Source organism: Asterias amurensis, chromosome 14, assembly GCF_032118995.1.
Source record: "Asterias amurensis chromosome 14, ASM3211899v1".
Taxonomy (NCBI): domain Eukaryota; kingdom Metazoa; phylum Echinodermata; class Asteroidea; order Forcipulatida; family Asteriidae; genus Asterias; species Asterias amurensis.
The window spans coordinates 17,368,100-17,470,334 of NC_092661.1; the positions used below are offsets into that span (position 1 = coordinate 17,368,100).

A 102,235-nucleotide genomic window follows, 5' to 3' on the forward strand; every position below is an offset into this window, starting at 1 on the left:
TTATGATTTGAGTGACAAATAACCTCTCTCTCAAAAACTATGTTACTTCAGAGGGAGCCGTTTCTCACAATGTTTTATACTATCAACAGCTGTCCATTGCTCATCACCAAAGTAAGTGTTTATGCTAAACATTATTTTGAGTAATTACTAAATGGCGTCCAGTGCCTCAAATTAGCAGTGGACACTATTGGTAACTACTCAAAATAATAATTAGCATGAAACCTTACTTGGTAACAAGCAATGGAGAGCTGTTGATAGTATAGAACATTGTGAGAAACGGCTCCCTCTGAAGTAACGTAGCTTTTGATAAAGAAGTTATTTTCCACGTGCTTGATTTTGAGACCTCAAAACAATATTTTGAGGTCTAAAAATCAAGCATCTGAAAGCAAACAACTTCGTGTGACAAGTTTTTTTCTTTTTTCGTTATTATCTCGCAACTTCCACAACCAATTGAGCTCAAATTTTCACATGTTTGTTATTTTATGCACATGTTGAGATACACCAAGTGAGAATACTGGTCTTTGACAATTACCAATAGTGTCTAATGTCTTAAGGCACATGCTTGTCTACATGACCATTAATCTTCAAACTCTCTCCTATTCCTTGGACTTCCTACGATTGATTAGCAGGTTTGTGATTCCTTGAGAACAAATCTTCATTAAGATTTTGAAATTAAATATGTTATGTTTTGTGGTGAAAGTAATTGCCTTTGAATTTAATAGGAGGGAATTCAATTAGCACTGACGATGAAACATGTTAATTACATTCATTGCATAGTTCCGTCTTATATTTTGATAACTTTAGAAAAGGGTGAAATTAATGTCCGTGCACAAACACAGTTTTGTGGAATTAGTAATTTATTGAATATATTGTGCTGTCTCCAGGACCAGCCTGTTGGAGGGCGCACAAAAGTAAAAATATATCATAAAACAATTAACACAGAAGAAGTAGAATTGATGTATTTTAAGTTTTGTTTATGTCTAGATATTATATAAAAATATCATAATTTTGCTATTAAAATGAGAAATTCAGAAACCATTATCGTCATCATCTAGGTTATATATAAATATCTAGTTTTGCACTCATAATTAACATGTACTATTTTGAAACCATATACATAGGCATCTTAAAGTCACCTGGAAATAGCATTTTTTTTCTTTCAACATAAGAGTATATGCTTACGAACAATAAAACAATTTTTTTAGTAATTGTTTGTCACGATTTATATGTTTAAAAAATATATAAAGTTGTTTGGGGGGCTGACTCCGCCTACCCCTTTTGTGACGTCAATCGAGGCAGACTTTGCCTGCAGTGCGTATATTAAACACACGTGCAAAGTACATGTACGTCCAAGTCGTGAGTTGGTACATTTCAACAAATGTTTTTCTGCATTCAGCAGCAATTCACCTGGTCGGCATTGCCGGAAAAAAAATTAAAAATTGTTTTGAAACGTACAAACTCACGACTTGGTCCGTACATGTACTTTGCAATTGTGTTTACTCTACGTATTACAGGCAAAGTCTGCCTCGATTGACGTCACGAACAGCGCCCTCTCGGGTCCAGGTCTACACTTAAATTTGTAAATAACATAAGAACTGATTGTTTAAAACCTTAGTTAACTGTTTATTCACATTCCACTCATCAAAACATATGTATTGGTGACAAAAGCTTTATTTTGAAAAAATACCACTTCCAGGTGACTTTAAGGCACATTCAGAAATCGAGTTTTTACTTCAACAAAAATAATATCTTAACTAACAAACTAAGAAGAATAAGAAAAAAGACTTAGCTGGCCAGGTTCATCAATTCCATTCTTGATTAAACTACACAAGTTTTGTTTATTCAAGGGAAAAGCAAATATGCGTGCTTACTGTAGCAGAACACTTTGCTTAAGCCTTAGCGTATTTAACAGGTTAGCAGAAAAAGTGGGCGGCCATATTGCGTGTTTACTGTGGTTTGCATTGTATGTGTGACGTCATTTATTTTCGTGCGGTAAGCACCGGAAGGTTAGCATGCCTTTTCGTATGCTTACGGTTAGCAGCGCTATGAGATAGAAATTGCACAGTAAGCACAAAATCGGCCGCTAAGCAGCGCTATGAAATTTGGCCCTGGTGAGTCGTAGTTTTAACCATCACTCGAAGTAGTCAATATTTGAATATTGTTCCATACAAAAGGCTTTCATTTACGGTGCTCATATCAAGGCTGTTGCAATCGCACTACATCGGTAAACAGTATTGTCCAAGGGCCCACACTTCGTGTATCACAAGTTATATATAAAAATTTACAACAAACCAGGAAAATTTAGGCTCAATCGGTCATCGGAGTCGGGAGAAAATAACGGGAAAACCCACCCTTGTTTTCGCACGTTTCACCGTGTCATGTTATGTGTTTAGAATAAATCCGTTATTCTCGATATTGAGAATTGATATGTTCTAATGTTTTCTCAAAAAGTAAAGCATTTCATGGAATAATATTTCAAGGGATGTCTTTCACCATTACCTTCTATAAACCCTGTAAGTTGTTTGTAAATCTGTGGACATTTTTATTTTGGTTCTGTTCCGAAAGAGTCCAATGGCTTTAATGCTGCTAATAATAGAGTAGGTTAGCAGGTGTTCTTTTTCTCCATAATAGTAGTCTTTTTTTTAACGAAGTCTAGAAAAGGGACTTTTATGTCTGCAGTCTTCATACAAACAAATATCATAATACTTGTTTGTTATCCTCTTTACGTTTATATTTATTTTTATTCCGAAAAACAACTGCGCCCAAGACGACTATGCTTCTCAGAATTTTGTTTTACATTTTCCGACTTGCTTGTAGTTTGGTTTTTAAGATTTAGGTTGTTTCAAAAAATAATGTGTGCGGTCCGCCTTCATAGTTTGTTTTCAACATTTTTTTTTTTTTTTTTTGGAAAATAGAATATAGCTGTTTCAAACAACATTTCAACCAAAAGGTTGAATGTTTCGACCCAAGTAGAGTCTTTCTCGAAGGCTTTGTTTTTCATCGAAACGTCAGGCCATAAAACTGTTTTCCCTTTTTTTATTTGTTCACATTTATCTTAAACCTAGACCACCGCTGCCTTAAGGGTTAATTACGTAACGGCTACTCGCTTGTGTTTGTACAAAATACATATTTGTCACTTTTTTCTGACTTGTTTTTTGGTGTCCGTTTTAAGATTGTAGTTGTTTCTGGTGTTAGTCTGGGTATTTTCTTGTTGATGTTTCTCCAAGAAGTCTATTATTAATATGCAAAAGCAAGTAGAAGACTCACGTGATGTTCACAGTCCTTCATACGTTTTTTTTTTATAACACTTCATACTTCATATCAGACTATTTTCCGACTTGTTCGTGGTTCGGTTTTAAGATGTGGTTTATTTCATTTGTTTGTTTTGTTACAGTAGTAGGTAATAGCAGGTTTTTTGTTCCCCAGTAGTTTGGGTTTGTTTAGTGAGCGAAAGCTAGAAGAAGACCATGTGCGTTTCGTTCTAATTTACACAAACATGGACAGCAGATGCCAAGGCGCACTACGGCTTCTCACAGATTGTGTTTGTGCAAAAAAAAAGAAACCAGCATGAAATCAACAGACAAACAATACGTCATAGCATAGCAAGATTCCAAAGTGGCTTCTAGTTGTCACGCAGTCTTGACGCATTGCCGTAATTGAAGTAAACACTTCAAGAAAGGGAAAACATAGTTGGCACGAAGGGGATTTCGTAAGTATAGGCTTATTAGTCTGTATGGTTGAATTACTCTGAGCCACGCTAGTGTCATTGTTCCATCCCAACTTAATAATTGGCCCAATTGTAGTTGGGACCGGTCCCAAATTAAGCGTTAAAGTTATGTCCGTCGGAGATGCTGTCCCCTAGCCCTATAATGAGAAATTAGGGAGCTTTCGATACGGGACGGGAGGAGCCAGGGGACGGTAAAAAAAATTCTAAGCGGGTTTTTTATTTTTTTTTTTTTTTTTTTGGGGGGGGAGGGTTTTCAGGGAAGATGAGGCCACTTTTAGCATCAATTGGCATTTTTTACCTACTACATTCTCACGTGGTGCAATTCCAACAAAGCATGCACTCAGTAGTGGTGTGAACAAAAATGGAAGACGGAACGTACATGTTAACGCATGAAACTGCTAAGGAGACATGTACGTGCACTTGTATCGATACAAGTAGAGAGGGTACTGTAGAAATGCTTGGTTGGTTGCACCCTGTGAGAAAGAAGGTAAAACACGCCCATTTATGCTGTTTTTTTTTCTGAGGAAAAAATACGCGATAAGGGAATACTGATTATTAGGGCGTTCGATTAGCTTCCCTGGGTCGACCCCGCGGTGCACACTCGGGTGAGCCCCCCTGACAAGAGCTAATCGGACGATCACACTCGCCCTCTCGTGGTGACGTCATGCACCTCGGGCCACCCTAAGTGAACCACTCCGCAAGCAGGGCACTGGGGGCTGACCTGGGTGAGCCCCTGGAATGACGTCAAAGCTACTCGAACGCACCGGGGGCAAACCGGGGTCGACACCGGGAAGCTAATCGAACGCATCCTATATAATAATAGAGATAAGTGTAGGGAGCGGAAACATTGACTGGCGCATGCGCCAAACTGAACTAGTCTCCGTCCTGCAGAGTTTAAGAACGATTTCGAGGTGAAACAACGCCCGGTGTCACGGTGTCAACGTTCCGGGTGACGTCACCGGGCATTTCGGCATGCTGTAGTCACGGTCTCAGATGTCCGGCGAGCATTTTTTTTTCATACCACAAACTGTCGAATGAGGTGCATGCTGGTCTAGCTTGTGATCAAATTTGATAGCTAGCTAGACCAGCATGCACCTCATTCCACGTCTATTGTGCGCGTACCAAATATTTGCGATAAGGTCTATGGCAACCTGTGTACCTTCTGCTGATTGTGCCCTCTGTTGACGTCAAATACTATTAATACAGTGGATCGAATCTCTCGAGGAGGTAATCACAGACAAACTACATCGTAGACGGACAGCAGGGGGTGGGGTGTTGTTCAAACCATGGGCGGAAGTAAAGTCGCGTCAACACTCTTTGTATAAATTATGTACACAACACTTTTAGATGTTTTAACTTAAAGACACTGGACACTTTTGGTAATTGTCAAAGACCAGTCTTCTCACTTGGTGTTTCCCAACATAATGCGTAAAATAACAAACCTGTGGAAACTTTTGCTCAATTGGTTGTCGAAGATGCGAGAAAACAATGAGAGAAAAAACACCCCTGTTGAAGTTGTGTGCTTTCAGAAATGATGCTTGATTTCGAGACCTCACAATATCGTTCTACAAACTTGTCTATGTTTACTGTACATTATGTGCGCAGGTCATCCGCACTTGTAGCACTGGGCTTACGGGAGCACCTTGCGGGGAATTTAAGACAATAGAACATTGTACACTACAAGATATGTATTTGCTAAACCTGGGGTGAATTTTTAAATAATTTGTGTGTTTTTGTATAGATTTTGCCTGTTTGTTGTTAATTCCATTTTTCTTAATGCTGTAAAAACTTTGTAAATTTGAATTACTTTTGGTTATTTTTTATTCAGATTAAAATAAACCATTAATAAATAAAGTTCACAAGGAGTTAAGACTAGTCTTATCTCGAGTTAGGACGAGTTATTCGTCCTAACTTAAGACTAGCCGTTAGTTTCGTAAATCTCCTATAGTCTTATATTAGGACTAGTCCTCATTGTGATGTCTAACCCCTGGACCCCCACAAGGGAATTCTTCAAAAAGGAATGATAGAACAGGACCCCACAAGCCGGATCGTATTAAGTTTGTGTGTCTGCATTACGGAGGCCGTCAGGCCGACTGCCTGGTCGGGTGTGGAAACTTCATGGTTTTATGTGTTTCTTTATATGTTTTGGAGGGGGCTTTCGGATATGCTCTCGTATGCAGTTCATGCATTTTAAATGTTCCGTTAGGCCCACTGCAAACATTGCAGGATGGGAAGCAAATTAATTATTAATTTTCGAGCGTCCAATCACAAGATTCCCTCTAAAGATTCGAATACGGCTGGACGAACGTGGGCACACAATTACCCCACGTTCGTCCTCGAACCAGGAAAAACCCCCAGACACGTCACCACGTGAGCCTTCCCGTGGTGACGTCAGTGCACCTCGGGCCAGCCCCAGGTGACCCAATCACGAACGCACCCTATATCTCTAGGATGTTCGGGGTGGGGGGGGTTAATTAGTGAAACCGTTCAGGAACGACAGATACGTCCTCAAAAAATACGTCCTATGAAGGAAGTCTGAGGATGAACGAAAAGAAATTCAAGGTTTGTCAAGGCTACCCATTCTTTTGTAAACGTAGGCAAAACGTTGGCATGAATCAACCAAGTTGCAACTTAGGCCGTGTCCGAAACGGCTACAGCTACGGCTAGATCGCGCGCGTCTGCCTATTCTTCAACACTGGTAGACGCGCTGATCTAGACGTAGCTGTAGCCGAAGTCGTCGTTTCGGACACGGCCTATACCACAATTTTGTGCAATGTTCTATAACATGAACAATGTGTTGTGGCTACAGTCTTTGCGGGAAAACAGAATAGGCGAACATACTTTATCGAATCTTCTTAGAACACATCGTTCTCAAAAATGCCTCCATGGAACATTCTGTTGTTCTTTCCCCTGTCCCTGCACTTACAGTTTCCCATGGACTTGTGCCCTTGTGGGACTTTAGAACTGCCATATATATGGAGTTCTTTTCCCCCTCTTTTTGTTATTTTGTTCTTTGTCTCCATACCATAAGGATTGCCGACAATGAGCACATTACAGTTCATAGCGATTTCATTCACACGGTGTCTCTACGCAAAACTCACTATGGAGCCGTGTACATTGCGTAACCCGCGCCATCTTGGATTGAAAATTAGAAGGTCCAGTGGCATATGGCATCCTTGTTGAATCCAACACGGTTGTGTCGTTTCAGACGTCGGGTTGCAAGTCTACAAAACCCTGACCAGAACTCCCTCTTAAGAGTTGTCTGATTGGCTCGAGTCACGACCGATATCTCGTTACATGCGTGGTTGTCTGGTTTTGATATGGGCCACCTGTTGGTCGAAGGGGGAAGCCGTAGGCTGCACACAGAGCCACCTCTGTGGTTGTCTGGTTTTGATATGGGCCACCTGTTGGTCTAAGGGGGTGGCAACCTCGGACTCCCATTAACATTTCTCCATACAAAATTAACCAAACTGGCCTACAAACCCTTAAAACAACAAGGCAAATGTTTTGTGAAAGTGAATTAAGTGAGAGGATGTAGGGGTAGCTGGCCTACAAACCCTCAAAATAACAAGGCAAATGTTTTTTCTGAAAGTGAACTAAGTGAGAGAATGTAGGAGTAGTTATTAAAGACCAATAAAATTACCGTTTCTATTATTTTAGTTTGTATAGGGTTCCACAGATAATTATGATAACATATAAAATTGGATGTTTATCAGGGGATTTCGTCACGCGGGGCGCGCGCCACGGCGGATGTTGACCAGAAAGTTTACATGAGAATTAATTGATATGAGAATAAACTAAAGAGGCCGACGCTCTGTTACTCCCAAAAGCGGTGGTAAAAACAGTAGATTAGATGTTGCAAAACATGTTCCGAAAACTCGCTTTATTTGGTGCTCCGACAACTTTGTATGCGTCGTTGGACGTACGCTCAATAAATCACGATGAATGGGGCCTTAGATTCTAAAATCGTGTACACGTTATTGGAAACAAAGCCAACATCATTCAACAGTTATAGCGACCAATCATTAAATTTATTTATGTTCAATACAATTTTCAATACAATTTTTTCAATACAACTCCCTTACCCCCACATTACCTTTACAACAATTGTATACTACAATCCTCCTCATCTAGCGGGGTGCCGCGCGAAGCGCGGCATCCCGCTAGTTATTTATAATAATTAAATGTGGAGCTGACAAAAAAGTCACAGACAGTGCTCACGTTTTGTGCGATCAACCATTCACATGAAACAACAAAGCTGTGAACATTTGGGCCTAAAGGGAAGGTACACGTTTGGTAATTACTCAAAACAAATATTAACTTAAAAACTGACTTGGTAACGAGCATTGGAGAGCTGTTGATAGCAGATCAAATAGAGGGAAATGACTCCCTCTGAAGTACGTAGTTTTTGAGAAAGAGGTTATTTCGCACTAAAATAATAAAACACTTCTAGCCAGAAGTTTTTTGTTCTTATCTGAAAGCACACAAATTCGTCCAACAAGGGTGTTTTTCTCTCTCCATTTTCTCGCAACTTCGATGACCAATTTAGATAAAATTTGCACAGGCTTGTACCTTTATGCTTATGTTGGGATACTCCAAGTAAGAAGACTGGTCTTTGACAATTACCAAACGTGTACCTTCACTTTAATCCACTGTGTAGAGTCCGGTTCATTCTTCTTGCGAATACGAAATCGATACGAATTTTGACGTCACAAATTCGCAACGAGTATTTCGCATCAGTTCACTTGTGCTAAACTCCTGCGAAACAATTGCTGTGAGGGCAGCCCTGTGATGTAAAAATTTGCTTCGCATTCGCAGGAAGTAATAACCGGGCTTCAAAGCACTGGACACTATATTGATAATTTTCAAAGACCAGTGTTCTCAAAAGAGAAAATAATGGAAGATGGAAGAAAAACAAACTTGTCGCACAAGTTGTGGGCCTGCTTTCAGATGCCTTGATTTCGAGACCTCAGCTGATGTCTCTTATTCAATTCAAATTTTTTAGTGTGAAAATATTTGTTCTTTCTCAAAAACTACGTTTTACTTCAGAGGGAGCCGTTTCTCACAATATGTTATTCTATCAAGAGCTCTCCATTGCTCGTTACCAAGTAATTGTTTTTGCTAACAATTATTTTGAGTAATTACCAATAGTGTCCAGATAATTTAGGTCAGGAGAACATAGTTCTTAAAAACATGCACAATTTTCAGCATGATGTAAACTAATTGTCTTTAAGGTCGGAAGGAACAACCACAATCAGATTCAGAATTGGTTTGTTCTTTTTTCTTTCTTTTTATAGGTTTATATGAAACAACAAACATGACCGAATTTGCGGAAATCCGTTGTTTTAGGCAGGAGAAAATAGTTGTTTTAGAAATGAAGACACACACAATGTTTCAGCCTGTGACATATTTGTCCTTTACTTTGGGTTGTAACAGCGGAAATCAACGGGGTTTTTAAAAAATAGGTGTTCAAGTAAAGTCTTATTGGAAACTACTTCATTTTTTTAAAGGAAAATAATTTACATGAAAAATGGTTCGCATGAATATTATAAATAGTAAGCTTTCGAACTAAAAACAAACAGTGATTGTTTTTATCGTTACATATCTCATTTTAGAGTCATGTATACATGTTATCACTAGCAACTTTAATACGGATATGGTGAAAATATAAACTTAAATATACAATAACGAACAAAAACACAAAGTGTATCAACACCAACCCACCCCTTCCCTTGTTTTGTTTTTAAATGTTCCGATTTCGGCACCTGTAGCATTATGCCATTAGCAGACTGACACAAGTCTAATTATGTACCATCGTGCATCACCAATTTCGGCTCGTATCATTTTGAATAAAGCTCGACTCATACTATTAAATAAGAAGAAGAAATACTGGTAATGCGCACATATCCACCCTGCTGGGTGTTCAAGGCGCAGAGACTCTAATAAGCTCTCAACCATCTTTACAAATAAATCCCATAATAACCTTCTTCAAGCCTATTCGGAACTTGACGTTCCCTCCGCTGTATATGAATGGGTTGAGGCAGCTCCCGAAGAACACAAAGACCGTACTTATGGTGCCAATCCTCAGTGGAATCTCGTGGTTCTGTATGAGGGATATCAACTGAATGATGACGTAGGGTATGGCCATAGTGAAAAAGACCAACACGACCACTATTGCCGTCTTCAGGACCCCAATTTCTTCTCGGCTGACTGTCGTGGGAAACTTGATTGCTCGAATGGCCGTTCGACCACTTGAGGATACCGATGAGGAGCGTGTTGAGGGTTCGTTAGACCGGGGTCCACGATAGCATTTCCTAGACTTGTGTAGTCGCTTCTTGTTCACACAGACGTATCTCAGAATTTGCAGGTAACAGGCAAGGATGAATATGTTCGGTATGAAGCCGTAGCAGGTGAAACAGGCAAGTGTGTAGGAAGGACTATGCAGCCAGTCTATGGTGCACACCACTCTGGTAGGGGCCCATGAAAACTTCCCCCATCCAACTAAGGGACCGACGGCACTTAGCCCGGACCACACCCAGGGGAAAAGCAAGAAAAACCAGTCCAGTCGTTCGCGGGTCTTTCTTGAGAAACGAATGCTCTTGACGAAGATGAAACGGTCCAGTGCAATCATACACAGCGTCATGTTGGATGAGAATATGCTGACAGCCTTGATGAAGGCAATTGTGCTACAAGCAACTTCACCGAAAACCCAGCGCTCCTTAATGAGGGTGATGGCACTGGTCGTCATGACAAAACCACCCAGGCCAATATCCCCTATGGTTAGGTTGATCAGCAATGCACTGGCCTGCATTTTTATTTTTCGGAGGGTTAGGAATGCGAGCGAGTTGCCGATGACCGACACTGCCGCCATGAGCGAGAATAACACGGCGAAGAAAACCCTCTCCTCCCACGTCAGGTTGGCTTCTTCATCGTAAAACGTGGAGTTGGTTGTGCTGCTGTGATTTGCAAATATGGAAGCCATGGCTTAGGTCGGCCAGAAGAAAACTGAGATGGATCAGCAGTGCTCACTGAAATAACAGTGCAGTAGCTTGGCTCAAGGTTTACTGACTTTTATTGCTTGCAAAAAGGGAACCCTGAACAGTCACGTGACTCAATCTGAGGACTATGCATACGTGATGGTATTGGTCCAAGGCTCTTAATGGCACCACTCTCTGACTTCACGAAATGTATAGATATTATACCACACGGCACATAACAGTACTTGATACCGCGGGGTCGAAGCATGGCTTTTTGAGGTGTCAGTTATACAATCATGTATAATACATTATTAATCATGTTGAGATATCGGTGACTGCGTAGACTTGTGGACAAGTCGTTAACGTCTGTCGCGGTGAGATAGTCAAGTCGTAGTGGCGTAATGATTCAAGTTTCCGCGCGATCAAATACTGCTGCTCTCACGTGAGGCCACTGGCTTGCAAAACTGGACACTATTGGCAATTGTCAAAGACCAGTCTTTTCACTTGGTGTATCTCAACATATGCATAAAATAACAATGCCTGTGAAAATTTAAAAGCTTAATTATTGGTCATCGAAGTTGCAAGATAACTATGAAAGAAAAAACACCCTTGTCACTCGAAGTTGTGTGCTTTTAAATGCTTGATTTTGAGACCTCAAAATCTAATTCTGAGTTCTCGAAATCAAATTCGTGAAAAATTAGCCTACTTCTTTCCGAAAACTACGTCACTTCAGACGGAGCCGTCTCTCACATACTCTCAACAGCTCCCCATTACTCGTTACCAAGTAAGGTTTTGTGCTGGTAATTTTTTTGAGTAATTACCAATAGTGTCCACTGTCTTTAAAAGGGACTGTACAGCGCGAGAGAAGTTATCTTGCGGGGTCCAGCAGTCTCTTGATAACATCGCCCGTGTCGCGGGAATCGTGGAGGGAGTCGGAACGTATCACCGCGACAGACATTGTAAGGACTTGTCCACAAGTCTAGTGACTGCGCAAAACAAACTTAGCCAATCCGAGACTACTAAAGAAATGACGTCATACATGGTGGTGGATCTGACAAAATATATAGTCAAAAACAGTGTTTCGTTTGATCAACAGTAAGTAATTAACATTGTGACAGTTTAATCATGTGAGTGAGTAGGAAGAAAATAGTTAAAGTCAACTGGAAGTGATTGTCAAAATAAAGCTTTTGCCACTAAAGTATGTGTTTTGATGAGTGGAATATGAATAAACAGTTAACTAATGTTCTACAAAATTAGTTTAAATTTTATTTACAAATTTAAAAGTAGGCCCGACCCGAGAGGGCGCTGTTCGTGACGTCAATCGAGGCGCGTTGCTTGAAGAGAAAATAAGGCCGTGTCCGAAACGACGACTTCGGCTACAGCTACGTCTAGATCAGCGCGTCTACCAGTGTTGAAGAATAGGCAGACGCGCGCGATCTAGCCGTAGCTGTAGCCGAAGTCGCCGTTTCGGACACGGCCTTAGTAGTCTGGCCATGTACACTACGTCTGGATACCTGATCGGAACGATGCTTACGTACAGAACTACGGTCACGGAACAGACTGCACGCACTGTATGGCTGCTGTACGGACGGTCTACTCTGATTACCCAGCACGGTGAATCGCATGCAGTGCCAACACAAGACCACTTTGCAAACTGACCCCATCTTTAGTTGTTTTGCTGCATCCAGCAGCAATACACCTGGTCGACATTGCCGGAAATGCAAGAAAAAAAAAACTTTTTCGAATTATACAAATTCACGACTAGGACTTGCATGTACTTGCACGTACGTGTGTTCGATGTTCGATCGAGGCAAAGTCTGCCTCGATGGACGTCACAAAAGGGGTACCCGGAGTCACCCCCAAACATCGTTTTTTTAAACATATAAATCGTTACAAACAATTACTTAAAAAAATACATTTTATTGTTCATAAACATATACTCTAATGTTTGAAGAAGACAAAATTATAATTCCAGGTGACTTTAAAAAACATGTACAATTTTCGACATGTACAATTTTTGGGTGTAACAACCTGAATCAGCTGTTGCATATTATTCTTTACATGCAGGGCCCAATTTCATGGCTCTGCTTACCGCCGAATTCTGCGCTTACGATCACGATTCCCCGCTTACGTGCAAGCGCCGAATTTCTGCGCTAGCCTCATAAGCGTAGAATGCCTAGTAACGTGGAGTACGCACGCGCAGAAGCCCAAATTCGCCGCTAACCCGTGAAATAGGCTTGCCGTAAGCACAGAATTCCATGCTTCCGTAAGCGCCGATTCTGTGCTTAAGGTAAGCAGAGCCATGAAATTGGGCCCAGGTTCCAGATACAGTTTTCTCGAATAATATGATTTAAAGGCATGGACACTATTGGTAATTACTCAAAATAATTATTAGTATTAAACCTTACTTGGTGACGAGTAATGGGGAGAGGTTGATGGTATAAAACATTGTGAGAAATGGCTCCCTCTGAAGTGACGTAGTTTTCGAGTAAGAAGTAATTTTCCATGAATTTGATTTAGAGACCTCAGATTTAGAATTTGAGGTCTCGAAATCAACCATCTAAACGCACACAACTTCGCGTGACAAGGGTGTTTTCTTCTTTCATTAATATCTCGCAACTTCAATGACCGATTGAGCTAAAATTTTCACAGGTTTGTTATTTTATGCATATGTTGAGATACACCAACTGTGAAGGCTAGTCTTTAACAGTTACCAATAGTGTCCACTGTCTTTAATTTCAGAGGGAAATATTGTACATGATTATGAGTACATTTCCATCTTGAGATGAGTACATCTTCTCTACCTGGTCAATTATGGTGTAACCGCAAACCTTCCCCTATATACATCTTCTCTATTTTTGTAACCTCTTATTTTATATTTGCTGGGTATTGGATGTTCGAATGTATTTTTATATTGTAAACCTAAACCATTCAATTTCGTTTTGAGTCGAGTCAAATTCCTTTAGCGCTATGTTCAATTTAGTGTATCGTCATTCTTTTTCGAGACACACACGCCTCAAGAAGCGACTGCGAATTTGAATGCTGCTTTGATGAATTGTTAAATTGAATGATTATTTTGTAAAATCGAATGACGCAACACCTACATTTGACTAATCATAAAACGAAACCGAATGACCCTTTTGAGTAGCATTCGATTTAGCGCGAAATAGAATAGCTTGATGGTTAAATTGGCTGCTCATTTTCCGAATTTGGCCGAGAAAACCTATATAAAGGTTTTAATGTCTTTAAATGTTAAATTGCTTCGTTACTACAAACTACCTCAACCCGTGGTCATTGAGAATGTTCCTGTGCTATAATTACATTCATATGATATCCCCCTTAAAGGCAGTGGACACTATTGGTAATTACTCAAAATAATGATTAACATAAAACCTTGCTTGGTAACGAGTAGTGGGGAGAGGTTGATGGTATAAAACATTGTGAGAAACGGCTCCCTCTGAAGAAACGTATATTGTTTGAGAAAGAAGTAATTGTCCACGAATTTGATTTCGAGACCTCAGAATTAGATTTTGATAACTCGAAATCAAGCATCTGAAAGCACACAACTTCGTGTGACAAGGGTGTTTTATCTTTCGTTATTATCTGGCAACTTCGACGACCAATTGAGCTCAAATTTTTACAGGTTTGTTATTTTATGCATATGTTGAGATACACCAAGTGAGAAGACTGGCCTTTGACAATTACCAATAGTGTCGTATGGCTTTAAACTATGAATGCAAAGAACCCCGGTGAACCTTTTAGCACCCTTTTGTGATTGCTCCCGTACTTTGTATCCTTGCGGATAGAGACAGGGGCCCAGTCTAATTAAGTCTAAGCTTTCTGTAACTATTGATATCATAGCGCCCTCTAACGATAGTTTCAGTTTCCGTACGTAACTTGAGACTTTTTTACACGTTGGTACACTATACCCAATATTATCGGAACAGTAGTTTCATCAGCAAACTATACTACGTCATTAGGACATCATTTATTACATACTAATTATCTTGTTATACACGGAACACACATGTGTTTTTTAACATTGTAAAAAAGACCTAATTGAAGTTAAAATTTTGAGAAAGGTGAAAAAAAAACATCCATGTTGCCCAAATTTGTGTGCTTTCAGAATTGCTTCGGGCCTGAAATCTTTCTCAGATTCAGACAATTTATTGAGACATAACCTTATTAAGGTTACGTAATTAATACTTTGACGTGCCTAATGAGGCATTTTGGCATGTACCACGGATTTACGCGACTCCTGTAAAAGTAGCCTTGTCCAAGGCTCCTTAATACGCAAGTACCGGCCCACTCTGATTTCACGAACTGCATATATAGATACTATACTGCACGGTATACATACAGTACTTTTAAGTACTGTATGTATTAAAATACAGTGGGCCATGGGGTCGAAGCATGGTTTTCGAGGATTTGGAACCTCGTACAACCGAAGCCGAAACAAATTCGGCCTCGGTCGAAGCATGGTTTTCGAGGTTTTGAACCTCGTACAACCGAAGCCGCAACAAATTTGGCCTCGTTGTACGAGGTTGAAACCTCGAAAAACCATGCTTCGACCCCACGGTATCAAGTACTGATATGTACCGTGCAGTATATGCAGCTCGTGAATTCAGAGCGGGCCGGTGCTTTCGTAAAGAGCCTGGACAAGGCTACTGTAAACGTTGCTCCGCGATTTTCACCTTTTTTTTCTCTCTCTCAAAAAGAACATTGTTTGTCTGTTTTTTTGCTGTCTTTAAACATGAGAAACTGATCGTGTCGTGACGTAGTTCAGTTTATAGTTGTGGTTAGTGAGTGTACACACAGTGATTGGGTCGGGGAGTAGACAACTTTTTTTTAATATTCAAATATTTTAGTGAGAAATTTTAGTGAGAAAAAACTTCATAAAGGAGCCGTTTTTCACAATGTGTTATACTATCAACAGCTCTCCATTGCTCGTTACCAAGTAAGGTTTCGTGCTAACAATTATTTTGAGTAATTACCAATAGTGTCCAGTGACTTTAAGAGACTTTAAGAGACGTGCCTGAATAAGCAGACAATTGTTTTAGCACTGCTTAGTTAGCAACTCTATGGAAAGCGCTGAAACACCATTGCAAAAACTGGAGGTGTTAAATTGATTTTTTTCACAAAAAGACGGCGTTACAACACAATATAAAGTGTTGCTTGTGCTCGTTATTTTATCATAGGTGAAAAAACACCCTGTTTATTTTGTCACATAAAAAAAACCCAAAGGAATCAACCTGGAAAAAAAAAATCTTCAAACATTAGAACATATGTTTATGAACAAATTAAATAATATTTTTAGTAATTGTTTGTAACGAGTTATATGTTAAAAAATAGATAAAGTTGTTTGGGGGTGACTCCGCCTACCCCTTTTGTGACGTCACTCAAGGCAGGACTTTGCCTCGATCGAACATCGAACACACGTACATGCAAGTACATGAAAGTCCTAGTCGTGAGTGTCACAAGTGATCTAGTGTTGTAAATAAACCCATGTGTATTTTTTATACTTCCCTCATTTATTTTATTGGTCAAGAGTTTAGAGACCCAATGAACATTCATTTAATTCTGTGATGCAGTCAGTGAACTACAGTTGAGTGAACAAGTCCTTATTTGGAAAGACATGAGTGGGCTGATGTAGTTTGTATGTGTGTACATTAAAAGGCGACTATTGCAGTCTACCCGCAGAACACTCGATTTAATAGGTCTCCTTTGTGATTTATCTGCGGGAGTAGGCGTGAGTTTTCATGCGTGACCTCGGTTTGAATACTAATTAGTCAAAAGGGCTTCTGAAATTCAGTCTTATTCGGCCTTATTTGACAAGTACTGACAGAAATACACTGAAATGAAGAGCATGTCTGTCGTTATGTATAAAAAAAAATCGGTGCAACTCAAATTTTAAAAAGAGAAATTTGTACGTAAAAAAATTGCTTCCAAAACAGAGAAAACAAGTCACAAAAACACGGAAAATTTTCATGTTATGAATGTCAGCAACATATGGATAGATTATTTCATATTCTACCTGGAAATGTTAAAAGCGAGACCGGATCGTTCCTAGTCCAGTCAGGATACAGCGATTTCCACCGTTAATCCAGATCTCACATTACGAAAAAGTCAACTATTACTAGACAGAATGGTTTTCTTGCACGGGTGATTGGCTGACGATGACATCATCGACTGATAGGGCAGCATGCTGATTTTCGTTGGCATGGTACCCCGACCACCAAGCCTAAGTTAGTCAATAACAAAAGCGCCCGTCTATACCTCGGCTGAACCAGTCAATAACAAAAGCGCCCGTCTATACCATGGGCTGAATGAGCTGTTCATTCAGCCCATGGTATAGACTTCGTCTTCTTACATTTGTTGTTTGGAGCCACATCCCGTGGTTATGTGACACTGAGTTTGTACATTCGAAGAAAAAAAATCTTGCATTTTTCCGGCAATGTCGACCAGGTGTATTGCTGCTGGATGCAGCAAAACAAATAAAGATGGGGTCACTATGCAAAGTGGTCTGGTCTGACGTATTTTCCAGCGCTGTGCAGCAAACACTTCGAGCCGTCGAGAATCCGGAACACACCACACATTTTGAAATGAAAAGAAAAGTGCTTTTCTAAAATATGACGCCATCCCAACAATTTTCTAGCTAGTGGGAAGTCGAAGAAGGTACATGAAAGACGTGACGAACCTTAGGAGCATTTGCCTAACGTGAAAAAAATCGGGTATTGTTTCAACTTTGGGGTATGTTTTTAGCTTGCGCCGAGCGTCACTATCTTGTGATGGCACTGCATGCGATTCACCGTGCTGGGTAATCCGAGTGGACCGTCCGCACAGCAGCCATACATTGCGTGCAGTCTGCTCCGTGACCGTAGTTCTGTACGTAGGCATCATACCGATCGGGTGTACAGACGTAGTGTACGGGGCCAGACTATTCATTTTGTCTTCAAATATCGCGCCTCGATTGACGTCACGAACAGCGCCCTCTCGGGTCGGGCCTAATTTTAAATTTGTAAATAAAATGGAAACTAATCTTTTAGAACCTTAGTTCACTGTTTATTCATATTCCACTCATCAAAACACATATTGCAGTGACAAAGGCTTATTTTGACAAAATACCACTTCCAGGTGACTTTAAAGGGTTTGGGTCCTTTTTGTGCGACGCAAAACACAAAATTCGTGTCCATAGATACACGGTTTAAAGATATATAGTAGAAAGCTTCCTTTGTGAAGGTGCTGTCTAGTTTGGGACGAAAATAATCATTTTAGCATATCGGCGGATGTACCAGTCTCTCATGTCGCTCTGTGATTTTCACCCTTTTTCTCGAAAACTTGACGACTAATGAAGCTGATCATATTACATACATCTTTATACACATTGAGTTTACTGATTTATAGTGGATCATGTCATGGCCAAACACTTTATATACAGAAGGATAACAACATTATTAAGAGAGTTGCCGACCTCAAACATTCAAAATATAGACTTCACTCAATCTTGTCCACGCCATTTGTTTTGGGTTTGCCATTCAAAATGATGTGAAATCACATGACATTGCCGTTCCATTGCACGCAAGTGCAAGTAAAACACTGCATGAAAAACAGCTGTAGCGGATTCTTCCATTTCTTTTGTTAAAATGACCCAAACAAATGTGGCCATGTGTACATCAACAAAGATCATCCATTAAGCTTATAATACTATTTAAAAGACTCTCCTACTATTCGAAATTCTTAGTGCGGAACATGGTAACAAAAAGCTACACAGCAGGCTTCGTCACACCACTCTCAATCATACATCTAACCAGTGAGGTACGCCGTATAAGGGAAATGGACAACTTTGGTAAATAATTGTCAAAGACCAGTATTCTCACTTGGTGTATCAGGTTAGCGTTGATGTATCCGGCAGGATATTTTGCTGACTTAACCAATGGAGATGGAGATGTATCCCAACATAGCCTATGCATTAAAATTAACAAACGAAAATTTGGGCTCAATTGGTCATCCAAGTTGCAAGAGAATAACGACAAAAAAACACGGTCCTTGTTGCACACATTATTTTGTGTGCTTTCAGATGCATGCATGCTTCAGCTGAGGTCTTTTATTATTTGAGTGAGGAATTATCTCTTTCTCAAAAACTACGTTACTTCAGAGGGAGCCGTTTTTCATAATGTCCAATACTATCAGCAGCTCTCCGTTGCTCGTATACCAAGTAAGTTGTTATGCTAACACATGTATATATTTTGAGTAATTACCAAACGTGTCCAGTGCCTTTAAACATTAAGTCTTCCTTGGGCACCTTCATTGTATTATGTCGTGTACGATAAAGGCTATGTGGACCCTTAATTTTACTTCTTCCTTCGGATGTGACGTAAAGCCGTTGGTCCCATTTTTTGTGTTATGCATATAAAAGAACACAGTACACTAATATCGAAAAGAGAAGGGATACGCCCCGGTGTTCCTTGCTGTGGCTGCTATTAGGCGCGCCGTAGCACCGTGTAATCCCTTATAAGGTGCTAAATAATTGGGTCTCAGAATTCATCACCGTAATAACCTATCTTTCTGGAAGTTTGTATATACTCAGCGCCTTTAGTACCTTGTTTGGTAGCTACGTGCGCTATATAAGACTTGATATTATTAACGAATAGGGTAGGTGGCCTTAGCCTTCGATACAAACCAGACCTTCTACAGAGACTTCGATATTATTATTTCCGTGAGTGAATCTATAAACAGGTTAATTAATGAGCCATTTATGCATCATTTAATGGAAGCCGGTATAACACAGCAGAGGATACCATGCATGTCATTTTGAGCTATTTTTGGTGAGGTTTTAAATAGCTAGTCGCGTTGTTTTCCGCTGCATCAGGATTATTTATAGCTCGAGGCTTTCATATCATTAAATCTCAGGTTGATATCTTCGCTGCAGCGATATTTATCCAACAAGCCTTCGACTGGAACCTGTACTTCTCCACTGTTGTACTACTGGTCTTTACAACAGTGTACACTATAACATGTGACATTGTAATAAAGGATGTTTCTAAGTTTGGACCTCTGCCTTTAAATGTACTTGACACCTTTGGCAATTGTCAAAGACCAGTATTCTAACTTGGTGTATCTCAACATGTGCATAAAATAACAAACCTGTGACAATGTGGACCCCATTGGTCGTCGAAAGTTGCGAGGGAATAATGGAAGAAAAAACACCCTTGTCTAATATATTCTCTGCATTTAAAAAAATCTTTGTTGATTGGCCACTTCTTTATAAAATGTTTGTTACGGCTTTGTATTGTTTTCATGAAGTATGGAAATTATATGTGAGGTTGAACTGGACCTGGTATTAACTCAAAATAATTGTAAGCATAAAAACTTACTTAGTTACAAGCAATGGAGAGCTGTTGATAGTATAAAACACTGTGAGAAACAGCTCCCTCTGAAAACGTAGTTTTTGAGAAAGAAGTAACTTCTCACTAAAATATTTGAATTTAATCAGAGACCTCAGCTGAGGTCTCGAATTCAAGCCGACAAGGTTTTTTTTTCTTTTCTTCCATTGTTATCTCGCGTCTTCGACGACCAACTGAGTCCAAATTATCACAGGTATGTTATTGTACGCATATATGTTGAGATACACCAATTGAGAAGATTGGTCTTTAACAATTACCAAAGTTGTCCAGTGCCTTGAATTTGGTGTCCTTTTGTTCCTTGTTCATCAGGGCCCAATTTTATGGCTCTGCTTACGGCCGAATTCTGCGCTTACGATCGCGATTCCCCGCTTACGTGCAAGCGCCGAATTTCTGCGCTAGCCTTGTAAGCGTAGAATGCCTAGTAACGTGGAGTACGCAAGCGCAGAAGCCCAAATTCGCCGCTAACCCGTGAAATACGCTTGCCGTAAGCACAGAATTCCCTGCTTCCGTAAGCGCCGATTCTGTGCTTACGGTAAGCAGAGCCATGAAATTGGGGCCCTGGTGGTTTGACTGCCGTCATTTACACTGACGCGTTTGGATCAGTGGTGATGGTCGTCGATGGACTCATTGTAAGTGACTTTTATTAGGAGACGTTGGAACGCTAGGTGGCAGCAGACTCTGTGTTCTGAGCCTGCGCAAATTTTACGATTGAACTCCTTCGCTTGGCCTCAGAGTCTTTCCTTAACCAAAGACGCTGGGATGGGCAAACGTATCAATATGGAAAACGCGTGCACAAGAATCTGTGCAAGCTAGTTAGCCCATCCTAGCGGTCCTGGATAGAACTGGCCGCTGGGGCCCAGCGAATTGAACTCCATGGAGTCTGCTGTCACAAAGGGTCCCTGAAAGCCTCACATTCAGTATGTTTACGTTCATTCAGTATCTTAAAAGTGCAAATATTTTTCACCATCTTTTGTAGGCTATACCAAGTAAGTTGTGTCCGTCCAAATCTGTAAACTAGTGTAATTTTAATCTTACCAATGTTGTAAAAATGGGCACTTAGTCGCCATGATCAAAGCAGGAATATGGCCTGGTGGCCTTTAACCTTCGTATTATACTACAGTGTAAAGCCAACTGAGGAGGTTATTATCGTACATGGAATTATGAATCACCAGTTACAGGGTTAGAGTTCACAGTTCGATCTATGTTCTTCCTCCATGGTTCCATGTACAGCCACATTACTTGATTTGATGAAGACAACACATCCCCTTTAAAGGCAGTGGACACTATTGGTAATTACTAAAAATAATTATTAGCATAAAACCTTACTTGGTAACGAGTAATGGGGAGCTGTTGATAGTATAAAACATTGTGAGAAACGGCTCCCTCTGAAGTTATTTTTGAGAAAGAAGTATTTTTCCACGAATTTGATTTCGAGACCTCAGAATTAGATTTGGAGGTCTCGAAATCAAAAATCTGAAAGCACAAAACCTTTGTGACAAGGGTGCTTTTTCTTTCATTATCTCGCAACTTCGATGACCAATTGAGCAAAACATTTCACAGGTTTGTTATTTTTATGCATATGTTGAGATACACCAAGTGAGAAGACTGGTCTTTGACAGTTTCCAATAGTGTCTAGTGTCTTTAATACAAGCTATAATTAGCAGAATATATATTTTATTTTTAACTCAACATAAAAGCAATCCACGCGGTTGGCGGATACGACCAGCTCCAGATAAAGTACATGCAGGCCATCCCCAGCACCACCCTAGCAGACCCGACCACGCCCTGCGGTTACCCGAGACAAGACGCCTTGATATGATGAGAGACCCAGTGACGTCAGACCAACCCTGGCCTGGAGCAGTCTTAGATAGATATAGTCTTCGTTGGGGTGTGGTACTTCTGTACCGACCAGGTCAGTTTTCATCATCTATTTATTTGGAATGTCAAATAATAATGGTAGACTTTGGAACGCTAGGTGGCAGCAGACTTACCAGGTAAATTTCCACTGTTTACGTAGATATATCGAGAACAATGGCTTTACCTGATAAGTCTGCTGCCACCTAGCATCGCAAAAGTCCCCATTTGTCACTTGTCTGTGGTGCATAACAGAAACTATTTTGGGAAATGTTCTGAGCCCAATTTCTTGGAGGCAACAACAAAAATAAACATACGAACACATTACCAAAAGGTTTGTTTGTGCAAAAAGTTCAGTGATTTGGTGATTTATTGAGTCAAAAGTTCGAAAATTAAGTTAACTTATATAGACTTTCATTAACAAAAAGATTATAAATTAATTTTATGATCAACACAAATTATAGCATATAGAGAAAAAGTCTTCTTTGATTTTACAAAACTGTATATACACTAGTATCATTTATTGTATCGCATGCATCCCTGTCATTCGATTGGTGGAAACGCGTCACGTGGCATACTTTAATTGAGTTCAATTTTTCACAGGTTTGTTATTTGATGCATCACTTACTGTTAGCAGTAGAGTGTGTGTTGTAAGGACTATTGGTAATTGTCAAAGATCAGTTTTCTCACTTGGTGTATCTCAACATATGCTGAAAATAACAAACCTGTGAAAATGAACAATTCTACGACCTAAAATCTTTAAGAAACGATACATACAAGGGTGTAAGGGTGCCGTGGCCGAGTGGATAAGAACACCGAACTCAAGCTCTGATGATTCTGTTAAGTAGAGTGTGGGTTCGAATCCCGGTCGTGACACTTGTGTCCCTGAGCAAGACACTTATAATATCAACAGCTCTCCATTGCTTGTTACCAAGTAAGTTTTTATGCTAACAATTATTTTGAGTAATTACCAATAGCGTCCAGTGCCACTTAACTATAATTGCTTCTCTCCACCCAGGGGTAAATGGGTACCTGTGAGGGCAGAGATGGTTCTTGTGATTGATTTAGCCGAGTAGCGCATATTAATGTTGCACAGGCTGCATACTCCCCAGGGAGCTGAGATGGTTTAAGGAGTGATTTAATGCCCAGTGACCAGGGGTAATAATGTGAAGCGCTTTGGGACGCCCTCTGGCTGTGAAAAGCGCTATATAAAAACGGGTTATTATTATTATTATTATTACAAATAATTAGAGAGAAAACAACTGATTATAGTTTATGGCCACGTTTATGTTTCCTTACAACGACCCACATCCACTAAACTGTAACATTTACTACGCGCCTAAACAGTTCTTGTCAGCTCTACAACAATATGAACCTCTTTACAAAATAGAATTTTAAATGAAAACTGTTTTCAAATATTTACAACTATGATGACAGTTTCTAATACTGTTTCCACTGCAAAAGCCAGGGTGCTAAAGTTGCACCAAGGGTGTTATCACATAGATACAGAAGGAAAATCAAAATTAACATTAAAATGGTACTAAATAACACAAAATGCAGAATATTTTTTCAAAACGCATCATGCAATATACAATAATAGCATATCAAGGTTTGATATAGCAATAGCTCGAGTCCCACTCTAATCAAGTTGTCTTTGTTCATCCCCAAATAAATTAAAACTGAAAAGAAATTGTGTGTAACCGCTCCTTGCGATAAAAATACAGCACATCACTTGGTGTGTGGTGAAGTTTTGACCTCTTAAAGTCACCTATCAATATAATTTTTTTTTCTTTCAAACATAAGAGTATATGCTTACGAACAATAAAACATTTTTTTAGTAATTGTTTGTCACGATTTATATGTTTAAAAAATATATAAAGTTGTTTGGGGGGCTGACTCCGCCTACCCCTTTTGTGACGTCAATCGAGGCAGACTTTGCCTGCAATGCGTATAGTAAACACACGTGCAAAGTACATGTACGTCCAAGTCGTGAGTTGGTACATTTCAAAAAGTGTATTTCTGCATTCAGCAGCAATACACCTGGTCGGCATTTCCGAAAAAAAAAAAAAAAAATGTTTTGAAACGTACAAACTCACGACTTGGTCCGTACATGTACTTTGCAATTGTGTTTACTCTACGCATTACAGGCAAAGTCTGCCTCGATTGACGTCACGAACAGCGCCCTCTCGGGTCGGGGTCTACTCTTAAATTTGTAAATAACATAAGAACTGATTTTTTAAAACCTTAGTTAACTGTTTATTCACATTCCACTAATCAAAACACATATATTCATAGTATCAAAAGCTTTATTTTGGAAAAATACCACTTCCAGGTGACTTTAAGTATATTAATCTTGGTTTTACCCGTCCACACCCATAATTTTTTTACCACTGTATACTCAGTACTTTCCCGAGTCCTGTGAAAAAGGCTTCACTACCGAGTTGCCCGGTAGCTAGAGGCAGTTCGAATCATATGCTTTTTATTGGCAGCGAGTACCGCAACGATGTTTAATTTGCATCGGGGATAACGATTTTTTGTTTACCCATACACCGATGTGTGTTAGCACTGTATACTTAGTACTTTCCCGAGTCCTGTGAAAATAAGTGGTTAATTTAGGACTTCCCGTATTTTCATGTCGCATTTTTTGAAGGAGTACGACCAGCCCCTATTGTAGTACCATTGTATCCCGTGTCCATATCCACCCTGGTCACCCCCATAGTAATATTTACCGTTCAGATGTGCCTTGAAACAGTTATCGAACCACCAGGCGCCTTCGTATATCGATGCACAGTCACCGGGGCTGGAATCGTTGTCAAGATCCCCAGTTGAAAATGGAACCCCATTTTGTGGGATCATTGAATCCCCTTCTGTACTATCAGCGCTGTATAAGCCAACCGAAAGGGTGTACTTATTTCCCCATACAGCAAACTCACCGTACGTTGCCCAGTAAGTTTTCCCTTCCCAGTCTTCCAAATCCACTCTGAGTTGCCATTGGCCCGCTCCGGTGAGGTCACGCAGGATATCATTCCCCAACCAGAACTCATTTTGTAGATCACCAAACCCAGATTGGTAGTCGGCCCAGGAACGGTGAAAGTTACCAGAGCCGTCTTGTCTCCTCTGGATTACGATCCAGCCTCCTCCATCTGTCTTCATGTCACAGTAAACCTGCAACAATCTATCAGTCGGTGCATCAGGGTAAATGGTGTATACGCCATTGGTAAGATAGCCGGCTTTAGCAAACATCAGACATGTACTAAAGCTGGCATCAGTTGGAGTTGAGAGAGCAGGGGTCTCCAAATTCCCATCGTAGTAGACACTTCCTCGTAGACTAACAAAGTCAATGTTACTGTCAGCTCTATTTGCGTTATTCAATACGCAAATACGTTTATTTATGTGGTAATTGAAGGATGTACAATTGGAATTCATAGAGCAGTCTCGCCCACAGACTACATGAGAAGATACCGTCTTCCACTGAATTGCATTGTTGAGTAAAGCCCGGTTACTGGCTGGGTACAAGTCTGGTATGAACCATCTCTGTACACTCCCGCTGCATTGATGTAACAAGAAAGTCAGACAGAATGCTATCATGTCAACTTTCATCATGGTGTCTACGATGCCAGTCGAAAGGTGAAGTAAATGAACCATCGTTGAAGCTTCCAAGTGGGGTAAGCCTACCACCAGCCAGAACAACAAAGGGTAGAAATATTTCAGTTCGTAGATTCAACTTTTGACTGAGTAGTGCGCTATTACTGGACTCAAGCAATTTGACGGCGTCTAATGAAGCTATAGATAGCAAACTGTCCTCGAAGCGAAGCGAAGCGCAACCATGGGAAAAACAATTATGAGACAATTTACGCCTCTTCTAAAAACCTATAGCAACTAAATGGTAATGGAGCTATAGATAGCAAACTGTCCTCGAAGCGAAGCGAAGCGCAACCATGGGAAAAACGATTTTGAGACAATTTATGCCTCTTCTAAAAACCTATAGCAACTAAATGGTAACCGTTGGCAACTGGTAAACTCTTACTTAAGTGGTATTGATCATTTTTACGGCCGTCATGAAATATGCGCGATGTATAGCGCATGCTATTCATTGCCATAATTATTTTTTAAACAAATCAGTTTACACTTGAGGACATAGTTAATTTTAGCTAAATTTCATTTTAGCTCCAGTACAAGGTTGCACCAAAATTGAAACGAGTTTTATCCGCTTAAAGCCATTATACACTTTCGGTCAAAAAATTTAAAAAAAATCACAAATTTACAAATAACTTACAGGGTTTACAGAAGGTAATGGTAAAAGACTTCTCTTGAAATAGTATTCCATGAAATGCTTTACTTTTTGAGAAAACATTAAAACAATATCATTTCTCGTTAGCGAGAATTACGGATTTTCTTTTAAACACAATGTCATGACACGGCGAAACGCGCGAAAACAAGAGTGGGTTTTCCCGTTATTTTCTCCCGACTCTGATGACCGATTGAGCCTAAATTTTCACAGGTTTGTTATTTTATATATAAGTTGTGATACACGAAGTGTGGGACTTGGACAATACTGTTTACCGAAAGTGTCCAATGGCTTTAAAAGCACTGGAAACGTTTGGTACCAAGTCAAAGACCAGTATTCTCACTTGGTGTATCCCGTCATATGAATGAAATAACAAACTTGTAAAAACTTGGACAAAATTGGTCATCGAAGTTGCAAGAAAAAAATACCGAAAACACTCTTTTTGCCCCAAATAATGTATGCTTTCAGATGCAAAATAAAAGGCTTTATTTGATGTCTTTTATTATTTGATTATTTTATTATTTGAGTTAGAAATTACCTCTTTCTCAAAAACTTTTTTTCAGAGAGAGTCGTTTTCACAATGTTTTATACTATCAACAGCTCTCCATTGCTCGTTACCAAGTAAAGTTTTATGCTAATAATTATTTTGAGTTGTTACAAATAGTGTCCAGTGCCTTTAATGATTGATAACCTTGTCCACTTTACATCTTAATGTACAGTGCGACACTGTGTAACTCTCATATGTAAAAGAATGAAAAACAGCACCCTTTATACATTTCGAGTTGTCCTTCATAATTATGACTCTAAAAAAAGAGTGGTGTTATTTCACTCTTTTCGAGGGTTTCCACTTCAGGACAGAGTGAAAAATCACTCAAAAAAGATGCAAACTTCAATTTAAAAAAGTGGAAGACTCGGAATAGCGATCTCCCTCATGTGGCTCTTCAAAGAGTGCTTTTTCACTCCTTTGCATTTAGAGAGTATATGGATATTGACGCCAATATAAATTTACATATCTTCAACAACAATAACACCCCCCCCCCCTCTGTTTTTTGTTTAGGTATTTTTTTAGCAACGTGTTCCGGCAGCCAATAATTTGACCCGTGCGAAGGCTGGTGCTGTATTCGGAGGATATCTTAAACTCTGCAAGAAGTTCGTAATTATCATTCCTGGTGTGGTTGCACGGGCGCTGTTCACACAGGGTGCGTTCGTTTAGCTTCCCTGGGTCGACCCCGGTGTGTGGCAGTTTATTTTTCCAGGACGAACGTGGGTTATTATCTGCACACGTTCGTCGTGGGAAAAAAAACCGCCACACACCGGGGTCGACCCTGGGAAGCTAAACGAACGCACCCATTGGTAAACAATAGTCCTATATAGGGCTAAGGGTAAACATATACAAATATTGGGTTTATTATGACTGGGCGCTGGGTGGCAGCAGACTCTGTTTCGTGTAAACCAGAAATGTTCTCCGAAAAGTGCACGTGCTGAGAACTGCGTAAACATACTACAAGTTGTCGTTTCGGCTATCCCACATTTTGTGTCACTGTTTTCTACCGAGCTTAATAATAATTTTATTCAACAATGATCTTAAAAGCAGTGGACACTCAAAATAATTATAAGCATAAAACCTTACAATGTAACGAGTAATGGGGAGTGGTTGATAGTATAAAAACATTGTGAGAAACGGCTCCCTCTGAAGTAACGTATAGTTTTCGAGAGAGAAGTAATTTTCCACGAGTTTGATTTCGAGACCTCAGGTTTAGAATTTGAGGTCACGAAATCAAGCATCTGAGAGCACATAACTTCGTGTAACAAGGGTGTTTTCTTTCGTAATTGTATAAGTCAGGAGGAAAAAAAAATGACGAAAAGACATGCACATTTTCAGTAGCATGTCAACAACATGTCCTTCATTTTGGTTGTAAACAACCTGGGATCTGTTTGACTTTTTTTAACGCTTTCAGATACAGTTTTCTAAATTCCGCTTAATTTCAGAGGGAAATTATGTTATAGAAAACAAAGTCCTATATTTATTAGGGCAGATAATGACAATAATGGATTTGATTTTTGACATAATGGACTTGCACAAAAGAGCTAATTAGTACTGACAGTAGTGTCTTTCATAAACAGGATATTGACCAAGAATTATTGGGTCATACAGAATGTAGCCTCGCTGGTGAGGACCGTCGCGCAGTAGTGATGATCCATACCTCTCATAAAAATCAATCTCCACTGGGAACGACGTTTGAGAGAACTTGGCCGAGTATTCATCGAGCTGCTTAACGGCCGATTTTGTGATAACTGCTCACGAAACAGGTCAACTCGTACCCAAGTCAACTCGTACCCAAGTCAACTCGTACCCAAAATATTGTACCCAAGTCAACTCGTACCAAAGTCAACTCGTACCTAGGTCAACTCGTACCCAAGTCAACTCGTACCCAAGTCAACTCGTACCGTACAACGTACGTTGTATGCCGAAACGGAGAATTTCCGTGCGGCGTGATTTTGTAAGCGATAGGAAATAAAAATGATGTTCTACCATCATATGGAGCTCACTTTTATTAATAATAATCTCACGAATTTCGTTTTTAATAATGTTTGTTCATCTCATTTCTGCCTTTTTCCGCTAGGATATTCATTCAGATCCATTGTGGTTTCTTTTAAATTCCCGTGTTGAAGGGTCGCCGTGAAAGGCGTTGAGCAGACTATCAGATGCACACTAGTTCTTCGTATCAAGGAGGTATAAATATTTCGACCTCCATGTTCATATGAGACCAATTATTTTCAATGAAAAGATATACTATGTATAAAACGCAACCCTTCATGTTTACCTTGGTGTTTTTCCTGTTAAAGTGTTCCCAAAAGAAAATTTCATGGTAAGAATTCATTCAATTCATTCATTTGCGTTATGTTCTGATTATCGTTTTCCGATTCAAACAAGTACATTTTAACAAATATACTGTTCCACTTTTTCCAACCAAAACACTTTGCGTAAATTCTTATTATCTTTTTCCGAATAAAAAAACCCCAAAAATTCATTCTAACAAGCCTATATTAAAAAAAAAGTTCTCTGATTAATTTTCCCCACCGATAGGGCCTAAGTAAAAAAAAAACTGCAACATGAAAAAAAACAAGAAAACAAAATCATTGCAACAATGAATAGCTAAATGTGTGATTAACAATATAAATAAATAAATTAAACTACAATATTTATCAGGATGAGTAAACAAAAATTGTAAACATTTATTTGGGTGCGAGTTGACTTGGGTACGAGTTGACTCAGGTACGAGTTGACTCGGGTACAAGTTGACTTAGGTACGAGTTGACTTGGGTACGAGTTGACTTGGGTACGAGTTGACTTGGGTACGAGTTGACTAGGGTACGAGTTGACTTGGGTACGAGATGACCCGAATTCACTGCTCACAGTAAGCACACAAAAATGTGTTTACTATAAATCCTTAATTCTCGTAGTCGAGAATTGATAATTGTTTTAATAATTCCTTGACTCGTATACCGATGATGTGTTTTAATTAAATTTGCTAACTTGCCAATTCCAACAGAGGGCGCCCTTTTACAGGGACCAACCCTGACCAACACTGACTCGCTGACAAGTTCACCCAAATTTTGGCAACTTTATAAATATAAAACCCCCAAAATAATAATACTAGAAGATAGTTCCGATATTCGTAAAGTATTTGAGAAAGAAAGAAAATTAAAGTCATATTATTTTGTTATTGACAAGTTATTACTTTTGCCGGAGTAAATTGCTAATTAATTTATATTTTCGGTAGTGTAATTATTATCCCTTTAGCTTCCGTGATTGGTTAAAAACCTACAACGTCATCTGACGTTGTTGACAGTTACAATCGCCACCATTTTATAAAATGGCTGCGCCCATGAGCCAACTAAACAACAACGATTTTTGCGTCCTGTTTCAACCATTCTCCTTGATAAAGTGTATGGTCATGTGGAAATCCTCTTAAGCTTGGAAGGAAAAGACGGTCAGTGACTGGACGAATAATTAATAACCATCATTGAATTTGTTGTGAACTTCGTTTCACGGTCACGGTGGTGTAATTTTTGTAACGTGTCAGTTGTTGTTGTGAGCTTTATTTTTTGTTTTATATTAAATTATAATATAATGTCATGGAATTCTGTTGTAACTCCACTGTCGATGTCAGAGCAGGATCATCAGCAACAATCATCATGTCAACAAACCAATATTCCAGGTACAGTACTCGTTTTTTGCAGTAAAATTATCCTAAAATTAAAAGTACTTAGTATGGTCATGGAGCAATAAACTAGATAGTAGTGTAGTGTAGTCTGAGAGAAAAGGCATACGATTACGAGGAAAGATTGAGGGAACTTGGGGATAACTTTCCGTATGGCGCCACCACTTTTTCACTCATTTTTACAAAAAGGGATATGTCAATCAGGTAAATTAGATACTATATTATTTTATTTCGAATGAAAAAGTGGTGGCGCCATACGGAAACTTTTCCGAACTTGGGGTGCATTTTGGCGACTGTAACCAATAATTGTTTCTGACGTCGCAACTCGGTTATCGTTCAGTCTTAACAGCAGAACCAACGACCAACAACCGAAACAGTTTTTGGTTGGGGTCGCCAAAACGCACTCCTGTTTTTATTACGAATGCTGTTTTTTAGTATTTGTTTTCATTCAAGGGCACAATTAATAATAATATATTACTCTGTGCATTTATGTAAATATTATACCACCACAAAAAACACAAATCACAATAAATACCCACGATCATCACTTACTCCTAGAACTATGCCGTTTCGTTTCGCTATCGTCTCGTTTACGGGAGAAGATAGTGAAACGAAACCGCAAAGTTCTAGGAGTAATCATCACTATTTAGGAGTAATCATCATCTATAAATTATGTCACCCACCCTTCAACCAATAAGGACTGCTACTAATTTCCCTTTGTTCCAAGAACACTCGTTGAATGGAACCGCCTACCAGTATGTATAAGAGAAGCTCCTTCAATAGACTCATTCAAGACTATGCTAGATAAAAATCCAAATGACCACTTTCTGAAGGGGAGCTGACCTGAACTTTTGTCCACTTGCAACACCACACCTGCAACTTATAATGTATATCCTGTGAGGAGTTTGTTGCAGTATTCGACAGATACAGTTACAATTGAGAACATAATTTTGTCTGAAGGAACGTTCCGCTGAGAACTCGATCTGCACAGTTAGACTCTACTATTGGGGCGCTTTACTCTTCATACCAAATATTTTGACAACTGTAGGCCCAAGATCGATGGCAGATTTCAATGTTTGTTTTGAAACGCAGTAGGCCTACAGTGCCCCAGTTACTGGGTTCACCACAGTAGTGCAGTTAGTTGTGATAACGTAACCCTCCTCCCCACGGCGGGAGGAGGGTTACGTTATGCAACTTCTATTGTGCAGTATGCCTTGCGTGTTCCCGCAGTATGCTGGATAGTTGGATTGATACATGTACATTTGTACATCATTTTATTTCTTAGTCCTTGAATTTAATGTTTTCGACTTCGTATCAATTTCAGGGTACTCGGGTGTGAGGGAGCACAGTTCAGCACACAGCACTAAAACTATGAGTAAGTGATTCAAGGGATTTTACGTCTGCATCCAGCCACCATCCTTACCTGTCTAGAAGGGTTGAAAGATAAACAGAGAGGCACAGCAACTTTAACTCAAAATCATGAACAAAAACAAACTTGTTTGACAAACAGGGAGACATGTACTGTAGGGCTCAACATGCAATGTAGGGCCACATGTAGAAAGCTCAGTTGGTAGAGCACTGGCACATTAATCCGTAGGTCATTGGTTTGAGTCCCACTCTAGTCAATTTATTTTCCTTGTTCAGCCCCAAATCATTTAAAATTTAGTACACAGTCAGTTGTATCCCCTTGGTGATCGCCTGGCCGTTCCAGAGAAAGTTGAGGAGGGTCATAACTGTGGCCTATTGGAAATTTTATTTTAACTGAGCCCTGGATGTGGAATATTTAAAGCAATCGCACAACATCGGTAAACAGTATTGTCTTGAGGCCCACACTTTGTGTATCACAACTTACCTGTATAAAACTTACCTTGTATAAAACAACAAACCTGTGAAAATTTAGGCTCAATAGGTCATTGGAGTCAGGAGAAAATAACAAGAAAACCCACCCTTGTTTCCGCACGTTTCGCCGTGCCATGACATGTGTTTAAAATAAATCCGTTATTCTCGATATCAAGAATTTATAATTGTTTTAATGTTTTCTCTAAAAGTAAAGCATTTCACGGAATAATATTTCAAGGGAAGTCTTTCACCATTACCCTCTGTAAACCCTGTAAGTTATTTGTAAATCTGTGAACTTTTAATTTTTGTTCTGTTCAGAAAGTGCCCAATGGCTTTTAAAGACAATGGACACTATTGGTAATTGTTAAAGACTAGTCTTCACAGTTGGTGTATCTCAACATATGCATAAAATAACAAACCTGTGAAAATTTGAGCTCAATCGGTCGTCGAAGTTGCGAGATAATAACGAAAGAAAAAAAACACCCTTGTCACACGAAGTTGTGTGCTTTCTGATGCTTAAATTTCGAGACTTCAAATTCTTAACTTGAGGTCTCGAAATCATATTCGTTGAAAACTACGTCACTTCAGAGGGAGCTGTTTCTCACAATGTTTTATACTATCAACCTCTCCCCATTACTCGTAATCAAGAAAGGTTTTATGATGATAATTATTTTGAGTAATTACCAATAGTGTCCACTGCCTTAACAATTACTTGTAATAAAGTATATTTTTGTTTACAGAGGGAAGTAGCTTTGATGACTGGGCGACCCCAGCTCCCTTAGGGCCTCCCAAGACCAGAATCCACCACAAGAGGGCAGCAAAGGGTCATCCTTCCACCCTGACTGGCGTCACAGAAGGTAGGCCTACTGTTTACATTTATTGCTTTTATAACTTGTTTATATAAAAACCAAATATTATAATTATTATTACTGACCAAATACCATGTATAATGCAACGTTTGTGTCTGGTACCTTGGTTGTTTTTGCTTAGCAGGGCCAACATGTTCAGCTTAGCAGAACTGTGATATTGAACCCTATGGGCCATACGTGTTTTTGATCAAATTGTTGATAGTTGTTTGTTGTTTCAAGCATCTGAAAGCATACAACTTTTTGTGACAAGGGTGCTTTTTTCTTCCATTATTATCTCGCAACTACGAAGATCTATTGAGCTCAAAGTTTCACAGGTTTATTATTTTATTAATATGTTGAGATACACCAACTGTGAAGACTAGTCTTTAACAATTACCAATAGTGTCCACTGTCTTTAAAGATTGCATTTTGACTCTGAAATGCATAAACTTGAAAACAAATCATTTTGAAAAAAAATGTGGCAGATTTCTTAAATTTGGTTGGTACCACAGAAAGCATGGTGGTGCATTAAGCTTTTTTTGTGTTTTTTGTTGGAGACCACTGCAGGCTTGTACTCCTCTTTTTTGAAAAGGCAAGGGCACCAAGGCATTCTCTCCTTGGTTAAAAGTGCACCCTATGGGTAAATTGTAAATTTACTGGAGCTTTTTAAGGGCACCAAGGCAATGACCAGGGGGCATTGAGCAAATCGCCTTCATTCTCTGTGAAGTACAACTGTATCAGGCCTGCCATGCGACAACCTGTACACTGCCCAACAGGCATTATATAGTCTGCTACATCTACAGGGTTACTGGAAAATTAGTCACCTAATTTGATTTGCCTATCATAGGCGTGGCTCATTCTATAATGGACACAGGAAAACATCTAGCTTTCGCTGAAATTGTCAAATAGCAAGTTATGTAATCAGAGTTAAGGCAAGTTGTGCATTGTAATGTAGTCTAAATATGTCCACACCCATGATAAAATCTTTATGAACCCATTAGATGCATTTGTAATGAATAAGGATCAACAAGAATAATGATGGCGATAATAAATAGCATTTATAAGGCGCATTATGAGTCAAAAATTCCTCAATGCGCTAACAATAAAAACTAAAAGGCAAAAAACAAGACCAATTAAAATAATAACGGCTAAATACTATTAAACTGAAAAATAACCGACATAAAACATAAAGTTACAACAATGCAGACAAAAGTAGATACAATTTAAAACGTTAGATGTTGTAAAAGTAGAATACAATGATCTACACATGTCTCGAAATTGCATGGTTTTCCTTTTACCTCGTCGACTAACACGGTCGGCCATAAAATGCCTCCCATAAATGGCCGACCGCGTTATTTCGCAAAGCAAAAAAAAAAAACACGCAATTTCGAGGCAAACTTGTGTAGATCATTGTATTCTACTTTTAAAACATCTTTCTAACCATACAAACAGTTATAAACGCTTTTTATAGACCAATCCTCCAATCCAAGGCAACGTGTTCCTTTAAGTGAAGGAATTTACCCGCAGCCCTGTGACTGGACCCTTAAAAAAAGAGCTGAGAAACTACATGATGTTAGAATGATCGTGTAACAGCAAGTTAGCACGCGTCACGCATTTACGCTGGTCTTATTTGGACACCCTATTAATCTAGTAACTAGGCTTATCTCACACTTGTTGCCAAGCTTATAAGGCGTGCAAAGCTTATTCAAGGGAATGGGAAAAAAAAGGGAAATAAACAAAAACAATTCCTGATCAATAAAAAAAAGTGGATTTCCACTTAATTCAAAGCGGAGATCTCACCAGGCCTGTTTCTGGTGTGGATGGCTGTAGATTGCAACCCAGCACCTTGTAACCACATGAATGGGTCTTATTTTTAACAACTGCCCATATCTTGTTGACAAAAATAACGATCGCTTTGAGACGACTGTGATGAATTGCTGAAAACCTGAAGACTGTAAAGTACTGTGTAAGTTGTTGAGTTTTTTGTTAAGCCCCTGTCACACGAGAGCAATTTAGCAAGGATCCCTTGCCAAATTGCAGCTTGGTTGTAAAATTAAAAAAAAAGTACCTCTTTTGAAAGGGCGAAACAAATCTTCTGTCCAAAAGGGCAAAACAAATCTTCTGTCCAAGTTCTCTTGCCAAATATTGTTCAAACAATGCTACATTTTTCAAGCATGCTGAAATCATGGAGGTTAAGCAAGGAACCCGGTTAAATTGTTGTCATGTGAACAACACTTACTAGTAAGTGTATAAACTGACTGCCCAAGCTAGCCCTTGCAATATTCAAGCCTGAATCTAATGATTCAACCATACAAAAGGTTCCTTGGGAGATAGGTTGGAAACTTTGAACAGACAAGCCAGATGGTTACTGATTAGATTACCAGGCTTAGACATCCAGAGGTCAGGTCAACTAGGTCTTAACATCTTCAAGATGTTCATCCTGTGTAGTTCCTTGATTTAAAGGCACTGGACACTATTGGTAATTAAATAATTGTTCGCATAAAAACTTACTTGGTAACACTGCAATGGAGAGCTGTTGATAGTATAAAACATTGTGAGAAACGGCTCCCTCTGAAGTAAGGTAGTCTTTGAGAAAAAAAGTAATTTCTCCGTAAAATATTTGAATTGATTTCGAGACCTCACACGTGAGGTCTCGAAATCAAGCTTCTGAAAGCACACACAATCGTATGACAAGGGTGTTTTTCTTCCATTTCACTGGTTTGTTATTTTGTGCATAGTTATGTTGAGATACACCAAGTGAGAAGACTGGTCTTTGATGACAATTACCAAAGGTGCCCAGTGTCTTTAAGGCTCAGATGGCCAAGTGATCCATGACACTACTATTGAACTATTGGGGTCAGGTCTGGTTGAAGTTTGTATGTATGTAAGATTCCTTATGGGTGTTTTGGGGTGACAGACTAGTGATGATCTGTGCCTGGCTTATTTATTTGTTTTAAGAATATTTCATTATAGCGCTGTACACCTTTGGTTATCGTCATATAGACCACTCTCACTTGGTGTATCCCAACATGCATAAAATATAAACCTGTGAAAATTTTTGCTCAATGGGAGACTTTGGAACGCTTGGTGGCAGCAGACTTACCAGGTAAATTTCCATTGTTGACATAGTTCTGAGCATGCGCATATGCCTGAGAACAATGGATTATACCTGGTAAGTCTGCTGCCACCAAGCGTCCCAAAAGTCTCCCATTGGTCATAGAAGTTGCAAAAGAATAATGAAAGAAAAAACACCCTTATTGCACAAATTTGTGTGTTTTCAGATGCCAACATTTGGTCATTAATTTACTGGCCCGATGCTGAATTCACTGGCATCAGGCCAGCAGTCCAGTGTACAATTTTAGCCTTGTATTTCCTTTTCAAAAAAACAACTAAATAATTGTTGTATAATTGGTTTGCGGTAACACCATGTGTAACTACTTGCCAGGTAGAGTTTGTTCTTAGAGAATTGTCTTGCTTTATTCTACAACCACGGAGTAGATTGTTCGGGCGTTCGGGAGACTTCTCATTCCTGAAAAGAACTACCTGCTTATTAACTATTACCAGGGCGGATGGTATAGAAATAGGCTGGGACTACATGTACTACTTTAGCTTATAGGATCATGATTAACTGTACTGCCGCGGAGTCAGTTCTTAAAATTAGTCTCAACTTTTCGACTAGCTTGCTCTAGTCATCGTCAGGAATTTTTCTTACATGTACCATGAGGGCAGTCTTTATACTTTCTGTACACAAAAAGTATTTGTTTTGATCTATGAGAAGAGAAAGAAATAGGAACAGACATTTTTTATTGTGCATTTTGCATTCATCATTGATGGGTGTTGAGTACAAAAGATCAGTTGTTGTGTTTATAAAGTCACTGTCATCTTTTGTCAAGGTTAAAAGTACAAATTGCGGACCATGGTGAAACATTGAAAGAATAAGCTTGTGGTTTTTTTTGTGTTTTTTCAACCTACCAAGGAACAGTCCATTCACCATGAGTGTTGAAGCACATGTTTGATTGACTGTTGTGAAAGCTCATGTTTTTATAAATAGTTCAAACTGTATTTATTTTACAAAATACTAACCATCCAGCTCTCCCTGTCTATTGAGATGAATGCAATAGAAAAGTAAATTAGTGATCAATAAGTTGTGGCAACAAGTTTTGACGCCAAACCAACAAGCTTGAATTTATTTTAAAGAACGTTTCCAGTCTGAAACAGTGCATGGCGTTTGACTCGGTGTGTAAGATGCAGTATTGTGGTTGTAAGTTCACATCATTTATTTCTTCTATAGACTAAACAATAGTTTAGGAATAGTGATTTTGTCTCTCTAGTTTTTTTTTTGCTGCTAAATCATCAAATGATGAACCAAAGGATGGGATGTGTTTTCATGGCTTAAAGGGCTATACTTTTTCCTAACAAAAAACACAATGTCCACAGATTTACATTAAACTTGCACAGTTTGAAGATTATGATAGTAGAAAGCTTTCCTTGAAATTTTACTAACTGAGGTGCTGTAGTTTTTACGAAATGAGTAAAACAAATAATTTACATTTCAGTTTTAGAATGTAAAAACGTATTAACCAGTTATGGTTTTGGTATAATATCATAACTGGTTAATGGGATCTTACTTGCTAAAACAATTTTCGTCTCATGAGACGAAAATTATTTTGTGACTTATTTTACTCATTTTTCAAAAACTACACAACCTTAGTTAGTAATAATTGAAGGGAAGCTTTCCACTATCATTATCTTCAAACCCTGTAAGTTAAATGTAAATCTGTGGACATTTTGAAAAAATACCGGAATCCTTTAAAAGTGTAAAGTAACCAACCAAGCTACATGTAGTAAAATGGTAAAATGAAGTTTTGATTACACACTCAACAATAGATCTTTAAAGACACTGGACACTGTTTGTAGTTGTCAAAGACCAGTTATTTCACTTGGTGTATCTCATCATGCCAAAAATAACAAACCTGTGAAAATTTGAGCTCAATTGGTCGTCGAAGTTGCAAGATAATAATGGGAAAAAAAACACCCTTGTCACTTGAAGTTGTGTGCTTTCAGGTGCTTGATTTTGAGACCTCAAAATCTTATTCAGAGGTCTCAAAATCAAATTCAAATATTTTAGTGGAAAATTACTTCTTTCTCGAAAAGTATGTACGTTACTTCAGAGGGAGCCAGTTCTCACAATGTTTTATACTGTCAACAGCTCTCTATTATTCGTTACCAAGTAAGGTTTTATGCTAATAAATATTTTGAGTAATTACCAATAGTGTCCACTGCCTTAAAAAAAAGCCGGGGCACTTTTTTGCATTGATGTGTATAAGGAATTAGTAGAGAGTACCAAGGATAAACCAAGCACTAAGGCAACAGGGGTCGATTTCACAAAGGGTTGGGACCAGTCCTAACTTAGCACTAGTCCTAGGAGATATACAAATAGCATGGGTAGTCCTAAGTTAGGACGAGTAACTGGTCCTAACTTGAGATAAGACTAGTCCTAACTCTTTGTGAAATCCACCCCAGATGGCACAACTACTTGAAAGTATTATTAAATGATTGTTGACTCATCATGTATTAAAGGGGTACAGTGTTTTTTGTAGGACACCAAAACACAATGTCCACAGATTTATATAAACTTACACAGTTTGAAGATATTATGATGGTAGAAAGATTACCTTGAAATATAAGCACTTAACTTCGTGCGACAACTAGGGTGTTTTTTCTTCCATTATTATCTCGAAACTTTGACAACCAAACAATTGAGCTCAAATTTTCACAGGTTTGTTATTTTGTGGGTATGTTGAGATAGGTGAAAGGGGGAAACTGACTGAGTAAACAATTTGGGGTTGTACAACCCCAAATTAAAATATTCTGAGAGATTTGGTATCATTATTTATTTTTCAATACTGCAACTTGATAAAACCAGCCAGTTTGCTTGCCCTGTTCTGTTGACTTTTTACAACACCCTCATTATAAACTCATTACACCCAGTGCTAAATCCACCTGACTGTGCAAACAACAGTGGTTACAATTTCTTGGTTGTGTTTACTCTGTGAATGGTCGAACAAACAAACGATATCCACAGTGTACTGGATTCTTGGCTGTCTGAGCTTGTTTGAGTGGCATGACAGAGACCTCTGTTTCTCTGTTTCACCTACCTTTATGGTTTCACTTAAAGGCAGTGAACATTATTGGTAATAACACTCGAAATAATTATTAGCATAAAACCTTACTTGGTTAAGAGTATGGAGAGCTGTTGATAGTAAAAAAAAAAAAACGTTTTGAGAAACGACTCCCTCTGAAAATACATAGTTTTCGAGAAAGAAGTAATTTTCCACTAAAATATTTTATTTCGAGACCTCAAAGCGAAATTAAGCATCTGAAAGCACACAACTTCGTGTGATAAGGGTGTTTTTCTTGTATTATTATCACGCAACTTCGACGACCAACTGGGCTCAAATTTTCACAGGTTTGTTATTTTGTGCATATGTTGAGATACACCAAGTGAGAAGATTGTGTTTGACAATTACCAAACGTGTTCAGTGTCTTTAATATTTTTTATCTCAGTAAATAGACCAATCAAAAGTACCTACAAAAGATTGGCTTCTGACTGGCACCCCGAACAAAGCTAAATATAGAGACTGCCAACATGATAGAGTGCCGGCACGTTAATCCACCACTCAGATTAATTTTTATTTGCTCAACCCCAAATTATTAGAATATTACCCAGTCAGTTTACAGGGCTAGCGCAGAAATTCTGCGCTTGCTGTGCACGCTCGGAATAGTGATTTTAAGCGTAGAATTCGGCGGTTAGCATGCAGAGCCATGAAATGTGGCTCAGATCTGTCTGAATATAGTGGGAAACTCTAGAAGACCTGTTCCTCAAACGTTTTAGCTGATTTCACAAAATGATAAGATTAATCCTATCTCGAGTTTGGACGAGTACTTAGGATGGGTTCAATGCGTCCTAACATCTATGGATACGGAACTTCACTCATCCTGCTAAGACTAATCCTATTCCTAAGTTGCATGATTGTAGAAAGATTTAGGTGAAATCGATGGCTGCAGCCTTGTACAGTTTACACTTCTATCCCAAATCAAACCAGAAGATCTGCATAAATTTGTACTTTGTGTCAAACATATACATGTAGCCATGCAGACCATGCCTGAGAACGATTTCGTCCAGCAATTTTGCATAGCAAAACATTTAGACTGTGCACTTATTTGAATGCCAATAGTATTAAGTAGCAACTGATACATTTTGTGTAGAATTTTGCTCTGCTATACAAGGGAAATCATTCACTGCATGCAGACCACTATAGACCAATCTGACGCGCACCGCGCGTGCAAGTGTTGAGCACCGCGCGCCATTTGCTTTGGTGTCTTCAGTGCCTAGACTATCCACAAAGACACAGTCAGTTGTTAATCTTTGCAAGAAAGGGCGCTACCAATTTTGTTTCATCGGATTGGTCTCTACTCAACCTAGACTGGGCCCTTGTTCACAGGTGCCTGCTGGAAAGACAGGTCCCTGAGTGTCAGATCCAGTGATTCTATTGGATTCAATCATCGTTTGATAAACGTGCAGTGACATAGATGCCCAAATAGTCACTGCTGTCACGTCTGCAATAGAAGTTGACAGCGTAACTCTATGTGAAATGACCGAGATCAAACTAAACGCCGGTTTTGAGGCCTGTCTCTGGCGTTATTCGCGAGCCTCAAAGTGTGACGTCAGATGTTCAGGCTAATGGGCTATACTCAACCCAGTTTTTTTATTGTAAATTTTCTCCCACTGTTATTGCTTTTAGATCTGTACCACTGTTGGATCAATAATAATCTGGTTCAATCAAATCATGATTAATTGTATCTAGCTTATGATTAAGTGGCTGTGCACTATGGCAGTGGGTGTATGCCATATGATGCACATGTACAATACTACACGCAATGGTTTGTCATACACTGTACACTTGTACCAGCAAATCGTACAAATATTTATGACTGGCCCGTAGCAATTGATGGACACTGTAGGGCACGCCCGTACCATTGCTCATCCAATACACATCATCACAGCAGATAAACTGTCAAACATTATCGTTGGATTTATAAGAAGAAGTGATGGAAGAGCGATGGCTGGTTGCAGGTAAAATGTGTTGGTGAATACGCTCTTTTTTGGGGGGAATGAGTTTCTTTGGCCAGTGAAGCACCGATGTCGGTGGGACCCAGGTAGCTTTTTCTACACACAGTCAAAACAGAAATCAATTCAAACTAACTTGATCTTTGGATTTATCCCAGCAAAGTTACAGAGGAGCGATGTTTGGTAGGTAATATATTTGAGTAATTTACTTTTTTTAGTTCTGTAATGAACTTTTGCAGCCAATTAAAGACACTATTGGTAATTACTCAAAATAATTATTAGCATAAAACCTAACTTGGTGACGAGTAACGGGGAGAGGTTGACAGTTTAAAACATTGTGAGAAACAGCTCCCTCTGAAGTGACATAGTTGTCGAGAAAGAAGTAATTTTCCACGAATTTGATTTCAAGACCTCAGATTTAGAATTTTAGGTCTCGAAATCAACCATCTAAAAGCACACAACTTCTTGTAACAAGGGTGTTTTTTTCTTTCATTATTATCTCGCAACTTCGTTGACCAATTGAGCTCAAATGTTCACAGGTTTGTTATTTTATGCATATGTTGAGGAACACCAGTGAGAAGACTGGTCTTTGATAATTACCAATAGTGGCAAGTGTCTTTAAAGCAATTGCACAACATCGGTAAACAGTATTGTCCAAATGCCCACACTTCGTGTATCACAACTTATATAAAAATATTAAACCTGTGAAAATTTAGGTTCAATCGGTCATCGGAGTCGGGAGAAAATAATGGGAAAACCCACCCTTGTTTCCGCATGTTTCGCCGTGTCATGACATGTGTTTAAAATAAATCTGTTATTCTCGCTATTGAGAATTGATAATTGTTTTAATGTTTTCACAAAAAGTAAATCATTTCATGGAATGATATTTCAAGGGAAGTCTTTCACCATTACCTTCTGTAAACCCTGTAAGTTATTTGTAAATCTGTGAACTTTTAATTTTTGTTCTGTTCAGAAAGTGTCCAATGGCTTTAAATTTAGCTTGTGCATGGGGGCGAACCCCTGAGTGCAGGTTGGTTGCTTACATCACAGTCAAGCAGACCTGTACATGTGCTACATGTATACTCCTGGGTAATGAGTAGCAATTAGTTCAAGTGTCTTGCCCAAGGACGTCTATTTGTCATGACCGGAATTTGAATCCACACGGAATTTGAATCCATACTCTGATGACTCAGCTTTCAGAACTTAAGCCTGTTGCACTACACGGGCTTCGGACAATGTAATGTACAATTAGTCTAACATGTACTTGACTGTGTTGTGCTCCACCCTACATTATGTGGATGACAGTGTGTGTGTGTCTGTGTGTTTGACCACACCCATACCCTTCCTCATCTAATGCATACAGTCACAAAATAAACATGATCAGAATGCTCAACTAGCATATTTGATCCAATTCACCTGACGCCATCATCAGAATAACCGGGAAGCTAATTGAACCAACTGATATACTTGGGGAAAGCCCCCCCCCCCGCCCTAATGGCTGGGCAAGAAGATTTTGTTTTCAGATGTTTATTGCCCTAGTTCATTGTGGTTCAATTGTGCAAGGTCAAAGGAAGTCTATATCTTCGTACTAACATCCACTTCATTTCCTTTTGCTGCTAAATTAAAAGATTAATTAATCATCCATTGTCTTTTTCTAGATCATGTTTGGACTTGCTTTGTCACTTTGTCGTACAAGTATGACAGGGGCTGTTTCTGATGGGTTTAAATAAATCCAGAGGTGCAGCCAGTTGTTTTGATATCGGTTGTTTTTATAATCGCATGGTCAGATTTTAAAAAAAGAAAAAAACAATATTCATGTTGTTATTACTGTTTGTTGTTTATCGCAACCACATGGCTTTTGTACTTGTAGCCTAAGGCTAAATTGAGATGCATAGAGGACATTGAGATAAAAATAGAAAATTTACAGATTAACCGGCTTATTACTGCACAGAAAAAATGGTTTAAAGCAATCGCACAACATCGGTAAACAGTATTGTCTAAAGGCTTACACTTCGTGTATCACAACTTATATAAAATAACAAACCTGTGAAAATTTAGGCTTATCAATCGGTCATCAGACTCGGGAGAAAAATAACGGGAAAACCCACCATTGTTTCCGCACGGTTCGCTGTGTCATGACGTGTGTTTTTAAAATAAATCCGTTGTTCTTAATATCGAGAATTGATAATTGTTTTAATGTTTTCTCAAAAAGTAAAGCATTTCATGGAATAATATATCAAGGGAAGTTCAGAAAGTGTCCAATGGCTTTTAAAAAAACATAGTTTTGGTAGAAAAATACAAAAATTTAGGAAGCAGCATTGTCTGCATATAAAATACAGACAAAAAAGGGAATCAGACTGTATTTAGAACAGTTGATCTTACACTTTAGTTTTAAAAATAGTTTGTCGGCACTTTCTCTTCTACCCAGGTTTATGGATGGTATGAAAGTCGTTTTTTCAAAACGTTTTTTCAATTACTAATTTTATGTTGATTGTCGTGTTGTATAGTACTTGATGATGGCTGTGATGCATTGTTGTGGCATATGATATCCTGATCCACTCTATCAAATGACTATTAATCATCAGCGACGTTGTTTTTAAAGTACATCTTCGGTTTACGGTGCCGATGAATGAAATGCGATAGTTGTGCTGAAATAATGCAAGCTATAAATTCTGAAGGTTGAAAAGGATGTATTTTAATAGCCTTGTCGCCGGCGCCTTTGGCCTGATTTTGTTTTGTTGTAAGGACTCAAACCATATTGCTGCATACTATAGGTTAGCCAGGTGCTTTTCCTTTTTAACAATTTTGTTGGTCTAGTATGTAAAAATGTTGTTTTTTACTGAGGCCTGATGGAAAACAGTGCTGGGCGCTGATCAGAGTTTATTTACCCTCAGAGTTTACCCTGCCTTTGACATATCACCAAGCTAATCCACATCAACAGTACTTTAAGACACTGGACACTATTGGTAATTGTCAAAGACCAGTCTTCTCACTTGTTGTATCTCAACATATGCACAAAATAACAAACCTGTGAAAGTTTGGGCTCAATTGGTCATCAAAGTTGCGAGATAATAACGAAAGAAAGAACACCCTTGTCACACAACGTTGTGTCCTTTCAGATGCTTGGTTTGGAATTCTTAAATAAGCAGCATGCAGCATCAGAGTCCAGCTTTCTCCAGAAGACGATCAGAGCGTACTGATCAAGTTGAAACCAATGGTTCTTTTCAGAACCACCCCAACTCATTTAGAGATAGTCATTACATGGTGTTACATCAAACCTTTCCATATCGTATTTCCACCATGCAATGTTTCAAATCCTACTCATTAAAGTTGACGTAAATAAACAAAGTAAAATAAATAAAAATATAGGATAATTCACAACCTTCTACCAGTGGAGCTAATAAGGGGCGCAGCACAGCAGATTGAATGCGACTTCCAACTAAATAAACCTGTCTAGCGTATTAGTAAAAGATACGTCTCGATTCTCCATCACACAATGCTCAAGGGAAATGTAAGTAGGATACATTACTCCTGTGTTTGTCTCTTAAATAACAAACATGTCTTGATTTCTCCATAAACTCTGGATTTAAAGGCAATGAACACCTTAAAGGAACACGTTGCCTTGGATCGGTCGAGTTGGTCTTTGAAAAGCGTTTGTAACCATTTGGTATAAAATGCATATGATTAGAAAGATGTTGTTAAAGTAGAATACAATGATCCACACAAACATGCCTCGAAATTGCACGGTTTTCCTTTTACCTCGTCGACCAACACGGTCGGCCATTTATGGGAGTCAAATTTTTGACTCCCATAAATAGCCGACCGTGTTAGTTCGCAAAGTAAAAGGAAAACCACGCAATTTCGAGGCAAATTTGTGTGGATCATTGTATTCTACTTTTAAAAGATCTTTCTATCCATATGCATTTTATAACAAACGGTTACAAACGCTTTTTATAGACCAACTCGTCCGATCCAAGGCAACGTGTTCCTTTAAGAACTGTAATTGTATACGGTCTATCCCAGACCTGATACTTCATGGAGGCAACAAAGGCGATTGCCTCCATGCCCCCGGTCATTGCCTTGGTGCCCTTGAAATGTTTCAGTAGAAATTTAAGATTTCCTCATAGGGTGCCCTTTATACCAAGGAGAAAAAGCCTTGGTGCACTTACCCTTTCAAAAACGAAGCATACAGGCCTGCTATCCCAACATATGAATACAATAACAATTCTATGAAAATGTTGGCTCAAGTGGTTTATGAAGTTGCAAGAGAATAGTGAAAGAAAAAACATCCCTATTGCGCAAGTTTGTGTGTTTTCGAATGCCTTATAAAAGGCTTTATGCCTGAAGTCTTTTAATATTTGAGTGAAAAAAATAACGTTTTCTCAAAAACTATGTTACTTCAGAGGGAGCTGTTTCTCACAATGTTTTATACTGTCAACAGCTCTCAATTGCTCGTTAAGTTACCAAGTGAGTTTCTGCTAACAATTGTGTGTTGTGTAATGCTTGTAGAACCCAGTGCACTTATTGAAAAGAGAAGGGGTTCGCCCCGGTGTTCCTGGCTGTGGCTGCTGTATGTGCCGTAGCACCTTGTAAACCCTTTGGTCCTAAATAATTGAGTCTCAGAATTCGTCACTGCAATAACCTATCTTTCTGAAAGTTTGTATTTATACTCAGCGCCTTGAGTACCTTGTTTGGTAGATACGTGCGCTGTATAAGACTTTGATATTATTATTATTATTATTATTATTATTATTATTATTATTATTATTGTTATTGTTATTGTTATTGTTATTGTTATTGTTATTGTTATTGTTATTGTTATTGTTATTGTTATTGTTATTGTTATTGTTATTGTTATTGTTATTGTTATTGTTATTGTTATTGTTATTGTTATTGTTATTGTTATTGTTATTGTTATTGTTATTGTTATTGTTATTGTTATTGTTATTGTTATTGTTATTGTTATTGTTATTGTTATTGTTATTGTTATTGTTATTGTTATTGTTATTGTTATTGTTATTGTTATTGTTATTGTTATTGTTATTGTTATTGTTATTGTTATTGTTATTGTTATTGTTATTGTTATTGTTATTGTTATTGTTATTGTTATTGTTATTGTTATTGTTATTGTTATTGTTATTGTTATTGTTATTGTTATTGTTATTGTTATTGTTATTGTTATTGTTATTGTTATTGTTATTGTTATTGTTATTGTTATTGTTATTGTTATTGTTATTGTTATTGTTATTGTTATTGTTATTGTTATTTTGAGTAATTACCAAAAGTGTCCAGTGCCTTTAAAAAGTGAGCCATCGTTGTCGCCAGTCATACCTAAACAAACACACAAGGAATTCAATATACACACAGTGACATGAAAACTGATTGTAATAAAATACAGTAACTCTATCAACTGTGGAGGAAGTTTCATGTTTCACTTTCTCTGGATAAGGGTGTTCACTGCAATGTACATGTATGTCCATGGAGATAACGTACATGTAGGCTACGATTAGGCCAAATAAAAACATGTTTAGCGTCCCCCGGCTACTTCTTTTTTAGAGGCCGCTTCTTCTTTTTTTTGGGGGGGTGGGGGTTATGACATATTATTTTTTTTATTTTTTTTTTTTTTTTATGACAATTAAAAAAAAATATATTTCAACAAGCTCCTCAAATTTGTGAAAAAGCCCAGTTTTAGCTGTTAGTCTAAAAAAAAATGTGTCGGCGGGCACTAAAGAACAAAAGCCCCCTCCTTTCTATTTTCAGAAAGGGAGGACGCTAAACATGTTTATTTTTTATTTGGCCTTGTGTGTTCCTACATAAAAGTACAAGCTTGCGACCTGTCAACCAACGTTACAATTTCAAGAGTGGGACATGTGGGGAAAAATTTGCGTCTCAAAGAAGTGACTATTATTAGAAGATTGCGTTTATGAAAGTGTGTTTTGAGTTTCTCAGATCTGCACACTAACCTTTTCAAACCGTAATGATAAACGAGTTATCAACGCTGTGAAAGAATTTTTTAAGAAGCCTGAAGAGTGAGCTAGTCTTTGGAAAATTACTTTTACAGGTTTTCAGGTTTTCCAGGTTTTCAACAACGACGAGTGACAATTTTTAGTGGATGGAAATTACACTTGGTGCTGCCTGGAAAGTTGGTCCATGTTTGCAGTCCAACTTAACCTTCCATGAACACTTCACAGTTTATGTTGGCCTTCAAAAGTGAATGTGAAATTGTCTTTTGGATATGACTCAAGAAAATCTGCTGCAGTATTTCAAGGGGAGCAGCCTGAGCGCTACATGTACCTCTTAATCTTTGATGAACAAAACATCATTTCTCATCATTTTTTCCTGTTGGATGAATAAATCTATTGTTTGCACATACATTGTATGCAACAGTTTGACAAAGTTGTTGATGCACTCCTTCAACCAATGTGGGGTTGTCTGTGAAAATTGCTGGACAAATATGATCAATTTTTTCCATGCGAGTGCCGCTTCAAAGACAAATCATAGCATTCATGATGGAAGAAAAATGCTTCATGGACATACAACTGATTTGTACATCCTGAATGTTTAAAAAAGTAGAAGTCTGCGGGTTATGTTATAGCTGTTTGTCCAGATGTTTTTGGTTTGTCTGTGGATGTTTTGGAAGTCACTGTTTACATCTGTTTGTTTTCATAAGTACATGAGGTATGATTAATCACACATTGATGTGTGGCGAAGAAAACAGACAGTCATTAATATTAATGCTGCGTGGCGTTTGAAAGATAAACATATCATTTATCAACGGATGGGATCTGATAAAAATCGACTGGTCTTTGTGAGGAGTGGAGAGTCTTTGAGGAGTAGGACAAAGATTTTCAGGCTTCAGTGGAGATCGATTTTGATTAAACTCAACAAGCGTAACAACGAAATGTGTTGATTTTTCTATTGTACAACATTCATGGTGAATTGCCTTTCTTTGATAAACTGGAATCAAAGTTTACAACTCTTAAAAATCGGCTTTTGTATGGGCGATCATTACCAAGTTTTACTTAAATAATATGTCGACCTACACCACGCATGGGATTTGAGGCATTGTATAGTGAGGTATCAATGGTTTGCGGTAACACCATTGTGTGTGTCTACTTGCCAGGTAGAGTTTGTTCTCTAGATTAAGAGAACTGTCTTGCTAGATATTCTACTACCGCTGCAGAGTAGACCTACAGTACACCATGCACTTCACCTCTGCAAATTAAACTAGGACCATCATGGACTAAAATCCTGCGATTTAAAGACATCTCAAATTACTTATCTGTGCAGAAAGCAAGATCCGTGTAATCAGACCAGTGAGATACCTTTTGAACAAAGGGAAGAAGTTCTCAAGTTTCACCGTAACAAAGGATATACAGGGATTTATATTTCAAGAAAAAAAGTGTCAGGTAACGCTAATTGAAGGACCATCGATCATCACGCTCACAGCCTGTAAAGAAGTTCTGAAGTTTCAGTGTAACCAGCAGAAAAATGACACGGATCCAGTGATAAAGCTGATGCTATAATTAAAGGACCACAGATCATCAGCCTTTTTACTTTTCATGAAGTACCCTGGAGAAGATCATCTTGTAATCCATTTGTTCATCAGATAATCCCACCTGCTAAGCCAGACTCTAATCCCCAAGCTCAAACAGTGCTAATAGCTTCGCCACATTTTATACTAATCGTATAATCCGGCCATCTAGTCCACTGGCAGTGTGGGTAGAGCATTACTCAACACTCTTTCCCACACCAGAGAGCCAATAGCAGGAAATCCTATCGCACTTGGGCTACATGTCCTGTGTGTTTGACGTGTGTCATGATCAAACTAGAGCTAGTGATCAAACCAAGGCTGGCGTTCAACTAGAGTGCACTGGACTTTTTTCCTGAGCGACCGGACATTATTTTTCACAAGTGCTGTTCCTGGTTGGAATAGAGTGTTATAAATCCAACAGTGTGGAACCATTGTTTTTTGCCAGCACAAATAGACACCCTTTTCACTTTGTCAAGCTGTCTTTTTATGCATCTAGTTATACATCTAGTTTGATTTTCATGGGTTCTATTAAAACGTGCTACACTGTATGTTCTACCGGCTAGAAAGTAGAGATATTTTTGTCGACGCCTGTTCTTTAGTACCTACTGATTGTAACTTGGAAGTATGAGCATTGGAACTACACTGTGTGTCATCACAACTTCACAAGTTGTTGGAATAAAGTGAACTGGAAATTTATTCCGCTGGAGCTGAAGTCTTTGTACATTCTACCTGTGCTCGTTTGACAAGATGCTCCGCTGGATGGTATAATTCAATTAAGCTCAAACCTGTCAGTGTTTAATTGTTCTTTCCTGAGGCTGGATAATTGATTCTGACATAATCTTTCGCTGTCGTCTTGTAGTGTACCTTGTCTTGATGCATCAAATCTCTGGACATGGAACTCAGTTTCCCAGCGACTGGTTATAATCACATTGTGAAGTCGTCCCCATCAGTCTGTGTGTATCTCATGGAGCTATATTCGCAAGAGTTTCGGTATTAACGGTGGTCTTTGTCAACGACTAATTTTTATTGTCTTCACGTCAACCAGAAAGTTATCTTTGATTTTTGTCACAGTCTTTGGGAAAGTGATTGAACATCTAAAAGGTGCTTTTACATACACTGAACATTTTTGGTAGCCACAGCTAAACACAAACTGCTCTCAGAGAACCGGTCCCTCCATGATTTTGTGTTCCCAGCAAAGAAACTTGAAGGCAGTTTTGAAACCCATTTTGAAACTCGGTTTTGGTGTTGCTGTCATACCCAGCTTAGAAACTTGATTTCTTAATCTGAAACCCGTGTTCAAAAGAAACACCATGGAAGATTTGTTCAGCTACAAGACCACTCCCACCACATCATCTGAGAGTTTGTCTCTACCAGGGAAGTACCTAAGCCCAACCTCCTTCACCTTGGAGGATCTTGGCTCATCTTGTAGCTCCTTGGAGAGTAGTTTATCTCCCCTGAGCTGCCATAGTAGTCTCAGTGACTATGAGAGTAACTGCAGTTACCTCGACTCGGGTCTTGATTTTAACACTACATGTAAGTAATATTTGAATTAAGACAGGACCGATCAATGCTCTGTGGAGGCAGTCAGGCCCCATGTCATTGCCTTGATGCCCCTTCTTGTATGAATTTAATTTGACCTTGTAGAGGTTCCTTTTTATCTATTTATGCCCCATTTATTCTAGTGATTCTAATAATTGGTTAGATGGTTACATAAATTGTTTAATTGGGGTTTTTTCTGTTATTTATTTATTTTTATTTTTTTTGGGGGGGGTGGTGTTTTTTTGTGCAAAAGCTGACCCCCTCCCCCCCCCCCCAAAAAAAGGAAGAAGGTCACAATAACATCCTTAAGAGTCCTTTTTCCCATTCTGAAAACTGTGTGGTTATGCAATCTTTATATTTCATTTAACAACTTTTTTTTTTAAGGGACCTTAGCCGGTGGTTAGCGACCTGTTGGTACAGGAAAGAGTAAGGACTAACTGCCTTACCCTGACAAGAACAAAATATCTGGCCATAAGCAATACCCCCCCCCCCCCTATTTGTTGTTTTTTTTTAACCCCCAAAAACGGTGCGATAAAACTTTAAAGAAACGTTACAGAATTGGTAAGAAATTTAGTGATGATGATAGTAGAAAACATCCCTTGAAATATTTCTGTCTGAAATGTCATAGGCCTATTTGATGAGAAATAAGTAATCTAATATTGTGTTTGGAGTTTATGGCTCAGGGAGGGTTTTATTCATTTTTCTTTTTGCATCGATGTCATGCAAAAATGTGAATCGGTTTTCCACTATTTTCTCGGGGCCCAGATGGCCGATCGATCTCAAACCTCTACAGATTTGTCAGTTTATATATCTGGTGGATAACATAGTACTTTCACTGCTAGCAACTGTTTTGTCAGCAAAACCAGTTCTGTAATGTTCCTTTAAAGCCGTTCAGAACAGGTTGAGTAGAGAATTCTTAAAAATCAAAACTGAACATTGTTTTTTTTCCCTGTTTATCGCTACACAGTGTAGAATTATCAACAGGAAAGAGGGCTGGGCAAAATGCGGTGTTTCAGTTTACTTTACGCTATTTATTTGTATTTCCTTATTCAGATTGATGGATTTCATGGTAGACTTTTGCTTCATGTTTCCTAAACTTTAAATTGTACATGCCTACACGGTACGTAGTGAAAGATTTGTTAAAACTGTTAGCAAGGGACCCTTGCTAAATTGCTCTCGTGTGAAAGGGGTGAACAGGGGTCGAAATTAAGTGTATTTTCATGGTAGTCAGCAGGGCTAGTAACCAAGAATTTTTAGTAGCCGTGATGAGATTTTGGTAGGCCAAGAAAAACCCATGTCTTGAGTCCAACACAAAGTTTATAATACACCATCAGCACAGTTCATTGCTGTTTGTGATAATGATTTTTGCATTATTTTCACACTAGCCCGCCGGGCTATCAAACTGGAAAAATGAGTAGCCCGGCTTTAAATCTAGTAGTCCTGGGCTAGCGGGCTAGTGGCAATTTCGACCCCTGGGTGAAAGAGTTCACTTCCCAAAGGTTTGATCAAAATTCACCATTTCAAAAAAGTATAAATATTTTGTAAGAACCAGTCCCAAACAGGCCTCGAATTTGACGGGAAAATCCACAAGCAGGCCTGTATGCCTTGTTTTAGAAAGGGCAAGGGCACAAAGGCAGTTTCTCCTTAGTAAGGGGCACCCTATATGAGGAAATTGTAAATTTCTTCTGAAGCATTTCAAGGGCGCCAAGGCATTGACCGCGGGACACGGAGGCAATCGCCTTCGTTGCCTCCGTGAAGTATCAGGCCTGTCACAAGACTGTAGGTCAAAACTTTCACACAGGATCAGAATTGTTTTGCACATTGACCAGAGATAAAAAAAAAGAAGTACACATAAAATCCATAGTTTAATATGTAAGCACAAGTTAGAGAAAAATTATCTCATTTTGTCTTTTGCCTTTTAGTATCCTTGGTTAGTCAACAGAATTGAAAGGTATTAATTTATCAGACTCAAAGTCAACATTTGAACATCGTTTCTCTACTTAAAAAGATAAAACACAGTTAGGTATCTGTACTCCAATTGAAAAACAAACATACAGTAGGACTCCTGGACTTGTCTAGTCGTGAGTTACTGGCTGGTGTCGCATGCAATTATGTCCTCTATGCAATACTATCCGGTGGACATTATTGCATCTGCCGGACGGTTTTGCATATGCAATCGTGTCCGCCCGGACGCTGACTGCATATGCAATTGTGTCCGCCATGCAATTGTGTCCGCCATGCAATTGTGTCCGCCCCTGTGCACAACCGTCCTTGCAGTAAATTAAACGCCCTTGGTCGACGGAACACGTTTGCCATTTTTTTTACAAGCTAAGTGTATGTCATGAATGACATGGGAAATGTTCGGCCGTTGGGTATTCCCTGCAATCATAAAATACGTGAATATTCATGCTGCATATACGTAGGTTCAGTGCATGCAAGCTCGCCTCTGCGCACACATACATGTACATGTACAGTCATGTACATGTCCATCGAACGGTTTTTGCATAGCCCCGGACACAATTGCATTTGCAAAAGTGTCCTGAGCGGACAGTATTGCATGGTGGACACAATTGCATCTGACACCGACGTAAATTCACTGACCTTGGGCTTGTGGTCCTTTTGAGCCCTACCAAACTGGGGAGAAAAATTGCTGCTTCTCCAAACCCCTTTTCACACTGAATCTCTTAATCCCCATGGAATACAGCCCTGGGGAGGCCCAGGAATTTTATTTACCCCACGGTTACTCCGGCACACTTTCACCACACTGTGTCCCTATTCCAAGAGGTTCCGATTGCGCACTTCAAGAATACCCCAGGGCTTTACCGCTTACCCCTGTTCCAGAGCAGGGGTGGCTTTTCCCCAGGGTATGACCATTTGCCGGGGGTTGACAATACTGTTAATAATTTTGGTTTTACCCATACACCGATGTGAGATAGCACTGTATACTCTGTACTTACTCGAGCTCAGTGAAAACAATTCATTACTCGTGTGGGGTTCGAACCCACGACCTTTGCAATACAAATCTCACCCAAGTAATATGCCTGTAATTTTTTTTTAAAGAGCTTGGGTAAGTACCGAGTGTACAATGCTAACTCCCATCAGTGTACAATGTGTATGGGTAAAACCAAAAATTAATATTCTCTATCCCCGATGCATAATTCCATCTCAGGCCTGGAATTTCATCTTTGAATGGGCAAGGCCATTTTCATTTTGCAAAGGGCACTTCCATTGGATCTTAAAGTCAATGGGAAACTTTTGAAGGGACACCAAGGCCAAGACCAGGGCAATGACTAATTTTGTCAATTTTTCTATTTTCTTTTTTACAGGTTCCTCCATTGCTTCCTATGAAGCTCGTACCCTTCCCGTCGCTCAGGTCACCCCCTCAAAAGCCCACCAGAGTTCCCCCCGAAGAACCGCCCATGAACGTCCCTCCTCCATCAACTACACCACGCACCCAACAAGCCATGACTTCAAGGACGCTCCCCGCGAGAAATTCGTCTCCCTAGACGCAACGTTGAATCAAACTCATTTTGACGCCGACACGGAACCACTGAAGAATAAGTGGCCGTCGGAGAATAAATGGTTGTCGGAGCCCGGCCTTGCCTATAGTAAAGATAAACTGGGTTCATCACACATGCAGAAGACACTATCTCCAAGTAGTTACGGGACAGAACATCGGTCACCAGTGAAATCTGACATGCTACCGGGTGGCACGTACACAGGGTACCAGTCGGCAGGGAACATTCATGTCGGGATGGGACATCACGGAAGGTCGGCAATAGATTATATGGACACGCCAGGGTTTAGTTCGGGGTATGGAGCGAGCATGAAGTCACATGATCTTACGCAGTGGCAGCAGCAACTGCAGCAGCAGCAGCAGTTGCAACAACAGCTGGAGCAGTTGCAGCTACAGCCGTTACATGTACATGTAAGCAGGGCCCAATTTCATTAAGCTCCTTAAGCACAAAAATAAGCTTAGCACAAGCAAAGGTCATGGGTTCAAATCCCACCCGAGTAATATGCCTGTGATTTTTTTCACAGGACTCGGGGAAAGTACATTACAGTGCTTAATGCACATCAGTGTAAGGGTAAACCAAAACAAAAGAAGCCACAAATTTTTACAAATTTATGCTGACCAAAATAAAGTTACCAGCCAAACTACTATGTCACATGTACAATTTGTGACTGGTATCCTGCTTATTTTGGCTAAGCAGACAATTGTTAAGCACTTTTTTCTGCTCAAAGGGTTTGGGTACTTTTTGTAACACAAAACACAATGTCTACAGATTTACATTTAACTTACACTGTTTTGAAGATAATGATTAGAAAGCTTACCTTAAAATATTACTTGCTGAGGTGCAGTAGTTTTTGAGAAATGAGTAAATCAATGTCACATATTAAAATAGTTTTCATCTCCTGAGATGAACATAATTTTTGTGACATTGTTTTACTAATTTCTCAAAATCTGCATCTCAGCAAGTGATATTTTAAGGGAAGCTTTCAACCATCATTATCTTCAAACCATGTAATTTTGATGTAAATCTGTGGACGTCGTGTGTTTTGAGTCGTACAAAAAGTACCCAAACCTTTTAAGACTAAACAAATCAAAAATGAAATTTTTTGATTTGTTTTTGTCATTTTAAAACATTTTAGCATTTTTCTTTTCTTTGTCTCTAAACCACATCTGAAACAGCTCTCTTCTGTTTCAGTCGTCACGATTTCATAGATCTGTTAAGCACAAACATATGCTTAGCATGAAATTTTTGCCTTGATGAAAACATTACAGGTTTACACACCAAATTTCCATGTGATTTTCAGGATAAGCAAACAACAGCTGAATACCATTAACAAGCAATATGCAACAAATGGAAACTTTAATCAAGGAAGAAATGCCATGCTAAGCAAGTTTTTGTGCTTAGCAGCTTTATGAAATTGGTAGCAGATGATTATTGTAAGGTCTCAGCCAATAATCTTTTGTGAGGATTTTTGCCGATCTGATAAGAGAGTCGTTATACTGTCTAGTCTAATTAAGTGCACCCTTTGAACCTCATTCCGTAGTAATTTTGGAAGTGCATATAACCATTAAGCCAAATTTTAAATCATTTGGCCAAATTTAATAAAAAACGTGCTTAGCGTCCTGCCTTTTTGAAAAAAGGATGGAGGAGGGCCTTTTTTTTCTCTTCTTTTTTACCAAAATTGGCCGGCACATTTTGAAAGACTGGGCTATTTTCAGCAAATAAAATCATCTGCGCTCATTAAAATGTATCCTTTTTTTGGTTGTAAAAGCTGAAAACAAATAAATATATAAATAAATATTAGCAGGTGGAGCCGCTAAACATGTTGTTTTTTTCTCCCTCAGGGTGTACAGCCAAGCTATCCGTACTCAGCGACGTACCCTTCTATTGGAACATTACCGGGTCCTAATTTCAGCCAAGATCTCGGCAAATTGGAAGGTGTGATCAGAGCGAAAGAAGGACTGCTGGATGAGAAAAACCTCATCATTGAAAGGTCAGTAATTATTAAAAAATCAATAAGTTGTTATGTATTTTTGTTCTTCTTTTTCTGCGAAGAATTTATCCGCGGAGAGTACGCTCTACTAAGCCCTGGTTACCATAGAAACTGTCTATAAATGAAAACCACATGGGTAGCTTGTACGATACATGCTTCAGATGGGATGTACAGCCATATCCATGTAAGTCAATCCATTGTGTAATGCACGGTAGAGAGCCCAACGAATTTACTGACCATGTTAAAGTTGGCAGCCCCCATTTATGGCAAAAGTTGTGAGTTTGAATCTCACCAGAGTAATACATGTATATGTACGCCTGTGTATTTCTTTTTTTCTAAAATAACACATCTGTGAATTTTTTTTTTTCTCAATTGGTCTTCAAAGTTGCAAGAGAATAATGAGAGAAAAAAACACCCTTGTTGCACATGTGTGCTTTCAGATGCCTAATGCTTTAAATATTTGAATGAAAAATTACTTCTTTCTCAAAAACTACGTTACTTACGAGGGAGCGGTTTCTCACAATGTTTTATATTATAAACAGCTCTCCATTGTTCATTACCAAGTTAGTTTTTATGCTAACAATTAGACAGCGCCTTTAATGAAATTTAATTATATTTTTATGACACTGTTTTGGGTTTTTTTTTTTCAAGGCAAAAGTTGGAGCTTGCCCACTCTAAGGAGCAGTTGAGACAAAAACAGTCTCAGGAAAGACACATGATGTACTCCAGAGCACATGAAGACAAAGGAGACTTTCTTCTTATGAAAGTGCAGGTATGTTTTTGAGTAGCTTAGTTTTTGCTAACAAAACAGTTGGTGGCAGTGTAAGCACTTTATGTAATCCACCATATACATAAACTGACAAACCTGTAGAAGTTTCAGATCGATCGGCCATCTGGGTCACAAGAAAATAATGAAAAACTGATAACACATTTTGCATGGCATCGATGCAAATTTGTATTAATAAAATGCTCACTGAGTTATAACTCCAATGGGAAATTAGTTTAATTTATTTCTCATCAAATATGACATTCAAAACGGAAACATTTCAAGGGATGTTTTTTTTTACTATCATCATCTATAGACCGTGTACATTTTATGTAAATCTGTGATCTTAGACGATTTTTTTTATTTTTACCAATTCTGTAATGTTCCTTTTAATCTGTAATGTATCTTAAATAGAAACATTTATCTCTCTTGTTGTCAGGAATACCAGTATGAAAACGCCTCGCTCAAAGCACAGCTTGCAGAACACTCATCCATCAAATCAGCAGAATTAGAATTACTTCACAAGAAACTAGGGTGAGTTTTATTCTCCTGTTTACACTAGACACAGACGTGTGTAACCCTGTTTCAGCCCAAGGAGTAGGTGGCAACAACCTCTGGAATAAAATAATTGCAGCCCACACCTTGAAGTGGCCTTCCGGCCTCATGTGTCTGGCCACTTGCATAAATTTTTGATTTTGTTAAACTGGATCTGCAAAAGGTATCAAAACCCTCTAAAAGTTAGCGAGGTCTTTGTTGCATTTATCCCCAATGCATTTTTATTTAATATGTTATTTTTATTTTTTTGTACAGAGAGACCGAGTATGAGCATGGACAGCTGAAGAAGGCGTTGAAGGAAGCATGCGAGTCAAAAACCAGAGAACTAAAGGAGATCGAAAAGAAGGTAAGAACTGGGCCCAATTTCATAGAGCTGCTAAGCACAAAAATTTGCTTAGCATGAAATTTCTTCCTTGATAAAAACAGGATTACCAACTAAATTTCAGCGTGATTTTCAGGATGAGCAAACAACAGCTGAATACCAGTAACATGGAATATGCAACAAATTGAACTTTGGTTGGTAATCCTGTTTTTACCAAGGAAGAAATTTCATGCTTAGCAAATTTTTGTGCTTAGCAGCTCTATGAAATTGGTCCCTGATATGTCACTAATCCCTGCCAGCCTCCTTTAAAAGGGAAACTGTTTCATGTAATTTAATAATAATAATAAAAATAATAATAAGAATAAGAATAGTAGTAATAATAATATTAATAATAAAGAAGGCTTGATTACTGTCGAGCAAGACCAGTCTCTGAGGACATAAATGTAATGAAGGCAAGGATAGAGAAAGCGAACGTCTCTCCTTCAGTGCAGGATGTGTAACAAGGCGGAGGAGACTGTCTTTCAAATTGTCAGCGAGTGCAGTAAACGGACCAGACGGAGTACAAAGGTCGACATGACAAGTTGGCCAAGGTAATGGGGTGTCCAAGTGACTGCAAAATGGTACGACCATGCTCCGGAGAAAGTTACAGAGACCGACAAGGTCAAGATCCTCTGGGACTTTAACACTCAGACTGATCATGTTATAAAACATAGGCGTCCGGATGTTGTAATCTTAGATAAGGCAAAGAAGATGTGTCATCTTATTAACATAGCTGTGAAGGAGATGGACAAGATCCAAAAGTACCAAGACCTGGCCAGGGAACTTTGTAAGATTTTGTAGGTGAAAGTAGTACCTGTGGTGGTTGGAGTGCTCGGCACCATTCCGAAAGCACTGGGGAAACATCTTGACGGAATTGGGACAAATGTGAGAATAGATCTGCTGCAGAAGGCAGCGCTGTTGGGAACAGTGAGGATCCTAAGAAAGACTTTATATCTAAGGCTACAGGATGTAGCCCGACTTGAGGAGTTACCGACACAAATGAAAATAGTGACCACAATTGTTTGTTATCTTTATTGCAGATGATGCAGAAGGACGAGAGTGGTGAAGACACCAAAGTGAAGTACACTCGCATGAAGGAGAAGTACGAGCGACTCAAGAAACGTGTGACTAGCCTTGAGAGATACATGGGAGACCTACCCACAGCGGAGCAACACCTCAAGAACACTGAAGTTATATCCTTTGAGATTGTCGTCTAAGTTGAAGTAGCTGATCAGGGTCACATTTTATCTGTTACGCCCCCTCTCACACTCTTCGTTCTTCTGCTAAGTCCCTTTTAACTATTCCTAGAACTTCCTCATCATATGGCGATCATGCCTTTTCCGCTTGTGCTCCTAAACTTTGGAACGCTTAACCAAATAACATCAGATGCTGTAGTTCTCTTCCATTGTTTAAAAACTTGCTGAAAACTCATTTATTTAAATCCACATACACTTATAGCTTGTTACATGTCTTGATTTAATTTATTCATTGTATAATTGTCATCGTATTCCATAATTATTTCTCTTTTGTAGTATATCTGATATGATTTTTTTTTTTTTTTTCAAAATACATTTCGTATTCAATTAGTTAGTCTCTTCTATATTCGTCAGTATTTCATAAGTTCATAATATTTCCTCAGCCACATCAGCTATTTTGACAATCTATATATCATATGAAAGGGCTTTACATACTTTACAAAAATGGATACGTTGGTGACCTTCTCGTGACCTTTTGACCTGTCTAAAGCGGAAGTCGTTATTTAATGCCTTTTAGATTGAGATGTACACCAAGTTTTGATGCTTTAATATTACACATCGAGAATACATTTTCGTTTTGATTTCTTTGCATTTTGAAGAGCTATTCACAACACTCTTTTCTTTGATTCAAACACTAACCCAATCTACAAACAATAAATTCTAGTTATTATTTTTATTATTATTATGATCTTCCTTGACTGAACTGTCTCACATCAAGAATCTGTGTGAGAAGGAGAAGCTTCTCAAGGAGAGAATCTCTCAGCTGGAGACGTCTCTCGCTGAGTCCAGGAACGCTGTCAGGAACCGTGACATCGTCGTCACTAAGCTAGAGGGTCAGGAAAGCGATCTACGAATTGAGCTAGACAGGTATCTGAGGATTATTATTATTACTATTGTTATTACTACTATTATTATTAAAAAGATTTATTGGCGCATTTCAAAAAAAAAAAAAATGCGCTTTACAATAAAAATGAAATTAAATACAATAGAAAGCAAATTTATGCACACACATATAGAGCACAAGAAACACCACATTCAAGAAGGATGAGCTGCTAAATATTTTGTATACTCATTTGTGTGTTAGATTTGAATATTGTCTGGTACAATGACGTGCTTGATCACAAGTTTCCGCTTATATCTGAATTCCTCAGACTATCAAGACAGTTGCTATGTCACATAATTAGGGGCAAGCTTTCGCAGAGTAACGTAAGAGATGATGAACACCCACACACAATTTGGAATGGATGTGTATGGCACAATGGTACCAGGGTTTGCTCATCCTGGAGGTTGCTACATGTATACAAAAGCTTGCCCCGAACCATTTGACATAGCAACTGTCTCTATAGTATGAGGAATTCAAATGTAAGCGGTCATTGTACCAGACATTATTCAAATCCAACTCGCAAATGGCTTAAAACACAATGTCCACAGATTCACATTAAACTTAAAGCTTCCTTTAAAATATTACTTAATGAGATGCTGTAGTGATTTGTGATTTTCACTTTTTTTTTTTTCCCCTCAAAAACTTGCAGATTAACAGGTATGAGCACTATATGAGAAGCCACTATTATTTTTATTCTTATTATTTTAATGTTAGCTTGAAGAGTGAAGCAGCTCGTCTTCAGTCCGTCTTGGGAGCTCCTAAGGACGCTGATCCAACAACCTTGAAGTTGTTCAGTCGTACTGCTATGGAGGAACTGGTCCACGAGAGAGACGAAGCCAAGGCTGAAGTGGAGAAACTTAAAAAGGTAAGTCAGGATGTAACAACCGTTTCAGATGGGCGCTCCAGAGTCCCGCCAAACCAAATTGATTAGGAGCTACTCTAGGTCCACCCAAATAATTTTTTTGTTTCAGACAGGCGAACTTAACATATTATCTTCATCATCATCATCATTTAGTGGTCGCAACCCGAGACGCCAGAGGTGTTTATCCATCGTCATGTTTGGAAGGTCCACAATGTCAGACTCCGTATCTCTACTGATCACGTCAATGTAGTTGAGTGGTCTAGGTCCTCTGTTAGGGCATGGCAGTCTCCAATATGACACGTCAGTGGAATAATTGACTAAATATTGCATTGAATATTTATGAGATTTATAATAACTTCAACGCCTCCAAAAGCCTGCGTCCTGACACTGTCTATCACCCCCATTCTGAAACATCTTCACTGGCTCCCTATCTCTCAAAGAATCGTCTACAAGCTGATGCTCATTGTCCATAAAGCACTTAACGGCAAGGCTCCCAACTAAATCTCAGAACTCACTTCAAGTTTATACTCCATCAAGGAGTCATCAATGAACCTCTCGCCACTCCTATGAGGTGCAGGTTTTTTTCTTCAGCTGCGCCGTGCATCTGGAACTCTCTACCAATTAATCTTAGATCTTGTCCTTGTACCACAGAATTCAAATCTTGTTTCAAAATTTATCATACGTCACAGGTTTTCAAGAACTAATTTAGTTGTGTCTGTTTTCCTTTCATTTTGTTTGTGGTTTTACTGCGCCTTGAACACCCAGATATGTGCACATTACCAGTCTTTTATTTTTATTAATATTATTTTTTTTATTATTATTATTAACTTGCATATTCATTAGATGGTGGAGAGCAAGCACAGACAGTTGAAGACGCAGCAGTCACGTCATCAGAAGGCTGTGAGTGAGCTTGAGGAGAGACTACAGCAAGAGGAGGATACCATTACAGCTCTCAAAGAGAATGCTCAAACTAAGGAAGAGGACCTCATGAAGATGAAGGATTCCATGACATCGGTGAGACAGTATTCACACTCTCTCCATAATATTAATAATAACAACAACCAGTTTTTATATAGTGCTTTTCATACCCGAAGGGCATCTCAAAGTGCTTCAACATTATTACCCCTGCAGCCGATTTCACGAAACGCTAGGATTAATGCTATCTCGAGTTAGGACGAGTTACTCGTCCTAACTTAGGATGGGTTCAATGCATCCTTTTAATAATATAATTATAACAAATTCTTATATAGCGCATTTCACAATAAATCGTATCAATGCGCTTTACATTAGTCCCCTGGTCATTGGGCCAATAAACATCCCTTTAATCTTTCTCAGCTCCCATTAGGGAGTATACAGCCCCGAGCTACCGTGGCGCTCCGAAAGCTTTTCATTCACAATATTAACCTCTACCCTCGCAGGTACCCATTTATACCCCTGGGTGAAGAGAAGTAATTATAGTAAAGTATCTTGCTCAAGGACACAAGTGTCACGACCGGGATTCGAACCCACACTCCGGTGAATTAGCACCAGAATTTGAATTCGATGCTCTTAACCACTCGGCCGTGAACCTCTACTTTTGTCTTTGCATACGGAACTTAACTTGTCTAAAGTACTAAGATTAATCCTAAGTTAGGAAGAGTTTGGTAAATTGGACGGCTGGTCGCTTGGCCTTAAATCATTCTTTAAACCATCTCAGTAAAAGTGTACCTGTTTAGGGCTCACGCTGAAAAGCTTTGCTTCTTAGTGAGCTCCCCTGCAGTATCCCAAAAGTGTATTTATATCTGCCTGGCTAAACTGTATTAGGTGGCATGGTTGGCGTGTGTGAAAGCGCTCGCCTCTCACCAAGGTGACCTCGGTTCGATTCCCGGCCGGGGCCATATGTGAGTTGAGTTGTGCGTTGGTTCTCTGCTGTGCCACAAGGGTTTTCCAGACCTTCCGGTTTTGGAACTCTTTGGATCTTGGCTGTGCTCCGTGGTCGTAAGGGGTTAATGTGGCTGGCAGCTGAAGGCGCCCTTGCATGCCTGCTTTTCAAACACGTTGTAGCCATGTCCTTCGCAATTCAGCTCTTAGCTGCAAGTAAGGATGATTAGCCCCCCAAATTATTATTATTATTATTATTATTATTATTTGAGACATGTACATATTATTGCCTGTATTAGTTTTCTTACTGTGAACACAAACAAAATAAACCTTGAAATCTTGAAACCCTTCTTCATTCCATTCCATAGTTGGCCAAACAGAGTCAGGAATTATATGAGCACAATCTAGACGTCCAGGAACGCAACCAGGCCCTTGAGAAGATTGCCTCATCGGACGTCTTACAGGCGAGTCACCGCCTCATCCGTGAGGTAGAGGAATGTGTTGCGGAACTCCACGGTCTGGTGCAGGTCTGTACGCAGACTGCAGAGGGTCAAGAACCTAATGTGTCTGTGTTGTTACGCTTCAGAGGTAAGAAACCCCCCACCCCCACCCCCCCAAAAAAGAAAAGACTGCGGCCTGAAAACTGTGTCTTTTTATGATCGCGCGTGAAGGTTTCCATCGCGCGACCATCGCACGACAGACTATAAACCGGTCTTTAGAGACTATAGTGGCTGTAAGCAGCTTGTACAAAAATGCCCGGAGTAGCCGCAAACAGTCACAATATTATTTGACCAACTTTTGCTCAAACAATGGGCTCAAAAAAAAAGGTTGGAGGCTGAATTATCATTTCCCTATTCCCATGTAAACATAGAATCTACAACACGAAAAAAAAAACCATGTTACAAAACTCACTATACATTACCAAAGGCTTTCTTAAAAAGAAAAGTTTTGAGTTGTGAGTTAAAGAGACTTTGTGAATGCAGTACAAATTTTTGCTGGCAAGTGATTTTTAAACACTCTTTACTTTCTCTGTCAACCTTCTTCCCTTTAGCGCCATGTGTTAGCCATGATCCAGAAGGAGCAGAAGGGGGTGAGCTGGACACAGATTCATTACACAGTAAACTCAAACAAGTTAAAGATCTACGGGCAGAGATTGATCGTCTACGAAGCCTGGTTTCCAATAAGTATGCAGAGGACATGGGCAATGAGTGTATTACACAATGATGGATACAAGGCATTCCTAGTATTGTCCCATTGCACGACGTGCAGTGCACTTATAATTATACGCACTGATCCTGTCTGCCATTTTGGAAGTCAAAACAGGTGTTCCCACAGGACTTTTTTTTGCTAAAGTATCGCAATTTTTCTTTAGAATAACAAAATTAAATCCAGTGGGGGCGCATGGTAAACTGACCTCCCTGTCAACTTACCACAACCGTGATGTAAAACTAACAGGGCGAAAGAGGTTGCGGAAGACTTCCACTCAGCCACGGTAACTTAATGGGGCAGCCAAAAAAGTTAAATAGGAACTGTGACCAAGCTGTAACACAAACACGCTAATTAACTTGTTAAAATACGTCATGTACCCAGTTGGTTAAATTATACGAAATAACCGTCTTCCAAAACTTTTCATGCATGAAAAAAATATACTTCTCAACCGAGGTATTGTATATATTTATTTATAAAACAACAGAGAAATTAAAATTATAATGACAAGTGTATAATTTAGACATTAGAAGTGCCTTGTGTTTGTTATTAATACTAGAAAGGTATCATGTCAGCGGTTCCCACCTTCATGCTGATTCATACAAGGTTTTTTGCAGGGTACCAGTCTTAAATAAGAGGTGCAGCATTTTTGGTGGTGCGTACAAAATTTAACTGGATAGGAAAAATGACCTGAATGTGTTTGTGTAATATGCAATCAATATTTAGGTAGAAATTCTTCCTAATTTTAGTCTGATTTCCGATTTTGATTGGCATGCGAAAAGTCTGAAATAAAATGGTTAATAGAGAGGTTTTGCAAGTGTACAGATACTGATACGTCGACACTTTCTGTGTTCACGTGACGCGTTTCTGCGACTATCGTATTTTGCATACACGTTGGCAACGAATACGTAGAGAAACGGATATTGTTTTGCAGACTTTTAGTTGGATTTTTTGTCCCAGATCAAAAACATTTCCCACGGAATTGCTTTCACTAGTATCGTGCTTGATATAGTTAGAAAATTGTTAGTCATTTGCAAGCAAAACGATGAGAAAATGCAGTGTTTTAAACACAGGGTGTCTATCGGTCATGTTTGACAGAAATAAAATCACTCATGATGAATTCGAGCGCACTCAAGTGAAACATACCTATAGTTTGCGAAACAAAATCCAGCACGCGACTGACGTGAACGGCTACAGTTATCATATCCGTATCTGTACTGTATCCGCATGCTTGCGAAACCTCTCTAATAGCCTGAATAGACCACTTAAGCCCATATCATGTATATGTAGGGCAGCTCTTGTACTTTTGATTAAACGTTCCCACTGTTTTTTCCAAGAAACAAATATGCCAAATATTTACAATATATTATTCATGATTTTGTTAAATTATTAAGTTATACTTCACTTTATTAAATTCCAACTTTGCACACTGTATGTTATAACTTGTGCATGTTATTTTGCTTCAAATGTGGGTCTTTGGAAGATTTTGTTCATGTGACAAAATGTTATCTTGGGTGAGGTTTTGTAGATAGTTTGTGTATATTGTATTATTTATTGAGTTGAGTTTGTAGTGTAATTTGAAGAGATTATTTAAGGATGGGTTCAAAGGATAGAATGGTGTGTCACTGGTTTTTCAATGGTTTTTCACCATGGTTTAAAGGGTCTGGGTACTTTTTGTACGACACAAAACACAAGGTCTACAGATTTACATTAAACTTACACGGTTTGAAGATAATGATGGTGGAAAGCTTCCCTTACTTGCTGAGGTGCTGTAGTTGTTGAGAAACTAGTGTCAAAGTGAGACAGAAACTCTGCTCTGTGATTTTGTTTTCTCAAAAACTTGATGACTTAAAGGCAGTGGACACTATTGGTAATTACTCAAAATAATTGTTAGAATAAAAACTTACTTGGGAACAAGCAATGGAGAGCTGTTGATAGTATAAAACATTGTGAGAAATGTCTCCCTCTGAAGTAACGTAAATTTTGAGAAAGAAGTCATTTCTCAGTAAAATATTTTTAATTGATAAATCAAGCATCTGAAAGCACACACCTTTGTGTGACAAGGGTGTTTTTTCTTCCATTATTATCTCGCAACTTCGCAACCAATTGAGTTCAAATTTTCACAGGTTTGTTTATTTGTGCATATGTTGAGATACACCAAGTGAGAAGACTGGTCTTTGACAATTACCCATAGTTTCCAGTGTCTTTAGAGAGGGCATGCAAGTCACATCTCACACAAAATAAAAAATCAATAAACAGGTGAGATATTTTGAAATAAAAATTCTTAATTGCTGACACTTTATGAAATATTTGTAACACTGAAAAATAGTAAAAAAGATTGTATGTATATTTTGGTCACATACTCAACACAAGTGTCTTTCCAACATTTTTCCAGATTATTGAATGAATAAAGGTTAAGACAAAAAACAGAATGTTTCTTCGGCTGTTTCTTTTTCTAAAGAACTTTATTTTTTATTGTTTGTATAAGGCCAACCCTAAAGAAAAACATGTTTAGCGTCTTCCCTTTTAAAAAAAAAGGAAGGCGGGCCCATTTTTATTTAAATGGCTGTCCGACACAATTTTAAGTATAATTGGCTGGGTAATTTTTTATTTTTTTATTTTTTTCCCACTGAGATCATTAAAATATCGGGGGTTTTCTGCGAAAAAACTTTCCGACAATAATAATTGATAAATGGAAATTTTGAAAACGCTCAATCATCTACATCTATAGGAGTTCTCATCGAAGCCTGTTGAGCAGCTAAATGAGGGAACGGTGTGCTGTGCTTCCAGCAGTGGACACTTAAAATGTGCTTTTGCATCTTTAATTATTTTTTTATACAGGTAAACAAAATTGATTGGTGAAGTAAAACAAATCAGTATACCTTCAACCCTATAATTACCATGTGCCCCCTTAATTTGAAGCTACTTTCTTGCTACATAGTCGCTTCAACTAAACTACTATTTCTCATTGGAGTAAAAAATGTGCCCATCCAAATAATACGTTGTCCCATTATTGCTCCATGGGTGTCCATATTATTAGAGGGTGTTTCTTTTCCTTTCCGACCGCACGGGGATCCCCCTTTAAAAGATGAATCAGCTGCTGTTGATAAGCAGGTCAATGAACTTTGAACTCTGAAAATAACCCTTACACTTTTATGACTAACATATTATCACTACGCATTTCATGTTATGAAGCTAATTATCGGAGATAGTTGTGTTTTCTCCCTCTAAATAAAAAAAAAGGTATCCAAGAATATAATAAATGTTATATTGAGGTTTTCTGATGGGTTTAGATGTTGTTCAAACAATAAAACAATTGTCAGTCCGCACTGTGTTTTGTTTACCAACAACGCGGAAGTGTTGTTTGTTTTCATTGTACATCATATAAACCATCACACATGTGTTTCGTACGAGGAGAAAGCTCTAGAAAAATCATTTCTACTTACTTCAATTCAAACGCATAATCGCTAAATTTTCAAATATACTTTTTACATGAAGTCTTTGTGTAATACTTGTGAACTGTAACATTTGTTTTGATGTCGTGAAAACGTTAAATTTGAGTCTTATTTTAACACTGTAACGAGAAAAACAAGACCTCTTCCGTTCGTTCGTCGACCGAGCAGTCAGTGCACGGTGTGGGCGGGCGTTGCGGTTCGTCGTGTAGCGACTGGATCACCATCGTGAAATGCCGCAAACACACCATGTTGAGAACTACATGGATTGCAATTCTACTTGGGTTTTGGTCATCTCTGTACTTGGTGGACACATTTATCAAGGTATAGTGAAACAAGTTAAAATATATAAATAAACAGAAAAATAGACAATTCTATTTACTAATTAATTTGAATTTTGATGATTATTCTCTGATGTTCAGAACCTAAAATTAGCATGAGGCCTGTTTTGACATTGAGGTTTTTTTCAAACTGCATTTGGGACCTACCGCCGCCGGGTAATGCGTTACGTAAGGACGAAGAATGGCTTTAAGTAAAGTTAAGTGTCGTGCTTTGAAGGGCACAAGTGTTACTGTTTAGATGGGTGTCATGCCAAAAAGTGAGTGTGTCATTCCAATAGGAGACTTTCCAACGCAAGGTGGCAGCAGACTTACCGGGTAAATTTCCATTGTTTACGTAGTTCTGAACGTGCGCATAATTCTGAGAACAAAGGATTTACCCGGTAAGTCTGCTGCCCCCTATCGTCCCCGAAAGTCTCTATTACCGATTATTCTTCCTGCGTGGACATAACTGCTCCAGATATCACTCAGCAATATCTCAAAAAATGCAACCAAATTCAAATTTGTACAGGGTTAGTTTTATTGTTGTATTATAATTATATTATCTACATTTTGTATAGAATTAGAACTATCAAATAATTCCAAAAGCCAAAAGCTCCCTTTCTTTAGGATAGGAAGTCCGCAACTTATAACAAGCTATAAATATTGGGTGCGTTCGATTAGCTTCCCTGGGTCAACCCCGCTGTGCTCACTCGGGGTCACTCAGGTGAGCCCCCGACAAGGGCTAATCGAGGTGCATGCAGCACCTCAGGTCACCCCTAAGTGACCCACTCCACAAGCAGTGCACTGGGGGCTGACCAGGGTGAGCCCCGTCACATCTATTCGAACGTACCGGGTAGGCCTGGGCGAATTATTCGAATATCCGGTTAATGGCGAATAGGTTTTCCTATCCGTAACCGCGAATGCCTTTTTTTTCTTAACCGGATATCCGCATAGGGCGTGAATACCTATTCACAAACCGGATAATTCTGTAATTACAACCGAGTAACCGGATATTCTTTAATATCCGAATATCCGCGGACGTCGGGCGACAACTGATATGAATGTTTTGTCTGAATCCTTAAGAAACTTCTATTAAGACAGCATAAAACAGCATATATTAAGTATTTAACTATGCTTACCTCCGTGAAGAGTTAAAACAATGACATTTCTGACGTAATTTGTTCAAAGATTACAAAAGTTTTCCTTCACGTAGAGTCAATCACGATCAAAAGAAAAAGTAAATCGCCATCTTTAAATTAGATCCGGTCATTTTTATGAATGAACCGAGTGACACTGTCTAAAACTAATATCAATCCGCCCATAAGATCTCATTCACAAACGAACAGCGCCCTCTAGAGGCAAAAAAAAATAATTTTTATTTTTTTTATTTTTTTTAAATAGCGCCCTCTAGCGGCGAAAAAAAAAACCTATTCGAATATCCGGTTAATTTCGGATAGTTGGCTAGCGGTATCCGAATAACAAAATTTCACTATTCGCCCAGCACTAGTACCGGGACAGACCAGGGTCGACACAGGGAAGCTAAACGAACGCACCCAATATTTATAGCTTGTAAAAAGTTGCGGACTTCCTATCCTAGTTGTTCACTTTAAATTCTTCTTCTCTAAATATTTATCACAGTCGAGTAAGAGGTGCGGTCAGCAGTACGTTGAGGCACAGGAACGCTATGGTATACAAGTCTCCATAGGGCAGGTACGATGGTACACAACATGCTTCAACCGCCTCTTTCTACGCCTTGGGCAATGGAAGCCTCGATTGATACAGATGTGGTTCAGAATGGGTGCCTTTGTGGGCGTCTTGTTGATGTTTGCATCGGTGGGATTATTGGTGTCAACTCTGGTCGAGGCGTCGTCCAAAGAATCACCAGAACAGGTTTTGACTCCAGTGGTAAGTTGCCGGATGGATCAATTTTTTTCTAAAATCAAACAAAATGTTTTAGTACATGTCAGTAAGTGTATACGTAGCGTTGCCTATGCACACTTTGTACACTGTATAATACAGGGCCACCTTGACTTCCAAGGCCTGTTAAGGGGGGCAATGGATTGCCTTGGCTTGGTGCCCTTGTAATGCTCCCGTAGAAATTTAAAATGTCCTCATAGGGTCACCTTTGCTAAGAAGAAAATCAATTGATGCCCATGCCATTTCAAAAACAAAGCACACAGGCCTGGACTCAAAAGTGACAAACAATATTTCAATTGGTTGAGGAATTATCCAAAAGGTTTTGCTCAAAAGACTCATGGAGAATAGGAAGAAACTATAAATACATAAACTTGCGGGTACAACCATGTGTGTAAATCTCTTATGTGGGTGTGTTGGCTCTGAAAAGAGCAGCCAACGATTTCACAAAACTCTTCCTAACCTAAGTTTGGACGGGTTACTTGTCCTAACTCGAAATAGGATTAATCCTAGCGTTTCGTGAAATCGACTGCAGGTGTTGTATCGGCGTTTTGAACAGTATACTCTGCTCGTCATATCAGGAGAAACACTCTTTTCAGAAGCAATACTCCCACATAAGAAATTTACACACATGGTTCTACCCGCAAGTTTACTATTTATTAATAGTTTCTTCCTCACCATGCAAAGCTTCAAACAATACTACATGGAGAATACTTTTTTTAATTTAAACGTTTTTGTGTGTGTAGATGCCTGGTGTCAACCTGCCTCTCAGACAGATCACCTACTTCTTCTCTGTGTTACTCATCAGTGCAGTGTGGCATGAGCTTGGTCATGCTATAGCAGCCGTCAGGTAAGTTGACACCATAGAGCTGTATATGTAAGAACTAGAGGGCGCACTGGCCTACTGTATATACGCGACCCGGCATGCGTGCAGGCGGCCATTTTCTGAGTTGACAAAACAGGCATCTCACAGCGTGTGTTTGTGCGGCCATTTTGTAATTTGCAAACAGCATTGCATCAGCATTCAATAAACACAAACTCCAACGTGTACTTTATATTCAACGCGCGTGCAGAATGGCACGCGTGTCTCCTTTGGGGTCCCGTCGCGTTTGTGCAAACAGCATCACCTGTGCACCCTCTAGTTCTATAACTCTATGGTTGACTCTCCAGAAAATCCCGTTCTATCACCCCCATTCTTAGATAACTTCACTAGCGCCCTACATGTAAATCACAACCAATCATCTTCGCGGTAACTCGTAGCACCGGCTGTATACTCCCGAGGGGGCTGAGAAAGATTATAAGGATTGCTATTGGCCCAATTACAAGGGCACTAATGTAAAGCGCGTTTAGACATATGTATAATGTGTTAGATAAACATTTGTTACTATTATTATTATTCAAGCTAATGCTCATTGTCCTCAAAGCACTTAATGGCAAAGCTTCCACTAAATCTCTTCAAGTTCACATGAGGGCCCTATCAGTAATCTGTAGAAGTTTTGTACACAGTTCGTCGTACTGGGGGAAAGAATCTCCAGGGAGACAAAATTTCCTGCCGCACCGGTGCACCACCAACTGAGCTATCTAGCTCTAGTAGACCGATCCAGTAAGCCCCGCCCCATTACGTATTGACCAATCACAACCCTTTACAGAACATTGTAGTCAGACAAATTAAGGTCCGACATGCGTGCGCGTATGCTTGGCGCACGCAGCAGAGTTGTGCAGAAAGGCATTGGAGAGGCTCACATGTTCTTGCTCACACGTGCGCCGTGGGCGGAGCCTAATGGATTAGTCTATTATTGTGACATCGCCCCGCGTTTTCCCTGTGCGACTTTGCGTTGAATTGTCACTCTTGAAAGTCCTACTGTGCGTTTCTATCAATGATTAAAATCACTGCAGTCAAACTTAAAAGACCAATCCATTAAGCTCCGCCCCATTGCGTATTGACCAATCACAACGCAACGGGGGTCCGACAAATAAAGTCTGACATGCGCGTGCGTATGCTTGGAGGCGCGGCAGAAATGTGCAGAGAGGCATTGAATACCAGGCCTGTTATGGTGATATGCTACATGTATATGAGAATGGTTAATTAATATTACTATTAAAGGCAGTGGACACTATTGGTCATTACTCAAAATAGTTTTTGGCATAAAACCTCACTTGGTAACAAGTAATGGGGAGAGGTTGATAGTATAAAACATTGCGAGAAACGGCTCCCTCTGAAGTGAAAGAAAGAAGTAATTTTCCACAAATTTGATTTCGAGACCTCAAGTTTAGAATTTGTGTGACTAAGGTGTTTTTTCTTTCATAGTTATCTTGCATATCAAATGTTCACAGGTTTGTTATTTAATGCATATGTTGAGATCACCAAGCATGGCACCAAGTGAGAAGACTGGATTTTGACAGTTACTGTGTCCATTGTCTTTAAGAGGTCCAATGAAAAAAAAAGGCTTCAATGTCCTAATTTCGCTGTCTTCACCCCCACAGGGAACAAGTTCGAGTCAATGGCTTTGGTATGTTCATCATGGCCATCTATCCAGGAGCGTTTGTTGATCTCCACTCTGACCACCTGCAAGCCATCTCACCAGCCAGACAACTGCGTATCTACTGTGCTGGTATCTGGCACAACCTGGTCCTCGTTGCGTTAGGAATCTTTGTGTTTTATGCACTACCTTATCTACTCAGTCCTCTCTACATAACGGGGGCTGGAGTAATTATCACAGACGTCCTCAAGGTTTGTATAATTTACCCTTTTCACACGACAATGAAATTGTTTTACTGTGGTTTAGTCTTCGAAGTGTGGGTTTGAATCCCGGTCTTGACACTTGTGTCCTTGAGCAAGATACTTCACTATAATTGCTTTCTACTCAGTGAGATGAGAAAGATTAAAGGAATGTTATTGGCCCAATGAACAGGGCACCAATGTAAAGAGCATTGAGATGGTTATTGTGAAAGGCGCTATATAAGAACTAGTTATTTTTATTAATTTTGTCTTCTTCTTTTATTCACAAAGATATTTCACAAGGAGGTAGCCTCTAATTACTCAGTTGAAAAACACAAGACCACCGTTCTAATGTGCGGTCATGAGTTTACTGGCCCAAAGCTAAAATCACTGGCCTTGGACCGGTGGTCCAGTGTTAATTTTGAGCCCTGGACATGGTCTTATAAACATATTTACTAAGGGAATAAAAGGGTAGCGTTGAGTTCTAAAACGGCTGTTTAAAACCAGCAGGGTCGTGGCTGTGTGATAAAGGGAGGCGAGGGCTTTTTTATCGCACCGCTACGACCCTGCAAGGTTTTAAACAAGTTTTAGAGTCACTCCTCTTTTATTCCCATTCATGAATGCCTTTTTTGGTTGAAAAGCGTAATAAAGTAAGAAAAACTGAGTACACATTTTGCATGACATCAATGCAAAAACAAAAATGGATGAAACGCTCACTGAGCGATAGGTGAGTGATTTAACTACGAAGGTGAAAATTAGTTTTATTTATTTCTTATCAAATATGACATTTCAGACAGAAATGTGTCAAGGGTTGTTTTCTACTATCATCATTATTTAGACCCTGTAGGTTTTCTGTAAATCTGTGATCTTCGCGATTTTTGTTTCTTACCAACTCTAAACGTTCCTTTAAATTGTAAACCCTGCTCTTGGTTCCTTTATTCCCCTTGCAGTACTCTCCTGTATCAGGTCATAGAGGATTATCAGCTGGTAGCCATGTCACTAGTATTAACGGATGTCCTGTGTATGACACAAGTGATTGGAGTAAATGCCTAGGATCAGCGGTCTTCTACCCTCAGCCTGGTTTCTGTATGCAGCTCGGTAAAGTACAACAGTACAGCAAAGACGTACCGTGTAAGCCATCACATATTCAGATTCACGCATAGTTTAATAATAATAATATCAAAGTCTTATATAGCGCATGTATCTTACCAAACAAGGTACATGTACTCAATGCACTTAAAGGCAGTGGACACTATTGGTAATTACTCAAAATAATTATTAGCATAAAACCTGACTTTGTAACGAGTAATGGGGAGATGTTGATAGTATAAACGATGTGAGAAATGGCTTCCTCTGAAGTAATGTAGTTTTCGAGATAGAAAATAATTTTCCACGAATTTGATTTCGAGACTTTGAAGTCTCGAAATCAACCATCTTAACGCACACAACTTCGTGTCACAAGGTTTTCTTTTCTTCCATTATTATCTGCAACTTCGACAACCAATTGAGTTCAAATTTTCACAGCTTTATTTTATGCATATGATGAGATACACCAAGTGAGAGTGGTCTTTGACAATTACAAATAGTGTCCACTGTTTTTAATATATACAATATACAGAGAGATGGGTTATACCTTCCTGGGTTTATCTATCAGACTAACACAGCTGTTTCTTATTATTTGATTCACAGTATACAGAGGCTATGGAGGACAGATAGAATGCTGTCGTAATGACAGCGTCTCGGAGCTTTGCTTCTTCTATGAGATGGGGTCAGAGGTCGGGGCACCACAAAAGGTAGGCCCTCTGTTGCTTAATGTAGGCAAGGTTTTGAAGCCCAATTTCATGAAGCTAAGAAGATTTTTTGCCAACAGTTTTCTCACAATATTTTATGCTATCAATATCTCTCCATTGCTCATTACTAAGTAGGTTTGTATGCTAATAATTATTTTGTAATGACCAATAGTGTTCGATGCCTTTAAATACCTTCTCTCCATGCAATCTGTTTTTCTCTCCAGCATTACGCCTGCTTAGAGGCAAGGCCTCTGACCGATCTACCTCGATGTTTTAAGGGCAGTGATTGCGTCCAGACGCGTAAGACGGCGTGCCTTCAACCATCTCTAGATAACTCCAGTAGACTCCTCAGGGTGTATCTGACCACAGGGAAACCGGTGCTGTACGTCGGAGACACTTATCTCTTTGGATATTCATGTAAGGCAGTGGTGCATTTTCCTGGCAGTAACCATGGTCTGATTTCATGGCTCTGCTTACCGTTAACAAAGAATCGGGGATTGCGGAAGCAAACAATTCTGTGCTTACGTCAAGCGTGTTTCACATTTTAGCGGGGATTTTTTACCTGTGGGCGTACGTAATTCCTTGTTACTAGGCATTCTACGCTTACACAGCTAGCGTGGAAATTTTGCGCTTGCACGTAAGCGGAGAATGGTGATCGTAAGCGCAGAATTCGGCGGTAAGCAAAGTCATGAAATTTTGCCCTGTAACTGTTTTCATTATGGCAGGAGATTGTGTCCCTTCTGTGACAAACTGTGTACAAACTTCTTCTGATAGCGCCCTCTTTTGAATCGTCCTCCTTCAGCCCATATGGGGGACATAATCCCCGGCGGACAGATTTCCCTTGGACACTGCCATTGACCAGTGACTTACTAATGGCTTGTTCAACCAAAATGGATATTGTTGACAATCGCAAAAACACACCCCTGATTTTTATCGTTTTTGTGTTTTTTACTTCCACTGAGATGTGTACAAATTGTGTTTTTTTATGGTTGTAACCAATTTGGGGTTAAACTTGCCATTGGTTCATCACTGGCAAATGACTGAAACAGTTTTTGGTTACGACTTTGAAACAACACCCCAGGTAGTCCATGCTCTGTGGCTTTTTTGTAAACATCAGTGTTAATTTTGCTTAGCGGGAATTTTTTAAGTAGGGTTTTGTACTCGATCAGCTCTGTGAAATTGGACCCACTCAGCAGAGGCCACGGTCTTCGTGGCATTCTTGAAATTCCTGGGCTGAAAAACTTAATGATTTCACTCTGATCAATTGCATTAAATACACTGGACACATTTGGTAATCGTCAAAGACCAGTATTCTCACTAAGTGTATCTAAACATTTGCATAAAATAACAAACCTGCGAGTATTTAGACTCAATTGGCCATGGTAGTTGCAAAAGAATAATGAAAGAAGGAAAAAAAAACCCTTGTTGGACAACTTTATGTGCTTTCAAATGCATAATAAAAGGCTTGTAAGTCTTTGAATACAGTTAACAATTGAGTTAGAAATTACCTCTTTCTCAAAAACTTCATTACTTCAAAGAAAGCAGTTTCTCACAATGTTTTTTACTATTAACAGCTCTCCATAGCTCATAACCAAGTCAGTTTTTATGTTAACAATTCATTTGAGATAGTGTCCTGTGCCTTTAACTAACGTTGGAACTGAAGACCTACATGTACCCTTTTCTTATCACCTCTGTTGTTTTGCCATTCTTTGTTTACAGTGAGTGTGACAAACTACATTCCACGCTACAGGTTCTTACCGCTATCTCTTCCAGATGTTATAGAATTATTCTGCAAGTATCCTTTTCCAGCATGTAATAATCCTCCAGTGATAACAAGACGAGGGACTGATAATAATAATAACAATAATAATAACAATAATACCATTTATTTAGCGCCTTTTCCTAAGGTTACAAAGCGCTCAGAGAATGACAGGAAAAAACAAAAAAGGGAATGCAAACAAAAACCAAGAGGAAAACCACGACTAGGCAAAGCCTACGGCATTTAGCCAAGAAAGTCCCGCGAAAAGCCTGTCTCTCTTTGACTAGAACTGCAGGCCAAGCAAGGCGAGATTTACTGATTGAAAAAGAATGTTTTCAGAGACCTTTTGAACATGGTAATAGAGCTAGAACTTTTGGTTGAGTTTGGAAGGGAATTCCACATCCTAGGGCCTGCAACTGAAAATGCTCTGTCTCCTGATTTTCTGGTGGTACGAGGAATATATAAGGTGTTTTTTTATTTACTTTTTATGCATGTCGCCAGACACCCAAAGCGTGTGGGCTTCACAGTGTGTGCTACAATCAACTATTGTTCCAGGGGCCGTTGTCACCTCCTTGGGCTGAAACAGGGTTACCCCCTTTACAGTCCATATGGATGTAGGCTTTAGGTATCATCAATCAGAAGCCTGGCTGGTGGAGGAGAAAGCACTACATCCCAACTTTTATGAAGCAATCATGGTTATGTGAAGTGTCTTTGGTACTTTTTGTACTTTTTGCTGAGGTGCTGTGGTTTTTGAGAAATGAGTAAAACAATGTCACAGTCTCAGGAGACAAAAACTATTTTAGCTTCAACATATTTAACGGTACAGTAACAGCACAGCCTCTGGGAATAATAGTTGATTTGTAGCCCACAGTGTCCGGGGACTTGCAAACAATTTTTTTTTTAAAGGAGCTGTTACAAAATTGGGCCCAGTTCTGTACCTAAAATTCCCCCCTTGTTCCTGAAGGTCTTCCTTAACGAGCTTCCCCCCCCCCCCCCTCAGGTATTTAATTTCCTTCTCTGGAGCTCTTGCCATCTTGAACGCCATCCCATGCTACGCCCTGGATGGACAGTACATCTTGAAGGCCTTCATGGAACACACACTGGCCTCTCGGATATCCAGCACGTCTGATCGCAACCTCATCTACAGCCTCATTCTCCTCTTCGGAACGTTACTCCTAGGAGCGAATCTTGTGCTGGCGTTGTTCGCTCTTGTATTCAGGTAGCAGTAGGTTTTACACAGTTCTATTTATTTATTTTTTAAAATTATTTCTTCTTTTTTTTATTTCCTTGTTCTTCTTTTTTTATAGAGATATTTTTTATACATTTGTGACTAGCCATCACAAGTTCAGTCATTCCGATAAAAAAAGTGCTGCAATTTTTTTCTTATTTTAAAATGAGGATGTGAAAATTAACGATCTGGTTTTAAATATTTTTATGTGCATTTAAACCTACATGTAGGTCTTGACCAAGGGGACTCAAATAATAAATAGAGAAATATTTGTAGTGGTAAACGTTGCACCAAATTATTACAAATTTTGGGATCAATTTTATGTGTGATAAAATATGCGTCCACGAACAATTTCCTTTGTGTAGCAGAGCAAAATGCTACACAAAATATGTCAGTTGCTACTCAATGATCACCATTTGCAACTCAATATTGGCATTCAGTGTGCACAAAACTTTTCAGTCTTTTGTTTTGCTACATGTATGCAAAATTGCTGGACAAAATTGTTCCCTGTGCGTCATACATGTATTTAGTAATATAGTTGGTAACACGGAAAACACTTGTCAATTGAATTAGGGATTATACAGTAACCCCCAGAGAAAGGGAGATTTTGAGCATAATTTCCAGTACCCTCTGTTCCTCTTTGCTATGGGGGGGGGGGGGGGGGGGGGAGCGTAGCGTGGTAGATGCATGCTGTTCACACAACACACTGGAATGTGCACTGAATACCTCGCAGCCGGTCAACTGACCGCAAAAAAAAAAAAAAAATAGGACGCTTCAAGGCTGTTCTGGTCATTTTTTAAACATCCACCGTAAGCCCGCTTTGGAAACATGAATTGATTAATAGATTTGGGGTTGGACAAAAAAAAATTACTAGAGTGGGACTCGAGCCAACCGCCTCCGGATTAACGTGCAGGATTAGTGTTTAGTAAATTTGTACATATGACTGTGTGATGGCTGCCCACATTTGTGCCTTAGTAGGGAAACATAAAACATTTTGGGCAGGTTTTTAGATGGTGCTTGGCTATAACTTTTGAGGTTCTAAAAACCTGTTTTTATCCTGATTTTGTTTCGTCTGTAATTGGAAGTCAATGTACATTGCAAAAACTGTGGAACTTTTTTCACAGTATATGTGTCCTTTTTGTAAGGGTCCGATATGCAAATGAATGCATCATAGCAGTCAAATTAGACATGTTAGAAGGTGCGGACATAATTTGCATGTGATCTACATTGCACCCATTGTACTTTTTTTTAAACAATGTTTAGAAAATTACTTACTAATGGGGTGCAGGCCTGATACTTCATGGGGCGACAGAGCCAATTGCCCTCATGCCCCTTGGTCATCGCCTTGGCGCCCATTTGAAAATTTCCAATAGAAATTAAATACACAGAGGCCACGGAAGCTATATTCTCTGTGGCCCATGCTCTTCGCCTTGACGCCCCTTCAAAAATTTCTCATAGACTTTATTAAGATTTTCCAATGGAAGTGCCCAATGTAATTTGAAAAAGGCCTTGCCCTCTCAAAGAAACATTTTCAGCCAAGGTGCCTTTTTTTTTCAGAGGAAAAATGCCTTGCCCTTAAACAAGAATGAAGTATCGGGTCCAAATAACTTTTTTTTTTCTCTCAAAAGAAATGTATGTAATTTGTAGGTTTTAAATATACTGAAATAATTCAGATTAAATTCCATAATAGTCGCCATCAAATGGTGTCTACTGTTGAGCTTAGGGTTTTAACATGCAGCTTTTACAAATATATACAGTTTAGGTTCGGACTCGACCCTGTCAAAGGATTTAACGGATATGTACATGTATTTGGAAAGTACGACACAAAACACTTAATCCATAGATTTACATTAAACTTACACTGTTTAAAAAAAGTGATAGTAGAAAGCTTCCCTTAAAATATTACTTGCTGAGGTGCTCTAGTCTATGAGAAAAATTAATTATGCATTTGTGTACAATAGTAACGCGACTCTCCTGAAAACATTGCTCTGTGGTTTTGACTTTTTTTTCCTGAAAAATTTGAGGACTTATCAAGCTGAAACTTCTAGTTGAAAGTATATTACATACATCTTCATTCACAGTGAGTAGGGATTCATGTCATGGCAAAAAGCTTGATCAACAAAAGGTATCAAAACCCTTTCAGAGAAAGTTGAACTGGTAGGATTTCAAGAATTTGACATGGTAGGAGTACAATCAAGTACATGTAAGGTTTGCATTTACATGTACATGAGTAGGATTTAAAAATGTGATGTTTGCACTGACACATACATACGTAGGAATACAAATGTGAGGTGTCATTGACCTCCTTAAGCAGGCCTAGTGGTGGATCGTAGAGGGACCAGTGGTTTGACAGACCGACGTTTCAATCAGTACGCGCTGATGGCCTTCAGGGGGTACAGTTAAGTAGAACTGCAAATTTTACGCGCGCCATTTTCACAAAGTGCTCAGATTGATCTTAAACGCAAATCACTTGTAGTTTCTAAGCAAGGTGTGATGTCACAATAGAAATCACTATGGTAATACTGTCATGTCGTCTTAAGGTGAATCGTTGTGCCTTGTGAAATCGAGCCCTGGTTGTTTTTTAATGTATACTATGTAGCAACTAGCAACATACATGTTGTTGATATGTTCCTATAAAGTCCAAGTCACACTGCAGCGATAACGAAAACGACGCAAGGAGACCGCATTCTATTTGTTAAAATGCTCCACGCAGAATACGCCCAAGCTCATTCAACCCATCAAGGGCGTGCATTTTTCTTGTTTTGCGTTCTCGTTATCGGGACCTGTGTGACCGGGCCTTTTGGCGTGAGTCAAACTAATGTGACATGATAGGTTCAAAATGGTAATGTTCAAATGTTATTTTTTTAGCAATAATTAAGTGGCAATTATGAAATTATGAAATATGTTTTCTATGACAGAGTAGCTTAATAATTTTAGACCCTAAAATGATGCAGAAGGCACTACAGATACCTTTTTTATGTAACTGAACCTAGTACTTGTAGAGTGTAAGATATATTTTGGGAATATTTCAATTTGAAAAAGAAGCCAAGGTTTTTATCAAAATAAGGCCACTTTTAAGATTTCTTCAAAAAGTTGCCAACATTTGATAAAACTGCTTGATTTACTTACCCCTAGCGATTTTCCGAATTTTGAGCCAAAATTTGATAAAACTGCTGGTCTTACCCATTACGCTTTTTCAATTTTTGGTTAAACTTGAAAAAATTGTCTTGTGATTTTTTTTACATTTCGGCCTAAATTTGATAAAACTGCTTGACTTTCCCCATATGATTTTGTTATTTTTTATTTTTGTCTAAATTTGTTAAAACTGCTGGACTTACCCCTTGTGTTTTTCCTTTTTTTCAAGCAAATTTGAAAGGGAAAAGGCTGTAGCCTCGTACACATTTTCAGGCAAAACATTACAAGTACACAAAGCCTTGTACAAATGTTTGTGCAAAATTTAACAAATTTGTGCAAAATTTAACAAATTTGTGCAAAATTTAACAAATTTGTGCAGAATTTGACAAATTCACAAGGCCTAGGTTGTACAAATATTTGGCAAAGTTTGACAAATTAATATATGCACACATTTTTGTGTGACAAATTCACAAGACATTTTTGTGCACAATTTTACAAGTTCACAAGCCTTGTACACATTTTTGTGCAAAATCTGACAAATTCACAAGGCTATAGTCTTGCACACATTTTTGTGAAAAATTTGACAAATTCACAAGACACATTTTTGTACACATTTTGGTGCAAAATTTGACAAATTCTCAAGGCTATAGCCTTATACATATTTTTGTGCAAACAAATTACAAATTCACAAGGCTATAATAAGCCTTGTACACATTTTTGTGCAAAATTTGACAAATTCACAAGGCTATAGTCTTGTACACATTTTTGGGCAAAATGTGACAAATTCACAAGGCTATAGTCTTGTACACATTTTTGTGCAAACAATTTGCAAATTCACAAGGCTATAGCCTTGTACAAATTTTTGTGCAAAATTTGACAAATTCACAAGGCATAAACCTTGTACACATTTTTTGTGCAAAATCTGACAACTTCACAAGGCTATAGCTTTGTACACATTTTTGTGAAAATTTGACAAATTCACAAGACACATTTTTATACACATTTTTGTGCAAAAAATTTACAAATTCACAAGGCTATAGCCTTGTACACATTTTTGTGCAAAATTTGACAAGTTCACAAGACTATAGCCTTGTACACATTTTTGTGAAAATTTGACAAATTCACAAGGCTATATATAGCCTTGTACACATTTTTGTGCAAAAAAATTACAAGTTCACGAGGATAGCCTTGTACACATTTTTGTGCAAAATTTGACAAGTTCACAAGGCTATAGTCTTGTAAACATTTTTGTGAAACAATTGACAAATTCACAAGGCTATAGCCTTGTACACATTTTTGTGCAAAATTTGTCAAATTCACAAGGCCTTGTACACATTTTTGTGCAAAAAATTTACAAATTCACAAGGCTATAGCCTTGTACACATTTTTGTGCAAAAAATTGGCAAATTCACAAGGCTATAGCCTTGTACACATTTTTGTGCAAAAAATTTGCAAATAGCCTTGTACACATTTTTGTGCAAAAAATTTGCAAATTCACAAGGCTATACATTTTTGTGCAAAAACTTTACAAATTCACAAGGCTATAGCCTTGTACACATGTTTGTGCAAAATTTGACAAATTCACAAGGCTATAGCCTCGTACACATTTTTGTGAAAAATTTGACAAATTCACAAGGCTACACATTTTTGTGCAAAAAAATTACAAATTCACAAGTACACATTTTTGTGCAACATTTGACAAATTCCAGGGCTATAGCCTTGTACACATTTTTGTGCAAAAAATTTACAAATTCACAAGGCTATAGCCTTGTACACATTTTTGTGCAAAATTTGACAAATTCCAGGGCTATAGCCTTGTACACATGTTTGTGCAAAATTTGACAAATTCACAAGACTGCCTTGTTCACATGTTTGTGCAAAATTTGACAAATTCACAAGGCTATAGTCTTGTAAACATTTTTGTGCAAAATGTGACAAATTCACAAGGCTATAGCCTTGTACACATTTTTGTGCAAAAAATTTACAAATTCACAAGGCTATAGCCTTGTACACATTTTTGTGCAAAAGATTTGCAAATTCACAAGGCTATATATAGCCTTGTACTCATTTTTTTGCAAAATTTGACAAATTCACAAGGCTATAGCCTTGTACACATTTTTGTGCAAAATGTGACAAATTCACAAGGCATAAACCTTGTACACATTTTTGTGCAAAAAATTTACAAATTCACAAGGCCTTGTACACGTTTTTGTGCAAAAAATTTACAAATTCACAAGGCTATAGCCTTGTACACATGTTTGTGCAAAATTTGACAAATTCACAAGGCTATAGCCTTGTACACATTTTTGTGAAAAATTTGACAAATTCACAAGGCTATAGCCTTGTACACATTTTTGTGAAAAATTTGACAAATTCACAAGGCTATAGCCTTGTACACATTTTTGTGCAAAAAATTTACAAATTCACAAGGCCTTGTACACATTTTTGTGCAACATTTGACAAATTCCAGGGCTATACCCTTGTACACATTTTTGTGCAAACAATTTGCAAATTCACAAGGCTATAGCCTTGTACACATTTTTTTGCAAAATTTGATAAGTTCACAAGGCTATAGTCTTGTACACATTTTTGTGCAAAATGTGACAAATTCACAAGGCTATAGTCTTGTAAACATTTTTGTGAAAAAATTGACAAATTCACAAGGCTATAGCCTTGTACACATTTTTGTGCAAAATTTGTCAAATTCACAAGGCCTTGTACACATTTTTGTGCAAAAAATTTACAAATTCACAAGGCTATAGCCTTGTACACATTTTTGTGCAAAAAATTTGCAAATTCACAAGGCTATAGCCTTGTACACATTTTTGTGCAAAAAATTTGCAAATTCACAAGGCTATAGCCTTGTACACATTTTTGTGCAAAAAATTTGCAAATTCACAAGGCTATACATTTTTGTGCAAAAACTTTACAAATTCACAAGGCAATAGCCTTGTACACATGTTTGTGCAAAATTTGACAAATTCACAAGGCTATAGCCTCGTACACATTTTTGTGAAAAATTTGACAAATTCACAAGGCTACACATTTTTGTGCAAAAAAATTACAAATTCACAAGTACACATTTTTGTGCAACATTTGACAAATTCCAGGGCTATAGCCTTGTACACATTTTTGTGCAAAAAATTTACAAATTCACAAGGCTATAGCCTTGTACACATTTTTGTGCAAAATTTGACAAATTCACAAGGCATAAACCTTGTACACATTTTTGTGCAAAAAATTTACAAATTCACAAGGCCTTGTACACGTTTTTGTGCAAAAAATTTACAAATTCACAAGGCTATAGCCTTGTACACATGTTTGTGCAAAATTTGACAAATTCACAAGGCCTTGTACACATTTTTGTGCAACATTTGACAAATTCCAGGGCTATACCCTTGTACACATTTTTGTGCAAACAATTTGCAAATTCACAAGGCTATAGCCTTGTACACATTTTTTTGCAAAATTTGATAAGTTCACAAGGCTATAGTCTTGTACACATTTTTGTGCAAAATGTGACAAATTCACAAGGCTATAGTCTTGTAAACATTTTTGTGAAAAAATTGACAAATTCACAAGGCTATAGCCTTGTACACATTTTTGTGCAAAATTTGTCAAATTCACAAGGCCTTGTACACATTTTTGTGCAAAAAATTTACAAATTCACAAGGCTATAGCCTTGTACACATTTTTGTGCAAAAAATTTGCAAATTCACAAGGCTATAGCCTTGTACACATTTTTGTGCAAAAAATTTGCAAATTCACAAGGCTATACATTTTTGTGCAAAAACTTTACAAATTCACAAGGCTATAGCCTTGTACACATGTTTGTGCAAAATTTGACAAATTCACAAGGCTATAGCCTCGTACACATTTTTGTGCAAAAAAATTACAAATTCACAAGTACACATTTTTGTGCAACATTTGACAAATTCCAGGGCTATAGCCTTGTACACATTTTTGTGCAAAAAATTTACAAATTCACAAGGCTATAGCCTTGTACACATTTTTGTGCAAAATTTGACAAATTCCAGGGCTATAGCCTTGTACACATGTTTGTGCAAAATTTGACAAATTCACAAGACTGCCTTGTTCACATGTTTGTGCAAAATTTGACAAATTCACAAGGCTATAGTCTTGTACACATTTTTGTGCAAAATGTGACAAATTCACAAGGCTATAGTCTTGTAAACATTTTTGTGAAAAATTTGACAAATTCACAAGCCTTGTACACATTTTTGTGCAAAATTTGACAAATTCACAAGGCATAAACCTTGTACACATTTTTTGTGCAAAATTTGACAAATTCACAAGGCTATAGCCTAGCTTGTACACATTTTTGTGCAAAATTTGACAAATTCACAAGGCTATAGCCTAGCTTGTACACATTTTTGTGCAAAATTTGACAAATTCACAAGTATAGTTTTATACACATTTTTGTGCAAAATTTGACAAATTCACACGGCGCCTTGTACACATTAACATTTTAGGACACATTTTTAGGCATATTTTGCTCAAGGCTACACATTTTTGTGCAAAATTTGATATGTACACAAGGCTAAGCCTTGAACAGATTTTTAGGGAAAATTTGAAAAGTACACGCGCACATTTTCAAGCAAAATTTGAAATCAATTTAGTAACAAGAGATAAATATTTCGTATTTGTTAGTTTTAAATTATGTCGTTTATTTGGTACGACCATAAGGTAAATATTTTTATTTGTGATTAATTGTACAGTATTATATTTGATTAAAATAGATTGGTGAAAAAGTCCTATCAGGCCCAAAGCACCGACACTCAGACTGTAACTTTGTTTGTTGTCCTTTATATTGTAGCACCATTTCAAATAGTCCATCTATTGTGCTTTGCACCTGTTTTTGAAGGCACTGGACACTTGTGGCAATTACTCGAAATAAATCTTAGCTTCAAAACATAATTGGTAATGAGCAATGAAGAGCTGTTGATAGTACAAAACATCCTGAGAAACGGCTCCCTCTGAAATAACGTAGTTTTTGAGGTAAATTCGCACTCCTTTATTAGGCATCGGAAAGCACACATATTTGTGCAACAAGGGTGTTTCTTTCTTTCACTATTCTCTTGCAACTGTGATGATCAATTGAGTCAAAATTTCCACAGGTCTGTTAATTTATGAATATGTTGGGACACACCAAGTGAGAAGACTGGTCTTTGACAATTACCAATAGTGTCCAGTGTCTTTAATACCTAGACTTGATTTCAAGTCTTTGATCACAGTTATTGTTCTGCATCTCAGCCACGAAAAACGCCCCCACATTATTAGCTATCACGCGCGCCCTAACTCGCAATCTAACTCGTATCTTGTTTGTAATGGCTATCAGGACGACTAAAAAGCCATGATCAAAGACTTGGAACCAAGTCTATTTAATACCTGGGCCCAATTTCATAGAGCTGCTAAGCACAAAAATTTCCTAAGCATGAAATTTCTTTCTTGATAAAAACCATTTGTTGCGTGTTGCTTTCTCACTGTTATACAGCTGTTGTTTGCTTGCCCTGAAAATCAAGTGGAAATTTGGTTGGTACTCCTGTTTTTATCGAGGGACAAGTTTCATGCTAATCAAATTTGTGTGCTTAGCAGCGCTATGAAACTGGGCCCTGATGTGAGAACAACTACACGATATCTGTGCATGCATTTGGTACCACTTGCGTACAACATTAAACAAAAAAAACAAAAAATCTCATTTGGTTTAAGCTTCGGACAACACTCTTCCTTTTTATTTTCAAACTATGTTCCTCTTCATCAACTCGTACTTTTTAAAATAAATACAATGTACATTTTGTGGTCCACCTACTAGTAAGCAAAAAATCTGGAATTTTATAAACCTCTCCCTTTTGACAGTTGTTTTAGATGAAGGCACAAAAACGGAAGAGTAAAAGTAGTGCTTTCAGTTAAAAGCTAGTTACTTTGAAGCAGATGACGCTACCTTGCATATAAACAAATAGGAATGGAGTACCTTTCCAGCAAGACTCCGGCCGTGTCTGAAACAGCGACTTCGGCTACAGCTCCCCCTATATCGCGCGGGTCTGCCTATTCTTCACCACTGGCAGATGCGCTGATCTAGCCGTAGCTGTAGCCTGAGTCACCGTTTCGGCTTAATACCTGACACGCTCGACCAAAGTCTGAAAAAATCAAAGCAAACAATTAATTTAACTGTCTGATTGAAACACATATTATTTACAGAAAACAAGGTAACAAACCATTGAAGTAAAATCCCAAGCTATTAATAGCTTGGGACTAAACCTTCAGTGACGCAGTTATAAAGAATGCTTGTTGTGTTCCAAGATAAACTTGTAAATTTCAGTGAATCGAATCCCACACGAGTAATATGCCTGTGATATTTATTCACAGGACTCGGGAAAGTACTGAGTATACAGTTCTAACACACATCAGTGTGTATGGGTAAAAACCAATTAATATTCTTTATCCCCGATGCAAATTTAACATCTATTAAACAGTAATCAGGTTATCCATTGGTAAAAAACACCATTTTTTTGACAGCTATGGCCGTCTCCGAATTGGTGGCTACATCTACTGCTAGATTTCTGCTTCATATGTGTTGAGGTATAGCACACCCTTAGCAACACCCTGAGCAACAGCCATAGCCGTAGCCGTAGACGTCAATTTGAATACGGCCTGTTGCCAAAACACTTTTGGAAACTTTATCTAAACCAAAATGAACAAACTTAAATTAAATATATTTACAATGATAGAGAATAATTAAAGAGTACCAGGATTGTCTGCATGTTGTCATAAGACTAGATTTTAGTAATTGGAACATGATTAGCACACAGATGAAGGATATTAAACGTCTATAAGGCAGGTAGAACCAATGGTAAAACAACAAGTAAACTGCATTATAAGCTATGTTATTGTAACTAGTCTTGGTGCAAGACGTTTACATTTCATGCACAGTGCGACCGACCCTCTCATTCAACTCACTTAGCCCACACACCGCCCCCTGTCAATGTCAGGTTAGTGTATAGGGACGGTTTGTGCGCTACACTATGGAGCTTTAATACACAGGTTCGTGGTGGGCGCTATTGGCGAGTTAAATGAGCGAGTCGGTCATGCTAAGGGTGAAAGGTAAATGAGAAACATCTTGTACCAAGACTATACTGTAAAAACATTATCTACATGTTTCATGGCTCTGCTTATGATCATCATTCCAAAAATTTCCCACTTAACCTGTGAAAATACACTTGATTGAGTAAGCGCAGAATTTCCTGCTTGTCAATTTTTTTTTTTACGGTAAGCAGAGCCCCGAGTGCAGACAACCACTGCTATCAATGATATAATAAAAAAGGTTGCTTACCAAAATGCCGCCCAGACCATACTTCATGTTCAAAACAAAAGATAGAGCTACAGTTGCAGCGTTATACAACCATCAGTCTGCTTGCACAGTAAGCGGAGAACAGTGGCATCTTATAGCACTCATGTCCATCACTCAGTAACGCTCAATGCGCTTCAACTTTCAGTATTTTCCTTCTAGGATGTGGAAATATCTTTGAATTGTGAGACATACATGTCCTCCTTTTTACAAGCACCGTGTAATGGTTTACAAGGTGCTGTGGCACAACATGCTGGCAATCAAACCAGGAAACACAGGGTGAACCTCTTCTCTTTACGATAAGTGCACTGGGTTCTTTTACGTGCATTTACACAACACACAGGACCATGCAATGGCTTAACCACCCATCCGAAGGACCAAGCATCGTGGTTTAGTGTTATGACCGGGACCCGAACCCACACTCTGCTGATCAGAAACACCAGAGTTTGAGTCCGGTGCTCTTAACCGCTCGACCACAACACCCCACAATGGTGATCATAAGCACAGAGCCATCAAATTGGGCCTGAATTTAAATGAAGCTCTTTAGCCAATGAAGTTCCTGCCATTGACTTTGTCAACAAAAGTATTGCAATTAAAAAGGAAAAATCAAAACTAGATCAATTATTACCAGTCTAAACAACAACCAGCTCTTCTTGAATGGTGTAAATAAACAATGACTTTATACAACTGTTAAATTATTTGTCTAAAACATCATAGGTCACACACATAGCCATACATAAATCTAGCTAAAAAAGAAATCCCCTTAAATAAGCCAAAATTAGCTTCATGTTTTTTGAGAATAACATTTTTTTTAAATTAATACATGTACCAACAATAAGCAAAGATTGCCTGGTAAGCAAAGAACTCTTTGTTAACATGAACACAAACATGCGTAAAAGCAAAAATTTCTTGCTAACATGTGAAATATGCTTAAACTGTTTCTGCATTTGTAAGCGCCAATTTTTCACATACTGTTAGCATCGCAATGAAATTAACAGAACCTGCACTAAAACTAAAGCTACAATACACTAAAAAAACACACACAAAATAGAAATGTTCAATTAAGGCATGTAGTTTTTTTCTAGAATGTCTCTCCTTATTCACAGTAATGTAGCAAATATCACAAATACATTTTTATCAATAACTTACTCTTTAAATTCTAATTTAATTATATTTATTTTTTTACAAGCATGTACAATATGAATACAAGTCGCCATAATCGAATATTAAACAACTACATTTAATACAATTTAGTTTCACACAAGAGCGAGTGGAATATATGTAAAAAAAATCGAGCACTTCTGCATCAAGTGTCGAAAGACGACAAATGCCGAGCCGTATATTGTACACAGATATGCGCTTTGTTTTCTGAATTCCGCAAATATGCATGATGACAAATTGATCTTAAAGTAAACTTGACGCACAGCCAGAGCAAAACACGAAGTTAGAACAGCGCAATACGTACAGGTGTGATATGGACCATACAAAATGTAGCACAGTCTAGCCATGGATCAACCATTCGGAATCCATGATTCAAATGTGCTTAAAGATAGCGAGTATCAAAAGAGTTACTTTTAAATATAACATGAAATCACACAAATCACTGATGAATAAATCACACTACCAACGTAAATAAATTATTAGAAACTGCTATTCTGGAAGTTAAGGGCTTCATTGGACATGAGGCCCCACCCCCCCAAAAAAAAAAACATCATCGTAACATCAACCCTTGGTCCTTTTGGTTTGTTAGTTGTTTGCAACAGCTAATTCTATTTGCTCAAAAATATGGAGTAAATAAACACGTGTAGTCGTTTTATTATTTGTAACAAGTTTTATCATATTTGCTATTAGGAACTAAATGTATCAACTCTATAATCACTTTGTATTGATTTGCATTTTAGATTTATTCATTTTAGTTCTATTTATTTTTGTATTTCTTATATATTTTTGTTCCTACTACACACATAACATCATGCCCTGAGCCCACCTTCGCTCAACAAAAATTCTAAACAAAAAATAGCATGGAACCATTTAGAACCACAACAAGATAAAATAGGAATTTCTGTTTGTTACCTGATATTTCTGTGCATAGCTAGAAACCACCCTTACATCACTGCTGTTATTACCACAAAATTAAACAGCGCCTTAATTTACACTTATGCCAAGCGCCCCCCCCCCCCCCCCCCAAGTAGAAAAAAGTTACATTTTGTATGATGTACCGCATGTACCATGTACAGTAAAGTCTTCATACATTCTGTCCTATGCATTTGCAAATGTGTTCCCGTGCATCCATAAATGAATTTTACTGTTAAAATAAATGTTTAAAAACTTTTCAATTTAAGAGAAAACATGGAAGCTCTGGAGCGATACTCTTTGTCAAAATTTAAAAAGTAATTGCATTTCACACATTCTTCTTCAAGATATACATTGCTTTGGATATAGAATCAAACAAACTTGCGCAATACATGTTAAAATGAACAGCTTGAATTGCGTTGTATATTGCTAGCATTTGGTGCGTCCTTAGAATCCTAAAGTAGGCTAAGCATTGAAGATAATTTTGAACCAAAAGGGTTTCGGTACTTTTTATTTTTACACGACGACACAAAACACAAAATCCACAGTTTTACATTGAACTTACACGGTGTAAAGGCAGTGGACACTATTGGTAATTACTCAAAATAATTATCATCATAAAACCTCACTTGGTAACGAGTAATGGGGAGAGGTTGATAGTACAAAAACTTGTGAGAAACGGCTCTGTCTGAAGTGCCGTAGTTTTCAAGAAAGAAGTTATTTTCCACAAATTTGATTTCGAGACCTCAAGTTTAGAATTTGAGGTCTCGAAATCAAGCATCTGAAAGCACACAACTTCGTGTGACAAGGGTGTTTTTTTCTTTCATAGTTATCTCGCAACTCCAATGACCAATCAAGCTCAAATTTTCACAGGTTTGTTATGTTATGCATATGTTGAGATACACCAAGTGAGAAGACTGGTCTTTGACAATTACCAATAGTGTCTAGTGTCTTTAAAGATAATGATGATAGAAGGCTTCCCTTTGAATATTACTTGCTGAGGTGCTGACACTAGTGCTATTACGGCTCATAATTTAAGTAATGTAACATACATTGAGATATTATAAGTTATCACACAAGCGCTAGCGGATTACAAGCAAACTTGGCGCATGACCATAGAACACACAAGACGCAGGTAATGATAAATAGCTGTGCAGTATAGGATTTTATCACCACTCCATTCTGCAAATCTGATTGGAGGATTAGCGCGTACTTGAAGATAACGTGGAATACCCCGAGCGAATATGTCCATGCTGGAAGCATAATCCCTAATAAGATACACAATCTGAGAAGTGTTCTACGACGCCCATCACAGATTCAAATTTGGGGCATTATGAACTGTTATCCGTTTTACATAATCGCATTACTTCGAAATGTAATTCCAAAATGCTTTATACTATCAAAAACTGCTGTAGGTTTATAAAACCAATAGTTTTCATTGTCATTATTTTTGTAAAGAGTAAATACCAAACATGTTACCTTCGCTTTAAGTTAGTGTTTTGCACTCAACCCATCATCATTCCCATCAGTATCCTCATCATCTTCAATTTATTCCAGCTGCTAGCCGCTTCTCCATCCTACACTCAAACCTGAGGGCATCCTACGTCCTACAACCTCCCCCCCCCCCCCTCCGAACCACCCACCTACCCTCATCATGGTGGTGGTGGTTTACATGGCCAAAAGGGCCACACAGCTACTATTCAAATAAGATGCAACCTACCCCTAACATCGCAAGACACACTATAAGACAAATCAATCCATAATGGTGCCAGCCCTGCTTATCCCTAACACATATCGGTGTTCTCGCCAGATGAGATGACTGCGGAGTTTAAAAACAAGAAGACTAGCTCCACTTTCCAAGGATATGCAAAGAACGAGAACGAGCAAAGAACGAGACAGGCATATAGAAATGAGGCGAGCCTGTGGATGTAGAAATATCCAGGTTTCGCATTCGATATAAGACACTTTGGACCGATCGAGATATTGGACACTGCGGGGATAAATGTTACCGAATGCCAGGGCCAGTCTTGATGCTTTGATTGTTAAAGGGTTCGCAGACTTTTTTTGTAGGACACAAAACACAATGTCCACGGATATACATCAAACTACACGGTTTGATGATGAAGGTAGAAAGATTCCCTCAAAATATTACTTGCTACAAAGGTGCTATGGTTTTTGAGAAACAAGTACATGTACAACAATTTCTCGAAAATAATTTTCGTCTCAGGGGAGGAACAATATCGTAGCATGTACAGCATATTTACCAGTACTGCAGCCGATTTCACAAAACTTTATGCAACTGTGTAACTGATATATTTTTCCTTTAACCACATTACTTCAAAGTGCAATGATTCTCAAAATGCCCTCGACTGTCGAAACCTGATTTACTTCTAGCGTTAATATTGACATTGTTTTTAGAGTGATTAGCAAACGCATACATTCCCTTGAAATATGTAGCAACCAAATGGCTACTAACTTACTTCTGACAAAAGAACAACTCTCATGAGGATAATTTCAGCAGGTTTGAAGAGAAAATTTGGAGATGGCCTTAGAGGAGACCACGGACCTGGGGTAGCCGCTGGAAGCCGAACAGACGAACAATGTATGAAATATAATGAATGATTCGAAGCTTCATCAGAAAGGATCAAGATTGGATCAAGGGGGGGGGGGGGGCTTCAAGCCAACGGTGTCCGTATCAAAAAAGATGGCAGAGCGGGAAAATGAACACACCACAACGACTGATCAAATCAATTAATCCTAAAAATAGGCCAGTTTTCCAGGCCGGCGACCGCGGCAATTTGAATAAAGGATCTTGGCGGCCGGGAATAAGATGGAATTAAGAAGGGATGCTGAGTGGTGGATGAGACGAGTGATTTAAGGATATACATGAGGCAAGGATGAATGAAATTAAGAAGAGAAGAGAAGAGGTAAAAAGGGAAAACAAATTCAGGGCAAGATGAGGACAGAGGAATCTGATTATAGGATTCAGGTACTTTTTCAAAACTTACAGATAATGATAGTGGAAAGCTTCCCTTCAAATATTACTAACTAAGGTTGTGTAGTTTTTGAGAAATGAGTAAAACAAGTCACAAAATAATTTTGGTCTCATGAGACCAAAATTATTTTAGCATGTAAAATCCCTTTAACCAGGGATGATATTATACCAAAACCATAGCATATGGTTAATACGTTTTTACATGCTAAAACTGAGATGTAAATTATTACTTCTTACTCATTTCTCAAAAACTACAGCACAGTAAGTAAAATTTCAAGGGAAGCTTTCTACTATCATAATCTTCAAACTGTGTAAGTTTAATGTAAATCTGTGGACATTGTGTTTTTTGTTAGGAAAAAGTACTTAAGAAACTTGTCTTGCTGTATCAGAAATATCTTCTCTGGTTTTAGGGGGATGATCAAACATAATGAAATTGGTCATCCAAGTTGCAAGAGAATAATGAAAGAAAAAACACCCTTTTAGCACAAATGTGTGTGCTCTCAGACGCATAATAAACGACTTCAGCTGAAGTCTTTTATTATTTGAGTAAGAAATTACCTCTTTCTTATCAACGTTACTTCAGAGTTGGTTATTCCCCCATAAATATAGCTCTCCATTGCTCCTACCAAGCAAATTTTTTTGCAAACAATTATTTTGAATAATAACCAAGTGTCCAGTGCTTTTAATAAAAAAAATTCTGATGGTCATTAAATAAATTTTTTAATCAGATTAAAGTAGGAAGAATACTATGCCTGTGTGTCTTCAACAGTATGTGAAGTAACCCGTCTAATTTACAGTCTAATTTTTTAGTAGTTGCTCTATATTTGGACCGACATGACCTGCTTTGCAGAATCTGATGAAGTTGTACCAGAAGTAAAAACTGATCCTAGTAGACTTGTGACAGTCCTGTCAGACAAGCAGACGTCAATTTATTTGACAATTTTTTTTCTTAGTCTAGATCGAAATTGATGGAGCTGTAAAAACATAAAATGTTACTGATAACAAATTTGTTTGCATGGTATATTCTAATACCACAGAGTTTTCGGATTATTCGGGAGACTTCTCAATTCAGAAAAGAATGTGTTTTTGTTTCTAATTGGCAGTGCATGAAATGTGAGAATCCAGTCCGCTAACTCCCCAGCAAAAGAACCCATCAAGAATGAGTCTAAGCCGAGACGAGATGCATGATGGATGACCTCCGATCCCATGCCCTACTTTCTCTACATTCAAGCAAATGTGTCAGTGGGTTTTGTCTTCTTCTTTTTATGAGTCACGGGGGAGTGATTGGTCCATTTAATTTTCCGGGTTATTAATGTACATTGTTCATATCTAGTTATTTAGTTATAATTATCAATTTAGTATACTTTGATTTTGTTACCTTTCTATGTTCTGATAAATTCTCGAATTGAATTATTTCCCCCAAAAAAAGAGTATGGAACAAACGTCATATTAAATTGAATTTTATCAAACTTAATGGAAAAACCTTGTAAAAAGTACTCAAGTGTTCCTAAAGATTAGCATACTGCCCTACAGAAACTGTGATATGTGTTAGAGCGCCCTCTTGCAGCAAATACTATCACTAATAGCTTATTGAACTGAGACTACTACATTAGTTTCATCCAGAAAACTGACAGAGAAATTGTCACCAATACTGTACCAATGATCCATGTGCATTGTTTTTCCTTCATGCAAATTAGCTCATCAGTTCAGATGTGTAAAAAATCTTCAAGTTCATCCGAAGGTTCACCGATATCCCTAAATCAGACTTTATTTTTGGTTCCTCTGGTAGCCTACCCGTGGGTCCCCTGCAAACATATTGATGCAATATGAGCTGGGCCGACACCATGGGCTTTTGACTTTTTGGCCCTAGTCATCAATATCTAGGATTGGATTATTGTGCTGAGTTACCGGCCTACTACAACAAGCTAATCCAAATGGCATGGTACGAGTCGTTTTACCCTCTACTCTTTTTATTTTTGTCCTCGGGTAGGGTGTGCCTGTTTTGACAGAGAGTTTATTCAAAAAGGCAGGATTGTTTTTGAATGCGAGTGCTGACAACATTCAACAGGGGTCTTTTTCAATTAAATTCTTGCATTCTTTCGGTTTGTTTATGAAGGAGGTATTTACACAAACACTTGGGTTCGGCAAGTGGTGAACTTAAATTATCTGCAACATAAAATTCCTAAAAATCTTAAAATCTCAACAACAAAAACATGCCCCCCCCCCCAATAGAAACTTAATCTTACAGTTTCTTTAACAATAAAATGTACTTAAAGGCACTAGACACTATTGGTAATTACTCTAAAACAATTGTTAGCATACAATTAACTTACTTGGTGATGAGCAACGGAGAGCTGTTGATAGTATAAAACATTGTGAGAAACTGCCCCCCCCCCCTGAAGTAACATAGTTTTGAGAAAGAGGTTAACTTCTCACTCAAATATTTAAAGACTTCAGGCCTGAAGCCTTTTATTATGCATCTGACTGAAAACACACAAATTTTAATGTAACTTCATTGACCAATTGAGTCAACTTTTCACAGATTTTTTATTTTAGAAATATGTTTGAATAAACCAAGTGAGATTACTTATCTTTGACAATTACCAAACATGTCCAGGGGTCGATTTCACAAAGAGTAAGGACTAGTCCTCACTTAGGACTAGTCCTAAGAGATATTAAAAACTTAAGTTAGGACGAGTAACCTGTCCAAACTCGGCATTAGACTAGTCTTAACTCTTTCTGAAATCCATCCCTGTGCCTTTAATGATTACTCTCGATACATTTTTTTCTTCTTTCGTCCAACTCCAACATCAGGCAATTCCCCTGCAAACCCGACTTTAGCGTGGGAGCTGGGATGACAGTGCAAGATGGTGAGGAGAGTCCGATCATGATTTTAACCCGCAACTGAACCGCAGAGCGCCATGATTTAAAATAAACCTTGGGTTCATTTACCAACAAAATGCACATTATTCATGGAGGCATCGCATGGAGCCATTTGCCGGTACTCTTGAAAAACAACTCTTAGCCAGTGTGTCGTCGGGAGACTCCAGGTCACAGCTGAATTGATGATATGTCTTGAGGGAGAAAAGGTTTGAGGAAAATAGAGGGGGGGGGGGGAGAAGAAGAGGAAGAGAGAAAAAAATCCAAGGACGGGAACTTTTTGCTGCAGAGTGTCAATGAGGAATGAAATGTCACTGTTTGCTGCACATGTATTTTTATTTTTATTTTTTTATATGGACTTAGTTTTGTTTTTCCCAGTCCAGTTGGACAGAATGGTTGTACTGCAGAGAATGTTAGAAAGGAAGAAAAAAAACACCTTAAATAAAGGAAGACCCCATTGGCAAACTTAAGAAGTTATAAGACTGGAAATGTAAAATGATGAAGATGGTTGTTTTAAATGGTTCTGATGCCTTTTGTAGATTTTGGCCATGACATGAATCCCTACTCACTGTGAATGAAGATGTATGTAATATAATTTACTTGTAGAAGTTTCATTAGTCGTCATTTTTTTGAGAAAAAAAAAGAAGGAAAAAAAAAGTGAAAACAGAGCAATGTTTTCAGGAGAGTTGGGTAACTACGTTGTACATGCTAAAAAAGTCTTCGTCTCACTGTGACAGAAATTATTTTTGTGACTTGTTTTACTCATTTCTCAAAAACTACAGCACCTCAGCAAGTAATATTCCAAGGGAAGCTTTCTACTATCATCATCTTCAAACCGTGTAAGTTTAATGTAAATCTGTGGACACTGTGTTTTGTGTGCAACGAAAAGTACCGTCACCCTTTAAACGTCGTACAAGTACATAGAAAGAACACCTGTTCAGAATATCAAACTCATCACGGGACACAAAACCTTAGGAATGTAAAAAATAACCTGCCTTTACAATTGTTACAATGTGCAGGACAGCCAACTCCATCAGTATAGATGTAAAACTCATTATAAGCTTTATAGTCATTAGAGACCACAAAACCCTTTGATGCATATGTAAACGTCATCACTCCCCACAACTACAACTCAGTGGGGACCACAAAACCCTTCGGTGTACCCCTATTAATGCTAATCAGTGGGGACCACAAAACCCTTCGGTGTACCCCTATCAATACTAGTCAGTGGGGACCACAAAACCCTTCGGTGTGCCCCTATCAATGCTAGTCAGTGGGGACCACAAAACCCTTCGGTGTACCCCTATCAATGCTAGTCAGTGGGGACCACAAAACCCTTCGGTGTGCCCCTATCAATGCCATTCAGTGGGGACCACAAAACCCTTCGGTGTACCCCTATCAATACTAGTCAGTGGGGACCACAAAACCCTTCGGTGTACCCCTATCAATGCTAGTCAGTGGGGACCACAAAACCCTTCGGTGTACCCCTATTAATGCTAATCAGTGGGGACCACAAAACCCTTCGGTGTGCCCCTATCAATGCCATTCAGTGGGGACCACAAAACCCTTCGGTGTACCCCTATTAATGCTAGTCAGTGGGGACCACAAAACCTTTCAGTGTACCCCTATCAATGCCAGTCATTAGGGACCACAAAACCCTTCAGTGTACCCCTATCAACACTAGTCAGGGGGGACCACAAAATCCTTCGGTGTACAAAACCCTATCAATGCAAGTCAGTGGGGACCATAAAACCCTATTGTGTACCCCTATCAATGCTACGGCTGCCAAGAGCCACCTGTACTTAATGGGGTTTTAGCTTACCATCAAGGGGGGCTGTCCCAAAACAGTCTGCAGCAGTCTTCAGATGGATTATAGATATAGTGACACGATGCAAGGGAGAGAAAAAGATTCTGAAGCCACTGGAGGCAACTGGAGAAGGTTAAAGGCACTGGACACTATTGGTAATTATTCAAAACAATTGTACGCATAAAAACTTACTTGGTAACGAGCAATGGAGAGCTATTGATAGTAAAAAAAAATATTGTTAAAAACGACTCCCTCTGAAGTAACATAGTTTTTTTGAGAAAGAGGCAATTTCTCACTCAAATAATAAAATACTTCAGGCATGAAGCCTTTAATTAGGCATCTGAAATCACACAGATGAGTGCAACAAGGATGTTTTTACTTTTATAATTATCTTGCAACTTCAATGACCAATTGTGGCCAAATTTTCTAAGTTTTTTTGTTATGCATACATGTACATATATTGGGATACGCCAAGTGAGAATACTGGTCTTAGACAATTACCATACGTGTTCAGTGCCTTCATAGGTTTCTTCTTAGAATGTGTGACTTTTAAGTTGGCAAATTTCAAGCGGTGTGTAGCTATGGAAGCATATCAATCTCTTTTAATACTGATATCTGAATTTTCTTAAAAGGTACCTTTTCCACATATCAAACCGGACTATATTCACTCAATAATAGGGATTTGGCGAATGTGGTTACTCCTGAACCGAGTTGCAGGCTTGGTTTCTCCCCTTATTCTAGACCTGGAACTTTTGAGCGTTTACAATTCAGAAAGTTTACAGACCCTGTGCATCACCAGAAAGACAAAACTACAGATTTTGACAGAATGTGGACTACCTTTCCATGACAAACTGATATTCACTAAATAACTGGGATAAGATTTGACAACATGTGAACATTCTTGTGGCCTGGGTTTCACCTCTCTCCTAGATGTTACAATTTAGGCGGTTTATCTGAACATCACCAAGAAAACAAAACAAATGGTTTGGATGAATCTGGACTATTCTACCTCAAGATGGGTCAAGGGTCAGGGGTTAAGGATCCTGAAATAATGAAAATTCACAAGCTGGAAATACAGAACAAAACCAAAAAACAAAAAGCTTCTAGACAAATTCGCCTTCGAAAGATAGACATTGTCACTGCTAGCTCCATTAACACTTTGTAATTTCACACTTCGTAATGCCTCCCCAGAGTAACTACATAAAATTGGTCATATCTTTAAAGGTGTTGTCTTTGCACATTCTCCGCACCTCACCCCAAACAATCAAATTTAACCTTTGACCTTCACATAGTGAGGGTCAAAACATTGGGGTTAAAGCACCATATCCAAAGCCCCCAAAGGTCAAGCTCTATATTGACAACCAGAATCACAGTTTAATCTGAGAGGTTTGGAGAAAAAAAATCTGACGGACTTAAACACAAACCAGGCAGCTCCTTTAAGTTCCGAACGGCAGATCCCACCACGTAATAGCTGTGGATTTATCAAGTTATACTACAGACTGGATACAGTTACTAACGACATGGAGCCAAACAACAAGCATCGGAATTCTCCTCTGGCGATAGCAAACACCAAGGGAAATAAGGAAGTTTAGCAGCTTCAAGTTAACGATAGAAAGAAAAGGAAATAAAACACCTGTGCAGCAGCAATACTTGAGATTTACATGTAAGCCAATATCTATAAAAGCACTTGAGCAGTCTGTGTAGAAACCATTAACATTTTATTGCCAAGCTAAATAAGGGTGTATAATCCTTAGCGTATTTACAGTGTAGTTATTATAATAAAAGGAGGGGGGGGGACTGGAGCCCCCACTCAGAACCATAGCCCCTCCCCCAAATGGCATCAAGCAATCATGGTAGAAACTATATAATGGAGGAATCGTTCCTCCATGGTAGAAACCATTGATATTTTTTCTGAGGAGCACATGTGGAAGCCAAAGCAATAGCCGTACATGTAGCCATAGCCGCCAATTCCGGCAGCAGGGCCTTGCATTTATGAATTTTGTATCGAAGAGGATAGTGTGAAGCTGAAGAGTAGCTACAGCTGTAGTCGAAGCTGCCAATACTGGAAGGATCTTGCAATGAATTTGTAACAAAGTCAACAGTGACAGAGCCTTGCATTTATTCAATTTGCCTCAATGAGGTGAATTTGAAGCAGCAGCCATAGCTGTAGCCCTAGCCGTCAACAGTGACAGGGCCCTGCAATTTGTTCAAGTTGTCTCAAAGAGGAAAGTGCTCCACATGGATAATACAAGATTCTTTTTGCATAAATTTACTTCCAAATGAAAAAGGCGGCGGCTTTGTGTTTCCACTTCATATCTGCAACGGTGTACTTCAAACTATAAGTTTTTTTTTTTTTTTTTTTTTTTTTTTGGGGGGGGGGTGTTTTTCATATTATCAAGGGGAGCTGGAAACCTGTTTATTGTAAAAAAAAAAGTTTTCATCCATTAAAAAATTCAAGAAGAATTTGAAACGTTTCGGATTCAGCCCGGAGGCAGAGTATAAATTTGTAATAAATATAGAATGTCTTTGGCTCAAAAGCTTTCTGCAGCAGAAATGTAATTTTTAACATGCTTGTAGTTCAGTGGATTCTTAAGAACACAGGATAAGGTTGACCAATTTGTCATGGCTGACATTTTGTGCCTGAAAAGATGAAAATCAATCAAATCCTTGGGTTGCATTGAATGTATGTGTAACTGCAGTTTAAAGGCAATGGACACCTTTGGTAATTGTCAAAGACCAGTCTTCTCACTTGGTGTATCTCAATATAACAAACCTGTGAAAATTTGGACTCAATTGGTCGTCAAAGTTGCGAGAGAATAATGTCACACAATGTCACACAAATTATGTGCTTTCAGATGCCTTGATTTTGAGACCTCAGCTGAGGTTTCGAGTTCGATTCAAATATTATAGTGAGAAATTACTTCTTTCTCAAAAACTACGTTACTTTAGAGGGAGCCGTTTCTCACAATGTTTTATATTATAACACCCCTTGCAAGTATTCTGCCTGCTCATTGGTTTAGAGCGCGTCACATGACATTTTTGCTAGACGACGGCCGTGTGATAGTGCGTCGGTTTGCCATGCGCTAGTCCAAAGACTAGCACACGGCTCCGTGCGCTAGTCCGACAGACTAGCACACGGCGTGCAGTACCCAGATGTTCGTTGCGTGTACAAGGATAATACATTAATAGTCTGTAACCATTTCGGATTGCAGACACTACATGCAACACAGTAAGTAAAAGTGTTTGCAATCTGTATTCGCGTCGTCCGTGGATTATAGCATTCAGGTCTGTAACTTAATAATAATAGTACAGTATTTAGAAATGTTTGGGGTGTTATAAAACAAATATTGACTGCTTTTACTCGTGCAATGGTTAAAAACTATGACTCCCTTGGTGATCCCCGGAGCGTTCTATTTTCCCTCGGCTTCGCCTCAGGAAACTCGGGAGAATAGAACGCTCCGGGGATCACCTCGGGAGTCATAGTTTTAACCATAGCACTTGAAGCAGTCAATATTTGTATACTATCAACAACTCTCCATTGACCGTTACCAAGTGGTTTTCAACTAACAATTATGTTGAGTAATTACCAATAGTGACCAGTGCCTTTAAGTTAAAGGTAGGTTCATTGATTTATTGGTGAAAGTATAAAGAAAGAACAATAAAAGACGCATTTGAAATCTCAGTGTCAACTTGTTGAGAGAACAGCAAAAAAAAAAAAAACGAAAAGGAAATTAGTTTTATTACTTTCTCATCAAATGTGACATTTCAGACAGAAATATTTAAAGGGATAATTTCTACTCTCATCATCATTAGACGGTGTAAGTTTTATGTAAATCTGTGATCTTGGACTTTTCTTACCAATTCTGTCGTGTTCCTTTAACAAAAGAAATGTTTATGTGTAAACAAGCACTTTAGAGTCCAAAAGATCAATAAAAAGTCTATACTTGGAAATATTTTGCTGTATGACACAGTGAGATTTTAGTATGTAAATAAAAAAGATACTTGATAGCTGGAATGTTTTCTCGTTCGATGCTAAAATCACCGGCCTCAAAGCCCTGTGGGTTCTGAATACATGTATGTACATGTACAAGTGTACATATTTTTAAAAGATTGTGAGAAACGGCTCCCTCTGAAGTAACATAGATTTGAGAAAGAGGTAATTTCTCACTCAAATAACAAAAGACTTCAGCTGAAGCCTTTTATTGTGCATCTGAACATGCTGAAAGTACACAATGTAATGCAACAAGCGTGTTTTTTCTCTCATTATTCACTTGCAACTTCCATGATAAATTGAGCTCAAATTTTCACAGGTTTGTTATTTTATGCATATCTTGGGATACACCAAGAGAAAACACTGGTCTTTGACAATTAACAAATGTATCCAGTGTCTGTAAACTCTGTCTATCATTGCGGAAGTGTGCGCTTTCAGTGCTGAGCTTTAACTACATTAGGCGGAGCCAAAGCCCAAGGCTCCTTGATTTGGTTTAAATAAGGGTGAATGAAAGAAAACGAACGATAAAGGCATCAACAGTCAGTATGCGGTCGTGCGAACCAGTAAACAAATATCCTATTATGAAGGAAAACTTGCTTAACAGAGTTAGTTACCAGTCCAAACGCAATAGAGCATTTAGAATGAACATTTCTGCGGCTAGTGCCCCCGCTTTTATTTATGTATTGTTATTGTTCCTTTAGCAGAGTTCAAGTGCAGTACAGTAGCAAGCCCCGATACACACAGTACATATACATATACACACCTGTTTTGCCATTACACAAACACAATGTGTTATTTATATACTAGGCCTGCTAATGCATTTGCAGTTAAGGGTGCGTGGGCATCGTACGGAAACCCCCCCCCCCCCCCCCTCCTGCCACGGTTATTCCTCTTCTGTGCTTAAGCTACTCAACATTGACTGAAAGGCTCGTGGTATGACGAGAGGGCAATTTGCTATGAAAACAAGAGCACGGTTGACATAGTTATCAAATAAAGATCTTCTGAACAACAACACAGTTTACTGGATTTTATTTTTTAGTAAAGGCGGCTAAATCCCTGCAGTTGTTGTCACACTTGACTCATCTTTCATGCATGTATTGAGTTTGCTTTTAGTTTGCTTTTGTTGTCATTGATCAAACAATTATTACAGTGATCTCACTCTTAAAAGATTTGCATGAAAGC

The 102,235-nt window shown here is 38.5% G+C and overlaps 4 protein-coding genes across 9 annotated transcripts in view; 3 read left to right on the forward strand and 1 right to left on the reverse strand.

Annotated features, from left to right (window-relative positions):
- LOC139947329 (charged multivesicular body protein 2b-like) overlaps positions 1–69 on the forward strand; it is an 11,205-nt gene extending 11,136 nt beyond the window's left edge. Inside the window, exon 8 of the mRNA XM_071945225.1 lies at positions 1–69. This exon is cut by the window's left edge and continues 1,639 nt beyond it. The gene's annotated coding sequence lies outside the window, so the exon portion shown is untranslated.
- Positions 70–9,677: 9,608 nt separating this feature from the next.
- LOC139947421 (rhodopsin-like) lies at positions 9,678–10,709 on the reverse strand. The gene has a single exon (XM_071945325.1). It carries the CDS (start codon positions 10,707–10,709, stop codon positions 9,678–9,680), a length of 1,032 nt encoding a protein of 343 aa, XP_071801426.1.
- A 19,411-nt stretch (positions 10,710–30,120) lies between these two features.
- Positions 30,121–64,745, forward strand: LOC139947219 (centrosomal protein of 85 kDa-like). Of its 5 annotated transcripts, XM_071945092.1 has the most exons (15): positions 30,121–30,245; positions 30,431–30,473; positions 31,801–31,851; positions 33,056–33,172; positions 53,694–54,295; positions 55,727–55,875; positions 56,527–56,647; positions 57,081–57,175; positions 57,452–57,542; positions 58,598–58,750; positions 59,526–59,680; positions 60,411–60,561; positions 61,402–61,572; positions 62,787–63,006; positions 63,470–64,745. In XM_071945092.1, exons 3-15 carry the CDS (start codon positions 31,848–31,850, stop codon positions 63,640–63,642), a joined length of 2,202 nt encoding a protein of 733 aa, XP_071801193.1. In that variant the 5' UTR covers positions 30,121–30,245; positions 30,431–30,473; positions 31,801–31,847; the 3' UTR covers positions 63,643–64,745. The 5 variants fall into 5 exon arrangements, with proteins under 5 accessions (XP_071801193.1, XP_071801191.1, XP_071801194.1 ...); XM_071945090.1 differs by having other exon boundaries at positions 30,121–30,473; XM_071945093.1 differs by lacking the exon at positions 30,431–30,473.
- A 2,274-nt stretch (positions 64,746–67,019) lies between these two features.
- Positions 67,020–97,299, forward strand: LOC139947516 (membrane-bound transcription factor site-2 protease-like). Of its 2 annotated transcripts, none has more exons than XM_071945448.1 (10): positions 67,020–67,400; positions 69,035–69,301; positions 70,057–70,160; positions 71,795–72,041; positions 72,980–73,160; positions 73,719–73,822; positions 74,044–74,236; positions 75,539–75,614; positions 76,579–76,797; positions 93,479–97,299. In XM_071945448.1, exons 1-10 carry the CDS (start codon positions 67,326–67,328, stop codon positions 93,483–93,485), a joined length of 1,473 nt encoding a protein of 490 aa, XP_071801549.1. In that variant the 5' UTR covers positions 67,020–67,325; the 3' UTR covers positions 93,486–97,299. The 2 variants fall into 2 exon arrangements, with proteins under 2 accessions (XP_071801549.1, XP_071801548.1); XM_071945447.1 differs by having other exon boundaries at positions 95,190–97,299.
- Positions 97,300–102,235: the final 4,936 nt, after the last annotated feature.

Bases quoted from the DNA above. Each gene is read 5' to 3' on its own strand.
- LOC139947421 (XM_071945325.1), bottom strand. From the start codon at position 10,709: ATGGCTTCCATATTTGCAAATCACAGCAGCACAACCAACTCCACGTTT.
- LOC139947219 (XM_071945090.1), top strand. From the start codon at position 30,386: ATGTCATGGAATTCTGTTGTAACTCCACTGTCGATGTCAGAGCAGGAT. The intron at 61,573-62,786 runs GTGAGACAGTAT...TCCATTCCATAG, and splicing joins TGAAGGATTCCATGACATCG to TTGGCCAAACAGAGTCAGGA. The intron at 63,007-63,469 runs GTAAGAAACCCC...TCTTCCCTTTAG, and splicing joins TGTGTTGTTACGCTTCAGAG to CGCCATGTGTTAGCCATGAT.
- LOC139947516 (XM_071945447.1), top strand. From the start codon at position 67,326: ATGTTGAGAACTACATGGATTGCAATTCTACTTGGGTTTTGGTCATCT. The intron at 67,401-69,034 runs GTATAGTGAAAC...TATTTATCACAG, and splicing joins TGGTGGACACATTTATCAAG to TCGAGTAAGAGGTGCGGTCA. The intron at 76,798-95,189 runs GTAGCAGTAGGT...CTCCAACATCAG, and splicing joins TTGTTCGCTCTTGTATTCAG to GCAATTCCCCTGCAAACCCG.